General features: G+C 43.0%; 9 protein-coding genes and 2 long non-coding RNA genes across 13 annotated transcripts; 9 read left to right on the forward strand and 2 right to left on the reverse strand.

The window, feature by feature from the left end:
• The first annotated feature begins 5,301 nt into the window (after window positions 1-5,301).
• LOC118392712 (active breakpoint cluster region-related protein-like) lies at window positions 5,302-20,400 on the forward strand. Its single transcript, XM_052459602.1, has 22 exons — window positions 5,302-5,450; window positions 5,545-5,654; window positions 5,863-5,967; window positions 6,969-7,217; window positions 7,307-7,414; window positions 9,942-9,996; window positions 10,088-10,140; window positions 10,304-10,441; window positions 10,647-10,768; window positions 10,970-11,126; window positions 11,303-11,434; window positions 11,757-11,832; window positions 12,348-12,443; window positions 14,381-14,455; window positions 14,629-14,726; window positions 15,862-15,972; window positions 16,380-16,546; window positions 17,535-17,674; window positions 17,916-18,050; window positions 18,262-18,367; window positions 18,625-18,766; window positions 19,579-20,400. Exons 1-22 carry the CDS (start codon window positions 5,399-5,401, stop codon window positions 19,669-19,671), a joined length of 2,520 nt encoding a protein of 839 aa, XP_052315562.1. The 5' UTR covers window positions 5,302-5,398; the 3' UTR covers window positions 19,672-20,400.
• Window positions 20,401-27,348: 6,948 nt separating this feature from the next.
• Window positions 27,349-45,893, reverse strand: LOC118392713 (netrin-1-like). 3 transcript variants are annotated; one of them, XM_052459605.1, is made up of 7 exons: window positions 45,629-45,893; window positions 35,290-36,758; window positions 34,922-35,110; window positions 32,086-32,235; window positions 29,627-29,683; window positions 28,933-29,013; window positions 27,349-28,844 (listed from the first exon to the last, which is right to left on the reverse strand). In XM_052459605.1, exons 2-7 carry the CDS (start codon window positions 36,746-36,748, stop codon window positions 28,186-28,188), a joined length of 2,595 nt encoding a protein of 864 aa, XP_052315565.1. In that variant the 5' UTR covers window positions 36,749-36,758; window positions 45,629-45,893; the 3' UTR covers window positions 27,349-28,185. The 3 variants fall into 3 exon arrangements, with proteins under 3 accessions (XP_052315565.1, XP_052315564.1, XP_052315563.1); XM_052459604.1 differs by having other exon boundaries at window positions 45,439-45,893; XM_052459603.1 differs by having other exon boundaries at window positions 45,435-45,893.
• An 8,179-nt stretch (window positions 45,894-54,072) lies between these two features.
• On the reverse strand, window positions 54,073-57,089 carry LOC118392632 (protein canopy 4). Its single transcript, XM_035784673.2, has 6 exons — window positions 56,906-57,089; window positions 56,583-56,709; window positions 56,258-56,354; window positions 55,979-56,101; window positions 55,766-55,883; window positions 54,073-55,620 (listed from the first exon to the last, which is right to left on the reverse strand). The coding sequence occupies exons 1-6, from the start codon at window positions 56,988-56,990 to the stop codon at window positions 55,511-55,513; spliced, it is 660 nt and encodes a 219-aa protein (XP_035640566.1). The 5' UTR covers window positions 56,991-57,089; the 3' UTR covers window positions 54,073-55,510.
• A 5,759-nt stretch (window positions 57,090-62,848) lies between these two features.
• LOC118392633 (calpain-5-like) lies at window positions 62,849-89,258 on the forward strand. The gene is made up of 13 exons (XM_035784674.2): window positions 62,849-62,975; window positions 68,788-68,953; window positions 70,760-70,891; window positions 71,142-71,353; window positions 71,751-71,943; window positions 72,541-72,743; window positions 72,916-72,993; window positions 73,130-73,604; window positions 74,067-74,189; window positions 84,993-85,189; window positions 85,389-85,507; window positions 86,846-86,982; window positions 87,136-89,258. Exons 1-13 carry the CDS (start codon window positions 62,941-62,943, stop codon window positions 87,310-87,312), a joined length of 2,247 nt encoding a protein of 748 aa, XP_035640567.1. The 5' UTR covers window positions 62,849-62,940; the 3' UTR covers window positions 87,313-89,258.
• A 2,979-nt stretch (window positions 89,259-92,237) lies between these two features.
• Window positions 92,238-94,989, forward strand: LOC127906892 (uncharacterized). Its single transcript, XR_008063045.1, has 3 exons — window positions 92,238-93,349; window positions 93,787-93,837; window positions 93,919-94,989. It is a non-coding gene; the product is annotated as an uncharacterized LOC127906892 (long non-coding RNA).
• A 647-nt stretch (window positions 94,990-95,636) lies between these two features.
• Window positions 95,637-97,870, forward strand: LOC127906893 (uncharacterized). The gene is made up of 4 exons (XR_008063046.1): window positions 95,637-96,169; window positions 96,658-96,708; window positions 96,830-97,014; window positions 97,447-97,870. It is a non-coding gene; the product is annotated as an uncharacterized LOC127906893 (long non-coding RNA).
• Window positions 97,871-104,635: 6,765 nt separating this feature from the next.
• LOC118392635 (transmembrane protein 272-like) lies at window positions 104,636-108,415 on the forward strand. Its single transcript, XM_035784675.2, has 5 exons — window positions 104,636-104,770; window positions 105,119-105,202; window positions 105,293-105,343; window positions 105,493-105,684; window positions 107,215-108,415. The coding sequence occupies exons 2-5, from the start codon at window positions 105,148-105,150 to the stop codon at window positions 107,448-107,450; spliced, it is 534 nt and encodes a 177-aa protein (XP_035640568.1). The 5' UTR covers window positions 104,636-104,770; window positions 105,119-105,147; the 3' UTR covers window positions 107,451-108,415.
• A 9,136-nt stretch (window positions 108,416-117,551) lies between these two features.
• Window positions 117,552-119,186, forward strand: zgc:103586. Its single transcript, XM_035784676.2, has 5 exons — window positions 117,552-117,713; window positions 117,878-118,006; window positions 118,155-118,266; window positions 118,563-118,620; window positions 118,825-119,186. The coding sequence occupies exons 1-5, from the start codon at window positions 117,707-117,709 to the stop codon at window positions 118,933-118,935; spliced, it is 417 nt and encodes a 138-aa protein (XP_035640569.1). The 5' UTR covers window positions 117,552-117,706; the 3' UTR covers window positions 118,936-119,186.
• A 309-nt stretch (window positions 119,187-119,495) lies between these two features.
• On the forward strand, window positions 119,496-124,581 carry LOC118392004 (mitochondrial fission 1 protein-like). The gene is made up of 5 exons (XM_035783593.2): window positions 119,496-119,699; window positions 121,015-121,147; window positions 122,647-122,723; window positions 122,887-122,992; window positions 123,155-124,581. The coding sequence occupies exons 1-5, from the start codon at window positions 119,655-119,657 to the stop codon at window positions 123,259-123,261; spliced, it is 468 nt and encodes a 155-aa protein (XP_035639486.1). The 5' UTR covers window positions 119,496-119,654; the 3' UTR covers window positions 123,262-124,581.
• Window positions 124,582-131,688: 7,107 nt separating this feature from the next.
• Window positions 131,689-134,354, forward strand: LOC118392005 (claudin-15). The gene is made up of 5 exons (XM_035783594.2): window positions 131,689-132,221; window positions 132,777-132,941; window positions 133,188-133,269; window positions 133,428-133,535; window positions 133,688-134,354. The coding sequence occupies exons 1-5, from the start codon at window positions 132,005-132,007 to the stop codon at window positions 133,782-133,784; spliced, it is 669 nt and encodes a 222-aa protein (XP_035639487.1). The 5' UTR covers window positions 131,689-132,004; the 3' UTR covers window positions 133,785-134,354.
• Window positions 134,355-134,765: 411 nt separating this feature from the next.
• On the forward strand, window positions 134,766-140,817 carry dnajc3b (DnaJ (Hsp40) homolog, subfamily C, member 3b). Its single transcript, XM_035783595.2, has 12 exons — window positions 134,766-135,265; window positions 135,675-135,785; window positions 136,139-136,263; window positions 136,441-136,515; window positions 136,851-136,994; window positions 137,176-137,357; window positions 137,628-137,747; window positions 138,735-138,840; window positions 139,069-139,189; window positions 139,473-139,605; window positions 139,842-139,990; window positions 140,218-140,817. The coding sequence occupies exons 1-12, from the start codon at window positions 135,181-135,183 to the stop codon at window positions 140,358-140,360; spliced, it is 1,494 nt and encodes a 497-aa protein (XP_035639488.1). The 5' UTR covers window positions 134,766-135,180; the 3' UTR covers window positions 140,361-140,817.
• The last annotated feature ends 2,012 nt before the right edge of the window (window positions 140,818-142,829 follow it).

Here is a 142,829-nt window from a genome sequence, read left to right on the forward strand (position 1 = left end):
CTACAGCACGATGGGACAAGGACATCCCAGCCAGCCAAACCCTCCCCTAACTCAGACAACACTGGGCCAATTGTGCGTCGCCATGGGTCTCCCAGTCGCAGTTGACACGGGTCTCGAACCAGCATCTGTAGCAACACGATGCAGTGTCTTAGACCACTGCGCAACTCAGGAGGCTCCTATCACAAAGTTTTAATGCTTATCAATTGCCTTGCACAAGTATCAAAATACTAAAACACAGGACAGGACAGGAATTTCATTTAAATGTGATTTTTTTATTTTATTTTTATCACAAAAACAATGAGAAAATTTGGAAAAATAAATAACGAAATGTTAATTATATGTATGTTAATTATATGTATTACATTTGGGCCAGATAACTCACACCGGAATCGGCCCAAGCTCAGTCTCCGCATCCTAGCCATAAGTAATACTGCTGAAGGTGGCCCAGGGCCACATGATGTCAGCCGAGTCTGACTCTCAGCCGAGTACCCCGACTCTCAGCCGGCCCAGGGGTGGAAACTCAGGATACTAGACAACAAGGACTCTCAGTCAGCTAATATGAATCGCTATAAGTCTGGAACAGTATTGGTACAGGGCAACCTCAAACAGTTTCAGCTAGACTTTCACCTAATCAAAGAATTAACTCAGCAGGAGAAGCTCTCCCTTGAGAAAGATATCCCCACCCCGAGCGGGTCAGACCAGACCTCTTCATTATATAACCACACAGATGAGAAACCCCAAGAGGAAAGTCAACCTCCCAGCATAGTGTACTACTCCCTTGTTGAAATTAAGGATATGTTTACCTAGCTGGAAATAAGGAAGTTGGAGCAGGAACAGCAGGTGATTACACTCCAGTCAGTACAGACCCAGACAACAGTCCAGCACAACAACACCCCCTTAACCAGACCCGGAGAGCTGGAGGTGGAGAGAGACATATCTGCACTCTGGACTGTGGTGAGACAACATCTACAGGAGAAAGATTTGGAGCAGGAGAAAAACAGAGCACTAGAGGAGAGGATCAGACTGCTGGACTTCTGGAGGAGAGGGGCTGGCATGTGACAGAGAACAACCCACTAGAGAGGTGGCCACCCCCACAAAGAAGCCAGCAGAACATGGTCCTTCTGTAGCTCAGTTGGTAGAGCATGGCGCTTGTAACGCCAGGGTAGTGGGTTCGATTCCCAGGACCACCCATACGTAGAATGTATGCAAACATGACTGTAAGTCGCTTTGGATAAAAGCGTCTGCTAAATGGCATATATTATTATTATATTATTATATAACATGGCACCTCAGCTCCTGACAAAAGTCTCGACACCACAGCAGAACCGTCCACCCCAGACCCTGACTACGTCGACAGATAAATGAAGAACCCCAAGCCCAGGGGATCTTACCCCTCTGAGCACCCCCCCCCCCTGTCATCCAACCTGATAGCCCTCCTGACAACCCCTCCCTCCCCCATACCCACTGAGGACATATGCAAGACACAGACCGTACTCCTTATGGACTCAAAAGGGGAGTCCACTTTTTCCCAAACACAGTGTGTCTAAACTCAGAGTATTTCCCATGACTGGTCACAACTCCTGCAGCTCTGTGACACTGTGGGTATATATATAGTGAATGGTAGGCTTCGAGGGGACTCCTACGGTAGGTACACCTGTAGTTCATCCCTTGGCAGTAGGACTGTAGACTACTTTGTCACTGACCCCAACCCAGAGTCTCTCAGAGTGTTCACAGTCAGCCCACTGACACCCATATCAGACCACAGCAAAATCACAGTCTACTTGAACAGAGCAATACTCAATCATGAGGCATCAAAGCCAAAGGAACTGAGTAATATTAAGAAATGCTATTGATGGAAGGAATGCAGTGTAGAAACCTACCAAAAAACAATTAGGCAACAACAAATTCAATCCCTTTTAGACATCTTCCTGGACAAAATGTTCCACTGTAATAGTGAAGGTGTAAACTTGGCAGTAGAACATCTTAACAGTATATTTGACCTCTAAGCTTCGCTATCAAATCTAAAACTTTCAAACAGAAAACTGAAGTAAATGAACAACAATGAAAAATGGTTTGATGTAGAATGCAAAAACCTAAGAAATAAATTGAGAATCCTGTCCAACCAAAAACACAGAGACCCAGAAAACCTGAGTCTATACCTTCATTATGGTGAATCACTAAAACAATTCAGAAATACATTACGGAAAAAGAACAGCACGTCAGAAATCAGCTCAATGTAATTGAAGAATCCATAGATTCTAACCACTTCTGGGAAAACACTAAACAAACAACAACACGAAGAATTATCTATCCAAAATGGAGATGTATGGGTAAACCACTTCTCCAATCTTTTTGGTTCTATAACAAATAACAAAGAGCAAAAACATATACATGATCAAATACAGATCTTAGAATCAACTATTAAAGACTACCAGAACCCACTGGATTCTCCAATTACATTGAATGAGTTACAGGACAAAATAAAAACCCTTCAACCCAAAAAGGCCTGTGGTGGCGATGGTATCCTCAATGAAATGATCAAATATACAGACAACAAATTCCAATTGGCTATACTAAAACTCTTTAACATCATACTTAGCTCTGGCATCTTCCCCAATATTTGGAACCAAGGACTGATCACCCCAATCCACAAAAGTGGAGACAAATTTGACCCCATTACCTACCGTGGGATATGCGTCAACAGCAACCTTGGGAAAATTCTCTGCATTATCATTAACAGCAGACGCATACATTTCCTCAGTGAAAACAATGTACTGAGCAAATGTCAAAGTGCTTTTTACCAAATTATCATACGACAAGCAAAGTATTTACCCTGCACACCATAATTGACAAACAAACAAACCAAAACAAAGGCAAACTCTTCTCAAAAAAGCCTTCGACTCAATTTGGCATGAGGGTCTGCTATACAAATTGATGGAAAGTGGTTTTGGGGAAAAACATACATCATTATAAATCCATGAACACAAACAACAAGTGTGAGGTTACAATAGGCAAGAAACACACACATTTCTTCCCACGAGGCTATGGGGTGAGACAGGGATGCAGCTTAAGCACCACCCTCTTCAACATTTATATCAATGAATTGGCGAGGGCACTAAAAAAGTCTGCAGCACCCGGCCTCAACCTACTAGAATCTGAAGTCAAATGTCTACTGTTTGCTGATAATCTGATGCTTCTGTCACCAACCAAGGGGGGCCTACAGCAGCACCAAGATCTTCTGCACAGATTCTGCCAGACCTTGGCCCTGACATTAAATCTCAGTAAGACCAAAATTATGGTGTTCCAAAAAAGGTCCAGTCACCAGGACCACAAATACAAATTCCATCTAGACACTGTTGCCCTAGAGCACACAAAAAACTATACATACCTTGGCCTAAACATCAGCGCCACAGGTAACTTCCACAAACGATCTGAGAGACAAGGCAAGAAGGGCATTCTATGCCATCAAAAGAAACATACATTTCAACATACCAATTAGGATTTGGCTAAAAATACTTGAATCAGTCATAGAGCCCATTGCCCTTTATGGTTGTGAGGTCTGGGGTCCGCTCACCAACCAAGACTTCAGAAAATGGGACAAACACCAAATTGAGACTCTGCACGCAGAATTCTGCAAAAATATCCTCCGTGTACAACGTAAAACACCAAATAATGCATGCAGAGCAGAATTAGGCCGATACCCACTAATTATCAAAATCCAGAAAAGAGCCGTTAAATTCTACAACCACCTAAAAGGAAGCGATTCACAAACCTTCCATAACCAAGCCATCACCTACAGAGAGATGAACCTGGAGAAGAGTCCCCTAAGCAAGCTGGTCCTGGGGCTCTGTTCACAAACACAAACACACCCTACAGAGCCCCAGGACAACAGCACAATTAGACCCAACCAAATCATGAGAAAACAAAAAGATAATTACTTAACACATTGGAAAGAATTAACAAAAAAACAGAGCAAACTAGAATGCTATTTGGCCCTACACAGAGAGTACACAGCGGCAGAATACCTGACCACTGTGACTGACCCAAAATTAAGGAAAGCTTTTGACTATGTACAGACTCAGTGAGCATAGCCTTGCTATTGAGAAAGGCCGCCGTAGGCAGACATGGCTCTCAAGAGAAGACAGGCTATGTGCTCACTGCCCACAAAATGAGGTGGAAACTGAGCTGCACTTCCTAACCTCCTGCCCAATGTATGACCATATTAGAGAGACATATTTCCCCCAGATTACACAGATCCACAAAGAATTCGAAAACAAATCCAATTTTGAAAAACTCCCATATCTACTGGGTGAAATTCCACAGTGTGCCATCACAGCAGCAAGATTTGTGACCTGTTGCCACGAGAAAAGGGCAACCAGTGAAGAACAAACACCATTGTAAATACAACCCATATTTATGCTTATTCATTTTATCTTGTGTCCTTTAACTATTTGTACATTGTATATATATATATAATATGACATTTGTAATGTCTTTACTGTTTTGAAACTTCTGTATGTGTAATGTTTACTGTTAATTTTTGTTGTTTTTCACTTTATATATTCACTTTGTATGTTGTCTACCTCACTTGCTTTGGCAATGTTAACACATGTTTCCCATGCCAATAAAGCCCTTGAATTGAAATTGAATTGAATTGAACTTAACTTCACGATGCTATGCGATGTCATAATGTAACTTCGACGCAACGGTGAATAGAATCATAAAACAAGGCATGTCGTAGCCCAGATCAACTTTATCAGATAAAAAAAAAAAAACGTTTATCACAGGGTTGAACACAAGATGGCCCTGTTGCACAAGTAAAGAACCCCTTTACCGTCCCTGTAGTAAGCGATTGGTTCACAGTGACATTCATCTTTTATATCTAAACCATAGACTATCATTGTGTATAAAAAAATACATATTCTGCAAAAGCATGTCAGTAGTTTTACCATAATTTTACAATTGCAGCGAGTTACTGCTGAAATGATTGTTTTTCTTGTCATCAGTATCACAAGTGTTTCTGGGTCACAGTCTTGCTGCTGCATGTGTGCGTGCCTCCCGTTTCCTTCCTGTGCTGTCCAAGGTGCTGCATTCGAGAGTATGGTTAAAATCAACATTATGGAAGTTTAAGTAGTCTTTTTTTTTGTTTTACTTGGCAAATTAGGCCACTGGATATTGGACCAGACAGTTCAATGTCGGACAATACTGCTTCACAAATGTTTCACTCCTGTCCTGATAGGCTATCCCCCCACCCCCACCCTCTTTTTTTTGTTCCACTGAAACAGGAAGTTTAACGGCTGCTGCTTACACGTGTTCTATTTATTTCGCCTCTGTAGATACACACTCCCAGTCGCCTCACCCAGACACCCACGGATATTGTTACAGTTATATCAGCGCAATGGAGTTATTCAAGGAGGCAGTGGACTACCTTGAGACACAGCATATCCCAGGCAAGTACATTACTGTGTGTCTTGCCATAAGTGTGGGTTTGTATGCATGTTTTATTTCTGTGTAAATGATGTGTGTGTTTCTACTCTATCTCAGTGGAGGCTGTAGGTGGTACAGGGCCTGATCCACTGGAGGATGACGTGTTTCCAGAGGAGGATGTGTTCTCCCCCCTCCAGACAGACAGCATGGACCTGCCCGACACCCCCGTGAGTTATTGCCCTATGGCGCCATACATGGTGCCTTCCTCTCCTATTGGTCAGACCCACACACACACACACACACACACACACACACACACACACACACACACACACACACACACACACACACACACACACACACACACACACACACACACACACAAACACACACACACACACACATTTACAGCAGAGTGTTTTCTCTGCCTTTAAGGTCCTGCGTACCCTGGAAGAGATGCTGGTTAGGAGGCTCATGGTCCTGAGAACGGTCCTGGACAGTGAGAAGATCTACCTCAATGAGCTAGAGACACTGTTAATGGTAACACACACACACATGAACACACTGCTCAGGGGCTTTGGTGTGTTTATTTGTTTCTAAGGGTCCTTAAGCACGCGGTTATCTATGGTGGCATACAGCATCCTTTGCAATAACAATTACAACACACGTTTTCTATTGGCTCTGTTGTCGGGTGGCATACTGCTTCCTCCTGTAGCCACAACACTTCTGTAATTCTTTGTTGAGAGAATTACTTCTCTCTTTTGTCCAGGGCTTGATTTCATTATGAAAACCATGCTTCCTCCCCTTTCTACCTGTCGACTCCACCTCCCAGTCCTGAAAGGGATAAGGTGTAATTATAAGCTGTAATATAAGGTGTAATATAAGCTTCTGGAAAGGATTGTTTTCTCCATATTGTTTACACCTAGTTAACTAGGGCTGAGGGAAGTTGGTGAGGATTTGTATTGGAATTCAACCATTACAAGTAGGCAGCATTAGGAGTGAGTGAGTGTGATAGGAAGTGGTTTTGCAATAACGAGTGACCAAGTCCTTTTTTATATCTCTTAATTTCTCTTCTCCTTTATCTCCATCTCATTATAATAGTCATGCTTCTGCTTTTGTGTCAACAAGCAACACAAATAGAGAAATAACCCCCACTTGGTGTGGTATCGTAAGGTTGGTCAGACCCACCCATGTTGAAAAGTATGGGCTGTTCATCCAGATGCTTGTGTTTAGTGTGAGTACTGTATGACAGTGTGTTAGAGAGAATTTGTAGTGTGCGTTTGTGTGCGCTGCGAGAGTGGGTGTCAAAAAGGCTTTTGACAGATACATGTATCCTGTATGTCTATATTTACTCAAGTGTGAACATTTAAGCTGTGCTCGTCATTCTCTTCTCTTCTCACCCCCCTCCCTCACCTCCCTCCCTCACCTCCCTTTCTCAACTTTTTTTTATCACACCCACTCTTTGTCTCTCTCTCTCTCTTTGTCTCTCTCTCTCTATCTTTGTCTCCCCCATCCCATCCCTCACCTCCTTCCTTCCCCAGCCTATGAAGGCCTTGAAGGCCACAGCAGGGACGTCCCAGCCAGTTCTGTCCAGCCAGCAGGTCCGAACTGTGTTCTATCAGGTGCCTGAGCTCAGAGACCTGCACAGAGACTTCTACACTTGCCTGAGGGACCGCCTGGGGCTGCTGGGGCCACAAATACACCCAGGGACAGACCCGGGGCAGGGGCCAGGGAAAGAGCAGGGCAAAATGGGCTTCCACCTAACTGTAGGAGACCTCTTCCTTAAGATTGTGAGTTCCTCCTTCTGCTCCATCCATCCTTTTATTGACTCACTATCAGCTACAGGGGTCTTATTTCACACCTATTCTCACACACACAGGTGAGCCAGATAGGTGTGTATCGTGGTTTCATAGATAACTATGAGAGTGCTGTGGAGATCGTGAGGAGGTGTACTCAGACTGACAAGCGCTTCAGAATACTGGCTGAGGTAAGATTCAGAATACTGTTCGGGGTAAGTTTCAGAATACTGGTTGATGTAAGCTTCAGAATACTGGCTGAAGTAAGCTTCAGAATACTGGCTGATGTAAGCTTCAGAATACTGGCTGATGTAAGCTTCAGAATACTGGCTGATGTAAACTTCAGAATACTGGCTGATGTAAGCTTCAGAATACTGGCTGATGTAAACTTCAGAATACTGGCTGATGTGAACTTCAGAATACTGGTTGATGTGAACTTCAGAATACTGGTTGATGTAAGCTTCAGAATACTGGCTGATGTAAGCTTCAGAATACTGGCTGATGTAAGCTTCAGAATACTGGTTGATGTAAGCTTCAGAATACTGTCTGATGTAAGCTTCAGAATACTGGCTTATGTAAGATTCAGAATAGTGGCTGATGTAAGCTTCAGAATACTGGTTGATGTAAGCTTCAGAATACTGTCTGGTGTAAGCTTCAGAATACTGGCTGATGTAAGCTTCAGAATACTGGTTGATGTAAGCTTCAGAATACTGTCTGATGTAAGCTTCAGAATACTGGTTGATGTAAGCTTCAGAATACTGGCTGATGTAAGCTTCAGAATACTGGCTGATGTAAGCTTCAGAATACTGGCTGAGGTAAGATTCAGAATAGTGGCTGATGTAAACTTCAGAATACTGGCTGATGTAAGCTTCAGAATACTGGTTGATGTAAGCTTCAGAATACTGTCTGATGTAAGCTTCAGAATACTGGTTGATGTAAGCTTCAGAATACTGGCTGATGTAAGCTTCAGAATACTGGCTGATGTAAGCTTCAGAATACTGGCTGAGGTAAGATTCAGAATAGTGGCTGATGTAAACTTCAGAATACTGGCTGATGTAAGCTTCAGAATACTGGTTGATGTAAGCTTCAGAATACTGGCTGATGTAAGCTTCAGAATACTGGTTGATGTAAGCTTCAGAATACTGGTTGATGTAAGCTTCAGAATACTGGTTGATGTAAGCTTCAGAATACTGGCTGATGTAAGCTTCAGAATACTGATTGATGTAAACTTCAGAATACTGGTTGATGTAAGCTTCAGAATACTGGTTGATGTAAGCTTCAGAATACTGGTTGATGTAAGCTTCAGAATACTGGCTGATGTAAGCTTCAGAATACTGGTTGATGTAAGCTTCAGAATACTGTCTGATGTAAGCTTCAGAATACTGGCTTATGTAAGATTCAGAATAGTGGCTGATGTAAGCTTCAGAATACTGGTTGATGTAAGCTTCAGAATACTGTCTGATGTAAGCTTCAGAATACTGGCTGATGTAAGCTTCAGAATACTGGTTGATGTAAGCTTCAGAATACTGTCTGATGTAAGCTTCAGAATACTGGTTGATGTAAGCTTCAGAATACTGGCTGATGTAAGCTTCAGAATACTGGCTGATGTAAGCTTCAGAATACTGACTGATGTAAGCTTCAGAATACTGGTTGATGTAAGCTTCAGAATAGTAGCCGGGGTAGGCTTCAGAATACTGGCTGATGTAAACTTCAGAATACTGGCTGATGTAAGCTTCAGAATACTGGCTGACGTAAACCTCAGAATACTGGTTGATGTAAGCTTCAGAATACTGGTTGATGTAAGCTTCAGAATACTGGCTGATGTAAACTTAAGAATACTGGCTGATGTAAGCTTCAGAATACTGGCTGATGTAAGCTTCAGAATACTGGCTGATGTAAGCTTCAGAATACTGGTTGATGTAAACTTCAGAATACTGTCTGATGTAAGCTTCAGAATACTGGCTGATGTAAGCTTCAGAATACTGGTTGATGTAAGCTTCAGAATACTGTCTGATGTAAGCTTCAGAATACTGGTTGATGTAAGCTTCAGAATACTGGCTGATGTAAGCTTCAGAATACTGGCTGATGTAAGCTTCAGAATACTGGCTGATGTAAGCTTCAGAATACTGGTTGATGTAAGCTTCAGAATAGTAGCCGGGGTAGGCTTCAGAATACTGGCTGATGTAAACGTCAGAATACTGGCTGATGTAAGCTTCAGAATACTGGCTGACGTAAACCTCAGAATACTGGTTGATGTAAGCTTCAGAATACTGGTTGATGTAAGCTTCAGAATACTGGCTGATGTAAACTTAAGAATACTGGCTGATGTAAGCTTCAGAATACTGGCTGATGTAAGCTTCAGAATACTGGCTGATGTAAGCTTCAGAATACTGGTTGATGTAAACTTCAGAATACTGGTTGATGTAAGCTTCAGAATACTGGTTGATGTAAGCTTCAGAATACTGGCTGATGTAAGCTTCAGAATACTGGCTGAGGTAAGCTTCAGAATACTGGCTGAGGTAAGCTTCAGAATACTGGCCGAGGTAAGAGAGACCGACGTCACTGATTTGGAAATGTGTGCATTGCAACATCTCTCTCTCTCTCTCTCTGTCTCTATGCACTTGTTACCTCGAACGAAACACGTGAATTATCAGCAAATTCATAGTTGAAGTTATGCAATATTATAACCTTCTCACACTCCCTCTCTCCTGTTTTCAGAGTATGATGTTTTATAATGGATCAGACAAATCTAAGACGGAATACACCTTTGAGGGTAAGATGAAGGTTTTGCCTCTTTTTAAGGAGTCACTGCATGTCCCTCCACCCTCCACTGTGTGAATCACATGTTGTTTGAATCCCTGCAGCTCTGCTGTACAAGCCTCTGGACAGAGTCACCAAGACAACCTTAGTGCTGCATGTAAGAGTGTCCCCCCCATTCCGTCCATCCGTTCATTTATCTGTTCACTTAAACACCGACACTCATTTCTACACTTACCACTCTATCTCCTGTCTTCCTCCCCTTCCCACTTTCTTTCATCCTTCCTCTTTTCTCCCTCCTCCCTCTCTCGTCTACTGTATAGGACCTACTGAAGCATACTCCCCAGACGCATGGTGACCACCCCGTGCTGCTGGAGGCTCTGAGACTGTCCCAGAGCTTTCTGTCTGGGGTCAACGAGGGGTCACAGTGCAAACAAGAGGTCACCCTCAGCAGGGGCATGGTGAGATGGACAGAGAGGACACACACACACACAGACAGACAGACAGACGTAGATCCACACACTTGCACACACACTTACGATGCGCAGAGCACACACCCTTATGATGCACACACATGGACACACGCACCTACTTTCACTACACACCCGTATAAAGTTTCACACACCGTACCATAACCATCGCTGTATGTGTGTGTGTGTGTTGCAGCGGCGTCAGCTGATGCGTGATGGCTTCGTGGTGGATGTGTGTGAGGGGGGGCGTAACCTTTGCCATTTCTTCCTGTACACTGACCTGCTGCTATGCACCAAACTCAAGGGCGGGGCCCAAGGGTGAGTGACAGGTCCAGAATGTGTGTGTTGAAGTTTATTAAGAGACTTTTTTTTTTTTTTAATCACACAGAATGTGTGTGCATGCATTTGTCCATTTGTTTGTTTATTTGTGTGTGTGTGTGTGTTTGTGTGTGTGTGTGTTTGTGTGTGTGTGTGTGCCTGTGTGCCTGTGTGCCTGTGCGCCTGTGTCCTATCTCCCAGTAAGCAGGCCCAATACAGGTTCTGTTGGTACCTTCCTCTAGCTGGACTGAAACTCCGCTGGGGACCAGAGATGGAGCGCACCACAGACACACACCAGCGCATACACACCATGAGAGCTAAGATGTACGTGCTCAGACACGAACTGCGACAGATCATGGTTAGTCTTTATGTGTGTGTGTGTGTGTGTGTGTGTGTGTGTGTGTGTGTGTGTGTGTGTGTGTGTGTGTGTGTGTGTGTGTGTGTGTGTGTGTGTGTGTGTATTATCCAATACAACCATTACGCTGTAAAGTATTCAGATTTAAAATGTTAACTGTGTGTGTGTGTGTCCTACAGAAGCCTGTCCCACTGAAGTCCTTGGCCGCTCGAACTTCAGAGCGAGGCAGGAAGAAGATGGAGCACCTTGAACTGATGTTTCTCACACAGTCTCCCTTCCTCCCCCTGGAACTACACAGCCCCAGCGGCAAGGTACACACACACGTTTTACGATCCTTGTGGAGACCAAACAATTGATTCCCATTCAAAATACAATTGTCTTTTAACCCCTAATCCTAAACCTAACCCTTGCTTTAACCCTAACCCTAACCTTAGCCCTTAACCTCTAACCCTAATTCTAACCCTAACCCTAATCCTAAACCTAACCCTTAAGCCTAAAATAGCCTTTTTGGTTGTGAAATGTCTCCACTTGTCTGAATTTACCTTTTTTTACTATCCGTGTGAGGACTTCTGGTCCCACACACACCTAAACCCTCATACACATACATCCCCCTCTGTGTGCGTTATTTTTCAGAGCCACACTCTGGTGATGTCATCTCTGTATGAACTAGAGGAGTGGAGAGAGGCCATCCACAGACTCACCAGAGATAGTGAGTGAGAGGATAGTGTGTGTAGGTGTGTGAGTAAGTGAGTGAGTGAGTGAGTGAGTGAGTGAGTGAGTGAGTGAGTGAGTGAGTGAGTGAGTGAGTGAGTGAGTGAGTGAGTGAGTGAGAAATTGTGTAAGTGTGTGAGTGAATGAGTGAATGAATGTGTGAGTGAGTTTGTGTGAGTGAGTGAGTGAGTGAGTGAGTGAGTGAGTGAGTGAGTGAGTGAGTGAGTGAGTGAGTGAGTGAGTGAGTGAGTGAGTGAGTGAGTGAGTGAGTGAGTGAGTGAGTGAGTGAGTGAGTGAGTGAGTGAGTGAGTGAGTGAGTGAGTGAGTGAGTGAGTGAGTGAGTGAGTGAGTGAGTGAATGGTGTATGAGTGATTAAGTGTGTACTGTATGTGAGTTTTTGAGTTAATGAGGGAATGAGTAAGTGAGTGAGTGAGACAGTACATCAATGGTTGTAGTTTGTTGCACAGTATGCCATTCAGGTGGTCTATGATGTGTGTGTGTGTTATTTCTCAGACATAGAAACGGTTCCTCCAGATCTGCTCACCTTGACCAGCTCCTGTGTCAAACTGAGAATGACCCAACAGCCTCCCCTACATGGCATACTGCCTCGTGAGACATCGTTTCAGACACACCTTTCTCATGATCACTTCCATTCACTTTCTCTTCTCTTTATCTACCATACTCTACATTTCACCCTCTCACTCGCTCTCTGTCGCTCTCTCTCATGAAGTGCAATTGGTTTGATGACACGTTCAATTAGTTTTAGCCCAATTTTTATAATTATTTCAATTTGAATTTGTTTTTTAATGGCGTAGAATGCCCTGCGTGCTTTCTCTTTCAGTTAATTCACTGCCTCATTTAGGTGTCCAGTTGAGCTTATTTTTAAACCTAATTAATTGTACTGTAAGCAGTACTCTATATATTTTGTACCAATTGTATCTTCTCTGGAAAATCATTATTTTTGTATTTTTGGGGTTTACTGCTTACGGCCCAGGTCTGGCCGTACTGCTTTAGCAGGTCCAGGCTCTGCTGTAAGCCATGTGCTGTGGGTGACAGCAGGCACAGGTCATCTGCGAAGAGCTGGCATTTAACCTATGAATAGTGGAAACTAAAACCAGGGGCTGAGGATTTTTCTAGAATAGTGGCCAATTTGTTGATGTAAATATTGAAGAGTGCAGGGCTCAGATTGCAACCCTGGCGAAGGCCCTGCCCAATGGTTAAAGAATTATGTTATTTTCTTGCCAATTTTGATGCTGCACATATTGCCATACTGATTTTATTAGGTCATATGTTTTACCCCTTACACCACTTTCAATAACTGTGTAGAACAGTCCTGTATGCCGAATAGAATCAAATGCTTTTTGGAAGTTGATAAAGCAAGCAAATGTTTTGGTATTATTTTGGTGGACATGTTTATCTATCAGGGTGTGTAGGGTGTAAATATGATCCGTCGTGCGATGTTTTGGTATGAATCCAATTAGGCTTTTACTCAAGACATTGTGCTTTTAAAGGAAGTTTAGAACGTTTACATTTATAATACTACAGAAAACCTTCTCCAGGTTACTGTAAAGAAAAATGCCTCTATAATTGTTAGGGTCAATTTAGTCTCCGTTCTTAAAGATGAGGAGGCCATGAATTTGGCATTGTTCTGCGTTTGCAACAATTTGAACGGTGTTGTAGAGTATTTTAAAATGGGTTAACCATATGTCACCATTTTGTATCGCTAATTCTTCTAGTTTTGATTTATTTTATTTTTTCCAATTTTGCCAGAAGATGTATGTGTTTAAGGATTCCTCAATTAGTGTCAGCTGCTTGCTGTTGTACTGTGATTCTTTGGTTCTGAGTGTACGTTTATAGAGTTTTAAAGTCTCACAGTAATGAAGGCATGATTGACCATTTGGGTCTCTGTGCTTTTGGTTTGATAGTGTTAAAAAAAAATCTTAGCATTTTACAATCTGCATCAAACCAGTTTTTTGGGTTTGTTTTTTATCCATTTGAGTTGTGCTTATTTTGCCGTTTGCCTGAATATATTGTTGATGTTTTTTTGTGCTAGATTGATGCCTCCTTCACTGTGAGTGGATGTGGTATCCAGAAAGTTATTTAAGTGTTTTCATTTTTTGGTTACTTGTTGCTTTCTGGTATTCTTCTGTGATCGTTTGAGCCCATCTGCACGAACTTCTGATTTCGTACAGCTTACTGGGCTGTGAATGTGTGGCTGGTTGATCTGGTCATGTAGAAAGAAGCTCTGTGTTTAAAAAAAAAAGCTGCCTCAGTGGCCACGTTGCTATGGTTACCGCCAGTAAACAGTTGGAGCTAGCCAGTCAAATTTGAATTGAGCTATTCTGCACGATTCAGATTGCTTTTTCAACTCACACTATGTCAATCTTCCCCCCCTGTGTTGATCTTCAGTTGTACAATTTGATTACCAAGATACATTTAGCTAATTTAATTTTGTTAATCTCACTCTTGACAACCAGAAAGTTATAACCAGTCAGATGTTCTTCTGCATGACTGCCTCTCTCTCTGTCTCTCTCTCTCCCTCTCAGAAAGTGAGGAGGAGTCTCTATGTGGGACTCTCAGTGTAGCCATTCACTCTGCCTGTGGATTACAACAGCCGGCTAGTGAGTATCCGCACACTGTATCTACCATATATCTAACACTATCCAAATGCATACCACAGTGTCTATATCTTACCCAGACACAGTACATACATACAGTATACTCTACCCTCATACTCCACTGTAACACAAACCAGTAAGCTCTTTAAACAGACTGTCTCACTACTCCCTCCTAGGTGTGTATGTGTGTGTGGAGGTGGATGGCTTTGAGTTCTATGAGAGCCAAGCCCAGACCCATTCCTCTGTCAGCAGTCTCAGCCCTCACTGGGAACAGGTAAGATGCTGTACCCAGGCAAGATGTCTTCACGGATCCACCTGTACCTGAATACCCGAGACCCGGTCCGGGACCAGGAATTTGAAAATAATGTCACGGGTCTAGGTCGGATCTGATGTGGGAGGCCGCTACTTTATATTGTTGTTTGTAACAGTGTAGGACATGAAACAGCCTCTATCTCAAGACCATCAGACTGTTAAACAGCCATCACTAACAGAGAGACGCTGCTGCCAACATGCAGACTCAAATCTCTGGCCACTTAAATAAACGGGCTTAATTAAGGTGTCATTAGTCACTTTAAATAACGCCACTTTAATAATGTTTACATATGCTACATTACTCATCTCATTTGTATATACTGTATTCTTCACCATCTACTGCATCTTGCCTATGCCGCACGCCATCGCTCATCCATATATTTATATGTACATATTCTTATTCATCCCTTTACATTTTTGTGTATAAGGTAGTTGTTGTGAATTTGTTAGATTACTTGTTCGATTTTACTGCAGTCGGATCTAGAAGCACAAGCATTTCGCTACACTCGCATTAACATCCGCTAACCATGTGTATGTGAACAATAACCCTTGATTTGATTTGAAAGCGCATATGTCAATTAGCCTAGCCAGCTTAACTAGCTTCTCCCGGGTTTGATGCTGTCAAAACAGGTACTACGTAATCATATTGGATTATAAATATCCTAGCTATGGCAGCAATTACTCTACTATAGCGTGAGTTGGCTTGGTTGGTTGCTGTCTCTCTCTCGTCTAACGCTACTCCCTGTTAACCATGTCACTTGCTACACATAGCAGGCCCCTCACCAGCAGCAACAGGAAATGTGAATTATTCTGTTGATTATAATTAATGGACATTTTTGTAGGGGATGATACAATGTTCATACGGGAAAATGTTCAACCTCAAATACACTACAATTTTTAAATGTCCTGCTTTGCGTCAAAGTTCTCCTGCAACAGAGTGATCAAATTAAGATCCTACATCTATAAATAATGATGATGCATTTCAGTGAGGATGCATTTATTTACATTTTTTTCTTATCAATTACCATTTGAACTTAGTCATGCTTACCCGTACGTCATCAACACTCTATTTGACAGTGGCTTGTGTTTGTCCTCAGGAGTTCTCATTCCAGGTGGATGGGGCTCAGAACCTCAGGGTGCTGGTTGTGTTACAGCCAGAGGTAGAAAAGATCTGTGAGGGCCAAGTCCTTGGCAAGACCTCCATACAGGTGTGTGTCTGCATCTGTGCCTAGATGTGTGTATTATCATCTGTTCTCCCATGTTTAGAAGGTGTGTGTGTGTGTGTGTGTGTGTGTGTGTGTGTGTGTGTGTGTGTGTGTGTGTGTGTGTGTGTGTGTGTGTGTGTGTGTGTGTGTGTGTGTGTGTGTGTGTGTATACTGTGTGTCACAGGCAGCTGGTGGCACCTTAATTTGGGAGGACAGGCTCATAGTGACTGGATTGGAATGGTATTGAACACATTAAACACATGGTTTCGTTGTGTTTGATGCCATTCCATTCACTTCATTCCACTTCCTTATTATGAGCCGTCCTCCCCTCATCAGCGTCCTGTGCTGTGTGTGCATGTGTGCATGTGTGCGTGCGCCTGTGTTCACCTGTTCATATGTATGTGTTCTAGCTGGACCCATCCCTCCTACAGAAGCGATGGAGGAGACAGACCGTATCTCTAGGCCAGGTGGTTGTGAGTCTGTCTCTAAAGTACTACCCTCACCCTCTAGACCGGCCCAGTCTGGCCCCCGCCCAGCAACAGCGCATCTTCTGCATGCCCATTGGATCTGTGGCACAGTGAGTCCTGTCAATCATTACAAATAGTCCAATGAGCTTTAAGGACCTGAGATTTTGGCACACTGGGTGCATCTCAATACTCTAAAGCAGTGGCAGGTAGCCTAGCGGTTAAGAGCGCTAGGCCAGTAACCAAAAGGTGGCTGGTTGAAATCCCTGCGCAGACAAGGTGAAAAATGCCCTTGAGCAAGGCACTTAAACCCTAATTATTCCTGCAAGTTGTTAAAATGTGGCAAACAAATTTTCCATGGTCTTCAATGAGGTCCAGGGGGCCAAACTGAAAATGGGTCATATTTCCCCCTGTTAAAATTTGCTAAAGATAGTCCTCTATCCATCATTTTTTAATTTTTCAATTACTCTCTGACTGTCTAACTTTCATTTTGGGGATTATTAGCGAGCTGTACAGAGTCAAGAAACTTTTTGAATGGAGGTCCATTATCATTTCTACACAGTTTCCATTTGCCTTTAGTCATTTTAAAGTATATTGAGTTTGTTCCTCCACCCTCAAAAACAAAATGTATCTTTTTATTTGATCATACCACCCACGGGCCGGATTGGACCCCCTGCTCTAAAGTGACTTCCTCTCCTTTTCTCATCTCTTAACTAATTTATTCGTAAGATAATCTTCAATAACACTTTGGGGTCTACTTTAGTCTCCCTCTCCTGGTCTGTTTAATAGTGTTAGGAAGTGAAATGAAACCCCTCTGTAACTTCTTGTAATATGAGAATAGCAGATGTGGCAAGACAAAAATGGCATGAAAAGAGAAACCACACGGTGTGCTTTCCCTTTCTCTGAATTGAAAGGAGTCATTGCCCTTCGTGTGCATTGCATGTTTAATTTCTCTAGGATAAATTTAAATCATTCAAAACACCATATGAACATCCAATACAAGTTTTTCTACAATGCCGATTGCATATAATGTGTGTGTGTATGTGCTGTATGTAGAAACACAACCGGGAGTGTGTGTCTTGTGTGTGTGTCCTCTTCCAGACAGGAGGGAGTCCTGGTGCCACATGTGGTGCGTTGCTGTGTAGAGGAGGTGGAGAGGAGAGGAATGGAGGAGGTGGGCATCTACAGGCTATCAGCAGCTACCAGTGACATCAACAACCTCAAGACTGCCTTCAACACCAGTGAGTCTGTGTGTGTTTTTGGTGGGGCTGGAGGTCTGTTCAAGTATGTTGTGGTCTAATGTCAATTTATACTCCCTCTATCACTCTCTCTCTCTCTTTTTCGCTTACTCCCACCATCTCACCCTTCCCGCTCCCTTTCTCTCCCCCCTATCTCCCTCTTCCCTATCTCCCTCTTCCCTATCTCCCCCTCCCTTATATCTCTCCCTACTTTCTCTCTCTCGCTCTCTCTATCACCTTCTAGACCTGCGTGAGGCAGTGTCCAGGTTGAGGTGTGTAGATGTGAATGCTGTCTCAGGTATACTGAAGCTCTACTTCAGGGAGCTGCCGGAACCCCTTATACCTACAGAGCTGTTTCAGAGCTTCACCAAGGCGTTGGGTATGTCACACGCACACACACACGTGCACACACGCACACGCACACGCACACACACGCGCACGCGCACGCGCACACGCACGCACACGCACACGCACACGCACACGCACACGCACACACACACACACACACACACACACACACACACACACACACACACACACACACACACACACAATTCTCCACTCATACCTGTGTTGTTTCTCTCTGTTAGACATCCCAGACCTGAGCTCCAGGAGTGTGTCCATGTTGTCTCTGCTCCAGTCCTGTCCCTCCGTCAACCAAAACACCTTCCTGTTCCTCCTCCACCACCTCAAACGGTCTCTCTCCCCTCTTGTCAATACTTTTTTGCACTAAGTATGTTACTAAAAACATGATACTATTAACATATTACATGCTACTATTTACATTCGGTAATTTCGCAGACACATTTATCACAATATTAACAAACATCATATCCATGTAATGCTGACCTTATATTGCGTACCATTGTATTTTCCACATGTATTTTTGCCAAAGACATCATATCCTCACGTGTATCTTTGTAAATGACATCATACTCTCACACGTTCTCCAGAGTGTCAGATAGACAGGATGTGAACAAGATGCCTCTAATGAACCTGGCCACTGTGTTTGGTCCCAGTCTACTGCGCCCCCCGGTGGCTGTTCTGGGGCAGAGCAGCCCGCCAGTGGACATTTCTCAGGAGGTGGTGGTGCAGGTTGGTCATAGCATTTCAACTGGGCCTCTGTGGAGAAATAATAATGATTACCTTTATAATACAATATAGTGACGATACAGCCTTTGTTCTAATACACTGAAAGAACACCTGCTCTTTCCATGACATACACTGTCCGGGTGAATACAGGGGAAAGCTATGATCCCTTATTAATGTCACTTGTTAAATCCACTTCAAATCAGTGTAGATGAAGGAGAGGAGACGGACTAAAGAAGGATTTTTAAGCCCTGAGACAATGGAGACATGGATTGTGTATGTGTGCCATTCAGAGGGTGAATGGGCAAGACAAAATATTTAAGTGCCTTTGAATGGGGTGTGGTAGTAGGTCCCAGGCTCACCCGTTTGTGTCAAGAACTGCAACTCTACTGGGTTTGTCACGCTCAGCAGTTTCCCGTGTTTATCAAGAATAGTCCACCACCCAATGGATATCCAGTCAACTTGACACAACTGTGTGAAGCATCGGAGTCAACATGGGCCAGCATCCTTGTGGAACGCTTTCGACACCTTGTAGAGTCCACGCCCACCGCCGAATTGAGGCTGTTCTGAGGGCAAAAAGGGGGTACAACTCAATATTAGGAAGATGTCCTTAATGTCTTGTACACTCATTGTACTTTGACAATGCATCCTACCTCCCTTCTTTTCTCCTATGGCTTTAACTAACCGAGTAATGTCAAATCAGTGATGACCTGATATTAAGGAAAGGAGGATGCATCATTTTATTTTGTTGAAAGAGTACATTGATTTCAAAAACAGTCGTCGAAAGATGATGTTTCTCTGACCCTCTGTGTGTACAGGTCCAGGTTGTGTATTCCTACCTGCAGTGTGACAACCTGCCAGCAGCCCAGACCTGCTTAGCACATGACACAGCGACCTGCGACAGCGACTGAGGAGGATTAGACAACCAGCAAGTGAACCAACCCCTGGAAACATCACGGTTGGCCAACAGAAACTAAGGGGAGAAAAAAAAGAAGACTTGTAAAACTACAGACACTGTCAAGATTAAATGTATTTATTTGGGTTGATAGACCTGTCCTTTACTTTATATGAGGCACTAGGTCCTAGGAGGTAGAGAAATGGACAGCAGATGCACATGGGATTGTGTAAGGAGACAGTGGATTTGGGGGTGGGTTGTTGGGATTGGGGTGTGTCTGTGTGTCACACAGTGCAGATGTTGTATAAAAGGTTGGGGGTCACCTCACTGGCTTGAAATCCCATCAGTTATGGTTCAAATCCAACTAGACGGAGTTCACACACACACACACACACACACACACACACACACACACACACACACACACACACACACACACACACACACACACACACACACACACACACACACACACACACACACACACACACACACACCCAAGCCACTAGACTGCTGAACAATTCATAAAAATCGCCACAGAACAATTTTTATTGACCCCCCCCTCTTGTACACTGCTGCTACTCGCTGTTTGTTTGTTACCTATGCATAGTCACTTCGCCCCCACCTACATGTACACAACTAGCCTGTACCACTGCACACGGACTCAGTACCGGTGCCCCCTGTATATAACCTCATTATTATTCTTATTGTGTTTCTTTTTATTATAACTTTTTATTTTAGCCTACTTGGTAAATATTTTCTTCTTCTTGAACTGCACTGTTGGTTAAGGGCTTGTAAGTAAGCATTTCACGGTAAAGTCTACACTGTTGGTTAAGGGCTTGTAAGTCAGCATTTCACGGTAAAGTCTACACTGTTGGTTAAGGGCTTGTAAGTCAGCATTTCACGGTAAAGTCTACACTGTTGGTTAAGGGCTTGTAAGTAAGCATTTCACGGTAAAGTCTACACTGTTGGTTAAGGGCTTGTAAGTAAGCATTTCACGGTAAAGTCTACACTGTTGGTTAAGGGCTTGTAAGTCAGCATTTCACGGTAAAGTCTACACTGTTGGTTAAGGGCTTGTAAGTCAGCATTTCACGGTAAAGTCTACACTGTTGGTTAAGAGCTTGTAAGTCAGCATTTCACGGTAAAGTCTACACTGTTGGTTAAGGGCTTGTAAGTAAGCATTTCACGGTAAAGTCTACACTGTTGGTTAAGGGCTTGTAAGTCAGCATTACACGGTAAAGTCTACACTGTTGGTTAAGGGCTTGTAAGTAAGCATTTCACGGTAAAGTCTACACTGTTGGTTAAGGGCTTGTAAGTCAGCATTTCACAGTAAAGTCTACACTGTTGGTTAAGGGCTTGTAAGTCAGCATTTCACGGTAAAGTCTACACTGTTGGTTAAGGGCTTGTAAGTAAGCATTTCACGGTAAAGTCTACACTGTTGGTTAAGGGCTTGTAAGTAAGCATTTCACAGTAAAGTCTACACTGTTGGTTAAGGGCTTGTAAGTAAGCATTTCACGGTAAAGTCTACACTGTTGGTTAAGGGCTTGTAAGTAAGCATTTCACGGTAAAGTCTACACTGTTGGTTAAGGGCTTGTAAGTCAGCATTTCACGGTAAAGTCTACACTGTTGGTTAAGGGCTTGTAAGTAAGCATTTCACGGTAAAGTCTACACTGTTGGTTAAGGGCTTGTAAGTAAGCATTTCACGGTAAAGTCTACACTGTTGGTTAAGGGCTTGTAAGTCAGCATTTCACAGTAAAGTCTACACTGTTGGTTAAGGGCTTGTAAGTAAGCATTTCACAGTAAAGTCTACACTGTTGGTTAAGGGCTTGTAAGTAAGCATTTCACGGTAAAGTCTACACTGTTGGTTAAGGGCTTGTAAGTAAGCATTTCACAGTAAAGTCTACACTGTTGGTTAAGGGCTTGTAAGTAAGCATTTCACGGTAAAGTCTACACTGTTGGTTAAGGGCTTGTAAGTAAGCATTTCACGGTAAAGTCTACACTGTTGGTTAAGGGCTTGTAAGTCAGCATTTCACGGTAAAGTCTACACTGTTGGTTAAGGGCTTGTAAGTCAGCATTTCACGGTAAAGTCTACACTGTTGGTTAAGGGCTTGTAAGTAAGCATTTCACGGTAAAGTCTACACTGTTGGTTAAGGGCTTGTAAGTCAGCATTTCACGGTAAAGTCTACACTGTTGGTTAAGGGCTTGTCAGTAAGCATTTCACGGTAAAGTCTACACTGTTGGTTAAGGGCTTGTAAGTCAGCATTTCACGGTAAAGTCTACACTGTTGGTTAAGGGCTTGTCAGTAAGCATTTCACGGTAAAGTCTACACTGTTGGTTAAGGGCTTGTAAGTCAGCATTTCACGGTAAAGTCTACACTGTTGGTTAAGGGCTTGTAAGTCAGCATTTCACGGTAAAGTCTACACTGTTGGTTAAGGGCTTGTAAGTCAGCATTTCACGGTAAAGTCTACACTGTTGGTTAAGGGCTTGTAAGTAAGCATTTCACGGTAAAGTCTACACTGTTGGTTAAGGGCTTGTAAGTAAGCATTTCACGGTAAAGTCTACACTGTTGGTTAAGGGCTTGTAAGTCAGCATTTCACGGTAAAGTCTACACTGTTGGTTAAGGGCTTGTAAGTCAGCATTTCACGGTAAAGTCTACACTGTTGGTTAAGGGCTTGTAAGTAAGCATTTCACGGTAAAGTCTACACTGTTGGTTAAGGGCTTGTAAGTCAGCATTTCACGGTAAAGTCTACACTGTTGGTTAAGGGCTTGTCAGTAAGCATTTCACGGTAAAGTCTACACTGTTGGTTAAGGGCTTGTAAGTCAGCATTTCACGGTAAAGTCTACACTGTTGGTTAAGGGCTTGTCAGTAAGCATTTCACGGTAAAGTCTACACTGTTGGTTAAGGGCTTGTAAGTCAGCATTTCACGGTAAAGTCTACACTGTTGGTTAAGGGCTTGTAAGTCAGCATTTCACGGTAAAGTCTACACTGTTGGTTAAGGGCTTGTAAGTCAGCATTTCACGGTAAAGTCTACACTGTTGGTTAAGGGCTTGTCAGTAAGCATTTCACGGTAAAGTCTACAGGTGTTGTATTCGACGCATGTGGCAAATCAGGTTTGATTTGATTTGACACCATCACTACTGCACCCACTCCCACTTTGAGGCCCCACTCCCACACCACCTGGACAGGGTAGGCTAATGTTACCTCTCCCCCTCAGCCTTTTGATCCCTAATCCCACCTATCCTTAACCCTGCCCCTACCCCCCCCCCCGAACCTTTCTCCTCCTTCTCCCTCTCTCTCCCACCACACATTCCCACAGACTCTGAGCGTTTCGGGAAGCCCATTGCATGGTGTCAGATGTGTGCATGTGTGTGTGCCTGCCTGCCATAACAACGTCCAGACCGCGCCTGGAAACAAAGAAACGCGGAACCCTCGCTATGGCCCCTGGTGTCATAAATCACCTGTCCCCACTAACCCTGCGACTGCCAAAATAAGGTTCCCATTGCAAACTACAAACACATCATAGCACAATGGAGCTGGAGCCTGGAGAAGCTGTGTCTGAATAGTAGAGGGGAACAGACATCCATGACCAAAGGCTTCAGAGGACAGACAGGACTATATAATATCTTTAGGGTGGAAGGGTGGGAGGTCAAATGTACCATAGGCAAGGCTAAGGATAGGTAGAGGTGGTTAGACAGAGAAAAGGCAAAAGTATGTCGTGCATTAACCCAGAATGAATGGACAACACCTGTGTGTGTCACTTTGTTATAGTCAAAGGATATAACTGGGTTGTACAGTAACAGTATAAACATATATGCCACTGAAAGTGAGCTGTGCTGTATTTGTAACCCCCTGTAGCTAGCTGTAGAGAGAGAGAGAGGGGGCCTGGTTCACAGAGGGTTGGGTTGGGGGTCAGAGAGAGGAGGCCTGGTGGACAGAGTGGTGGGTTGGGGGTCAGAGAGAGGAGGCCTGGTGGACAGAGTGGTGGGTTGGGGGGCAGAGAGAGGAGGCCTGGTGGACAGAGTGGTGGGTTGGGGGCCAGAGAGAGAGAGAGAGAAGAAGCCTGGTGGTCAGAGGGATGGGTTGGGGGGGCAGAGAGAGGGGGCCTGGTGGACAGAGTGTTGGGTTGGGGGGCAGAGAGGGGGCCTGGTGGACAGAGTGGTGGGTTGGGGGCCAGAGAGAGAGAGAGAGAGAAGAAGCCTGGTGGTCAGAGGGATGGGTTGGGGGCAGAGAGAGGGGGCCTGGTGGACAGAGGGTTGGGTTGGGGGCCAGAGAGAGAGAGAGAGAAGAAGCCTGGTGGTCTGAGGGATGGGTGGGGGGGCAGATAGAGGGGGCCTGGTGGACAGAAGGGTGGGTTGGGGGGCAGAGAGAGGGGGCCTGGTGGACAGAGGGTTAGGGGGGCAGAGAGAGGGGGCCTGGTGGACTGAGGGTTGGGTTGGGGGGCAGAGAGAGGGGGCATGGTTGACAGAGGGTTGGGTTGGGGGCAGAGAGAGGAGGCCTGGTGGACAGAGTGGTAGGTTGGGGGCCAGAGAGAGGAGGCCTGGGGGACAGAAGGGTGGGTTGGGGGCAGAGAGGGGGTAGAGAGGAGGGGTGGGGGTGCGAGGGGCAGGAGTTGGCCAAAGTCGAGGCACGCTTGATTAGTCCTAATCTGGGGGGACTCGGGTTGCCGTGGCCGCAGCGTGTCCGTATGGAAAGCATGCGGGCAGCGGATCAGAAGGATTGACCTCTCCCTTTCAGGTTAACAGAAGCTGTGTGTGTGTGTGTGTGTGTGTGTGTGTGTGTGTGTGTGTGTGTGTGTGTGTGTGTGTGTGTGTGTGTGTGTGTGTGTGTGTGTGTGTGTGTGTGTGTGTGTGTGTGTGTGTGTGTGTGGTGAAGCCACACAGCTCGTTGAACTTCGTCTTGGGTGTTTGATTCTGAGAATGTGTGTGTCTGTGTGAGAAAGAGAGAGAGACTGAGGGAAGAAAGAGGGAGAGAAAGGACAGGTGAAGAGAGAAAGAAATAGAGGAGAGAGGGGGAAAGAGAGAGAGAGAGAGAGAGAGAGAGAGAGAGAGAGAGAGAGAGAGAGAGAGAGAGAGAGAGAGAGAGAGAGAGAGAGAGAGAGGAACAAAGAAGGGAAGATACGAGAGAGTTTGCAAGAGGTCTAATTAAACTTTGGCTCTGGCTGCGGTGCAGACCTCATACCTCGTAAAAGCCTCTCTCACAGGCAGTAAACATAGCACCTCTCGACAACACACAGAGGCAGTTACAAACACCATGTAGCAGCTAATCCCTCACACACACACACACACACAGCCTCCTAGCCTTGATGACAGCTTTGCACACTCTTGGCAATCTCTCAACCAGCTTCACCTGGAATGCTTTTCCAACAGTCTTGAAGGAGTTCCCACACATGCTGAGCACTTGTTGGCTGCTTTTCCTTCACTCTGCGGTCCAACTCATCCCAAACCATCTCAATTAGGTTGAGGTCGGGTGATGGTGGAGGCCAGGTAATCTCATGCAGCACTCCATTACTCTACTTCTTGGTCAAATAGCCCTTACACAGCCTGGAGGTGTGTTGTGTCATTGTCTTGTTGAAAAGAGATGATAGTCCCACTATGCGCAAACCAGATGGGATGGTGGATCGCTGCAGAATGCTGTGGTAGCCATGCTGGTTAATTGTGTCTTGAATTAAAAATAAATCACAGACAGTGTTACCAGCAATGCACCAGCACACCATCACCCCTCCTCCTCCATGCTTCACGGTGGGAACCAAAAATCTCAAATTTGGAGTCATAAGACCAAAGAACAGATTTCCACCAGTCTAATGTCCATTGCTTGTGTTTCTTGGCCCAAGTCTCTTCCTTGTATTGTTGTCCTTTAGAAGTGGTTTCTTTGCAGCAATTTGACCATGAAGGCCTGATTCAAGCAGTATCCTCTGAACAGTTCATGTTAAGTTGTGAAATTTTCAGGATTGACTGACCTTCATTGACTGACCTTTGCTTATTTGAGCTGTTCTTGCCCTAATACGGACTTGGTAGGGCTATCTTCTGTATACCACCCCTATCTTGTTAAAACACAACTGATTGGCTAAAATGCATTAAGAAGGAAATAAATTCCCCAAATTAACTTTTAACAAGGCACACCTTTTAATTGAAATGCATTCCAGGTGACTATCGCATGAAACTGGTTGACAGAATGCCAAGAGTGTCCAAAGCTGTCTTCAAGGCAAAGGGTGGCTACTTTGAAGAAACTGAAATCGAAAACATATTTTGATTTTTTTAGAACTTTTTTGGTTACTACATATGTATTATTTCATATTTATATTGTCTTCACTCTACAATGTAAAACATTGTTTTTTAAAAAAGGAAGAAAAAGCCTTGAATGAGTAGGTGTGTCCAAACTTTTGACCGGTACTGTGCGTGTGGAGGCAAAACTTACACTTGCTACCGTCCCTCATGCATGTGTGCTTTATATTTTTTGTCAGTGTTTACATTACATATGTAAATAGCAAATTGCGTAACGTTTACAAACTGTATTGCAAAGCTTGTCTGAATAAACCATAAGATAACTTGAATGCTGTAGGCTTACAGTGGTTGTATACTCAGTGCTTGCAGGTCACTAGCGTGTGTGTGTAAGTGTGTGTGTGTAAGCGTTCGTGTGTGTGTTCAAGTCTGTGTGTGTGCTGGGGGAGTTTTCAGATCAAACTCACTGTCGTCAACTGTGAAGACGGCTGCTGACAGGTGTTCCTGGAAAAACAGAGCAGGTGCATCTCTCTCTCTCTCTCTCTCTCTCTCTCTCTCTCTCTCTCTCTCTCTCTCTCTCTCGCTCTCTTTCTCGCTCTCTCTCTCGCTCTCTTTCCCAACCCTCTCTCCTCTCTCTCCCAACCCTCTCTCTCGGTCTTTTTCTTTCTCTGTCTTGCATTCACACTCTCATCTTCTCCACACACGCACAAAGACACACACACACAGCCACAGACACTCTCCCTCCCTCTGTGTGTGGGGTACCCTAGAGAGGTCATCAGTCAGCGAAGCTATTTTTCTCCTCATTTTATTTTCAATCACAGGAAACATCACAACATGGGCCAACCAATCACAGGCTACATCGCAACATGGGCCAACCAATCACAGGCTACATCGCAACATGGGCCAACCAATCACAGGCTACATCACAACATGGGCCAATCAGTCAACCATACAAGCTATAAGAACAACATGACGACTCACAATTGGGAGCTCCTTCATAGGTCTCACCCTCACTCTTACTCCCTCCCCTCCTCACTCATACCTCTCACCCCTTCCCCTCCTCACCCCTTCAACCACTTTCCCCTCCTCACCCCTCCTCACCCTTCCCCCAGGGCTGGGGTGCTATACGTATTTTCCAGACCAAAACAGAATGCATGACATCACATTTGACCAATGCTTTTTTAGATGTATATCTCTAGTTCTAAATGTCTGTGGTAGGATTCATGCTCTATCTGAGAGTCATATTCTATCTTAGAGCGACTCAACGTTCCTCTAAATGGCAGTTCGTTGGTGTCAGTTTCTTAGACTATGGTTGCATCGCTCCAACCCATGGGAACTGTGCCTCCGTGAGCATAAGTTTGTGTCACTTGACCCGATGTTGTGTATCTGCCACTGAAAGGAACTCTCAACCGAAGTGGTGTGACAAGCACAAAGTAGGACAGTCAGTTGTAGACAGTATTTGTACAGTACTATATTACATGAAAAACACCTTTATTTTCATCTCAAAGGTCATTTTGTGAGGTAGAAGTCATAGTCTGACAGGCGTAGTAGCGAGGCGTCGGTGAGACGCCTTCAAACCTACTCAATCATATATCCGTATTATTTGATTCTTGTTTGTTTTGCTTTTTCAAGCGCTTTGAGATTATTTTAGTAATGAAAAGTTGAATAAATTATTATTAGTAGTAGTGTATACTTTGGGACACATATTGCCCATACTGTATTGACATAAATAAATATATGTATGTCAGTTTACTATACATTTATTGTAATCGTGATCCATCCCAAAGCACCCTGGATCTATTCTTGCCTTTAAATATACCTAAACGTTTCTAAGCATAAATACGATTCAGATACTTTTTCAAGAAAACATTTGACTTTATGTAATTCAATAAAAACACCCATTTCCACTTTTACAGTGTTCATTCACTCTCAACAATACTAAGCCGATTCAGTAGAAAAACATTGTAATGGCAAAGTTTGAGTCCTTCTCTCCATGACTCTGTTTTTAGCTCAAGCACCTGGATGTTTGATTTCTGAACCAATGACCAACCTGCTCCCTCTCATCTCCTCATTGGAAGTTGAAGGGAAAGATGGCGGGAACAACTGATCATCCCTCCGTTTCTCTGGACATTGGACACCCAGTGCTTACACAGTCTGACAGAGACCACTTGCTCCCTCTCTCCCTTCTCCATTCATCACTCACCCCCCTCTCCTTACGAGAAGAACTGCAAAGGGATTTAGCCCAGCTATTTGACAATATTACTTCATTTCTTCGTCCCTTCTTCTTTCTCTATCTTCTTCCTCCTATATTTCAGACAGGGGTCTGGGTTGAACATACAAGACTGGGTGTGGAGGTGGATGGAGTCTGTTCCTGTTGCTCTTCCTGGGATTGTGAAGGTCCAGGTCTGTGGTGTGACGAGGACTGTGTATGAGTGTTTGTGTCCAACGCCACAGAGTTCTCTGCCTCCTCTTCCATGTCTTTCACAGAGTCTGAGGGTGTGTGTGAATGTGAATGTTTGTGTGGGTGCACCTTGACCTCTGTCTCTTTCTCTGTCACAAGGTGAGGTGGGGTGTACTCTGAGTGATGGTGCTTCGAGTGGCCCCCATCGGGGTCCCCACCCCCGGGCAATTTTGGGGGGCAGCGGCCCCTCTTGTCCTGCCCCCTGAACCCTCTCAGTTTGGGATTCCAGTGCTCCCTCCACTGGAGAGCCAGTGTGGATCTATCGGCGACCAGCCGTCGCTCCTCGGGGCCCCAGTTCCGCCTCCCCCCTTCGGCCCCAATCAGCAGGAAGGTGCGGCCCACCTGGAGGGCGGGGCAGCCGCAGCCCAGGTCGCGGTCGGGAACCCACAGCGCCTGGGGGCCCCTGCGAACACGGGAGGAAGAACCTGTACGGAACACGGTCTGGATCCAGACGGAGAACTGCCACCAGGGGCCAGAACGCTCCATCCCTCTGACCTGTAGCTTCAGGACTGGGTGGGGGGAGAATTGCTTGAATTTATTTTTTTTTGCATTGTATTCTGCAGCCATGCCAAAGTCATTGTACCTTACAGTTCTTACCAAAGTCCTTTAGACAGTACGTCTCCAGGTTCATCCTCAATTTAACCAGGGATGGCTGGCAATACGATACACACTCCTCATCTGAGAGCGAGAGAGAGAGAGAGAGAGAGAGAGAGAGAGAGAGAGAGAGAGGAGAGAGAGAGGGAGAGAGGGGAGGTTGAGGGGAACAAGAGAACGAGGAGGAGAGAAAGTGAGAGGGAGAGGGAGGGAATGTATTGAATGAGAGAGAGCATCACACTGCGACACATGTCTGTACCACTAATTACAATATGCTCTGCTTCTATTTGTCATCACAGTATCTTATGTCTAACAGATGCCTCTCTGGAGTCCAGCAGCAGGTGAAATACCCCCCTACCACCACTAGAGGGAGCTAGACAGCTACCAACCCAGTAGACCATTACAGCTGAGACTCACACAGGGTACAGTATGTATCTAATTGGAAAGTTATCAGTCACCAACTCTAGTCCAGAAGAGTTACAGTTATTCTGTTCTAAAACACTTGAAATCAGTTAATCCGTCGCTGATCAGCATTTATTTTATCTAGGTGTGAAAGTGCTGGGCTGAAACAAAAGCCTGTAACTCCCCAGGTCCAGCGTTGGGGGGAACCACTGAAATTGTGGCCCAATATTACAGTTCAATATAGTAGATTGTGTTGAGACTTGCAAGCGTGTTTTCATTCTCAACCCAAACTCACCTACACTGTACTGGGGTTGGTACACAGGTGTGGTGGGGCTTGCTTCCTCCTGGACTCCTACAGATAAAAACAAACACATTGACGGGTTGTATGTCATATAGAGGTGAAAGTTGAGAATAGACAGGGACAGGGTGTGAATACAATGCCTTTTAGCTTGACCCTACTTATACAGACATGTCTTTGTGCAGGTTGTGTGTGTGTGTGTGTGTGTGTGTGTGTGTGTGTGTGTGTGTGTGTGTGTGTGTGTGTGTGTGTGTGTGTGTGTGTGTGTGTGTGTGTGTGTGTGTGTGTGTGTGTGTGTGTGTGTGTGTGTGTGTGTGTGTGTGTGTGTGTGTGTGTGTGTGTGTGTGTCGCATGGGAGAGAATTGGAATATGTGTGCTATGCATGAATGCCTGTCGGTGTGTGTGTGGAATTCCCATGTGGAGGATGAGTGTGTGTCTGGAGGAGTTGGTGTGTGTGTGTGTGTGTGTGTGTGGTCCTCAAAGAGTCAGAAATCCACCTCTGTGACTAGCCACACACACACACACACACACACACACACACACACTCACTCACTCACTCACTCACTCACTCACTCACTCACTCACTCACTCACTCACTCACTCTGGTAAAAATGTTTTTTTTTCTGAGTTTATTTCAGTCATAGCACAGGTCTGTCTCTCTGGTTGTCTGTTTATCTAATGTCACCTTCATGACCCTAGACGTGTCAGCCTACCTCATGTACACCTGGGCTATCCATATATTATCCTGGCTTTAAGTATGTGTGTGTGGCTTTGGGGCCCACTATATATTACCCTGGCCCTCACTGAGTCCTGTGTCCCTGTCCCCTGTGTCCCTCTCTCCTCTCTGACACAACTGGGACAGTCAATGACACCCTACACCCCATCCAAGCAGACTGGGGTAGGAGGGCCCAGAGTTGAGTTAGTTCTGAACTGGAGTTGGGATTAATCCCATTGGGGGTTGGAGCACGCACGTGCGTGCGTATGCTCACATACTCAAGACATGCAATGAGAGTGCATTTGTGTGTGTGCATACATCTGTGTGTGTGTCTGTATATATATATATATATATATATATATATATATATATATATATATATGTATGTGTGTGTGTGTGTGTGTGTGTGTGTGTGTGTGTGTGTGTGTGTGTGTGTGTGTGTGTGTGTGTGTGTGTGTGTGTGTGTGTGTGTGTGTGTGTGTGTGTGTGTGTGTGTGTGTGACCTCAATACATGTCCTAGCCTATCTGTTCAGACAACTGGTGTGGACACCACAAAACCCAGATCAGCAACCTACTAATTATACACCTGGCTCCTTTTCCGACGGTGACTTTAGCTTTAAGGGCGAGTTAGCTTCCTGTGGCTGAGGTCTCAACTCATCACCGCTAACTTTGTTTTTAGCCAGCGAGCGGCTGGCTTTTGCTGGACGAGGGGGGAGGAGAGAGAGAGAGAGAGAGAGAGAGAGAGAGAGAGAGAGAGAGAGAGAGAGAGAGAGAGAGAGAGAGAGAGAGAGAGAGAGAGAGAGAGAGAGAGAGAGAGAGAGAAAGATGAAGAGAGAGAAAGAGAGACAGGGGAGAGAGAGAGAAGAGAGAGAGGCTATAGATAGCCATAAGATGGGTTCAGTAGTAAAAACAAACAAGGTTTTCTTTCACTCACTCCTTTCACCGGAAGAGTTATGAGTCTGGAGGGGGGAGCGTTTTGAGGGATGCGCGACAGGTGCGAAGCACAGACCCATGTCACCTGATTAGGGCTTAGAAAGTGTCGCCGCCCGGGCCAATCCATGTGTGGTTGTCGGCACTCCCGCGATTAGACGCAGAAACACACATGGATTAACTCTCGCTGTTCGAAAAACCAAAACCACGACTGCAGGAGTGTAGAGGATAAACTGTTGAAAATCCCAGCCGAGCTGATCTAGGATCAGTGAGAGACAAGGCCTGTTCATAGAGGCCTTAAGGGCTCCCTACATTAGGGATCCAGGGCGATTTGGACATTTTTAATATAGATATTTGATAGCTGAGGATGGCTCCTTTTATACAGGTTTGATAAAGGCTTAAATTAGGTTTTCAAGAAACAAATTAGGTTGAGAGAGAGAGAGAGAGAGAGAGAGAGAGAGAGAGAGAGAGAGAGAGAGAGAGAGAGAGAGAGAGAGAGAGAGAGAGAGAGAGAGAGAGAGAGAGGCAGATAAAGGGCCATTGAGTTTCACATCACGAGTTACAATGAGATTAATTTCCTATTGGAAACCAAAACCCCAAGGGAGTGAGACTCAAGTGACTATGAACGTCTGTAGTTGGGCTTAGTTGGCCTGTCCACATAAACCAAAAACTATGCAGTAAAATGTGTGCCATTTTGGGTCCAAAGCTCCAGGATAATCACATTCTTTCATGAATCACCATTAGAATCTTATTGTCTGGCCCTACATGGAGGCCCGTTCCCAGACAGAGTAGGTAGGTACAGTTGACTTACGGATGCAGGGCCGGAGGGGCGAGCGCCCCTGTTTGTAGCCAAGGGCGCAGCGGTTGCACTTCAACCCCGTTACCCCGTCCCGACACAAACACTGTCCTGATGTCTGGTTACACCAGCGACCCACAGCACCCATAGGATGACACTGACACGCTGAGAGAGACAGAGAAGAGGATTGAAGGATGGGAGGAGAGAAAGAAATAGATGAATGCTAATGCAACAACAAAAAAATAGACAGCATTGCATAATTGGTAACATTGGCTCCTTTCATGCTAATCAAGCTTTGAAATTGAAATTGAGAGAGAGAGAGAGAGAGAGAGAGAGAGAGAGAGTGTGTTGGGGTTATCCGAAGGGCACAGACAAAGAGGAAGCCGTTCTTTAGTAGGTCTGTTTTTCCTCCAGTAAAGTAATTTAAACAAACCCTTACAGCTACTCCAAACACCTTTAAATAATTAGCTTTGCAGGCAAGTCACTAAGGTTTAAATCACTAGATTTGGAAAAGGGCTGACTTGACCTGAACATTGATCAAATAAACATGATTGATTTGTCTATCATTGATTATTACATCAAATAATATTATGACACATAAATAGCACTAAGGTAACTGACATAAGTTAGCTAGCTATACTGTAGCCTATAAATGTCTATAGCTTGGGTGCCAGTCTGTTTCTTCTCCCTTCTCAACTCCTTGTAACACCAAACTTGGCATGACAATACCATAGAGCGTTTCCTTACAAAATCAAGACAAAAGAATGACATGATTTTGGGGACGTTCACTAAATGTAATCCATAGAATGGTCCTATTGAGGAAGGCTCGTTGACATACTGTATATTTAACATTTGTATCTAAAAGCATAATTGAGAAATCTGGGGAGGTTTGAGAACGGAGCAGAAGACACATTTAGGTTGTTCTGTGTAACTAATGGACAATAAAGTTTTATTCTATATCTATGGCATTTTGGCCTTACCCAGGCCTCCTTTAAGACTCCATAATGTTTCATCTGTAGGTGCTACGAAACAGAACATTGTTTCAAATTAAGCTTTACCAAGTGTTCTGTAATATGAGTAGTATTTTGATTTCAAGAAAAAACATATTAATTTCAACATTGAAAAGATAAACATGAATATTGAAAAAACAAATGTTTTGACTTGGCACATTTTTCAATCTACAGTGGTTCTTCCTTTAAAAGTTGCGTCGTACTGTAGCACAGTTTGCAGGCTGCCGCAGAATTCTATGGCACGTCATTAAAGTGTCAGACATTGTTGCATTAATGCGAGTTAGTGCTAGTTTTACCACCAGAGGGCATCTTTGAGAAGCATTTGACTGTTTTTAATATTGGCTGTACTAGAGAATTTAAAGCCTTTTTAAAAAAAGAACATAGTATATGGGATTGATTTTAAGAACGTAGATTAATTAATTGTATTAATATTATGGTGTATTGTTGAACATAATATACTCTACGGGATTATCAAAGTTCCAGACTGAGATCTCTGTTCGTGTTAAAGTTATGGCCCATTTTATTCAGAGAAATTGGCATAGTAGGCAATGTAACCAATCACAGCCCTCTTTTTACTTGTATCATTGCACATCCTGACAATTTTGAATCCATTTTCACATTCACTCTGTTGGTTATGCTTACAAATTGGATCGTACCTCTAAAAGTAGCAGAGATCCCCACCCACTCTGAAACTTTGATATGCCCGTATATAATATTATGTTCAATAATATATTGAGCAATTTGTCAAATCTAAAATGGTATATTTTTTCAATATTCATGTTCACATTTTTCAATATTCATGTTCATATTTTTCAATATTCCTAAATTAATGTAAAATTATTATTTTTTCAAATCAAAATACTACTTATATTACAAAGCAAGCTGTGAAGCCTATATGACATTTTGTGTAGTTGTTGCTTTGTAGCATCTACGAATGAAACATTCTGTAGCCTTAAAGGAGCCCTGGGTATGGCCAAAATGTCATAAATATGCCAATTTTGAATAACTCTGTCTTAATCGTGCTTTTAGATACAAATGTCAAATATACGTCAACAAGCCTTTCCCCAAAGCACCATTCTATGGATTACATTATGTGAAATCTTTCTTGTCCTGGTTTCGTGAGGAATCACTCCATAAGGAGTTGGCAAGACCTGAAACCGACTAACATCCAGGCTAAAATATCCCATTCAAGTTCTCCAATATTGCTCAAACACAAACAGTCAATCACTCACACAGACACACACCTGCATGTGTCGTGTGCATGACCAAACCACACACCATTCACAGTGGTTATATTAGAACTTAGGTCAACCGCCCAATGAGCATGCCAGAGTGTCACAGTCACTTGGGACATGTGACCAGTCAAAGGTCAAATGGCAGAGTGGATTCCAGCCAGTGGTAACAACATGGACACTGGATCCAGTCAAGCACAAAGGGGAATATTTGTAACCCTAACAGGAATAACTGTCCTCTGTCACAATGTAACCACCTCATAAACACTGTGGAGGCAGGTACACAGACACATGTAGACAAACCCCGTAGACTGACAGATACACAAAGAGAAACAGGTATACTAACAGACGCATATGCACACACACATACATCTCTGCATGGATAAGATACACAGCTGGTCAGAACGACCTGATACAGACTCAACTTTAATGCACACACACACACACACACACACACACACACACACACACACACACACACACACACACACACACACACACACACACACACACACACACACACACACACACACACACACACACACACACACACACTCTCTCTCTCTCTCTCTCTCCCTCTCTCTCTCTCTCTCTCTCCCTCTGACTGACATTGGCAAGCCTTGTGGTGGTTGGGTAGCTTGCCGTGGTCACGGGTGTGTCCATTCTGGCAGTACTGGCAGTGGCGTCCCGCTGTGTGATGCCGACACTTCAGACATACCCCCCCGCTGCGCCGGCCCGACTGCTGGAACACCTCCATGCTGAACCGACACTTCGAGGAGTGGCCGTTACACTCACACGCTGGGGGTAGGAGAGAGGAGGGGAAGGGGAGGTGGGAGGGAGGGAGGGAATGAATTTCAGTGAAAGCTAGTAAAGTTTACATTCATGATCCAATATGCACTCACTTACACATACAGACATGCACGCACACACGCAGATGCACAAACACACACACACAGTAATGGGGGGGCGTGACTCACAGACGCACGGGTGTGGCTGACTGGGCGTGGCTCGTTGCCAGGGCCTGTCGTAGTAGAAGTCCTCACATACGTCGCAGTCTGCCCCCGCTGTGTGGTGCTCACACACACACACCACCCGGTCCGCGTCGTCATGACGACACCGTGAGGCATGCCCGTTACACTTACACCTGCCCCCCACCTGCAGGTCGGAGAGGGCCAGGGGGGGCCGGACAGGGGGGGTGGATATCAATGGGGAGGGAGGAACTAGCTGGAGATTCCGATTGTTGTTTCTCCTCCTCCTCAATTCCCGCCCCTTGTTGTCCTTCCCCTGCCCCTCAATTGTCCAATCACAGACGCCACCTTCCTGGCACGGACTCCAATGGTGGCCCCCCTCCCTTTTGCGGCCACGCCCTTTTCCTTTACCGTTCCCTCTCTTGGAGGTGTCCATTGCCTGAGTGTCTCGTTCTAAATCCTTCCGGGTCACATTGTGTCCATCCTCTCCCTGACCTCCCGACCCTTTGTTGTGACCCCTCCGCCAGGATTTGTCCATTTTCTCTCCTCTGCTTCTCCCTCGTTTTTCTGTCTTTTTCATCTCCTTCTCCACAAACCCCCAAGCATTGTTGTCCCCATTCACCTGACCAACCACAGCTTTATTCTTCGACCCCACCCTCCACCTCAGAACCCCAGTATCTGCTCCCAATCCCACACCCACCCCCCTATCCTCCGAACTTCCCAACTTAGTCTGCTGGGGCTGGGTCACTTGGTGGAAGACCACCCGTATGTCCGTGGCCGTCACCCAGTCCTGCAGGGTGGGGCTGTAGTCAAAGTCTGGAGAGGAGGGCCTTCCATCCAGGGTGGAGAAGGCCAGAACCATGCCTCCCCGGTGCCTCTGCAAGGGCCGGGGATCCGAGCACAGAGGCTCTGTCTCCTGGTGCCTGGTCTTGGCCACAGTCTGGGCCTGGAGCCCAAAACTCCCGGGGCAGTCGCTGGAGTAATGCTGCATGGGCCTCCAGGTGCGCCCGTGATCCATGGACTTGAGCAAAGAGATGGAGACCGGATCCGACGGCTCCCCCTGCTGGCAGAACTGCAGGCTGATGTAAGTGACCTCAAAGCGCCGGCCCAGGGGGAGGGTGAGAACCCAGTCCCCGCCGTCGGTGCCTCCCACCTGGGCTGTCCAGCAGGTCAGGTTGTAGGGGTTGTGGAGGTCCGTGACGGAGCTGATGTTAACAGCATTTTGGTCAGGAGGTCCTCGGAGGGAGTTGGCGGCACTGACTGGGACACCATAGGCGGCATTGATGAATTCCGACAGGCAGTGTCGCGGACGCCCATCCAGGTGGTAGCAGGGGTCATGGGGAGAAGTCCAGCTCAGAGGGGAGTGAGAGAGTGAACGGGAAAGGAGGGAAGGAGGGAGAAAAGTGAGGACTAGTAGGAGAAAAGAGAGGGAGAAGGAGGGGGGAGGGGAGACGGGCAAGAACCTCATGTCATCGAGCCTGTGGGAGAAAATGGTCAAATAAACGATTTTAGGGGATAAAGCGACAGTGAAATCATAAAAGGAAAAGATACTGATGGATTTATATGACTTGTGGTTGGAGCCAAAGGGAGGGGCCTTCTGAGGTAGAGAGACCACCTGTCCCTTTACTGAAAACACCAGTTCGCACCACCACCTTGAACATTTAACTCTCATATAATCCAGCCAAATCTATCTTCTCCCTTAACCAGGCCTCTTTCAGTGAGTTTTAGATGACTGTATGGATGAAAGCTAATAAAGAGTGGATGAATGTATGGATGAGAGCGTATAGGAAACTAGCGGGTCTGTCCAGGATGACAAAAAACAGCTGGGTCTGAAAGCACAAGCTGGGCGGCATCCATCATCTTTATGGTCCTCCTTTCAAATTCTTCTACCGCCGCTCTGCTCCACTCCGCTCTACTCAACACACATGGGCAACAACCCGAGTTTTGGAGAACCCAATGTGTGGATAGCAATGGAAGGAGAGAGAGAGAGGATGTGAGAAAGAAAGTCGGGAGTGGAAGATGGAGGGAAAGATTTATAGAAGAGAATGCGAGAAATGTGTGTTCGGCTTAAAGCCCCTGTACAGCCACTTCCTGGGAGAAGACAAACACACTTATGTACGTCCACGGTGTGAACGGATTTTCTCCCCCCTCGTAAGACGGCTGGTGATGTGCTAAATGTGTTCGTCTGTCAGGAATTGATACTGATACCAGAGAAGGCTACTTCATTTACGCCTGCAGACATGTGCGAACAAAGCGTCGACTTTTCCTGACAACATGATCTACGACAAGAAACTTTGCAGTTTTATATGAGCTCACACGGATGAGTTGAGGGAAAGCGGATGAGTTGTGGATCCCACCCAACACTTCGCTTCACACCAAACAACTTATGAAGATACACATTGTTAGGATCCATCTCTTCTCCAGGCCCTCCTCTTTCTTTCTTTCTTTCTTTCTTTCTTCCTCCTCTTTTCTTTCTCGGTCTACTGTGCAGTGCTTCTCTCTCTCCTTCTATCCTCCCTTTCTCTCATTCTCTCTCTTTCTTTAGAGTATCTTTCTCCTCTCTCTTATTCCCCTTCCCCCTTCCCTCCTTCTCTACCCTTTCTGTCCCCTCTCCTTCTCTCTCTCTTTCTCTCTCTCTCTCTATCACCTGCCCCCTTCGTTCTGTTCTGGGAATATCTCTAACTGCGTCTAGATTGATGATGTCCTAACAAGCGTTTGACACTGACAGCACAGTCAGCAGGCCTGTATAAACCAACCCCATAGGAGAGGAGAAGAGTTGGGAGTCTCCCAGGGCTAGTCATCCCACTCAATTAGACCACAGCCGGAAACTTGAGGCTTCCCTTAGGACCACAGCACTATAAGTGGGTCTAGGGGGGGTTACAATGAGAGTCGGCAACTAAAACAACCTATATTACTCAACTGACCCCCCCAAAATGAGTTATGATTCCTCCGTGCCCAAAAAGTGGTCCGTCCCAACCTAGCTCTGTGAAATCGGGAAGATGAGGCGTATCAGGCGTATGTTTCGAGTGTCATTATTGGAAACGCCAAGGCCCGGCGGCTGAGGTGATGAGCGGTCCGACTGCGGCCCCTGTCCCGCCGCACCACATTCCGGGGGTCCGGTGTGCGCCCCGTGAGCATTCCACACGTGTTGCAACATATCCAGCTGGGAACCCAGAGGTCCCTCTAAAAGCTGAGCCTCATTAATTGATCGACTGATTAATCGAGTCTCAGGTTTCATAATGGCGTCAGAGTTTTGCTGGAGGGGGAGGGGGTGTCTGGTAGGTGGTGTATAGTCAGGGCTGGGGGGGTGTGATGGTATATAACAGGGGTTCCCAAACTTTTTTGGTTCGTGACCCACCTATTGAGGTGCCTTTTGAGTCTAGACCCACCATAAGGATTGAGTGTTGAAGAAACATACACAGACCAAAGAATAAATCAAAAATATAATCTTGGCAATGGACAGAAAACGCTGGAGTTTTAAAGCTAATTTACTGCAATTCTAGTCATTTTGAGATGGCTAGTACTGTGTCATTATGCTCAAACATTATAGCATAATCAATGGGTACCTGACTGCCTAGCTTTTATTTTGCTGATTGTAAGTTCTCAAAGATTATAGGAGTTTATTTTTAGATAGGTCCATTATTGCTTCTACATACTTTCTATTTGGTTTTAGTTGTTTAAGTTTACACTGAATAAGTATTTCCCAAAAAATAAATGCACAAAAAATGTAATCCCACCGCGGGTTCCGACCCCTCAGTTTGGGAACCACATGTAAATAATGAGAGTAAAGTGAGGGTTAGGGGGAATTTGTGGAAGTGGGGTTGTGTGGTGATGGGGGATGTCTGAAATTCAGACTAGATGTGGTTGGTGGGTAAGGGGGGAAAGAGGGATAAACAGGGTAAGAGGGCTAAGGATACAGGCCATAGCGGTGAGGGGGTTGTTTGCCATTCCCCATGGCGTGAGTTGCACTTGTCTCGGGCACATTACCTCGTCGCTAATGAAACATACTGTAGCCCCCATTACAAACTACATGATAGATGGAAGCTCTTCAGAGAAGATCACAGTGCTCTTTAAAGTGCTACTCAGCCCCAACCGTCCCCCCAGGCCAAATGCAGACCCCCTCACCCCCCTCTGCTCCGAAACCAGATCGCCAGTCTCGCACCAGGGATGTAACCCAACCACCGGATACCATTTCAACGTTTTCCTCTGTCGCTTTCCATAAATTCACACGCCTGGCATGCCAGAAGAACATGGTGGATGAGTGGCATTTCTATTTAATTGACCCACTTTAGTTTTAAAGACAAATAGAAGAGAGGAAGAACACTCATATCCCACATGCTGGACGACATACATATCCATCCACTACAATAACCTTTAATGGAGAATCACAGGAATAACAGTGTTCCAGAGTGAATATGAACCAATCATGGACATAGAACACTATCAACATTTTTTTTGTGTTACAGCCTGAATTCAAAATGGATAAAATCAAATACAATTCTCTCACCCATCTACAAACAATACCCATAATGAAAAAGTGAAAACATGTATTTAGCAATGTGAGCAAAATTGATTGACAATTAAATACAGAAATATCTTATTTACATAAGTATTCACACCCCTGAGTCAATACATGTTAAAATCACCTTCGGCAGAATTTACAGCTTGGAGTCTTTCTCTGTAAGTCTCTAAGAGCTTTGCACACCTGGATTGTACAATATTTGCACATTATTCTTTTTAAAATTCTTCAAGCTGACCTTAGAGAGCCTTTTTATTTCTCTATTTGGTTAGGTTGGTGTGTGATTTGGGTGGGCATTCTATTTTTTCTATTTATTTGTTGGCCGGGTATGGTTCCCAATCAGAGGCAGCTGTCTATCGTTGTCTCTGATTGGGGATCATACTTAGGCAGCCTTTTTTCCCACCTTTAGTTGTGGTATCTTGTTTTTTGTATAGTTGCTGTGTTAGCGCTACAAAATGTTACGTTTGTTTATATTTTGTTGTTCATCAAATAAAGAAAGATGTACGCTTACCACGCTGCACCTTGGTCCAATCCTTCTCTAAATGATTGTGACGCAAGCTCTGTCATGTTGATTGTTGATCATTGCTAGGCAGCCATTTTCAAGTCTTGCCATAGATTGTCATGCCGATTTAAGTCAAAACTGTTATTCGGCCACTCAGGAACATTCAATGTTGTCTTGGTAAGAAACTATATTTGGCCTTGTGTTTTAGGTTATTGTCCTGCTGAAAGGTGAATTTGTCTCCCCAGTCTGTTGGAAAGCAGACTTAATCAGGCTTTCCTCTAGGATTGTTCCTGTACTTTGCTCTATAAAACAACTCCCTCGTCCTTGCCGATAACAAGCATAGTCATAACATGATGCAGCCACCACCATGCTTGAAACTATGAAGAGTGGTACTCAGTGATGTGTTGTGTTAGATTTGCCCCAAACATAACGCTTTGTATTCAGGACATAAATTACATTTCTTTCCCACATTTTTTTGCAGTTTTACTTTAGTGCCTTATTGCAAACATGCATGATTTGGAATATTTGTATTTTGTTCGGGCTTCCGTCTATTCACTCTGTCGTTTAGGTTAGTAATTGTGTAGAACTACACCGTTGTTGATCCATCCTCAGTTTTCTCCTATCACAGCCATTAAACTCTGTAACTGTTTTAAAGTCACCATTGGCCTCATAGTGAAATCCCTGCAACCTCCCTCTCTGGTAACTGAGTTAGGAAGGACGCCTGTTTCTTCGTTTCTTCCTTTGTGTAACTAATAACTTCACCATGCTTAAATGGATACTCAATGTCTACTATTTTTTACCCATCAACCAATAGGTTCTTTGCGAGGCGTTGGAAAACCTTCCCGGTCGTTGTGGTTGAATCTGGGTTTGAAATTCACTGCTCGACTGAGGGACCTTGCAGATAATTGTGTGTGTGGGGTACAGAGATGAGCTAGTCATTCACAAATCATGTTAAACACTATTATTGCACACAGAGTTCATGCAACTTATTATGTGACTTGTTAAGCACATTTTTACTCCTGAACATATCTAGGCGTACCATAACAAAGGGGTTGAATACTTATTGATTCAAGACATTTCAGCTTTTCAGTTTGTTTTTGATTTGCAGAAATGTCTAAAAACATAATCCCACTTTGACATTATGGGGTATTGTGTGCAGGCCAGTGACACAAAATGTAAATGTAATCCATTTTAAATTCAGGCTTTAACACAACAAAATGTGGAAAAGGTCAAGGGGTGTACTTTGTAAAGGCGCTGTACATACCTAAGTATCAAAACCATTTGTCAAAAGGGGTTTTGACACCTATGATCTAACTTTTCAAAAGGCTTACATAAGCAAATAGTGTTTAAGTGAGGTCAATGATATCTCTGGAGGCTGTGCATGGTCTTTAAGCGCAGCAGTCAGTAGGAACAGCTATGTTTGGCTTGAGAAGGTCTGGAAAAATACTTGATGACAACCTGGGCCATGTTTACAGCATAGTCTAACATGGTGGGAGCTAGCTAACAGGAGAGCCTTCTGCTCATGTTCTCACAATAATACTCTAAGACGCTTTGTATAATCTTTCATTCCTTCGGATTTAGGTGTGAGGAGTTTAAAAAGTCGCGCTTTGGGGGTCGAACAGTCTGCTCGGTAAAATCCCACTGCTGCCGCCAGTAGTTAAAATGCTATCCTACGTGTGTATTCTCTCAACATGTAGGAAGGGGGTGTTTTGGGGTTCGGAAGATAAGACGATACTAGGGGCGTTAAGAGAGAGATAAGACTGGATACCCGGGTGTTGTAAGAGGGGCCTATGAGGGTGGCAACGGGGTTAAAAGAAGTGGCGTAAGACACAGCGTTTATGCGGGCGCTCAGACGGAGATATCATTCATTTTATAGGGTGGTAAGAGGGGAGTAAGAAACGGGTAGGAAGGTGAAGAAAATAGGGAAAAATAGGACGATACAAGAGTAAGACTGTGACATGTATTTTATTTGTTTATTTTATTTAACCTGTATTTAACTAGGCAAGTCAATTAGAACAAAATCTTATTCACAATTACGGACTACACCGGCCAAACCCGGACGACGCTGGGCCAACTGTGCGCTGCCCTATGGTACTCCCAAATCACGGCAGGTTGTGTGTGATACAGCCTGGATATATACATGAGAATAAGATACGAGGCAGGAGTTGGATAGGATGGCGCTTTGGAGGGGGTTCAAGTAGTACTAGAAAGGGTGAAGGGAGAATGGCTAATAACGGGAGAATATGACGTTATTAAGAGGGGTCATGGGTTGAAGTGTGAAAAGAGGGTGATGCCTTCTGTTACCTGTCAGCTCCCCTTGCCACCGTTCCACTCTGCGGTCTAAATCTGTGTCTTTTGGGGCTGTGTATCGGGAGCAGATGAGCTGGATTTGGCCTTTCTCACACGTTTTAAAATTCCTCGTCATGGGTAGCAGTGTAGAGCACTGTTCAGCCACAGCCGAACAAGCACCGATCTCAACAATACCACGGAATTCAACATGCAATATGAAGGCAGAGGAGATAGCGTGCTTTGTAAACAGTGTGCTATGAAATAATGTAGTTGTGGTGCTGTATTTGATATTGTTGTCTGATACACGTACATTTGACTGGCTAAGTAGCTATAGCAAAAGGAGGAAAGAAAGTGACTTAGTAAAATAGCACGAGGACGTGCAAAGAACAGAGTAGGCCTAGGCTAAGAAGTATAGGTCTGCTATGTTCAGCTCAAACAACACTGGTCCACAGTGGATTACTTCTTTCAAGAGCCCATAACAATATGCATCCAGTGTTTTAAGCCTCCGCCAAGCACTAATGACCTCTAAGTACAGTCTATCTGATTAATTACACGTCCTACCACTCTCCCACTGTGAAACTGAACCTGACACCTGTTTGGGCATGTTTATCACAGCTGACAAGTAACGCATTTGTTAATTTCCAATTGTCCTTAGCCCGTCCGAAACACAACACTGGGCATAGAGACCCGGGAAGAGGAGAAGAGAAACGCTATGTACACCGCCCTGTATTCCCCAACGGCATTCCTGCCTGCTCCCGCTGCAACCCAGCGTGATATTCCACACGGAGCGGATTCCAAGAGCTCTGTTTTAGGTGTAATAATCTAATTTTAGTGGGACGGTGAGGGAGGTGCAATTGACAGACTGCACAGAATGGATTATCCCCGCTGCCACTCGTATCATTAGCTAAAGGCCCATGTCCTGTACCTCTGGTTCGCACCTCCAACGCCCAGCTAACGCCTGCTATGTGAGCCCCTCTGTCTAAGGTCAGGAAGAGAAATGGAGCGACACAACAGAGATTACTTACATTGAAAAGCCTTTTCATACAGGCCAGACACCTCATCTTGGACATATGTAGGGGTTGAATAAGAAAACACATGCCCTAAAGGAAGCAAAGCTATTTCTCACAATTTCACTGTTTTAATGCGCTAACCCATGGAGGTTTCGATTCAATGTCGATATTGAAAAACAGATGGACATGAAATTCTTGTCCGTGATTTCATCTTCAAGTAACGCCATAAACAACCTTGGGTGAAATGAAAGTGAAGACCATTTTACTAAGTGGAAGACATCATTTTGGAATTCATGGTAATTAATTGCAAGTCACAGAGAAACGAGAAACAGAATCCTAGAAAAGTAGATTTTGACCAGCCATTGATTTAGAATAAGTCAAGTCAAAGCACGCAGAAGAAGGATTGGACGTACGCTATTTAGTTTGATTTAAATTCAATTGACCGAAGATTATGACAAGATAACATGAACATGTTAATTAAATTCCCCTCGAAACATTGTTCATGGAGTCAGGAACGGAGATAAAAATATCTTCAGATATGGGCAGCCTGTGTTGACCTTGAACTCTCTAAACGAAAAATATTGGAGACAATTCGAGAGACCATATGCGTTTGGAATTACCGTTTGTCTCATTAGAAAGAATAACATAGAAACCTAATAGCGTATTTTCTTGTTGCAAAAATGTATTATTATTATTAATAATTACTATGAATAAACGTAATTGTTATGAATATTCTGATTTTCATATTAATACATTGCATGCTAATTTAATTGCCAACCTAGCCAATTGAGATAAGTTTAGGAAAATATTATGTCTATATCCTTAAATGTTCCCCTATCTTAATTAAATCATTTGAAACCAGAGTTTTATCCTGGGGTGCACCCTGACTTGTGGTGCACCCTGCCAAAAGGGTGTATAAATGAAACGCCCTTCAAAGAAAATGTGTTGGATTGCTTCATTTAGCACAAATTGTTTCGGCAAGAGTCCTTTATGTGCGGGGCCAAATTGTCTATAATTGCCCACTCCAGTAATTTACTCAATTTGCTGCATCTTGCAGAGACGAAACCCCGATGTATTCTATACTCTAAACATGCTGGGTTGTTTGGATGATCATATACGCATTTAAGTGTTATCATGTTTCTGATAAATAAGTATATTTATCATTGCTGTTGTCGCTCGTCCTGAAATTGGCTGTAAGAAATACACAGGCCCATAGGCCTATCCCTGTTTTCAAGAGAGATATGCGATATTCCCGATACCTACAGACATATTAATAATAACAACAATAATAAAACATAATTGGATTTAATTATGTTCAGTGTAATTGTAACACAAATAAACGAGAGCCCAATTGCAAGTGCCAATGATGGCTTGTGTTTGTCTTAAAAAAGTGGCGCTGGACTGCTTAACACAATTCTAATCATCCACTTGATTACTTAGATATCAGATAGTCCTAAAGATATTACTGTCAAATCTCTTTAAATGATTCTCAATCTAATACTTCCAAAATATTTGTTTTCATAAATAAACTCTCTCTACTAACTGTACAGTGTTTTTAAAGAATTGTAACATTTACTAAACGAACAATATGTATTACCTTAGGTTAGGATATGCAGATATTAAATAAACAACATAGTCTTCAATCATAAAATACTATTCTAATAAAAATGGTCACAGGGTAATTGAATTCACACTTTTGAGCAATGCCACTATCATATTCAGATATAAACCTAGGCTATATTCCCACGAAGAGAACAGGTGTATATCAAATCAATCTTCAATAACAAATGTGTAAATAATCCGTTTGATACAAAACGCTGACTGTAAAGCTTACCTACCCATGGAGAGTGAATATTGAGCACTTGAAGCGCGAACTTTGGCACGCTCACCGGGTCCAACTAATCAACTTGTCAATAATGCCTGTAGTCCTTCCATTCTAAATTTAAAACAGGTCCATCAACTTCGTGAGAAAGAACCAACAGCAAGAAAGAAATATACACATACAAATATAAATATGAGAACACTCACTATGTGGGTCTCAATTCTTGATCTCCCTTCTCTCGCCGCGGCTCATGCGGTCTTTATTAATATAGGCGCGCAATAAGTTGACAGTTATCCGGTGGTGCTATGCTGTGCCCATGGTGTGGAGATCAACTCGCTGCAGTCCGCCACAGTGGGGGCGTCCCGTCCAGTCCTGACGTCAAGACGCTGCCGCCTCTCAGCTTCAACTCACATCTGCACAGTGCTACAGTGCAGGGGGAGTCCGTTTTGGCGTTTCAAGTGCATTACTGGCAGGCAATTTGAAGACACAGACAATTGAGACAAAGTGGCCTCAATTACCGAGAAGTTCATCTTGCTGTCGAAGACTTCAATCCACTTTAACAATATTTGTTCTCGTTTTCCAAACGTGCAATGGAAAAATATTGTAACCACATAGGCTAGTAGGGGAAGCTCTTACATGCGGTAGTTAGTAGTAACTTAGCAGATGAACTAAAGCAGATACAGATGGGAAGCATGAAATAAAAGAGAATGGATGGATGGTGGCGGGATGGAGGGAGGGCGGAGAAGCGAGTGCCTGAGGGAGGAGAGGAACTTTCCCAGAGAAGCCCATTAAACAGATTGACGACTTCCCTCAAGGAATGTTTCCCCAGGTGTGTGTGTGTGTGTGTGTGTGTGTGTGTGTTCAAGTAGTTACTCTGAGTAGTTTAGAAATGCTGTCCTTGGAAGGTTGACAAGGTCAATAAAATAAATTGGGGGGAGAAATCACTATTACATTTTGGCAGAGTTTATGTAGCCTAATAAAGACACTATACACTGCCAAACTCTCGGTTAGCTGGAGGAACATTGTTTTTCTTTGAAAGCTTAGTTGATTTAGCAAAGCAAGTCTATGAGACAGAAGCTGTTAAGACAGTTAAAAGCGACAAGTACTAGGGACGTAAAATCCAATAGTGTGTGTGTCCGATATACTGTGAGAGGGTAGTAGCAGGTGCACGTGTCCTTCCAAAAATCTCTACCCTGCAGCAAGATGTAACTAATAAAGTGGGCCTAAACAAGGCATTGGTATTTGTCAGACTTCCCCCTTCGTCATAACAGTAAACATGAGGTTTGTTCTTCACAGAATCAGAACAGACTTCACAAGTTATTGACTTCCGTTATGAGGGGTTGAAATCTTGACACCCAAAGTGTTATAATAAGCATACACAAACCCAGCTGTGGACAACGTTGCTTTTTATTCAAGTGTTGTCTACAGATGATTCTCCTCGTGTTTCCCGGACCTTCATGTTGTTGCCAGCTTGCCAATCGGTGACACCGGTACACCTGCAGACGCTGCCAGTCCCATGTCACAGCTGAAAGAACCAGGAACTGTGAGGAAGAGTACGACCCTGGCTTCCTCATGTCACCTACTTCCCCAGGCTGCTCCCATATGGACAAAGGACCCATGACCCCATAGGACAGGCCACCTATGCTCCCCCTTGTGTCTGGGGGTGGTTATGATCACCTCTCTACTGGAGATCCCCGCCGTCTCCCCAAAGTAGGACTCTGGTACCGCATTGACATCACGTCCTGGAATAGACAAAAACACACAAGGTACTGTAATAAACCTAGGAAATTTGGCTACAATTTCTTGCAAGCAGCTTCACCACAGTACAAGGCAGTATTCACCAAACCTAGCATTGGAGGGCTGGCTACTGTCCACTGTATGCAGGCTTTTGTTCCAGTCCAGCAGTATTAAAACAATTGTATTGAATCATCAAGTCTCGTGATTTTCAACATGTATTTTAGTTCAAGAACAAAAGCCTGCAGGTCTTGAAAAGCCTGCAGGGTTGGCAACCAATGCTCTGAAGACAAATCTCAAAGCCCCATATGTTATTTTCTATTGAAGTAGTGCTAGAGTACTGCAATACCAACACTCAGCCACCCACTCTGTCAGTGACAGATTCATTCAATTGTTGGAAGCAGTTGGGTAGCAGACTGAACATGCTGCAATGGAAAACCTGGAAAAATATAAACACAACAATACCAAATTCATATTCACAAAGGCGTAACTATTGAATTAGGAATCAGAACATTGCAGTGGACATGAACCTTCTTCTGATGGTGCAAAGGTCAGTCATGTTGATGTTGGTCAGGGAGTTGACCATCCATGGTTAGCCAGTGCTGTGATAACATATTTCGTAAAACAATGAAAGTGAAGAATTTATCTGCACTGTATGCGTGCGTGTTAACTAGCTCGCCAGTTTTAGAGGATTGATTCAATACATTTTTCTAATTAACTGCCAATATGGCAACATTCTATTCAAACAATCAGTTGATGATAGGAATTTGTTGTAGTTGTAAAGTTGTAAATTCAACAAGTACTGATATTGTATCATATAATAGCACTCAGAGCTTTCTAAGAAAACAAAATCAGAAATGTATGGTTTGTTTACATATATTTTAGAGGCTATTTATCCAGAACATTTGTGTTAAACCCAAGTTGTATTATTTTTACCTTTATTTAACTAGGCAAGTCAGTTAAGAACAACTTCTTGTTTACAATGACGCCCTATGGGACTCCCAATCACAGCCAGATGTGATGCAGCCTGGATTCAAACCAGAGACTACAGTGACACCTTTGCACTGAGATGCAGTACCTTAGACAGCTGCGACACTCGGGAGCCCTTAAATTGTATTTATATGGTAGTATAATGCCATTACACAATTTCTGATACATCACACCTTAACTTTTGTTTTCCTGCATAAGTAAAAGCAGGAAATGCATCAGCTATGTTTCTACTGCCATTAATTAGACTGGTTTCCCATTTTCACCCCATTGTGGAACTTGAGGGTTCATGACATAGCCCCTCTAGTAATCTTTATTGACGTAACATGAAATCAGATCAGACAGAAATGAACGACATACAGTCTATACGTTATATTTACATCTTCAGCATTCTAAATATTGAGGCACGTTGAATTGACTCAGGCTCAAAGTTCAAGGTGGGAGGTCAAAGGTTAAAGTTCAGAGTAAATAGCGACAGAGGTGAAGTGAGAAGTTTCACTTACTCATTTTTGTATGGAGGTCAATGAGAGTCAAACTTGGTCAATAAAAATGGAATTGCTAATTTGCAATGTGAGGCTTATTTGATCGAACAGAAGTTTCGTAATGGTTAGGTTGTGACAAATTCACTGATATAAGTGGATGCACATGGCATTTTGGCAACTTTGAAAAAAAATGACTATGTTGTAATAGGGGATGGATCAGCTTTAATGTTGCAAATAGATTTTGGGTTCTATCAATGTAATTATCTGCATAATTTCCAATCCAGGAATTTCCACCAGAGCTGTTGCCAGATAATTCAATTGTAATTTCTCTACCATACGTCGCCTCCAACCTCATTTTACAGAATTTGGCAGTACGTCCAACTGGGCTCATAACTACAGACCACGTGTAACCACGCCAGCCCAAGACCTCCACATTCGGCTTCTTCACCTGCAGGATCGTCTGAGACCAGCCACCTGGACAGCTGATAAAACTGGGTTTGCACAACCGAAGAATTTCTGCACAAACTGTCAGAAACAGCCTCAGGGAAGCTTGTCTGCGTGCTTGTCATCCTCACCAGGCTATTAACCTGACTGCAGTTCGGCGTCGAAAACTGACTTCAGTGGGCAAATGCTCACCTTCAATGGACACTGGGTCCCTGGAGAAGTGTTCTCTTCACGGATTAATTCCAGTTTCAACGGTACATGGTAGATGGCAGACAGCGTGGCGTCGTGAGGGCGAGTGGTTTGCGTTGTGATCAGAGTGCCATTTGGAGGTGGTGGGGTTATGGTATGGGCAGGCATAAACTATCGACAACGAACACAATTGCATTTTTTGGATGGAAATTTGAATACAAAGATAAATTGATGAGATCCTGAGGCCCATTGTCATGCCATTCATCATCTCATGTTTCAGCCAGATAATGCATGGCCCCATGTCACAAGGATCCATACACAATTCCTGGATGATGAAAATGTCCCAGTTCTTCCATGGCCTGCATGCTCACCAGACATTTCTCCCACTGAGCATGGTTTGGATGCTCTAGATCAACGTGTACGACAGCATTCCAGTTCCCACCAATATCCAGAAACTTGGCACAGGCTACAATCAACAGTCTGGTCACACCAGATACTGACTGGTTTTCTGATCCATGCCCCTACTTTTCTTTTAAGGTATCTGTGACCAACTGATGCATATCTGTATTCCCAGTCATGTGAAATCCATAGATTAGTGCCTAATTTATTTATTTCAATTGACTGATTTCCATATATGCAAACAGTTGGATATTCACACAGCAGGAATATATACATAGCCAGAAAGAGAAATAGAAGGGTTAGGCACTTATAATGTACGGCCCTCTCTCAGAAGGTGTCACGGTTGTCGTAAGAACGGGACCACGGTGCAGCGGATGTTGAGTTCCACATATTTATTTCAAGGTGAAACTTTAAGCAAAAACAAGAAATCAATAAACGAACAACGAAACGTGACTATGTGGTGCTACATGCACAATACACAAAACAATATCCCACAAACACAGGTAGGAAAAATAGCTACTTAAATATGATCCCCAATTAGAGACAACGATTACCAGCTGCCTCTAATTGGGAATCATACAAAACACCAACATTAAAAATATAAACTAGAAGACAACATAGAAATTATAAACAAGAATGACATAAGGCACCGTTACAAAGCTGTAAATCAAAGTGCACATACACAAACCTCGAGAAACTTGTCAATTGTGCCCTGTAATTCAACAGTACAATTTAAGGCTATACATTGCAGCGGTAATATAAAAACAATATATATACCTTGCTGATAGACATACTGAGTATATAGCAACGATAATGACCTTATTTCTTATTACAAATATGCTAATGATAACCACACTAAACCCGAGGTAGCATGCACTGCATACACACAAACAATGCAAGCATTAGCTGTAAGCTAGCAAAACACGACTTATCTACAAAAACATAGCACAGGTATATAACAAAAAAAAACAATCACACCAAATATCCCAGAGAAAATCCCCAAACGTACATGCTAAGGGGCGGGGGATCCCGGAAACCGTATGTTAAATATGGTGTCAGTTCCAGTTTCAAAAGTCTAACAGGTGTAAGATGACATGCACCTGTGATCCAGTGAGCAGAAGCTCTCAAGTTTAAATTGCGCTCAACTGACCTGTGCACACGCTGGAACCGTCCTCTGCTCACTCGACCACATTTTTCCTCTCTTAACTCAACGTTTGCTCTCACAACTATGTTTCATCTTGCTCGTGCACATTTTACTTTTGAGTTGGATTTGATACCAATGGTAAATGATCAATGAACCTACCAGGTACAACCTCAAATCCGTAAACAAGGGCACCCTCATAAATATCATCCTAACCAACCTGCCCTCCAAATACACCTCTGCTGTTTTCAACCAGGATCTCAGCGATCACTGCCTCATTGCCTGCATCCGTAATGGGTCTGCGGTCAAACAACCACCCCTCATCACTGTAAAACCCTCCCTAAAACACTTCAGCTAGCAGGCCTTTCTAAATGGACCTGGCCCGGGTATCCTGGAAGGATATTGACCTCATTCCATCAGTAGAGGATGCCTGGTTATTCTTTAAAAGTGCTTTCCTCACCATCTTACATAAACATGCCTCGTTAAAAAAATGAGAACCAGGAACAGATATAGCCCTTGGTTCACTCCAGACCTGATTCCTCTTGACCAGCACAAAAACGTCCTGTGGCGTACAGCATTCGCATCGAATAGCCCCCGCGATATGAGACTTTTCAGGGAAGTTAGGAACCAATATACAGTGGTGCAAAAAAGTATTTAGTCAGCCACCAATTATGCAAGTTGTCCCACTTAAAAAGATGAGACCTGTAATTTTCATCATAGGTACACTTCAACTATGACAGACAACTTAGATCGAAAATTACAGAGGAAAATAGTGGATGATATTGCTGCTCCTATTTGCCATATTTTCAATTTCAAATCTAAAAGCATTTTATTTGGGACAAATCGTTCACTAAACCATAAACCTCAGCAGCTAATGGGGACCCATAATAAATACACAGTGGTTAACCGAACAACTGACATAATTTTGCCAAAATTTAAAGGACCATCAGCACCAAGAGCCAAACACTGAGCCAACAGGGTGCATTTCGCGTCACCAAATAACTTGGTGAAAAGTTCTTCTTCTTCAAAGTTTAATTGGCGGAATAAATCCAAAAAAGGTGGTTCGCTGCCACCTACTAAAAATAAATCATTATTTGCAGAAAAAAATAAGTAAAGTCAATATACTCCTTCAGTCAAATGCACTCAGATCCTTACACAGGTTCTGGGGCCTGAGAGGAGAAAGCATTGTCAGACATTATTCCCTGCAGTGTCTCAGCAGTGAAATCATTGATATCCAAGAACATTTGACCTGCTTTCACAATGATTTCCAGTTTCTTCGATTTTTGTTGTTGTTGTTGTTAGTTTGTCCCGTACAATTAATCACCTTTGCAAATAAACGCAACAAAATCAACCTTCATTCACAATTAAGTGTTTTCAGGATCTCTCAACTGACTGACATCCACATAACTGTTGGGCACCACCCACTGCCATAGCTGCATCATCTCTGCTCGCTGCTTCAACCTTTTTCACTGCCTCTGCATAGGAGAGCTTCTCAACAGCCCTTATCCTTCATACTTGGACCTTCTTCACCCTAAACAGGACACTCAGGGAACTCTGCAACAATATTGAGTTTGCAAACACTTGAGATGTGGGCAAATGTTTTACATTTATGAAGTTGGAAGTGGCTTTTGTACGTACGTTTGCGCTGCAGATCTAATACAGTCCTGCTTTACAAGGGTCGGGAGAAATTCAGCATCAAAACGTAAAAACAGAAAGGCTTTCCTCCTTTCCATTCACAGTGCAGGTTAAGCGATGTGAATAAACTATTCCTGGCATGTTCATCTTAAACCATGAAGCCTCAATATCTATCGAGATGCCAGATATGACACCTTTAATCGGTGCCCTACTTCGATAATCATAGCATTCCACTTCATGCGTCGACCATTTGTGCATCCACAGTGCTTTCTCCTTTTGACACACATGGAAACAACACCATACCACTCCTGGTCACTTTGACTCTACTTCTCCCAATGCATCCTTCACAATCTTTGTGACGGCAAACGGGTTTCCCACCAAAAACATCCTTGCTCATGAACCGCACAAGGAATGAGGCGTTGTCATACCGAAGTTTATCTTGATTTACAACTAGTCCTTTAAGCTCCATTCTAAGATGTTACAGTATTCCACTCATTTCCTCAATCTATACTCGCGCCAACAGAATCAAGCATCGCTTCTGCTTCCTCCATTACTCTCAAACCAAAGTTAGAGCTTCTTCTTCTTTAGGTTTTATGGCAAACAAGTCAGTGCTTCAGCAATAAAACTTTCCATAGAGATAGAAATTACCGGTAGTTCTAATTATTAATCAACTAATCAGAATTTTTGGAGATAATGAGTTGACCAATCAGGTGTAGTCTTCTGGCAGGTGGGACCGATTAGAATAGGGATGATGTCACTTTCCATAAGACAAAAATATATTTTTTACCACATGGAAAATATTTTCCTACATTTGTGAAATAAGAATGATCAATGATGTAGCACAAAAGTAGTCAACCTAGTCAAATGCCAATAAACAATTGTGCAGGTAAAGTTCTGTGGTCACAATTTGCCCTAGTTGAACTACTCAAATGTTTGCTGTAAAAAAAATATATATTACATTTCATTTTAACAATGTGACTAAGTAGTTGAGATTGGAATTGTTGATTCTGGGTTGAGAAGTTACAGAGAGCCAGGTTCCAACCTTATGAAGATGACTCTTTATAGATCCTTTATTTGAATTCTGGCAACTCCGCCTTAGTGTTGTTTCTTAATGTGCTTGGCTGCATCTGCTGGGTTCAGATACTTTTGGTTGATTTGCAGTACCATCCTCAGGGCCAAAACCCTGTATAAACACTGGGACAGAAAAAAAAAGGAGAATACACTATTTCAATTTAGTTTATTTCCTTCAAAAAGAAAAACACATGTGTAAAATCGTACATGTTCCCATCATTGTAGACACCTAAACAGAGCTGAATGTTGGATATTTGTGCCGCATAATATTATGGAAGCAAGACTAATAGCGCACCTTCCACACAAAAAAACAACACTTGTTTCTCTGGTCTAGGCCAGGGACCCTGACAGATCAATGCAGTTCGAGACAATTTTAAAAATATACCACAAGATGGCAGCACATTACAAGTTCTCACATCTCCAACCAGGTAGCTACACCGACTTTCATTGGATATGCAATTGTACCATTTAAAAAAAAATCCAGTATCCCAATGTTCTTGCTCCCTATACCGTAGAAGGCATGTGAAAAGCTAAATTAAATTCAGACAAATTTCAAGACTCACATGTACACAATGTGATAAGAGTTTATTCAAATTTAAAAACGGTACATATTGGATTTAGGAAACAAAAATGTACCATATAGTAGTACACGAATACAAAACATGGGCACACTTCGACTGGGTAAAAAGGCTTTCCAATTTACTATACTTCCCCATCTTAGATAATGCAGTTGGTTTTCAATTTACTTTCATATTGTAGTGTTCTGTAGCATTCTCAGTTTCAACTTACCTACTGAAAAGGGACAGGTGTGTGTAAATTGATATTGATTTGATGTAAACAATGACACATCTATGACTATTCCAATGTTGGACACAACTGGATTGCCCCTTGCTCCATAGATACACTACATGACCAAAAGTATGTGGACACCTGCTCGTTGAACATCTCATTCCAAAATCATGTTCATTAATATCGAGTTGATCTCCCCCCCTTTTCTGCTACAACAGCCTCTACTCTTCTGGGAAGGCTTTCCACTAGATGTTGGAACATTGCTGCAGGGACTTGCTTCCATTTAGCCACAAGAGCATTAGTGAGGACTGGCACTGATGTTAGGCGATACGCCTGGCTCGCTCTCGGCATTCCAAGTCATCCCAAAGATGATCAATAGGGTTGTCGGGGCTCTGTGGAGGCCAGTCAAGTTCTTCCACACCGATCTCAACCAAACCACTTCTGGACCTTGCTTTGTGCACAGTGACATTGTCATGCTGAAACAGGAAAGGGCCACCCCCAAACTGCAGCCACAAAGTTAGAAGCAAAGAATCTTCTACCATGTCATTGTATACTGTAGCGTTAAGATTTCCCTTCACTGGAACTAAGGGGCCTAGCCCAAACCAGGAAAAACAGTCCCAGACCATTATTCCTCCTCCACCAAACTTTACAGTTGACACTACGCATTAGGGCAGGTAGCTTTATTCTGGCATCCGCCAAACCAAGATTAGACTGTGGGACTGCCAGATGGTAAAGCGTGATTCATCACTCCAGAGAACGCGTTTCCATTGCTCCAGAATTGAATAACAGCAAGCTTTACACCACCCCACCACCTCTACTGCCAATGTTTGTCGATGGGGATTGCATGACTGTGTGCCTGATTTTAAACACCTGTCAACAACGGGCGTGGCTGAAATTGCCAAATCCACTAATTTGAAGGGGTGTCCACATACTTTTGTAGATATAGTGTATGATAATAGAGTGGTGAAGGTTTGGGAGACTTGACTTAGCTCACTTGTAGCTTTCTGAGGAGCAAGACAGGAGGCGGATTGTCGATGCAGAGATAGGAATTGTAATGTTCAGTTGGTTGGTCTGCTACATACAGTATTATTGATGTTGAATGTAACTTTGCTCCATGCATTCTAACTATGTTCCACTCCAAATATCGTATGACCATTTGGGAAGGAAAGAGGGGTAGTTCTGTTAGGGAGACTTTCACTCTGCCATTTTGGATGATTTCACAGTTCTCCTGCATCGTGAGTCTTCCCTCCTCCCTCTTCTTCGCTTGCTACCTCCACTTTGGATCCCTTCTTTCCCATGTCACCCTTCCAAACCTCCTGTAGACATTCTGAGGGAGAGAGAGTTAAACACTTACCTGGGTTTTCCATGTGAACACGTGTATGTTGTGTTTGCCACTATTCAAGTGTCTTGGGTGAGTGTGTGCTTTAGGTATACGTTTGCAAGTGTGTATGCTATAGTGTGTGTGTCCAAACCTTGCTCGGAGGTCTTGAGAATGTGTGTCTCACACAGGAAGCGCTCCAGCCTCTCCTCCTGATGGTGGAAGTACCAGTCCTCCACAACCTCCTCATACTGCTCTAGCATCGTCTCACACTGAAACAACCCAACACCCACTCATTGTCATGAACACGCACAACCCTCTGCCTGTAAAGCTGTGTGTTGATGTGTAAACACACACGGGTATGTACCTGTTTCTTCATGTCGGACACCTCCACTGAGGGTTCGTCCCAGAGTTCATAGGGCAGACCCAACTCCACCTTCACCCCCTTATGGACCAGGTTCTTCAGAGTGGCCATGGTCTGACTGGTACCCTAAAACACACACAGATGGTTAGTTGACTCAGGTGTGTTAATACTGGGCTGGAACAAAATCCTGCATGCCATGTGGGTCCACAGGACCAGGATTGAAGAACACTGTTCTAAAGCATGAACATTGGTTAAACTGCGAAGATGGAGAGGTGTGAGGACCTTGGCGTATCGGAGGCTGCCAGGTCTCTCAGCATGGACACTGTACTGTAGGATCCCCTCACAGATGTTATCCACTGCCTCAGTCAGACGGGTCTCACTGAAAACAGTTATTTCAAAAATCACAACTACAAAATGAGTGGTCAAATCATTTCAGTCTATGACAAGAGAGCAGAGCTCAATGAGAGGCTTGCCTCTCCTTCTCCATAACATAAAAGTGGCTTCCTCTCCATGTATCCTTCCATTCATCGATCTTAAAGGCCAGTTGACCCATCCTGTTTTATCACATCAACACGGTTGAAGGAGAGGAGGGACACTTTAAACTTACGAGGTATTGTATTTGATCTTGCGTCTGCGTTTACCCGTGTCCAGCACTGCTCCTAGCTCCAGAACCTCCTTGGACCGACCCGTCTTCTCCAAGGCTGCTTGGAGCTCCACCGTCAGGAACTTACACACTATAGGGTTCCGACAGGCGGATGTTGTTCAAATGCATGTTAATTTACATTTATAAACATGTCCCATGTAAGTAAGAAAATGCATTCACAGACACTGAATCTCCTAGTTAGTTATCTAGCTAACGTTAGCTAAGTATACAAAAAAGCTAACGCTCTGAGCAAGACATAATGTGTAACTACTCTAGCTAACGTTTACCTTCGCATCGATTGGGCAGTCTTTCGTCCTCGGCTGATATAGCGAAGCTGCACACCCAAAAAAGGCACAAGAGGAAAAGTTCCATTGCAACTTTTCGCCAACTTGATTCCCTAAATCCGTTTACAGAAGCCACATCGGCATTTTTCTGAGACTCACAGCACGTAAATGGCAAGGCGCAGGCGCAGTGTAGTAGTTGAAGCTTCCCAAAAAGGGATTCATTTAACACAGCCAGAAAGTCATAAATATGGCTAAACCCCGCTATTTCCACAATTTATTTTCATACAATATTATTTTAGCCCTAACCTTAACCACACCGATAACCGTATGACTAACCTTGAATTAAGGCCAAAAAGCGATTATTTATTATTTTCTTACATCTTTACGTTGCAGCCAATTGTGACTTTGTGGCTGTGTTATCTAGTGGAAAACACAAAAAGGGAAAGGCGGATCGTGCGAATCCGATTTAGGAAATCTAGTCGAGCATTGAAAAATTCAAACTCAAGGTGGGGAAAGATATTTAGAGTGGACATTTGTAAAATGTAAACATTACAAAAAAAGATGACCGTGCATTTATTTTATCTCATAGGGATTGTATTAAGTGAGTTTAGAGCTTTGGAGTCTCAAGCCCCCACTCCCCAGTTAGCAATGAGCACTCTAGCCAGAGGAAAGAGTGCTGTGCCTTTTTAGCCGATTTATCACGCGGCTGCAATGCTCCTGAAGTTCACGTGCCGTTTTCCTCGCACGGCCTTTGCTTGTCAGTGCTATAATTCAGAGCTAGGGCCTATTATTTATTGACCCCCATGATGAAATCTGGAGGGGCCTGTGGATCTGTCTTCATCCGTTCGTTCGCACATTAGTCATACAGGATATCTCAGACAGCAATGGCCTGATTTTGACGAAATGTGGGTAAATGATGCATCTTGCCATTAAGATCCGGCATTTTTAAAAATACACTGATTGGCCAGATGGTGGCGCTGTAACAATAGATTGAAAATGCGAACTTTGAAAGGTCACGCCCCACATCCCGTTTGACCTAAAGTCATGAAATTCGGTACATAGGTTCCTCTCCTCACAAGGAATACATTTGCCTAGGGACCCATTAGGACTGTCATGGTGGATCTTATGCCATTTAGAATTTTGTGAAAACACTACTCTGTTACCGAATGACTGATCTGCACAAAACTTGATATGTGGCATCGATGGACAACGATGGACAACGGTCTCTCAACGCAATATTTTCCAGACTTGTACCTAAAACAACATAGACAAATAAACATTCATGTGGGTGTGGCCTGGCACATATTTGTATTGTAATGAAATTTGGTACATATTTTGAAAACACTGTCAAGACTCAACAGATGCAAGAACATTTTGACCTCACAGTGGCACTATAACGGGCACATGTTTATATCTCTTGATCGGTTTGACTCACAACGATGAAATTTGGCACACATGCTCAGGGACATGAGTCTAGCTAATCCATGCGATATCTCGGACACCACTGGCCCCATTTTGATGAAACTTGGGTGAATGATACATCTTGCCATAGAGATCCGTCATTTACAAAATTACACTGACTGGCCCAAGGGGGGTGCTGCATCATTTGTGGGGGACAACATGTTTACTGTTGCCTTGTATATACATATTTATATTTAATTATAAATAGGCAGTGTATATACAGTGGGGCAAAAAAGTATTTAGTCAAGCCACCAATTGTGCAAGTTCTCCCACTTAAAAAGATGAGGCCTGTAATTTTCATCATAGGTACACTTCAACTATGACAGACAAAATGAGGGGAAAAAATCCAGAAAATCACATTGTAGGATTTTTAATGAATTTATTTGCAAATTATGGTGGAAAATAAGTATTTGGTCACCTACAAACAAGCAAGATTTCTGGCTCTCAAAGACCTGTAACTTCTTCTTTAAGTGGCTCCTCTGTCCTCCACTTGTTACCTGTAATAATGGCACCTGTTTGAACTTGTTATCAGTATAAAAGACATCTGTCCACAACCTCAAACAGTCGCACTCCAAACTCCACTATGGCCAAGACCAAAGATCTGTCAAAGGACACCAGAAACAAAATTGTAGACCTGCACCAGGCTGGGAAGACTGAATCTGCAATAGGTAAGCAGCTTGGTTTGAAGAAATCAACTGTGGGAGCAATTATTGGGAAATGGAAGACATACAAGACCACTGATAATCTCCCTCGATCTGGGGCACCACGCAAGATCTCACCCTGTGGGGTCAAAATGATCACAAGAACGGTGAGCAAAAATCCCAGAACCACACGGGGGGGCCTAGTGAATGACCTGCAGAGAGGGACCAAAGTAACAAAGCCTACCATCAGTAATACACTACGCCGCCAGGGACTCAAATCCTGCAGTGCCAGATTTGTCCCCCTGCTTAAGCCAGTACATGTCCAGGCCCGTCTGAAGTTTGCTAGAGAGCATTTGGATGATCCAGAAGAAGATTGGGAGAATGTCATATGGTCAGATGAAACCAAAATATAACTTTTTGGTAAAACCTCAACTTGTCATGTTTGGAGGACAAATAATGCTGAGTTGCATCCAAAGAACACCATACCTACTGTGAAGCATGGGGGTGGAAACATCATGCTTTGGGGCTGTTTTTCTGCAAAGGGACCAGGACGATCCGTGTAAAGGAAAGAATGAATGGGGCCATGTATCGTGAGATTTTGAGTGAAAACCTCCTTCCATCAGCAAGGGCATTGAAGATGAAACGTGGCTGGGTCTTTCAGCATGACAATGATCCCAAACACACCGCCCGGGCAACGAAGGAGTGGCTTCGTAAGAAGCATTTCAAGGTCCTGGAGTGGCCTAGCCAGTCTCCAGATCTCAAACCCATAGAAAATCTTTGGAGGGAGATGAAAGTCCGTGTTGCCCAGCAACAGCCCCAAAACATCACTGCTCTAGAGGAGATCTGCATGGAGGAATGGGCCAAAATACCAGCAACAGTGTGTGAAAACCAGTCGCTCTGGATAAGAGCGTCTCCTAAATGACTTAAATGTAAATGTAAATGTTGTGAAGACTTACAGAAAACGTTTGACCTCTGTCATTGTCAATAAAGGGTATATAACAAAGCATTGAGATAAACTTTTGTTATTGACCAAATACTTATTTTCCACCATAATTTGCAAATAAATTCATTAAAAATCCTACAATGTGATTTTCTGGATTTTTTTCCTTCTCATTTTGTCTGTGTACCTATGATGAAAATTACAGGCCTCTCTCATCTTTTTAAGTGGGAGAACTTGCACAATTGGTGGCTGACTAAATACTTTTTTGCCCCACTGTATGGAACATTTTGACACGGCAGGGTTTGTAGGGTTCATAACATCGTGGTGGTATTCTTGTTGACAGTGTTGGGTACGAGAGAGGAATATACTTTGGCTAGGTAGAGAGTGTGAAGAAGTTCAGGTATGAAGACGTGAATAGATTAATAATCAAAGTTGGGATTTATAAATAGATAACTGATGTAATGTGATTCTGATGAGCAGATACAGTAATATTTCATCCAATGCTTCAATGCCATCTGAATCGTCACAAAATGACCTGCAAGACAGAACAGCAGCCTCTGGTAAGACACAGGGCGGGGGCCTATGCATTTATGTAACAACAGCTGGTGCACGCTATCTAAGGAAGTCTCAAAGTTTTGCTCGCCTGAGGTAGAGTATCTCATGATAAGCTGTAGACTACACTACCTACCTAGAGAGTTTCTGTATTTTCGTAGTGGTCTACATACCACCACAGAGCGAAGTTGGCACTAAAACAGCACTCAATGAGCTGTATTCCGCCATAAGCAAACAGAAAAACGCTCACCCAGAGGCTGCGCTCCTGGTGGCCGGTGACTTTAATGCAGGGAAACTTAAATCAGTTTTACAGAATTTCTATCAGCATGTTAAATGTGCAACCAGAGGGAAAAACACTCTAGACCACCTTTACTCCACACACAGAGATGCGTACAAAGCTCTCCCTCACCCTCCATTTGGCAAATCTGACCATAACTCTATCCTCCTGATTCCTGTTTACAAGCAACAATTAAATCAGGAAGCACCAGTGACTTAGGCTATAAAAAAGTGGTCAGATGAAGCAGATGCTAAACTACAGGACTGTTTTGCTAGCACAGACTGGAATATGTTCCGGGATTCTTCCGATAGCATTGAGAGGTACACCACATCAGTCACTGGCTTTATCAATAAGTGCATCGAGGACGTCGTCCCCACAGTTACTGTACGTACATACCCCAACCAGAAGCCATGGATTAGAGGCAAAATTCGCACCGAGCTAAAGGGCAGAGCTGCCACTTTCAAGGAGCGCGACTCTAACCCAGAAGCTCATAAGAAATCCTGCTATGCCCTCTGACGAACCATCAAACAGGCAAAGCATCAATACAGGACTAAGATCAAATCATACTACACGGGCTCCGACGCTTGTTGGATGTGGCAGGGCTTGCAAACTATTTCAGACTTCAAAGGGAAGCACAACCGAGAGCTGCCCAGTAACACAAGCCTACCAGACGAGGTAAATAACTTCTATGCTCACTTCGAGGCAAGTAACACTGAAACATGCATGAGAGCATCAGCTGTTCCGGATCTCCTCAGCCGATGTGAGTAAGACCTTTAAACAGGTCAACATTCACAAGGCCGCTGGGCCAAATGGATTACTAGGATGTCATGGCTCACATCACCACAATTATCCCAGAAACCCTAGACCCACTCCAATTTGCATACCGCACCAACAGATCCACAGATGATGCAATCTCTATTTCGCTTCAAAATGTATTCCCCCCTCAGGAGACTGAAAAGATTTGTCATGGGTCCTCAGATCCTCAAAAGGTTTTACAGCTGCACCATCGAGAGCATCCTGATGGGTTGCATCACTGTCTGGTATGGCAACTACTCGGCGTCTGACCGCAAGGCACTACAGAGGGTAGTGCGAACGGCCCAGTACATCACCGGGCCAAGCTTCCTGCCATCCAGGACCTTTATACCAGGCGGTGTCAGAGGAAGGCCCGAAAAATTGTCAAAGACTCCAGCCACCCTAGTCATAGACTGTTCCCTCTGCTACCGCACGGCAAACGGTACCGGAGCGCCAAGTCTAGGTCCAAGAGGCTTTTAAACAGCATCTACCCCCAAGCCATAAGACTCATGAACAGCTAATCAAATGGCTACCCAGACTATTTGCACCCCCCACGCTGCTGCTACTCTCTGTTATCATCTATGCATAGCCACTTTAATAACCCTACCTGCATGTACATAATTACAATTACCTCAATTACCTCGACACCGGTGCCCCCCGCACATTGACACATTGACTCTGAACTGGTACTCTGAATATAGCCCCACTGTTGTTATTTAGTGCTGCTATTTAGTGCTGCTCCTTAATTATTTGTTATTCTTATCTCTTACTTTTTTGGGGGTATTTTCTTAAAACTGCATTGTTGGTTAAGGGCTTGTACGTAAGCATTTCACTGTAAGACCTACACCTGTTGTATTCGGCGCATGTGGCAAATAACATTTAATTTGATAATGTTGTCCTGTCCCACTCTTGTCTGTGTACACTGCAATCCAGCTTTAAGCTGCAAATGTATACAACATGTTTATACATCGATACATAGCTATTTTTAAATCAAATTAGTTAATCAGTTTTGATTCTGGTGATGGAGGGGTTAAGTGAGGGGGGTGGGGAAGAAGGGGGGTGCCCCCTGCGGACTCAGGAGACACGGGACACATGTTTAATGACAACCTGAGAGAGGGGGGAGGAGAGAGAGATGACGGAAGGAAAGACCAAAAATAGAGAGAACGAGAGGTAAAGTGTGAATAAAGATTTATGTGAATGTGCAAATGACAACTATAAAGTGTGAGAGAGGGAGAGGGACGGACAGAGAAAAAGCGAGGGGGAGGAGAAAGAGAGAGCGGGCAAAGAAGAGGAGGGAGAGTGAGAGGAACGAGAGGGGTCTTGCATAGATAAAGTTGCTGGGGGAGTATGGAGTTCAGGGAGAGGACAGAACACTATGCAGAGGAGCCAAAGAGAGGAGCAGAACCAGAAGTAAGAGAGACGTCCTCTGACACACACACACACACACACACACACACACACACACACACACGAGAAACAGAGCGAGAGAAGTCAGTAAGTTGCTCAATGAAGAGAACCAAACAGCACCTTAACGTGTGTGCGCTGTGTGTCTTTGCATGGAATGGCCTTCACAATAACAGTAATAACCTTGGATGGCTCAGATCTCAAGTACTTTTGATTGGTTTGTTTGTGTGGGCTCCCCGTGTCCTATGGTCCTTGGACAGCTTGCTAACACACTTGGTACAGAGGACGAAGTGTTCTTGATGTAATGCACTGAAAACAGCATGTCTGAAGTAACCATGTGGTTTTCCCATACCTCTATGGGTTATCCCCAGTGTGTGAGGCACTGTTGCTAATTGTGTGTTATCACAAAGAGGGATGGAAGGAGTATCCATTGTCTGTCAAGGGATACATTTACAGCAGCACATAGCTACACAGGTCTACGGATGTAAGTCGCTCTGGATAAGAGCGTCTGCTAAATGACTTAAATGTAATGTAAATGTTACCGATGCCCTGTCAATCAAGCCCACTTTCGCTGGTGCGATGGACTTAATTGAATAGACACAAAAGAGAAATACCCGCCCATCTGGCACTCCAGCCAGGCTTAAGCAAACACTGAAAGTATTTAAGAGATTTTAAATCGTATTTTAACCCATGTGTGACACACACACCCACATCAGATTAAGTCAGAGGGAAGGCACACATTTTGACAAACCCCAGGACAGGTTGTCACAGGAAGAACATGGACATTATACTTACAGAGTGTCACTCAACTACACGCTGTCACGTACGCACAAACACACTTATACGCTATAAAAAGTCGCAAGCGACGACGCTTGTGTCACGACTACATACACAAAGCGGTCAGACAGAGGCGGACACACACACACACACACACACACACACACACACAACACAACACACACACACACACACACACACACACACACACACACACACACACACACACACACACACACACACACACACACACACACACACACACACACACACACACACACACACACACATAGATAATTAAACTAAATCAAATGAGAACAGCCAGATATTAAGAGTCGTCAATCCATGCTGTAATAACAATATGCTGAAAAAATGTTTTAATTCACCGATTTTATTTTATTTTTTTCTCCATTGAACTTGTATTTGATTCAGGAAAATCTCACTGAACATAAATAACGTATTTTCCAAAGGATAATATAAAACATTGTAAAACTCTGACAAGACCTACTGATAGAGACATACCCCAAGCGACTTACAGCTGTAATCGCAGCAAAAGGTGGCGCTACAAAGTATTAACTTAAGGGGGCTGAATAATTTTGCACGCCCAATTTTTCCGTTTTTGATTTGTTCAAAAAGTTTGAAATATCCAATAAATGTCGTTCCACTTCATGATTGTGTCCCACTTGTTGTTGATTCTTCACAAAAAAATACAGTTTTATATCTTTATGTTTGAAGCCTGAAATGTGGCAAAAGGTCGCAAAGTTCAAGGGGGCCGAATACTTTCGCAAGGCACTGTACATATGACCAAGAGGGAAGGTTTAACAGGACGTAATTGAGCTCCAGGAATTCTCTCCTTCCAGAAACAAATTGGATTATCTGACAAGCCATCTAGAACATGTATGCCTTATATTTACAGTGCCGTTGGAAAGTATTCAGACCCCATGGCTTTTTCCAAATTTTGTTACGTTACAGCCTTATTCTAAAATTGATCAAATATTTTTTTCCTTCATCAATATACACACACAATACCCCATAATGATAAAGCAAAAACAGGTGTTGGGAATTTTTTGCTAATTTATTTACATAAATAGTCAGACACTTTCACTCAGTGCTTTATTGAAGCACCTTTTGCAGCGATTACAGCCTCGAGTCTCATTGGGTATGACGCTACAAGCTTGGCACACCTGTATTTGGGGAGTTTCTCCCATTGTTCTCTGCAGATCCTCTCAAACTCTGTCAGGTTGGATGGGGTGTCGCTGCACAGCTATTTTCAGGTCACTCCAAAGATATTAAAGTAAAGGCTCTGGCTGGGCCACTCAATGTTATTCAGAGACTTGTCTCGAAGCCACTCCTGCGTTGTCTTGGCTGTGTGCTTAGGATTGTTGTCCTGTTGGAAGGTGAACCTTTCACCCCACTCTGAGGTCCTGAGTGCTCTGGAGCAGGTTTTCATCAAGGATCTCTCTGTACTTTGCTCCGTTCATCTTCCTCTCGGTCCTGCATAGTCTCCCAGTCCCTGCCGATGGAAAAACATCCCCACAACATGATGCTGCCACCACCACCATGCTTCACCATAGGTGTAGGTTCTCCCATCTCCACAGAGGAACTCTGGAGCTCTGTCACCATTGGGTACTTGTTCATCTCCCTGACCAAGGCCCTTCTCCCCCGATTGCTCTTGGTGGTTCCAAACTTCTACCATTTAAGAATGATGGAGGCTGCTGTGTTCTTGGGGACCTTCAATGCTACAGAAATGTTTTGGTACCCCTCCCCAGATCTGTGCCTCGACACAATCCTGTCTCGGAGCATTACAGACAATTCCTTCGAACTCATGGCTTGGTTTTTGCTCTAACATGCACTGTCAACTGTGTGACCTTATGTAGACAGGTGTGTGTCTTTCCAAATCATATCCAATCAATTGAATTTACCACAGGTGAACTCCAATCAAGTTGTAGAAACATCTCAAGGATGATTTAATGGAAACAGGATGCTTAATTTCAAGTATCATAGCAAAGGGTGTGAATACTTATGTAAATAAAGTATTTCTGTTTCTATTTTTAATACATTTGTCAAAATGTCTATAAACCTGTTTTTGCGTTGTCATTATGGGGTATTATGTGTAGATTAATGAGGAAAAACATTTATTTAATCAATTTTATAATAAGGCTATAATGTAACAAAATGTGGAAAAGGTCAAGGGGTCTGAATAATTTCCGAATGCACTGTAGTTAGAATACTTTATTATCTGGAAATGATGCTGAATCGTTACAGGTCTCATAGAAACATAGTACACATTATATTGCAAAGAAACACTGTCAAAAGGCTTATTTCAGTCTTACCTTTGTCATGCACAGAGAATATTTTCAGTTCACAGTCATACTCTCACAGACAGAACCTATGTTAGTTCATTTTAGAGCTGTTAATGTGAAGGAGCGCTTCTCGTGTAGTATAGTTCCCCTTATGATAGGCATCCCGCTAGCGGGACACCAGTCGACAACATCCCATGAAATTGGACAGCGTGCAATTCATAATAAATAATCGTAATATTAAACATACGAGTATCTTATATCATTTTAAAGCTTAGATTCTTGTTAATCTAACTGCGTTTTCCGATTCACAATAGGCTTTACAGCGAAAGCATACCATGCGATTGTCTGAGGACGGCGCCCCACATGAACATATTTTTGAACCAGCACAGGCTTCATAAAATCACAAATAGCGATGAAATAAATCACTTACTTTTGAAGATCTTCCTCTGTTTGCAATCCCAAGGGACCCAGCTACAACATGAATGGTCATTTTGTTAGATAAAATTCTTCTTTATATTCCAAAAAGTCTGTTTAGTTGGCGTTTCAGTAATCCACTCGTTCAACATGCAAAGGATTCCAAAAAGCTACCGCTAAACATCATCCAAACAAGTCCAACGACATTTCTATTTAATCGTCAGGTATGCTAAAATGTAAATAAACTATAATATTTCATACGCAAAATAGTATGTTCAATAGGAAAGTAAAACTAGTAAGCGTGCGCCCTCTTCCTCGCACTCCAAAAGACTGATATTGTTCCGGTGCTGTCTTCACTAAAACTCCAAATTCTTGCTAGTTTTTCAAGAAAAAAGTTAGAAACCTTGAATAAAGACTGTTGACATGTAGTGGAAGCCATAGGAATTGAAATCTGGGAGCAGGAATTACATAGGACCCATAGCTTTCCATTGTAAGCGCATGGAACCTCAAAAAAAAAACATTCAGGTTGGTTTTTCTTCTGAGTTTCGCCTGCCATATCAATTCTGTTATAGTCTCAGATGTTACTTTAACAGTTTTAGAAACTTCAAAGTCTTTTCTATCCAATGCTACCAATTATATGCATATATCTGGGCCTGAGTAACAGGCAGTTTACTTTGGACACGCCAGTCAGGTGGAAATTCAGGAAACTAGACCCTATCTTAACATGGTGGCCAGAAACGGCAAGCAAGAGGTTTAATTTACTAACGCTGGCCTGTGTGTGTGTGTGTGTGTGTGCGTCGGTATACAGCACCACTAGATCCCACAGCCACCTACACACTGGCTTCTGGCATAAACACTGACACAGAATCGCACCTGGCTAACACACACACACACACACACACACACACACACACACACACACACACACACACACACACACACACACACACACACACACACACACACACACACACACACACACACACACACACACACACACACACACACACACACACTGCTGGCTGGTGTCAGGGCCTCCTTGGCAGTAGCTAGGTGTAATGACCTAAACTGTGTCCTCACCTCATGTCCCCTGACCCCTACGACCATAACGTTAACCCTTCTAGCTCCACACTTTATGAATACTATGTACAGTGCCTTCAGAAAGTATTCACACCATTTCACTTTTTCCATATTTTTTTATCCTACAAAGTGGGATTAATATGGATTAATTGTCATGAGCAAAAAAAATCTCACATTTTTATATAATAAAACGACTATATCATGATTAGATAAGTATTCAACCCCCTGAGTCAATACATGTTAGAATCACCTTTGGCAGCGATTACAGCTATGAGTCTTTCTGGGTAAGTTTCTAAGAGCTTTGCACAACTGAATTGCACAATATTTGCCCATTATTCTTTAAACAATTCTTCAAGCTCTGTCAAGTTGGTTGTTGATCATTGCTAGACAGCCATTTTCAAATCTTGGCATAGATTAAGTCAAAACTGTAACCAGGCCAATCAGGAACATTCAATGTCATCTTCGTAAGCAACTCCAGTGTATATTTGGGCTTGTGTTTTAGGTAATTGTCCAGCTGAAAGATACATTTGTCTCCCAGCGTCTGTTGGAAAGTAAACTGAACCAAGTTTTCCTCTAGAATTTTGCCTGTTCTTAGCTCTATTCTGTTTATTTTTATCCTAAAGAAACACTCCCTAATCCTTGCCGAAGACAAGGATACCCATAACAGTATGCAACCACCACCATGCTTGAAACTATGAAGAGTGGTACTCAGTGATGTGTTGGATTTGCCTCAAACACAACACTTTGCATTCAGGATTTTTTTTGCACTATTACTTTAGTGCCTTATTGCGAACAGGATGCATGTTTTGGAATATTTTTTATTGTGTACAGGCTTCCTACTTTTCACTCTGTCATTTATGGCAGTATTGTGGAGTAACTACAATGTTGTTGATCCATATTCAGTTATCTCTTATCACTGCCATTCAACTCTGTAGCTGTTTTAAAATCTATTTTGGCCTCATGGTGAAATCCCTGAATGGTTTCCTCTGGCAACTGAGTTAGGATGAGCGCCTGTGTCTTTGTCGTGACTGGGTGAGTATTGATACACCATCCAAAGTGTAATTAATAACGGAACCATTCTTTATCTATAGACACCAATAGAATGAGAGGACTTTGTAACATCATGTTCTAACTACTGAAATGAGCAGACATTCTCTTTGCTGTTCCCCCCCCCCCTCTCCTCTCTCAATCCCCATCTTTTTCTCTCTCAATCCCGGTCTCCTCGTTTTCTCTCTCACCCTCAGTATGCCAGAGAGAGTGTGTTGGTTCCAGGGGCAGAGTTACCACAAGCTGAAGCGGGCATGTCTGCAGCGGGGCAAGCTCTTCAAGGATCCCCTCTTTCCCCCATCCGCACTGTCACTCTTCTACAAACGAGCCCCGCCCCCTGGACTCACATGGAAAAGACCACGGGTGAGCGGATCGGGGATGGGACGGAGGGGGAAGGTGGGGGAGAGAGAGATGGAGTGAGGCAGTGAAAGAGTGGACGAGGGTGAGAGATAGAAGTCGAAAACAGAGGTAAAATCATACACAGACAAAAAGACCAAAATAAACACACAAAAAAAAAGAAAAAAGAGAGAAAAGCGGCACCAGAACAGAATTTTTCATCAAAATCAATCACTTGCTTTCTCTCTCGCTCTACAACCACACACACACACACTTTAGAACGTCTGGACTCCCCTTTGTGCCCTTTCCCAGGAGGCACCCGTTTAAGTCCCCAGTCTAATTCTAGTCATCAACTCAGCAGGTTTTACTCCAGATATAGTTCATTAAAGCCTTTCTAACAGACCAGAGGCATCAGGACAGTGTAACCCAACACCAACGGGAGTGTGTGTGGCGCGTGTTGCAGATTTGGACCTGAATATGACCAGCGTTTCAGTGTGTGTTTATAAAAGCATCACCTGATGATTTAAATAGCATGTGTTTGTGATGACGAGTGGAGAAGGGCTGTGTAGTGGTGGTGTAGCTTCAAGGGTGGCTGTTTATTGGACATCAGGTTGTGGTTGTAGTCTTTCTTAAGTATACATAGAAGATATACAAAAAAACCAAAAACAATATGAGGAACGAAATGTTCCTATAGGAGGTCAGATTTTTGTTGTTGATTGCATTCATCGATAGAATACGGGACTGCACAGGTATTCTCTTTGCTCACTGGAGTGTGGGGGGGCTAACCACAAAGGGTTAATGGGATTGTGTTCCTAATGCTCTGCACAGGTCATTTAAGCCTGCATCCAACAGGAGTCGAATGATAGGATGACATCTGTCACCTCACTTTGCAGTGAGACATACGCACTTGGACTCCTGTATACACACAAACGCACACACACACTTGCACACACTCTCACCAGCATTCATGCACGTGTACACCACACACACACAAGACACTTGGACACTCTGAATTTCCTTCCTCAGCTATCATCACTGTTATAAAATCCGTTCAGCATCATATTTCATACAGTACTTAGCTTGAACATGATGTCATCTAAGGGGAAATTGAGTTCATAACTTTTCTAGAGTTACATGTTTACAGGTTGTGACCTGTGTGTGTAGTAGTGCGTTTGTGTGTGTGATAGTGTTTAACTTCCAGTCCCCACAAGATTAGGAAACAAACAAAAATTTGACCAACTGGGGACATTTTGTTCGTCACCACAAGGTCAAATGCTATTTCTAGGGGGTTTAGGGTTAAGGTTAGAATTAGTGTTAGGGTTAGAATTACGTTAAGTGTTAGGGATAGGACCTAGGGTTAGGTTTCGGGTTAGGGTTCGGAGCTGTGTTTAGGGTTAGGGTTAAGGTTAAGGTTAGGTTTTTGGTTAGGGTTAGGGTAAGAGTACGGGTTAGGTTTAGGATTATGAGCATAGACTGGATTGACACTTGTCCTGACAAAAACACTGACACCATGTCAAGATAAACTAGATTGAATAGGCTTACTGCACTGTACTCTACTGTATGTTGCACCCAATTTACTGCTGATCTTGGAGTATGCATATGTTAACATGTTATTGTGTATCTGTATTGACTCTCTCTCTCTCTCTCTCTCTCTCTCTCTCTCTCTCTCTCTCTCTCTCTCTCTCTCTCTCTCTCTCTCTCTCTCTCTCTCTCTCTCTCTCTCTCTCTCTCTCTCTCTCTCTCTCTCTCTCTCTCTCTCTCTCTCTCTCTCTCTCTCTCTCTCTCTCTCTCTCTCTCTCTCTCTCTCTCTCTCTCTCTCTCTCTCTCTCTCAGGAACTGTGTAAGGACCCTCGTCTCTTTGTGGACAGGATCAGCACATGGGACCAGCACCAAGGCAGCTTAGGTAACTGCTGGATGGTGGCAGCCACTTCCTGTCTGGCCTCGGAGCCATCGCTGTGGAAGAAGGTGAGGGGTCAAAGGGCAGAGGCCAAATCACATTCAGTGATTTACTTCCTGGTCACTGATTTCATATTAATTTTACTGAAGAAGTCTTAACGATATGTTTCTTATAGCTGAATCAGACATGTTAGTGCTGGGCTGGAATAAAAGCCTGCACACTCCGTAGCTCTGAACGACCAGGAAGCTGGCTGCCTCTGTACTAACACATTCAAGTACCCCAAAACCTGTGTTCAATTTGATTGGTCTAAACCACCAGGTGATTCCTGCTCACGTGGAACAGGAGTGGAAGCCCAAGCGTCCGGACCTGTACGCCGGAATCTTCCACTTCCGCTTCTGGCGGCTTGGCCGCTGGACAGACGTGGTGGTGGACGACCTCCTTCCGGTCAGCGAGGACGGAACGCTGCTCTTCTGCCGCTCAGCCACGCCACGGGAGTTCTGGAGCAGCCTGCTGGAGAAGGCCTACGCCAAGTGAGACTTTACACTGTACTAAAGCCATGACACAGCTGAGAGATTAGATTTCAGGTTGGCTAGGAGGAGGCTTGTTAATCACTCAATCAGTATTCATTTATTGTCCCAATTGCACAGTAATTTTAGATATAATGAATACAGTATCCACCACACAGTATACACTACACAGTATCCACCACACAGTGTACACCACACAGTTTACACTACACAGTATCCACCACACAGTATACACTACACAGTATACACCACACAGTGTACTGTACACCACACAGTATACACCACAGTGACCACACTTGACAAAATAAACCAGTAGCTAGTCAACATTCTTTCCTTATCCTCACCCATTTAACATTTCTTCAGTCTTCCAACCCTTTCCTCCCCTCTTCCTCTTCCCCAGGTTGAATGGCTGCTATGAGGCATTAGAAGGCGGTAACACGGCGGAGGCCCTCATAGACTTCACAGGGGGGGTGTCGGAGCCCCTATGCCTGGACAGGGAGGCCCTCACCCTGCACCCCGACCAGAGGAGGGCGCTGTTCCAGACCCTGGCCAAGGCCCACGGATGCAAAGCCCTCATCACCTGCTCTATACGGGTCAGTGACCAATACACTTTTCCCTGCATAACCACAGTCCTAGGATCAGCTTACCCTTCTCACCACAGCGTGACAGTAACCATGTGTGGGGAAGATTTTCAATTGACCTTAGATCAGTGAATTAGTACTGAGGCCTCAAAATCTAGGCTTGTGCCAACCTGCCCTAGATGTGATATGAACGTGTGTATTCAGGGTGGTAATGAATGGTTTGGGATTGGGCCAGAGAGCTTCTATGAATGTTGTCCTACCAGAGAGATCACCTCTACCTACTGTACAGTAGTGGGTTATAGAGAGACAGGTGGATACATAGTGGCTGTGTTGGGCACAGTCCAGCATTAACAATGCTAACGCTTACATTTACTGTAGGACAGAATGCGTTAGAATGGCACTGAATGCTATCTATCCTGTCACGCCTCTTTCTGTCCTTTCACTCCAGACACATGCCTCTATTGATTAATGATCTGTATTGTTCATTGTGTAGTTGTAGTATACTGCAAGATTCCAATTATACACATCAGGGTTTCCTTCATCGAGTGCCTGTGGTGTGTATTGGTATTAGCGTATCTGTATTGAGTCTCTCTCTCACTCTCTCTACAGCCAGCGGAGGGAGAGAGAGTAGAGTCGGTGCTAGACTGTGGTCTGGTGCGGGGCCATGCCTACGGTATCACCGCGGTGAGGAAGGTGCGTCTGGGGAAGCGGTCACTGCTGACTGGCCGTTGTAGCGGGACGTCCCGTCTCGGCATGGTGCGCATGAGGAACCCCTGGGGTACAGCCGACTTTACCGGGCCCTGGAGTCAGGGGTGAGGGCGAACGGTTACTGCTGTTCTAGTCTATCAGGATACGGTACATTCAACAAAGAGCTATAGGCCAAGGGTTGTCCCTTTTGGGTAATGTCAAAAATCAGGAACGGACTGGAAACAAGGTTTTGTCTATTTGGTCCATTGACATAGAGCTCCTTTGCACCCCCTTCAGGTCTCAGCAGTGGAAGCAGGTTGGTCGAGGTGAGAGGGAGAAGATGGGCCTCATTGTCAGAGATGTGGGAGAGTTCTGGTAAAGACATATAGTAAAATAAGCATCACTCTTTTGACAGAAAACAATGCTCAAATCATTAAACAAGTCACTACAAATACACTACAATTCCTGTTGAAAAACTAAAAAGATACTTTTTCACCTCCCCTTCCCTCAGGATGGAGTTTGAGGACTTCTGCCGCTACTTCACAGATGTGGTGGTGTGTCGTCTGGTAGAACGAGCCCTGCTGTGGCCCAACACCCACTGGAGAGAGGTTCGCTGCCATGGGGAGTGGGTCCCAGCCCCCAACACTACCGGGGCAACCCCCGCCACCCTCCTCCCCGGCCGCCAGGCATCCAACCTCTGGAAAAACACAGCCAAGCCTGGGGAGGTGAACCAGACTCCGCGAGGGGACCGGAAGGAGGCAAGATTGGGGAAGAGACGGAGAGGTGGAGGAGGAGAAGGAGGAGGCGGTGGACGGAGAGAGAAGGTGGCTGTAGCGAAGAAGGGGGGGGAGAAGAAGACAAAGAGGAAGGAGGAGAGTGTGAAGAAGGAGGGAGAGGTGGATGGACGGTGGGATAAACACATGGATAAGAGGAGTAGGTGTGGAGGATGCATCAACCACAAAGACACCTTTCTACACAACCCCCAGGTGAGTTTACCCTATATATTTCTACACAACAACCAGGTGAGCCTACACTATAGCTAGGTTTATGCCCATAGCAACTGGTTAAATGTTTCCAGGGCAAGGTTCAGTCCACTCAGAGTCTGTTTGGTAATGACCAGTAGTTACATTCTGACGGTAGTGATAAACATATTATTTATGATCAGAGAACTACACTCAGTATGATAGTATAGTATCTCATTATATAGTATGCTTATACCTCAAGCATGTAAATAATTTGTGTTGCTATAACTGTAAGGACTCAACATGTACTATTTTGGCAACTGCTGCAATCTTAAGTGTGTAGAAATAGACCTGTGAAAGCCTATTCAGAGGGGTGCAGTTGGGAAACAACTGACACTAAGCTATATTAGTGTGACTGCTATTCTAGGGACGCTCTGCCTCCCTTCTGCCCCCCTTCTATCTCTTATCCCACCTCTCCCACTACAGTTCATGTTTGAGGTGCAGGGAAAGGAGGATGAGGTGTTGATCTGTCTGCAGCAGGAGGACAGGAGGATAAAGAGGAAGGATGGAGGAGGAGCGAATCTGCCCATCGGCTTTGAGGTGCTGAGGGTGAGTCACAGGCAATGTTCCCTCTAAACTGGAAGCGTGCCATGCAGAAGAAATATTAGCCTGCACAGAGAAGCACGAGATTGAACTTCCCTGTTAGGTAACACTATCAACATTTCCCTTTACTGTGGGAATTGTGATGGAATCAATGCAACATACCGAAACAAAACAAACTGCGCAAGATTTAATATAGAAAAATAATTCTGGAAGAGATTTTGTTGTCGGCACAACGCATCAGAATAGGATTCTATTGCATTGACAGGCACGACTCAGGCTCGTACTCTACACAGGCCGGTGTGCCATAGCCAATCACAGCTTCAGTAGGCCTATATGCAAATAGACCATTGCCATATATGGATCTGTGCCATTCACATTGAACTGGACTGTTTTTACAGCATGAGCAGTCCTGAGTAGATGCGCTTGTTTTTAGATCAAAGCGAGAACTACATGTAGCAACGTGTTCACATTTGTACATTTGTTCATATCCTTTGCTAGGTACTGAGTTATTAGCCCAGTTATAGATCCTTTGTAGTCAGCAATGGAGCCTGATTGCTTCATACAAGAGCACAAAACCTCTGCATTTCTAGACATCTCTGAAAAGCAAGTCAAGTAAGAGCTTTTTTTGTCTTAATGGGGCAGTGTTGTAATTTGAGATAGGCTTGAATAAGCTAAGTAGCCAATAGGCAAAGGGTAACATAATTTGTCTGATTCTCTGTAACAATCCATTTGCAACACGGGCCTGCCATCATTCACTTAGAACTGAACTAGGATGTTTACATGTCAACTAGAGCGTTCTTGACTAAGTATTACTTTTTTTGCCTACGTTTACTGACACTTTCAGTTTGTGTTGCTCATTTGTAAATTCCTCAGTTGTTCTGCGCTATGGCACAATCAGACCAGAGTGCTCTGAAATTGGAGTAGATAGCCAGAGTGAATTTGCGAACGCAAGACGTGTTAACTGGATAACAGTTCAAGTTCTTGCTGGCTAACCAAATGACACTTGCATCTCTAGCTGTGTATAGCCACTGAAAAAAGAAATGAGGGGTACAAATCAGTCACTCACCTACTCCATGACATGACATCCTCCTAGCACCTGGCTAGCTAGCTAGGCTCCGTGTTTTTAGCATTCCCAGCCTTGATTACATTCGTCTGTTTTTGTCCAGAAAATGTTGTCATTGCAACTGAAACAGTGCATCCCGAATAGAAGCAGCAAACAATGTATCAGGCCAGCTGTGGTTTACAACCTGATAGCAATATTTTTTGGACTATCAAGAAATGTATTGGTGAATTGTATTAATCATCCATTGAACTGCATCCATCTTTTCTGCCAACAATGCCTTAGTGTTCGTCATGGAAGGTTGAGTCAAATATAACCTATTTTTAAAACCTCTTATGAAGTTGGTTTTGTAACATAAACTGGGAATTTGATATTTGTTACTGATGTTACGATTGTCAGTTTGTTTAATATCTGCAAAGTAGTTAAAACGCTGTCAGTTACACTTTAAACTTTAGGTCACTGGTTACTTTGTGTGCTAAACATGATTTTTTGCAATGGGAAGTAATAGTTGTACATTTCGATTGATAAATGCTTAATGATTGTGCTTTTGTATTCTTATCATTGGGATTTACTGGCTTCGTATGTCCGAGTTTATGGACTGCTTATCTTTTAACATCATGCTGTGTGTGACTCCAGTCTTTCCATCGGCCCTATGCAGTGGTGTAGTGGTGCCTGGAGAAGTGGGTATACTCTAATTTTGACAAAGTTCCCAAAGGCCTGCCCAGCGTAAGAAAGGCATCTCGTGTGAAAAAACAAATAATGTTTTCCTATGTTTTTCAATGAGTTGTCCTATATCTTTTTCAGATTTTCACTCTCAAAATTACATTTTTTTTTGTACAGAACAAAGACAACATTTGATGGTCTAAGTCCACAACAGTGGTTAAACCACATCTGATTGGAGCCCATCCATGTCTACGCCCCTGATGCTAACAGCACATCATGACAATTGCGCATTACAAATAGTCTACTAACCAAGACTTCTGATGAAACTTTTTCAATACCTGGTTTGTATACCCATTGGTAGATATCATAAGTTGAAATGTCTTTCCTACCCTACCAGCTATCGATGTCATTCTTTGTGAGCTACTACATGCCAAAACCAGTTGAGAACTGCAAACTATTTCTGCCTGTAGATGATATTCCCCTGGATCTAGGCTATGTGTGCGGCGGGCATGTGAATATATTTCACGTGCTTTGCGATTGTGTAGACTTCTTTGTGCATGATTTCTCTAATTGTACTGCATAATTGATAAGTCGTATCCCAGGTAGAAAAAAATTGTTTCATAAAGGTTTTTTTCGGTGTTGGATTGGTTGTCTAAACATTCTGAATGCATTCAGATAAACGTTCAGTTTTGGTGTGTAGGGGGACAGATTATGTTTTGTAAACATTTGTCATAGGTGTCATCAACGTTTGGTAAACATTGGCATTAGTGTCATTTACAACATTGACAATTAGTTCTCTTTTAAACTTGAATGAACAGCCAAACGTTGGTAATAGGTGTATTTGACTACTTTTAGTAAAGTACTACTTTATTACTATTTCCCTTTCTTTTTACCACTGGACACATTTAATCAAATCGCTGGAGTTACAAAATGTCCTCTTTAGTCAAAAAGCATTCAGGTCAAATCTGTGCTTGTGCTCCTTCTCTCTCCTGGGCTTCTGTCTCTTGGGCTTCCGTCTCTCTCCATTATTTCAGGTGCTGTCGTCTGAAACAAGGTAACCTGAGTGTTAAAACTCCTCACTGGACCAATAACATTTATTTGAGGGGCACAGTTAACTCGTGCTCTCTCAGACCATTTGGGCACACCGATCTCTTTCTGTTTATCGGCAACTCTGTCACAAAGCCTGGAGTGGTGGGTGCGGAGTCAAGCAGAGAGTAGAGGATAATGCGGACACCGGACTTTATTACGGCCTCCAAATTAAACGGCCAAAACAACAGGCGAATAATCAAAAATGGTCCAACCCAACACAGGGCACAAACAGACAGGAACACTACACGTAACAACCTCGACTAACAGAAAACAAGCCCGCACAATAACAGGCGGGCCTAACAGGCTTAAATAGTCCTGAATCAAAACAAAATAAGAGGCAGGTGCAACCAATAAGACATAACAAACAGAAAAGGAAAAGGGGATCGGTGGCAGCTAGTAGACCGGCGACGACGACCGCCGAGCGCCACCCGAACAGGCAGGGGAGCCACCCTCGGTGGGAGTCGTGACAGACTCTCTTTTCTCTGGAGACAGATGTGTCAATTTTGACAAGTAACGTTATAGAAGAAGAAAGTTACCTAGCATTACGGGATAGTGGTGAAGTAAACAAACATGGCTGTACCCACGAAGTGCGTACGTGGCAAACGTTGGAATAAGTTTCAAATACATTTATTTATAAATGTTTATTTTGAAACCTACTGAAAACGTTCATAAACGTTGGCCAGGAGTTCCTTCTCGTACGTGTCAAACAGTTTCAAATCCCAACCTATTGGCTATGTTGGAATAGGTTTCAAATACATTTATTTTGAAACATTCATTTTGAAACCTCCTGACAACGTCTAGAAACGTTGGCCAAGACTTCTCTTTCATACGTGTCAAACAGTACCAAATCGAGGAGCACGTGATGCCGCGGAGCTGAGCAGACGTTGACAAACCAAGCTCTTCAAAGTTATTCCATTATTACCTAAATAACAATGTTGAAACAATATTCTAACATCGGCTGATAAATTGTCAAGTACTTACCTTCCCAAAGAGCCTTGGACCTCCGGCCGAGAGGCAAGAAGGACAACCTAAACGTAGTTTAGCATTAGCCCTCATAACTCAGACGACAGTTCCAGACTGTTGCTCTCGGCCTCTTGCGAGCCTGCCGACAGGCTTGCTACTCTCCTCCGGGAAATCAGGATGGTAACAAAGGTCTTTCTCTGAAAATTGGCAAGAAATCGGCTGAACTCCATTCTTCCATTGACAACCTGAAATCCTCCATGAATGATCTCCTTTTGAGAACGACTGAGATTGAGTTGTGCATTAGCACAGTTGAAGATACCATTACTCGACATGACCAGGTTCTAATACAACTGTAGAAGGACAATGCCTACCTGAAAAACAAGGTAGACCAGATGGAGAACCAGAGCAGACATAGCAATATCTGTGTGGTGGGATTGAAAGAGGACAGCGAGGGCCATGACCCGGTCTGTTCCTTCACTCATTGGATCCCGGATGTCCTAGGCATAATCAACTTCACCAAGCCATTGGAAATCGAATGCGCCCACAGAACATCCGCCCCCGAAACCCCGGGCCAGATGAGCCCTCACGAGCTGGCCTGATCAGGTTCCTCCGTTTCCAGGACAGAGAGAAGATACTGCAACTCGCAAGAGCCAAAGGGTACATCACCATCGATGGCGAGAGGGTCAGCCATTTCCCGGATATGAGCGCGGATCTCGCCAGACGTCGCAAGCAGTTCAGACCTGCCGCCAAAGCACTGAAGGAGAAGAACCTCACCGGCTACCTCATCCACCCTGCACAGATGAAAGTTCAGTACAAAGGCCGAAGCCATCTCTTCAACACACCGGGAGAAGTGTTCACTTTTCTCAAAGAACTGAACCGGGTCTGAATCAGGATGGTCTCTCTGCTTTCCCCCCCATTTATGTTTCTCCTCTCCTGAAAAAGACTCAAGCAGCCCTTACTGTGGGCAGTAGATATTCAGCCATAAACGTCTATTCACAACGTTTGTTTTCAACTTAGAGAGCTCGCAGGTTTTAGTTTACGCCAAAGTTTAGCTAGTAAGAGCAAGATGGATAGCGAGCAACAACGTATCTCTACAAGTGTATTCATGTTTGATTGTTGGTATTGTGGTTTTAGTCTGACAACCCCGGGTGGGGTTTCTGTTTTGTTTTTGTTTTTCTATGTTTATGGTTTTTTCCTTCCTAAAGAGACACATAGGTCACTTCAGTGTTCAAACTAAAGTTGAATATATATAAGAGATGACATATAAGAGATCTCCATTTGGTTATATATTTTAAACCCAACCTATGCTTAATCCACTAAAATATGTCACATTCAACGTAAAAGGTCTTAACAGCCCGATTTAAAGGAAAAGAGTCTATACATACCTTAAGAAATTAAAGGCTGACATTGTGTTTTTACAGGAAACGCATCTTACAGCCAGTGAACACAAGGAATTGAAGAGGGAATGGGTAGGACCATTTTTTGCGTCCTCTTTTAACTCCAAAGCAAGAGGAACTGCAATTTTACTGCAAAAGTAGACACATCCCCTTCTGCGTCAACAACACCACCATCTCTGAGGTCCCGGAGGACCCTATTGGCTCCTTTTTTGGTGTAGCTCAGGGCATACATTTTGTAAGTCTTGGGGATCCCGGGACCACCCCTAGAATGTATGATGACTGTATTTATGCTCTAAATGGCATATATTATTATTATTATATAACTTCGATGATCATATGTTTATTCAGAATGTCTTCCTTCAGGTCGCTCAAGCACTACCAGGATGGCTATTGGCTGGAGGAGATTTAAATGTTTGTTTAGATACATTTCTTGATAGGTCCTCTGATAAACCCTCACTTCTTACCAAAGCCGGCAAGCTCATCATGTCATTCATGAAAGATCTTAATTTGCTAGACATCTGGAGACAGTTGCACCCACAGGATAGGGACTACTCTTTTTATTCACACCCACACAACACACACACACGCATAGATAACTTTTTACTATCGACCCAAACGTTTCATAGAGTGTTAGATGTCGAGTATCTCCCCAGATTTTTTAGTGACCATTCTCCTCTGGTATTATCAATCTCCATTCCTACCAAGGAGCATATAGATGGAGACTAAAATCTACACTCCTGAAGCAACCTGATTTTGTGCATTCATCAAAGAGCAGATCAATATTTTTACTTTGACAAACAGCCCCTCCCCTCCTGACAGTTTCATTCTTTGGGACACATTGAAAGCCTATCTGAGGGGACAGATTATTTCCTATACTAAAGGGTTGAAGAGAAAACACGGTGCGGAACTGAATGCCCTTGAATCTGAAATCTCTGAGCAAGAGAAGACCTACCAAAGAGGCCCAACTAAATATATATACAGGCTTTTGATAAATAAAAAACTGAAATATAATACTCTGAACACATATCAGGCTGAGAGGGCCATCACTAAATCAAACCAGCGTTACTACGAGCTTGGAGAGAAAGCACACAAAGTATTGGCATGGCAACTGAATGCAGAGGAAAGTAGAGGGCAATTAATGCTATAGAAACTCTTACTCATGAGATAGCTTTCGACCCTACTGAAATTAATGATACTTTTAAGAAATAACACGAAGACCTCTACACTTCCCAATCAAGCGATGATCTATCAGAGATCAACTCCTTTCTCTCCTCTCTCAACCTCCCATGCCTGTCAGAGGAAGACAGAGAGCGCCTGAGTGAACAGTTCTCAGTTCCTGAATTGTTGGAGGCCATTAAATCCTTACCTTCTAATAAATCACCTGGGGAGGATGGCTTCCATCCAGAGTTCTTTAAAGTATTTAGGGAGCTGTTGGTCCCCTACCTTATGGAAGTACTTAAAAAAGCCAGGGAAGACAACTGCTCTCCAGAGTCTTTCTCTCAAGCAGTGATTACTGTAATTCACAAGAAAGGGAAAAACCCGCTAAAGTGTGCCTCCTATAGACCAATCTCTCTCCTGAACACAGATTGTAAACTGGTCACCAAGATGCTATCTAAGAGAGTGGAGTCATGTCTTCCCCTGTTGGTCAACCCGGATCAGACTGGCTTCATAATTAATAGATTGTCCTCCCATAATCTCAGAAGGTTCTTTGATATAATTCACCTTGCTAACAAAAACAAAATACCTAGTGTCGCAGTCTCCCTCGACGCTGAAAAGGCCTTTGATAGGGTTGAATGGCCATACCTCTTTCGCGTCTTGGAAAAGTTTGGTTTAGGTACCGTGTTTTTAAGTTTGATAAAATCACTCTACAAATCTTCTATAGCTAGGATTGCTACCAATGGGATTACTTCCTCCTCTTTCCCTCTCTATAGGGGGAATAGACAAGGTTGCCTAATTATCCCCCACCTCTTTGCCCTCGCCACTGTCGTGTCTTTGGCTATGCCGGATTAAGTGATGTGACATGCTATTCTATAAAATAATTTCTCCGTAATTAATATCACCTGATTGAGCTAATCATGAAAATGTAATTAACTAGAGAGTCGGACACCACAAAATAATATTTGTAGAGCTGTTATCTTCCGAATAAACTCTTAAAGACCTAGTCATATTTTACATCAATAGCAGTCAATATCAATCGTCATCTTAATTCAGTCTCATTTGAAAGTTGTAAATTCTTGGTTATCTGCACGAACCCTGGCTAACAATCTGAATCAGCAATACAAAATTGGGTTTAATCATTTATTTACTAAATACCTAACTAATCACACAGAATTACACATACACATAATTAAATCATAACTTGATTACAAATTACGTCATAAAGCAAAACATCCCTAGCGGGCGGAACAGATATGACAGCTTGTTACACAAAGGAAAAGGGCTGGGTTTGATTGAAAGAGCGAGAAGACTGAGGAACAAAGGGAGAAGCTGTGCTATCGTAAATACAGTATCTCATGCATTCTAAATTACCACCCATTTGGAAAAGGAAAATGCAATAAACAATTACTCAGAGCTGCGCTTCGGTAGGTTGGTGGTGGATGGAAGGCCGTGTTGCCCAACCTAGTCCTGTCTCCTTTGAAGAATGTCTCTGCTGGTAAATTGAATACATTGTAGTAACGCCGTTGTGTGGTAGACGGGATACTCTGTCTGTTCCTTCCTAACCTACGTTTGCAGCTGCAGTTGCTAACTCAACGGCTAGGAGGTATCACTTCTGTAGTGAATAATAGTTCAAAGTTCATACCATTCGCAACCAAAGCTCCCACTGATGTTGGCTTCATTCTGTAGTTCTTATCTGAACCATTCTGACATCGGACCGTCGTCCTACATCCTCGGGAAACAGAAAGTTATATTGTCATCAAGGGCTTATATAGGAAGGGAGAGGAGGGCGTGTTTGAAAAGTTTTATAGCCCATGTCCCTTCACAGGGCGGGCCACTGATTGAGCAGCCCTATCTTATGAAAATCCAAATCTCTCATTTTAGTAGTTAAAATCACATTTCATCCCATCACAAATAATTTCATATTCAAACATTTAAATTGAACAACAATTCCATGTGAATCCGATAACTCTGATGTGTAGACTTTCCACTGTAGAGTTTATATCATCTTATCATTGAGAATGTCTCAGATAAAAACCGAACTGACATCATATTCATTAAGTACCACCGCATATGTTCAATTGGTCGCATTACCAGAATATAGTTAATTTCCCCCCACCTTCTGATGTTCCCCAAATCTCTATGTTAACGAAGGGTTTTGCAAAAGTAACCTTAGTAGGGTAGAGAGAGGGAAAAGGGGGAAGAGGTATTTATGACTGTCATAAACCTAACCCCCAGGCCAACGTCATGACACCATCGAACTGTTGACTGAGGCTATTAGAACGTGCCCTGACATACATGGCTTTGAGGTGGGCCCCCATACCCACAAGTTATCACTCTTTGCGGACGACCTTATCTTATTTCTAACAAACCCAGAACAATCCCTCTCTCACTTGCAGATCCTACTACATTTACATTTACATTTAAGTCATTTAGCAGACGCTCTTATCCAGAGCGACTTACAAATTGGTGCATACACCTTATGACATCCAGTGGAACAGCCACTTACAATAGTGCATCTAAATCTTCTACAGTGTTATAGTTCTTTCTCTGGATATAAGGTCAATTTTGATAAAAGCAAAATCTTACCGTTGTCTGTCTTTGACCACCATACCATCAAGCACAAGTTTCCATTTAGATGGTCGCCTATGGCTTTACATATTTTGGTGTAATGGTGAACGGTAACCTGAAGAACCTCTATAAACTCAATCTGTCGCTAAATGTTGCTGCTGACCTTGTGCGACAGCAAGCCTTTTCCTTTTGGACAAAAATATGGAGAGTTATGAGAGAGAGTTATTTATGAAAACTGGGTGTTTTGCAAATGTTGAACTTACAATATGGCTACTAATGCTGGAAAAGCATTAAGCATTAAGCATTTCACAATCGAAATGTACAACGATGACTTCCCATTGCAAAATGCATTTCATGTTTAGCACACAAAGTAACCAGTGACCTAAAGTTTAAAGTGTAACTGACAGCGTTTTAACTACTTTGCAGATATTAAACAAACTGACAATCATAACATCAGTAACAAATATCAAATGTCCAGTTCATGCTACAAAACCAACTTCATAAGAGGTTTTAAAAATAGGTTATATTTGACTCAACCTTCCATGACGTACACTAAGGCATTGTTGGCAGAAAAGATGGATGCAGTTCAATGAATGATTAATACAATTCACCAATACATTTCTTGATAGTCCATAAAATATTGCTATCAGGTTGTAAACCACAGCTGGCCTGATACATTGTTTTCTGCCTCCATTCGGGAAGCAAGTACAGGGAGTGAATTTAATAAATAATGGAACATTGAACGAAACAAGAAACACGAATAGCTTACAGACAGGAAACACAGAAACAGAGTCAGTAACGCCCGGGGAAAGATCCAAAGGGAGTGACAGATATAGGGGAAGTAATCAGAAAGGTGATGCGCCGAGACCGGGAGCAGGAGTAGATTTGACAGTAGAACTCATGAAAAACTACAAATCCCTGCAAGCTCCTTAAGTCATCTCTAGCTGACACCTTTGCTATCAGGTATTGTAAACTTGCACAAGACAAGTTCACAGAAATGTCCATTACATTTTTTTTGCCAATTTATTTTTTACTAAGGCATCAGTCAAACACACCTACTCATTCAAAGGTTTTTCATTATTTTATTATTTCCTATATTGTAGAATAATAGTGAAATAACTATGAAATAACACATGGAATCATGTAGTAACCAAAAAAGTGCTAAACAAATCAAAATATATTTTATATTTAAGATTCTTCAAAGTAGCCACCCTTTGCCTTGATAACAGATTTGCACACACTTGCATTCCAGGTGACTACCTCAGAAAGCTGGTTGAGAGAATGCCAAGAGTGTGCAAAGCTGTCATCAAGGCAAATGGTGGCTACTTTGAAGAATCTCAAATATAAAACATATTTTACAACACTTTTTTTTACAACACTTTTTTGGTTACTACATGATTCCATGTGTTATTTCATAGTTTTGATGTCTTCCCTATTATTCTACAATGTAGAAAATAGGAAAAATAAAGAAAAACCCTTGAATGAGTAGGTGTTGAAATGTTTGACTGGTACTGTACACGTAGCTAACATTAGATAGTTAATCCAGAGATTATTACCTTTGCCTCGATTCGGCAGTCTCGTCCAGATCATCATGGCATTTGTAGTTCTTTATGATAGCCACGTTAGCAGCTAATGTAAAATATATGCAAAACTCCAAACAAAAGAAAGAAGGGAAGCGCTACTAAGGTACACAATAGTAGATTTTGGTAGACAGAAGGGGCTCTTTGGTAAAAGGGGTAAATTGGTCATCAAAAAGAAAGGAGGACCAAGGTACTCTTCATGTAGTTAAAATGCCTTTATTTGTATGGCTTGTTCAATGGATACAAAGTTTATAAACTACATATGTGTGTGTATGTCATATTTACTGTGCGTTTACCCGCATATTAATTCACCCTCCTCCATTGTTAACAGGTGGAGGTGAACCGTCTAAGCCGTGTGCAGCGTGTGGTGGAGCAGGCTGCAAGCTCTGTGTACATAGACTCCCGTAGCGTTGCCCTGCGAGTGACTCTGGTCCCCGGCCGCTACGCCCTCCTCCCCACCACCTTTCAACCTAGGGCCACCGGACGCTTTCTGCTACGCCTCTTCTCACATTCACACCTCAGACTCAGGTCAGGGGGAATGGTGTGAATGTTAAGAATGAAGGAATGGAACGTATGTTAGGAAAGAAGGTGTAATATCAAGTGTGTGTGTGTGAGATTCCCTGTGCATTTAGCATGTCAGCACTATATAATGATTGATAATATTACTGTCTATCATTCTTCTTCTATATATATATATATATATATATATATATATATATATATATAGTGAGTTGAGACAGGAGTTGCCTGCTCTGTCAGTGTGGCAGTGTTGTCTCCCCCAGTCCAGTGTCGTGACCACCGTCCACCTGCGCCGAGCTTGCGGACTCAGCCAGCCCAAACAGACAGGTAGTGTTACCTCACTGGGGCATTATTAACGTTATCACAACATACATTATCATAAAATACATTATTGTGACATATATTATTATAAACATTATCTTAATAACATAGATTATTGTGACATATATTATCGAAACAGATTATTATGAAATGTATTATCATAACATACATTATCATGCTATACATTATCATAACATTTACATTACATTTAAGTCATTTAGCAGACGCTCTTATCCAGAGCGACTTACAAATTGGTGCATTCACCTTATGACATCCAGTGGAACAGCCACTTTACAATAGTGCATCTAAATCTTTTAAGGGGGGTGAGAAGGATTACTTTATCCTATCCTAGGTATTCCTTAAAGAGGTGGGGTTTCAGGTGTCTCCGGAAGGTGGTGATTGACTCCGCTGTCCTGGCGTCGTGAGGGAGTTTGTTCCACCATTGGGGGGCCAGAGCAGCGAACAGTTTTGACTGGGCTGAGCGGGAACTGTACTTCCTCAGTGGTAGGGAGGCGAGCAGGCCAGAGGTGGATGAACGCAGTGCCCTTGTTTGGGTGTAGGGCCTGATCAGAGCCCCCTCACAGCTCCGTAGGCAAGCACCATGGTCTTGTAGCGGATGCGAGCTTCAACTGGAAGCCAGTGGAGAGAGCGGAGGAGCGGGGTGACGTGAGAGAACTTGGGAAGGTTGAACACCAGACGGGCTGCGGCGTTCTGGATGAGTTGTAGGGGTTTAATGGCACAGGCAGGGAGCCCAGCCAACAGCGAGTTGCAGTAATCCAGACGGGAGATGACAAGTGCCTGGATTAGGACCTGCGCCGCTTCCTGTGTGAGGCAGGGTCGTACTCTGCGGATGTTGTAGAGCATGAACCTACAGTAACATACAGTACATTAAACATAAATGATCATAAAATACACTATTGTGACATATTATTATAAACATACATTATCATACCATAAATTATTGTGACATATATTATCGAAACAGATTATTATGACACGTATTATCATAACATACATTATCATGCTAAACATTATCATAACATACATTATCACAGTAAACATTGTTGACAAATTATTATAACTTTATTTATTCATTATGCTATACATTATCTCAACAACAACAAAATTGTGGCATACATTGTCGCTACGAACATTAGTATGACATACATTACCATAACATACATTACCATCCCACGGAATTGTGGCTCATACCAGTAACTGACCACATCAAGTCTCATTGTATACAAACCTCGATATCCATCTTTCCAAAGAATATGAGACGAAGTCTGACAACACAAGAGTAATTGTCTATGTATGGTGTCTGTATGTATCTGTGTTGTGTAGCACCAGATGTGTATGCTGTGATCTGTTGTGAAGACGACACCATAAGAACACGAGTGTTCAAGGAGGATGGAAATCCAGAGTTCAATATGAGGGCCATTTTCTACAGGAGATACCCAGATGCACACATCAGCATTAAGGTTAGAAACACACACACACAAACAGCTCACAAGGATGATACAGTACCGAGGGCTAGTAGTACTGAGGGCAAATAGTTTTGAGAGAAAATAGTATTGAGGGCGAATACCACTGAGGGCGAATGTGTATGTGTGTGTGTGTGTGTGTGTGTTTAGTTGTGGAGCCGTGGTCTACTTTGGGACACTCTATTAGGAGGGGCTCGACTCCAGACCGGCGACAGCGAGAGAGAGCGGAGCCAGGGGATTGACCTGCAGGGCGGCCAATCACATTCAGGATACCAGGGATGCATCTATGTGGAAACCTCATCCAGCAAATGCCTGACAGACTTGTGACAGACAGCTGTGGCTTGTCCCACCCACTATACAACCATGGAAATCACTGCTTTTCTGGATGAAGCAGCGGATTTGAATGAGGATGGATCCAATTCAATAGCTTTGAAGGAAAATAGACATTTGTCTTCGGCTTCCATGAATTACAAAGACAAATACCTCTTTGAATGAAATGTTATGAGAACTCGGAACTACTGCGTTAAGGAACAGAAAAGCACAGTGATCTGTTTGTTGTTCACTACTAGTGCAGAGGAGATCATAAAATCATAAAAATATCCCCTAACTTTACATCTCTGCTGGCCAGACCATGTAGGAGTACAACATTATCAAAAAAAAAAACATTTAAACTGTAAAAATACATTGATTACCAGCTGCCAAGGTTATCTAAGGAATATACATAATATATGTAGGTCTACTCTTTTTTTAAAGGTGCATAATTTTAGGAAAAACATTTTGATAAATTAAAATGTCATTTTTCACTACAAACTGATCATTATATAGATGTTTTATTTCACCTTAATATGGTATGCTGTATTTTCAAATATTTATTTGAAAAAGATACATATTTCAACGTGGGATTTTGTTTTTTGAATTAATGTGAACAAGAGTATAAGTATACCCTAACCTGTCTCTTCCAGCCGTATTCACAATCAACTATCAGGTTTCAGGTATGACCCAGATGCAGACAGTGTCGGTGAAACAAACGTTTATTTCTAGTCCAGGGGCAGGCAAACGACAGGTCAATGGCAGGCAGAGGTCAGTAATCCAGCGAGGGTACAAAAGGCCCAGAACGGCAGGAGGACTCAGGGTCAGGGCAGGCAGGGGTCAATAATTCAGTGAGGTGGGGCAAGGTATAGAACGGCAGGCAGGGTCAGGGAAGGCAGGGGTCAATAATCCAGAGGGTACAAAAGGTCCAGAACGGCAGGAGGACTCAGGGTCAGAGCAGGCAGGGGTTAATAATTCAGTGAGGTGGGGCAAGGTATAGAACGGCAGAAAGGCTCGGGGTCAGAGCAGGCAGAACGGTCAAAACTGGGAAGGGACATTGCTAAAGTGGGTGTGGACAAAAATATTAATTGTAAAAAAAATATTGAATTGAATGCTAAAAAAAGAATATTGTACACAGTATTATCAAAGACTTTTATAACTAACCAAGATAGACTGGAGACTGTCTTTTCAAATGGGAGCAAACTGGGCTTCCTCTCATCACCATATTTGGTATTTGGTAGAGTGGAAACGCCAATCGGATGCTTCACATTTATACATCTGGTGAAATATCTGTCTCATGTTCTATCTGTGGTATGATCAACTTAATTACTCCAAATGCAAAGCACTTTGAGGCCAAGTGTTGATTAGAAGGAGTACAAAAGAGAGAAACATATTGTATAGAACTTTTTTAAAAAAAATTCTGTTGTGAGTAGAGAATTGGGGCAGCTTTATACATTACATTTCTATAGGCCGTTGATGACAAAACCTGGGTTGAAATCTTTCCAATACTTTGAGCCTGGAGTGCAAGGAATGAGGGATTTGCACTTTTGAGACTTTTCTAATGGTTCCATTTCAACAGGCAACCTAAATCAATTACAGATACAATGAATGATTTCAAATAGTATTTGAACGCAGATCTGTTGATGACAAGGACCATAATATAGCATCCTATGGAATGTTTGTGTCATGGCTCTCTTTCTCCCTCTGACTTTCCTGAATACCAGTGGTGATTTTAGCATGTCAATCTTGGTGAAGCAAACTCCCAAAATGTTTCGTTGTTGATGCATGCCAACAAAGCCACTACACAACACTACACTAAACAATGCATTCATTGCACTATAACGGTGACAAACGATGCCCACAAACTGTTAGGGCCTACATGAAGCTGTCCCAACAGCAGAGCTTTCTTTTCAGCACCATGGAGTGAATCCTTACCATCACTACACCTGGCTATCAGCGGAGTCTTGTCTAGCAGCAAAACAGTTAATTCAGTCTTATTTACTGTCTTTAAAAAATAGATATCTGATATGGCTGACTTGCTTAAACAAATGTGGTTTCTACTGACAAATGAGATGTACAAACTATGGCATAAGGAGATGACGAGCAGATAGGAGGCAATCTGTAATTTCGATTAGACATTAATGAGCGAGCTAGGATGGATTTAGTCAATATAATTATGTGTTCAGCACTTTTGACATGTATAGTTACAGAATTCAGAACATGGGCCGTTCTTACAGTATTCTCCCTGTTCACCAAGTCAGAACCATAGGATATATAAAGGGGGTGTATACAGTGCCTTGCAAAAGTATTCATCCCCCTTGGTGTTTTTCCTATTTTGTTGCGTTATAACCTGTAATTTAAATAGATTTTTATTTGGATTGCATGTAATGGACATACACAAAATATGAAGTGAAATGACAAAAATAACTTGTTGTTAAAACGGAAAAGTGGTCTGTGCATATGTATTCAACCCCTTCGCTATGAAGCCCGAAATAAGATCTGGTGCAACCAATAATCTTCAGAAGTCCCACAATTAGTTAGATTGCACACAGGTGGACTTCATTTAAGTGTCACATAATCTTTCACATGATCTCAATATATATACACCTGTTCTGAAAGACCCCAGAGCCTGCAACACCACTAAGCAAGGGGCACCACCAAAGAAGCGGCACCAAGAAGGCCAAGGAGCTCTCCAAACAGGTCAGGGACAAAGTTGTGGAGAAGTACAGATCAGGGTTGGGTTATAAAAAAATATCAGAAACTTTGAACATCCCGCAGAGCACCATTAAATCCATTATTCAAAAATTGAAATAATATGGCACCACAACAAACCTGCCAAGAGAGGGCCGCCCACCAAAACTCACAGACCAGGCAAGGAGGGAATTAATCAGAGAAGCAACAAAGAGACCAAAGATCAGCCTGAAGGAGCTGTAATGCTCCACATTGGAGATTGGATTATCTGTCCATAGGACCACTTTAAGCCATACACTCCACAGAGCTGGGCTTTAGAGAAGAGTGGCCAGAAAAAAAGCATTTGCTTAAAGAAAGAAATAAGCAAACACGTTTGGTGTTTGCCAAAAGGCATGTGGGAGACTCCCCAAACATATGGAAGAAGGTACTCTGGTCAGATGAGACTAAAATTGAGCTTTCTGGCCATCAAGGAAAACACTATGTCTGGTGCAAACCCAACACCTCTCATCACGCCAAGAAACCATCCCCACAATGAAGCTTGGTGGTGGCAGCATCATGCTGTGGGGATGTTTTTCATCAGCAGGGACTGGGAAACTGGTCAGGATTTTTGTATTTTACTAGACAAGTCAGTTAAGAACATGTTCTTATTTTCATTGACAGCCTAGGAACAATGGGTTAACTGCCTTGTTCATGGGCAGAACAACAGATTTTTACCTTGTCTGCTCAGGGATTCGATCTTGAAACCTTTCGGTTACTAGTCCAACACCAACCACTATAGTACCTGCTGCCCCAATTGAAGGAATGATGGATGGTGCTAAATACAGGGAAATTCTTGAGGGAAACCTGTTTCAGTCTTCCAGAGATTTGATGTCTGGGACAGAGGTTTCCCTTCCAGCAGGACAACGACTCTAAGCAGACTGCTAAAGAAACACTTAAGTGGTTTAAGGGTAAACATTTAAATGTCTTGGAATGGCCTAGTCAAAGCCCAGACCTCAATCCAATTGAGAATGTGTATATGACTTAAAGATTGCTTTACACCAGCGGAACCCATCCAACTTGAAGCAGTTTTGCCTTGAAGAATGGGCAAAAATCCCAGTGGCTAGATGTGCCAAGCTTTTATAGAGACAACCCAGAGACTTGCAGCTGTAATTGCTGAAAAAGGTGTCTCTACAGAGTATTGACTTTGAGGGGGTGAATAGTTACGCACGCTCATGTTTTCTGTTTTTTTTTGTCTGATTTCTTGTTTGTTTCACAATAAAACACATGTTGCATCTTCAGTGGTAGACATGTTGTGTAAATCAAATGATACAAACCCCCCAAAAATCTATTTTAATTCCAGGTTGTAAGGCAACAAAATAGGAAAAATGCCAAGGGGGGTGAATACTTTCTCAAGCCACTGTAAGCAGGCAATGAAAGCTCCTACAATATTCGAAGATGACATTTCTCTAAAACAGGCTATAGGCTACATGTGCACCACCAAGTCAGAACAGTAGGCTAAGCTATGAATAAAGGGAAAGGGACCAAATTATTAGGGTGAGGCACATGGGCTACTAACAGCTTACTACACAACAAAGACTTAGTATTACTTTCTTAGCTACAGTATACATATCTCCCTGGCATATTACATAATGTTTGTCAGCAGTGTGCTCACTTGAACAGGAGGGTGGCGCGGCAGTCATCAGACTTTGTCACCAAAGCCTGGCCATCTCTGGATTTATGGTGCTTTCAAGACAACTGGGAACTCAGAAAAAAACAATGTTGAATCATGATGTCAGTGATCTTCAGGTCGAAGCTCTAGAAAGAGGCTAGAGCTCCCGACTTGGAATTCTGAGTTGAATGACCATTCTCAGTTGTCTTGAACTCACTGAAGTCTGAAATTTCCCAGTTCCGAGTTTCCAGTTGTTTTGAATGTGGCAGAAGTCATGCTGGATTGACAGCATGGCCAATATATTCCACTTTTTCTGGCCTATGGTGTTGAATGTGTATCCTTTTAAGCTTGGAAAAGAGACCTTTAAACCCAGACTTGGACCACCGTCCCACTCCACTGAGTAGCAGGCTAGTGATTGCTTTGCAACGCTTATAGTTACCCACTAATTCCTTCCAAACAACTCTTTGTTGAATTTGCGATTTCCAACTTGTTGTGTAATGTTTATGTCCAATGGCCGATGAGCACCGATACATTTTATCCATAATTTTGCTTCATTATGACAAGAATTGAAAGGATTTGCCAGTCGATTGTCAACGTGATTCATGATGATGACTGATGTCCAGCTTGCTAGCTAAGATTTTGAAAGTATGATGTTGACATGATCAGTCCAATCAAAGCTACGGTAGATATAATGTGATTTGACATAATTTTATCTCTGGCCAATGACCTTGAGCCTTCTTGGATGGGCATTTCTAATGTAACTCTATGGCAGCATCCAAGGCGCTTGAATTTTCCAGCTCTCCCCATAGCTTTTTGCCGTGACGTACAGTAGTGTCCCCATGAGTGACAGAACACTGAGCCAATCACGTTGCAACTAGAGAACATTACCAACCTGGCTTCCCCACCACCACAGAAAGCACTGAGCTAAGCTGAGATCCCTTACTCAAGAAAGCAAAAAAGAGACCATGCAGCTTTATTAACGGAATAATTAAAAAAATATATATATATATTTATATGTGACAGGCAATGCCACTGCTGAATACAACTGCAACTTTAAATCAATATAGTGTTTGTGTTTGAATTAAGATGCAGGATTAAGATGTCAAATCTGCTGCCACCCACAAGATGCAGTAGTGATAAAGTCCGGAGAATGTGGAGTTTCTTATCATTCATTCAACTGAAAGTACTACCTTTAGATTCATACTGTTAGTAAGGTCACCGTAGTTCCATTTTTAGCGACGTTCCAATTCCCTTTTCACTTCTGCATTCATAGTTGATTTGGTGTTCAGCAGCGTAAGTGTCTGACCACTTAAGAGAACGCAAGTTCTACAGCTACAACAGGTAGGAAATGTATTAACTCACAGGATTTCTGCACTTCTATTCTCTCTCTCCTAGACGAGGATAACTCTGATCTATATGCGTTAGCCAACCAGCAGTGAACAGTTAAGTAATGATGGTTCAATTGTAGCATTGTGTCAACAATAGATATATTTAGTTAGCCTATGTGACTGTGGGGAGTGTGACGGTGGGGAGCCTAGAAACTGACTGAAGTGGGAGTAAAGATAAGATACTGCCAAAGTGCAGAAGGGACACATAACGACTACAGTGTTATCACTTCTTGTCTTCATGAAAAAGTACATTTTACATTTTGTCTCATCCGCCATTCAGGTCAATCCCACCAATCTGTGTCACGCACCATGGGCAGATGTATCCAAGGTGCGTACCTGAGCTACTTCCTTTATAAAGTATTAGCCACGTTACAATCTTGACGGCATTACAGAAGCCTCAAAAAATAGGTGTTTAACATACCGGCAAAACTGATGCCCAACTGTGCAGTCGATGACGTGGCACGCAACCATTGGTTGATGAAATGTAGTCCGTCTGGAATGTGACCCATGTAACATGACATCATAACTCTTAATATACATATTGCACCCCTCTAGAGAACAGTTAGTCATGGTATGGCTGCGCTGTTGATGATAACTGAAGGGTAGGGAAACAATGACACATGTCTGTTAATAAATGTACACGATTATAAATGTATACATTTATAAAGGTTTCTAAAATGTAAAGATGTTATATCATCATGCTATGCAACCATAGATAGGGCATGAAACAACAACAAAAACATTTTGTGTTGTCTAATTCTGCAGTTTGCAAGCTGGTCTTATGGGTTGCAGTTTGTGTGACCTTCATTGTCTTGGGTAAGTAGCTAGTAAGAAAAACATATCGTTATCACACCGCATCATCTTTCATCGACAAAACTCCTCTACTTCTCCACATAGGTGCTGTGTACACTGATGACTGCCCAGTGAAACGTGTCATCCCTATCCACATGATCATTTCTGGATCTTTCGGTCTCCTCTCTGTATTCTTCTCCTGCTGCAAGGACCGTGTTGTGTGCCAATATTTGTCGAAACTATTTTCGTTCATGATCATCATCTGGCTCATTATTGGTACGAGACATCAAATTACGATACATGTTGCCTGGTTTGAATATTTTTTAAATGCTTCCTTTCCTCCCTCCTTTCCTCCCTCCTTTCCTCCCTCCTTTCTTTGAGGTAATCACTGATCTGTTTCTGTATTGCTTCCAACAATCCAACATTATCAGCTCAGTGATTACTTCACGGAAGGAAGGAAGGAAGGAAGGAAGGAAGGAAGGAAGGAAGGAAGGAAGGAAGGAAGGAAGGAAGGAAGGAATGTACTGAAACTGTAATTTCAGCAAGCACCATCTCAGATTGTTCTGAAATCATTTCTGTAGTTAGAAACAGATAAGATTAGGATTTCTGCAACATTATTTTGTTGAAAAATAATTTGATCTCTGAGAAGCTAATTGATTGCCAAATTGCCCATTTTAATTTATAGTATTCATATAATATTCTATAAATGTAGTCTGATTTGGACCAAACTTTTAGCTAACTTAGCCTTAACTCGACACTGCACAAAACTACACAAGATCTCTCAAACTGTGTACATTGATTACATTTCATGAAGATGACTGATGACAGAAATCCTCTATACCTCTTTGTGGCCTCTACCACCATCATATTGGACATTATTATAGGTACAGTGCCTTGCGAAAGTATTCGGCCCCCTTGAACTTTGCGACCTTTTGCCACATTTCAGGCTTCAAACATAAATATATAAAACTGTATTTTTTTTGTGAAGAATCAACAACAAGTGGGACACAATCATGAAGTGGAACGACATTTATTGGATATTTCAAATTTTTCAACAAATCAAAAACTGAAAAATTGGCCGTGCAAAATTATTCAGCCCCTTAAGTTAATACTTTGTAGCGCCACCTTTTGCTGCGATTACAGCTGTAAGTCGCTTGGGGTATGTCTCTATCAGTTTTGCACATCGAGAGACTGAATAGTAAAAATAGAGAAAACCCTTGAATGAGTAGGTGTGTCCAAACTTTTGACTTGTACTGCATGTATACTTTGGGTGCAAGAGGTCCTCTGTCCAGTGTCTGTTATTCTTTTGCCCATCTTAATCTTTTATTTTTATTTGCCAGTCTGAGATATGGCTTTTTATTTGCAACTCTGCCTAGAAGGTCAGCATTCCTGAGTCGCCTCTTCACTGTTGACGCTGGTGTTTTGCGGGCACTATATTATTGAAGCTGCCAGTTAAGGACTTGTGAGGCGTCTGTTTCTCAAACTAGACACTCTAATGTACTTGTCCTCTTGCTCAGTTGTGTACCGGGGCCTCCCACTCCTCTTTCTATTCTGGTTAGAGTCCGTTTGCGCTGTTCTGTGAAGGGAGTAGTACACAGCGTTGTACGAGCTCTTCAGTTTCTTGACAATTTCTCAGAACAAGAAAAGACCAACGACTTTCGGAAGAAAGTTCTTTGTTTCTGAACATTTTGAGATGGTAATCGAACCCACAAATGCTGACGCTCCAGATACTCTACTAGTCTAAAGGCCAGTTGCATTGCTTCTTTAATCAGCACAAAAGTTGTCAGCTGTGCTAACATAATTTCAAAAGGGTTTTCTAATGATCAATTAGCCTTTTAAAATGATAAACTTGGATTAGCTAACACAACGTGCCATTGGAGCACGGGAGTGATGGTTGCTGATAATGGGCCTCTGTGTGCCTATGTAGATATTCCATTAAAAATCGCTTGTTTCCAGCTACAATAGTAATTTACAAGATTAACAATGTCTACACTGTATTTCTGCTCAAGTTGATGTTATTTTAATGGACAAAATTGTGCTTTTCTTTCAAAAACAAGGACATTTCTAAGTTACCCCAAACTTTTGGACTGCAGTGTATGTTTACAACTGAAATCATTACTAATCAATCTCTTATCTATTATCTCTGTTGTGGCTATTTGAGAATTGTGAGAGCTATACATTACATTTCTATCTCCAATGTTCCAAGCTTTGCACACCACTGAATTAATACAGCGTCCTATGTCATGTTTGTGTCATGGCTCTTTATCGCCCTCTGTAGGCCTGACTGTGTCGCACAAGATGGAGAGGGGAAATCTGCTGCAACACATGCGTCACCCTTCCAAACCAACCATATCAGGTGGAATGAAATACGTTCCATTGCATCACTTAAGAGTTGCTCAGATCAATTGAATCATTTAGGGTCGAATCCTAACTTCCACTTAAAGCGCCCTTCCGCAGTTGAAACAATAACATAGCTCTTGGTAAACAGCTGAGGGATGGGGCTGCAGAAATGTAACCACTATCGCATAATTAATAGACATGGCTATGGATGCAAGGACTGACCATCCATGCTATCGATTTACATTTACTTCATATACAAACATTGGAGTAAAATTCAAACAAGCTTATATTTTGGGTTCTGAGGATGACAGTTGAACTCAGCTCATGAGACATTTCTAAGTTATATTATTTAATAATCAATGGGTACATATCATTAATATATAGGTCCAAAAATGTATGTAGTAGCTGCAGATTACCACTTTAAGTCAAAGGGATAAATGTAGCTAAAATATGTAGATTGGGTTTAGGGCAAAAATCTGAACCTCTATCTTCTCTCTCCCCCAGGTATCTCAAAACTACTTGCGTGTGTCATTCCTATCGCTCAGATCACCATAGGTGAGTAGCTGAAGTAATACTTTTATAATACACCTTCCTTACCATTGTTGTACACTTTGCAACCCCCTCTTGCTGCAACTGACTATCCCAAACTCTCCTACCCCTATGTATTACTTTATAGGTGCAGTGTACCTGTATGACTGCCCCCGGCAGCACTACATCCCCATTTACCTGGTGGTAATGCCCTGCTCTCCTGCCTACCATGTGCCCAGGACTCAGATGACATGGCCCCCAACCTCCTGAACCACCTCTGCACCACCTGGAGCACCCTGACCTCCCTCTTCCTCTTCTGTTGGTTCATCAGCGGTGAGTCTGAGAGACCGTGGGAGAGAGAAAGACGGTGTGGTAGGATAGAGAAAGAACACTGTGTGTGTGTGTGTGTGTGTGTGTGTGTGTGTGTGTGTGTGTGTGTGTGTGTGTGTGTGTGTGTGAGAGAGAGGAGGAAGCGTTCCAGCACACTTTTAACCTCTTCCAAGAACTAACTGATTCCCACCAAAAATACAACGTTACAGTATCTCAAGCTGTGACAGTGAAAAACTAGTGAAAATAACAGACTTGTGAGTTTTACATTCTGTTAGGAAACATTTACTTGACAAACTGACCGTCTTTTCAACTTCATACCAAAGGCCTCTCTCTTTCTCTTTCTCGCCCTCTCTCCCTCTCTTGCACTCTTGCTCTCTCGCTCTCTCTCTCTCTCTCTCTCTCTCTCTCTCTCTCACTCTCTCTCTCTCTCTCTAGGTAACGTGTGGATCTACTCCATCTATCAGCCCAATTTCAACCAGACACTGACTGAGGACCCCTACTGCAACAAGACCCTGTACCTGTTTGCCTTCTGGACCACCACTCTAGCCTACATTGTGCTGGGCCTTCTGCTGCTGGGGGGATGCTGTATGCTTGTCTGTGCCTCTATACTGGGCAAGAGGGACCCTGATGACAACATATCATGAGGGAGAGGATGAGAGGAGAGGAGACAACAGTACAAGACAGGAGGAGGAGGAAGGGAGAGTAGAGGGCAGTAGAGGATTGAATAACGAATTATTGGTTTTAACTGTTATTATATATTACTGTGTTTCTGTATGAGAAACGTTGTTGCATTCATTCTCATTAGTTCAATTTTAAGCTATTTATACGTTATTAAATGTATTAAAGAAAATATTCAAATTGTGAATAATGTGCCTGTGTTTCATGTTATGATCCTAGTCTGGTGTAGGTATATGATTGTATCAGTGATTCAGTTTAATCTGCAGAACAAAACTGTTTTTTGTATCACAATTAGTCAGTGATACAGGTCTATCAGAGCCACATTATTACCAGTTCTTACCTTCTGGGTAACAGTTGCATTTTCATGCCTAAGGTATATTGTTCATACATTATATATCTCTATGGATAGCTCTACGTAATCATTGACTAACAAACATATCAGGCTTACTGTTATGTGTTGGACTGGGAGCCTTACAACCCCTGAAATCAAAATGAAACTGAAAGATTCAGTGACTTGAGAATCCCAGACAAACCTTGTTCAGTTTAAATGTTACTCCATTTGAACTCTTTGTACAGCTATTTTCTTTCATTCAATGTTTTCAAAATGCCCTATTCACCGATAACATCACAGGATACTACTTATCTGTATGATTTGACAAAAACAGTGCTTTAATTAGTATGAGCTGCACAAGGCCTATATGAGCTGTCTTATTTGACACATAATATTTTGGTGTCCCCAACCTGGCTTAAAATACGTAAACTCCTTTCAAATACTTGAGCTGCACTGATTGAGTTGCCTTGTACAAGGGAATCAATTGAATAATCCCAAAAGTGCAAAGTCCATGCTAAATCAAACGCCGTTCAAATTACCAAGACAGTTAGAAGCCTTTCAAAATCACTGGGTTTAAATATACAATTATTATAATCACATTTTCCCTAACCCACTGCCCTAACCCATCTGGACAAGAGGAATACCTATGTAAGAATACTGTTCTTTGGCTACCGCTCAGCATTTTACACCATAGTACCCTCCAAATTCATCATTAAGCTCGAGACCCTGGGTCTCGACCCCACCCTGTGCAACTGGGTCCTGGACTTTCTGACGGGACGCCCCCAGGTGGTGAGGGTAGGAAACAACATCTCCACCCCGTGGATCCTCAACACTGGGGCCCCACAATGGGACAGCCTACAGGGAGGAGGTGAGGGCCCTCTGAGTGTGGTGTCAGGAAAATAACTTCAAACTCAACGTTAACAAAACAAAGGAGATGACGTGGACTTCAGGAAACAGCAGAGTGAGCACCCCCTTATCCACATCAACAGGACAGTAGTGGGAAGGTGGAACTTTTAAATTCCTCGGCGTACACATCACGGACAAATTGAAATGGTCTACCCACACAGACAGTGCCACTTCAACCTCAGGAGGCTGAAGAAATTTGGCTTGTCACCAAAAACACTCACAAACTTTTATTACCGCCTGGTACGGCAACTGCTACACCCACAACCATAAGGCTCTCCAGAGGGTAGTGAGGTCTCCAGAGGGTAGTGAGGTAGTGTGGTCTGCACAACGCATCAACGCAAACTACCTTCCCTCCAGGACACCTACACCGCCCGATGTCACCGGAAGGCTTAAAAGATCATCAAGGACAACAACCACCTGAGTCACTGCCTGTTCACCCCGCTATCATCCAGAGGGCGAGGTCAGTACAGAGACTGAAAAACAGCTTCTATCTCAAGGCCATCAGACTGTTAAAAAGCGATCATTAACATTGAGTGGCTGCTGCCAACATACTGACTCAAATCTCTAGCCACTTTAATAATAAAAAATTGGATGTAATAAATATATCACTAGTCACTTTAAACAATGCCACTTAATATAATGTTTAATATAATGTTTACATACCCTACATTACTCATCTCATATATATATATACTCATATATATACACTGTATATTATATATATACACTATATATATACACTGTATATACACACATACTGTATACACACACATATATATATACCATCTACTGCATCTTGCCTATGCCGTTCGGCCATCGCTCATCCATATATTTATATGTACATATTGTTACTCATTCCTTTGTTTTTGTGAAATGGTTAGATTACTTGTTAGATATGACTGCATTGTCGGAACTAGAAGCACAAGCATTTCGCTACACTCGCATTAACATCTGCTAATCATGTGTATTTGAGCAATAACATTTGATCTGATTTGATTAGTTACAAAAGAGACATGAGGGGGGCCATAATGAAGCTTGGGAGGGGCTGAGCGCAGGGAAAACAATCGCATGTGACAGTACTGATAAGGGGAGAAACCGTTGAAGGCTCAAACCACTTAGTTCCCTGCTAAGCAAGAACGATGCATAAGGAGGAGTGATAAAGGAGGAGACTCCACCCAAAGTGGGGTATGAATACCACCACAGGGGAAAGCTATGTCTTTGACTGAATACAGCTGTATCGACCCTTTGGGAAGTCCGTGAGTTATTTACTCGGAAAATTAGAAGCTAACAACATGGATCATAAAGGGGTGGCAGCGTAGCCTAGTGGTTAGAGCGTTGGACTTGTAACCATAAGGTTGCGAGTTCAAACTCCTGAGCTGACAAGGTACAAATCTGTCGTTCTGCCCCTGAACAGGCAGTTAACCCACTGTTCCCAGGCCGTCATTGAAAATAAGAATATGTTCTTAACTGACTTGCCTGGTTAAATAAAGGTAAAAAAAAAAAAAAAAAAATGAGACTACACAGACTAATACACAAGCTCACAGACCACAATGCCCTGCTACGTGTGCCTCCCCTTCCCCTCAAGAATGGTCTACCATATTGTCACGCCATAGTTATCTTTGTTTTCTTTATTATTTTGGTTAGGTCAGGGTGTGACATGGGGGATTTGTGTGTTTAGTTTGGTCTAGGGTTTTTTGTATGTTGATGGGGCTGTATCCTTTCTAGGTAGTTTGTAGGTCTATGGTTGCCTAGATTGGTTCTCAATTAGAGGCAGCTGTCTATCTTTGTCTCTGATTGGGAACCATATTTAGGCAGCCATATTCTGTGGGTACTTTGTGGGTGGTTGTCTTCTGTCTTTGTGTCATTGCACCAGATAGGACTGTTTCGGTTTTCACATTTGTTGTTTTGTATTGTGTAGTGTTCTCGTGTATGGTCTTTATTAATGCAACCGCTGTGTCAGATTTCAAAAAAGCTTTACGGAAAAAGCAAACCATGCAATAATCTGAGTACGGCGCTCAGAGCCCAAACAAGCCAAAAAAGATATCTGCCATATTGTGCAGTAAACAGAAGTCAGAAATAACATTATAAATATTCACATACCTTTGATGATCTTCATCAGAATGCACTCCCAGGAATCCCAGTTCCACAATAAATGCTTGATTTGTTCGATAATGTCCATCATTTATGTCCAAATAGCTCCTTTTGTTAGCGCGTTTGGTAAACAAATCCAAACTCACGAAGCGCGTTCACTAGGAGCAGACTAAAAGTCAAAAAGTTATGTTAGTCCGTAATAACATGTCAAACGAAGTATAGAATAAATCTTTAGGATGTTTTTAACATAAATCTTCAATAATGTTCCAACCGGAGAATTCCTTTGTCTGTAGAAATGCAATGGAACAGAGCTTGCTCTCACGTGAACGAGCATGGCCAGCTCGTGGCTCTCTGGCAGACCTCTGACTTGTTCGACCCCACTTCACAGTAGAAGCATCAAACAAGGTTCTAAAGACTGTTGACATCTAGTGGAAGCCTTAGGAAGTGCAACATGACCAATATCTCACTGTATCTTCAATTGGGAATGAGTTGAAAACCAACCTCAGATTTTTTCTCAGGGTTTTGCCTGCCATATGAGTTCTATTATAGTCACAGATATCATTCAAACAGTTTTAGAAACTTCAGAGTGTTGTCCATCCAAATATAATAATAATATGCATATATTAGCAACTGGGACTGACTAGCAGGCAGTTTACTCTGGGCACCTCTGGGCACCTTATTCATCCAAGCTACTCAATACTGCCCCCAGCCATAAGAAGCTAGTGTTCAGCGAAATAACAACACAATGTCAAATACAGGTATCCTAGACAAAGACAGTAAGTAACATCCAATCACATTAACCGTCACTCTCTCGTGGGAATTGCACTAACGGTATGTATGAAGCCAAATGTAGCTGCTGATCATGTTGGTATCTGTACTGATGGTGCAAAAGCCATGATGGGAGACATAGTGGAGTGGTAACGTGCGTGCAAGCAGTTTCTCCCGACACCACTTGGGTACACTGCAGCATCCACTGAGAGGCTCTTGCCTCCAAGGGAATGCCTGACAGCTTGAAAGACGTTTTGGACACTACAGTGAAAATGTGCTAACTTTGTTATTATAGCAAGGCCCTTGAACTCTCGTGTATTTTCTGCACTATGCAATGATATGGGCAGCGATCATGTAACGCTTTTACATACAGAGTTCATATGCAAGAATGGCTGGTTCCTACAGTCATAGGAGCCAGCCATTCTTGCATGGTCCTCCTTAAGTCATCATTAATAATTCAGTATTATCATTTTTTTCTCTTTGACTAGAGGTAATGGGATGACCGAGAGTGTATCATCCTGTGAACATTTTATTTAATCAGAAGCCACTTTAGAATTACAAATTAGTTCTTATTTTCACTGTACAGGGCCTTTGACATCAAAACATGTTATCAAATCAAAATACTCTAATAAAAAGCATGAGCTGGAGTACCCGCAGAGAACATGATTTAGTGTTGAGGTGCTGACTAAATAAACTAAATAAACTAAATAAATATATAAAAAGAAATAAAGAGAGTTGCACACTCTATACACATGAACTCCCAATAATTTATTGGGTAAAACACCAACGTTTCGGGCATCACTGTGCCTTCCTCAGGGTAATGTCATGAATGTTTGAACCAGGTTATATAGACAAGCCCAAACTAAAATATAATATAAAATATATGCCATTTAGCAGACGCTTTTATCCAAAGCGACTTACAGTCATGTGTGCATACATTCTACGTGTGGGTGGTCCTGGGAATCAAACCCACTACCCTGGCGTTACAAGCGCCATGCTCTACCAACTGTGCTACAGAAGGACCAAACTTTTTATAGTCCCGTACCCCTTCAAACATTCAACCTCCAGCTGCGTACCCCCTCTAGCACCAGGGTCAGTACACTCTCAAATGTTTTTTTTGCCATCATTGAAAGCCTGCCACACACACACACTATACGATACATTTATTAAACATAAGAATGAGTGTGAGTTTTTGTAACAACCCGGCTCGTGGGAAGTGACGTAGAGCTCTTATAGGACCAGGGCACAAATAATAATATAATAATAATCAATAATTTTGCTCTTTATTTAACCATCTTACATATAAAACCTTATTAAAATTGTGAATAACTCACCACAGGTTAATGAGAAGGGTGTGCTTGAAAGGATGCACATAACTCTGCAATGTTGGGTTGTATTGGAGAGAGTCTGTCTTCAATCATTTTCCACACACAGTCTGTGCCTGTATTTAGTTTTCATGCTAGTGAGGGGCGAGAATCCACTCTCACAGATGTATGTGGTTGCAAAGGGCATCAGTGTCTTAACAGTGTGATGTGCCAAGGCAGGATACTCTGATGACTTAAGGAGGACCATGCAAGAATGGCTGGCTCCTATGTCTGTAGGAGCCAGCCATTCTTGCATGGTCCTCCTTAAGTCATCATTAATAATTCAGTATTATAATTTTTTTCTCTTTGTCTACAGGTAATGGGATGACCTAGAGTGCATATCCACCCAACTATGATCAGACCTACGGGAGCAAAACATACTGTGACAAAACTGTTTACATTCTCTACCTCTATCATATTGGACATTGCAAGTGCAGTGACACTGTCCGCATGGATTATCAAGCTCTTTCAGCAATTTGATCTCTGTGGTGATAGTTTCAGTGTTGCTTTCTGTGAGTGCTGCTGAAGATGTTATGGGAAGTGTGTGCTGTAAATACTCCAAACTATGGGAGGGCTGTGGCGGTGAGGGGACGTTAGTACCTTGGCAGGCTGTGAGGAATGTATGGCAACATAAATGTCATACAAGCTGACAATGTTTACGGGCTGCCTGGACAGGAGTGATCTCAGGAGGAATTCTTGGGGTGTTTTGAGATTTTTTTTTGATGAAAGGATTTTTGACTTGCCTTATTGCTGAACCATCCAGTCTATTTGTCATATACTGTAAATCAACACATTGGTATGCTAATAAAATCAAACAACATCTTCCCCATTGAGTTCAATGAGAAATATACAGTACATACTTTATGCATTATCATTGGGATACACTCATTTGAAGTGTTGCAACGATCAAGTGGTGCCTTGAGGACTATTTTCAAACATCCTGTCTTAAAGATATTACAAACTAGCATTCTGTTCATTAATGTAACTCTGGTAACTCTGGCTTTTGCAATGTTAGCCTTTGAAAAGAGAAAATGCAAAGGAAATGGCTGCTAAGAATAATTCTCTATACAGGGTATGTAACGATGTTCGTCTGAGGAAGAATGAGTAGACCAAAGCTCAGCGTGGTACGTGTTCATATTTCCTTTAATTAACTGAACACTAAATACAAAAGAACAAGAGAATAAATTAAAACCGAAACAGTCCCATATGGTGCAAACACTGAAACGGAAAACAGCCCATAGTATGAAAACAGGCTGCCTAAGTATGGTTCTCAATCAGAGACAACGATTGACAGCTGCCTCTGATTGGGAACCATACCAGGCCAAACACCTAGAAATATAACACACAGAACCAAAACATAGAATGCCCACCCCAACTCACGCCCTGACCAAACTAAAATAGAGACATAAAAAGGTCAGGACGTGACAGGGTATGAGTTGTGTTGTAGAGTGTGGTTAAGGGGTGTTGCAATGGTTCTGCTTTGCCCCGAGGGTGCATTTCAAAACATCCTACCTCAATGGTAGAAGTTTCAAAGTTGACTAATTATGGCACAATCTGTGAGGCTACACGGTAACGGAAAAGCAAAAATCTTGACAGATTCACTCCTTCACAAAAGAGACAGGTAAGAGATACTCACAAAATAAAACAGATTTTATGTATTGAATACTGTAAACTGTAAACTAATTTGAGGGTTCAGTGTTTATTTCCACGTCATCTGGCAACCATTCATTTATGATTTCAGCATTTGACATAAAGTTAATCAAGTAAGAACCGATATCTACGCTGGTTTTTATCTTATCCATCATTTATTGGTGGCACATTGTATAGTAGTGAATAAAAACTGAAACTAGTATATTTAAACGTCGGAGTCTTTACTGTCTGCAATTTGGTAAATAAAACTTTGAACCTCGAACCATCTATCAAATATTTCAAGTTGAAATGACTGTTCAGAGACCAATCCTGTGTCTAGTCCTTTTAGATTTAAAGGACTCACAAAAGATGAAGACTTCACAGAGGTCTTCCGTTCTGTCATCCTGTCTGATCTCAATAATAGGTACAGTAGTTACCTCTCATATAACAAACGAGTGTTCAGTGTTTTCAGCATGTTGTCGAGTTTGTGATCTCTTGATCTCTCTGTCTACAGTTGTGCTGAATATCATCCTGTGGATGTGTCTAATGTCAGCAGTGGGATTAGGTGTGTACATCATATTTCCTTTCCTCTCCATACTCCTTACTGCGAGAATGACATTGATGGTGGATAAGATGCTGCAAGATGCCTAAAACCACCCTTTGAGAGAAACTGACATACTGTGTATATAATCAATCTCCACTTTCTTCCTTTAGGGGCTATGCACCTACATGACTGCCCCTTACAGCCTTATATCCCCATCTACCTGCTGGTGATCGGGCTGACGTCCATCGCCTCCCTGCTCCTAGCCTACCTCAATAACACACTGGAGACTGGCTTCCTGAGCCTACTGTGTTCCTCCTGCATCTTCCTCCTCCAACTCTTCAACCTCGGCTGGTTCATCACAGGTAAGCAAGAGGGATGAGGAAAGGAGATTGAGGGAAGGGAGAAGGAGGTGGCAATAGGCACATAGGGGCAAATCCTATCTTCCACTTAAGTCAAATTTTCACTTGCATTCATGCATTAATGTCAATGGGAGACTAACTGAAAGGATTTGCCATGTAGAGAGGCTAGGGGAGACAAGAAAGTTCTGGTGCACAAACCGGTCAACCAGAACACTTGAGCACAGGAAGTTGCAGAATAGCCTAGCACCACCAACTTCACATTGTCATTACCAATACATAGACTCCACAGTATGTCACAAAGTCAACAGTAACGTTATTTCCCCAAATCTGTATATACAGTGCATTGGGGACTACTTTACTATTTCCACATTATGTTACGTTACAGCCTTATTCTAAAATTGACTAAATCGTTATTTTCCCTCATCAATCTACACACAGCACCCCATAATGACAAAGCAAAAACAGGTTTTTAGAAATCTTTGCAAATTTATTAAAAATAAAAAACTTAAATATCACATTTACAAGTATTAAGACCATTTACTCAGTACTTGGTTGAAGCACTTTTGACAGCAGTTACAGCCTTGAGTCTGCTTGGATATGATGCTTCAAGCTTGGCACACCTGTATTTGTAGAGTTTCTCCCATTCTTCTGTGCAGATCCTCTCAAGCTCTGTCAGGGTGGATGGGGAGCGTCATTGCACAGCTATTTTCAGGTCTCTCCAGAGATGTTCGATCGGGGTCAAGTTAGTTCAGGGATTTGTCCCGAAAAACAAGTTTTAATGACTCCAACCTAAGTGTATGTAAACATCTGACTTCAACTGTATGTAAATAAGGTATTTCTGTTTTTATTTTTTTAATACATTTCCAGAAATGTCTAAAAACCTGTTTTTGCTTTGTCACTACGCAATATTTGTTTCAAAATGCTTTGTGATGTAGTCACGACAGACAAAGATATATAGTTAATCAGACTTTACCATGCATGTTGTTTACCAGCACATCAAGTACATGAAGACGGTAAGTAACAATTGGCTTCCATTTCCTGTTTCCTTTGCAACTTCAATACCACTGCCACTCTCTGTTGTCATCTATGCATAGTCACTTTAATTAACTCTACCTACATGTACATACTACCTCAACTAACTGGTGCCCCCGCACATTGACTCTGTACCGGCACCTCTATGTATATATTGTTATTTTTTCTTCTCCTCTTTAACTTGTTACTTTTATCTCTTATTCTTATCTATATTTTCTGAAACTGCACTGTCGGTTAGGGGCTCATAAGTAAGCATTTCACTGTAAGGTCTACTACACCTGTTGTATTCGGTGCATGTGACTAATAAAATGTTATTTGATTTGATCAATAGTGCTACAGTATTGTGTGTAGATTGATGAGGAAATTGCTTTATTTAAACAATTTTAGAATAAGGCTGTAACATAACAAAATGTGGAAAGAGTCAAGGGGTCTGAATACTTTCTGAATGCACCGTACCTATTATTGTCTGACATTATTCCTTGTTTTTCTCTGTATCTTAAGGGAGTGAGTGGGTGTACTCCATATATCCCCCGAACTATGACACAAATGGTGGAGAGAAGTACTGTCAGAGGAAGATATACCTGTTTGCTTTCTGGTTCAACAGCCTGGGCAGCATCTGTATGGCTGTGGTGTTCTTCTGTGGAGTGTTCTTCATCTTCCTTACCTGTGTGAAAATGGCATTTAGGGGACACCATCTACTCCATTCACATCAGAGATCGTATGGTGTGGACGCTTGAGAACTCCGTGGCACAGAAACCTCACTAACATGGTTTTGCTGTTCTTTCTTTCTTTCTTTCCATCTGTCTGTCTGTGTGTCTGTGTGTGTCTGTGGTGCCTGGAGAAGTGGGTATACAATAATGTTCCCAAATGTTCTGTCCAGTGAAGGAAAGTCGCACTGTGTGAAAAATTGTTTTTCCATAGTTTTTCCAGGTATTCACTCTCAATTGTAATTCATATTTTTTTTTTACCATATCAGGAGACAATTTTTGGGGTCTGGAAAAAAATCTAAAAATCTATATTTGGGGAGGTGTAGTTGCCATTTAATTCAGTTTCACACCAAGCAAGATACCTTTTGGCTAGCGGGGTTTCTGTAGCCTAGTGTACAACGTACAGTTGAAGTCAGAAGTTTACATACACTTAGGTTGGAGTCATTAAAACCTCATTTTTCAACCAGTCCACAAATTTCTTGTTCACAAACTATAGGTTTGGCAAGTCGGTTCAGACATCTACTTTGTGCATGACACAAGTCATTTTTCCAACAATTGTTTACAGACAGATTATTTAACTTATAATTCACTGTATCACAATTCCAGTGGGTCAGACGTTAACATACACAAAGTTGACTGTGCTTTTAAACAGCTTGGAAAATTCCATATAATTATGTCATGGTCAATATGCTGATAGAATTTAGGGAGTCTTGTTTTCAGATTAGCCTTGTTAAAATCCCCAGCTACAATGAATGCAGCCTCAGGATATGTGGTTTCCAGTTTACATAGAGTCAAATGAATTTCGTTCAGGGCCATCGATGTGTCTGCTTGGGGGGAAATATATGCGGCTGTGATTATAAACAAAGAGAATTCTCTTGGTAATAATGAGGTCAACATTTGATTGTGAGGAATTCTAAGTCAGGTGAACAGAAGGACTTGAGTTCCTGTATGTTGTTATGATCACACCACATCTCGTTAATCATAAGGAATCCCCCCCGCCCTTCTTCAAACCAGAAAGATGCTTGTTTCTGTCGGCGTGATGCGTGAAGAAACCAGCTGGCTATACCGACTGCGACAGCGTGTCTCGAGTGAGCTATGATTCCGTGAAGCAAAGAACGTTACAGTCTCTTATGTCTCTCTGGAATGCTACCCTTGCTCGGATTTCATCTCCCTTGTTGTCAAGAGACTGGACATTGGCGAGTAGTATGCTCGGGAGCGGTGCGCGATGTCCCCGTCTCCGGAGCCTGACCAGAAGACCACTTTGTCTGTATCTATATCCACAGTAAAACTAGTCCTATATCGACATAACCCGAAAGGCCACTCAGCAAGGAAGATGCCACTGCTCCAAAACCGCCATAAAAAAGCCATACTACGGTTTTCAATTGCACATGGGGACAAAGACTGATGAAACAAAAATAGAACCGTTTGGAGGAAAAAGGGGGAGGCTTGCAAGAACACCATCCCAACCGCGAAGCACGGGGGTGGCAACATCATGTTGTGGAGGTGCTTGCAGCAGGAGGGAGTGGTGCACTTCACAAAATAGATGGCATCATGATGATGGAAAATTATGTGGATATATCAAAGCAACAGATATCAGTCAGGAAGTTAATGCTTGGTCGCAAATGGGTCTTCCAAATGGACAATGATCCCAAGCAAACTTCCAAAGTTGTGGCAAAATGGCTTGAGGACAACAAAGTCAAGGTATTGGAGTGGCCATCACAAAGTTCTGATCTCAATCCTGTAGAAAATGTGTGGGCTGAACTGAAAAGGTGTGTGTAAGCAAGGAGGCCTACAAACCTGACTCAGTTACACCAGCTCTGTCAGGAGGAATGGGCCAAAATTCATCCAACTTATTGTGGGAAGCTTGTGGACGGTTACCTGGAATGTTTGACCTAAGTTAAACAATTTAAAGGCAATGCTACCAAATACTAATTGAGTATATGTTAACTTCTGACCCACTTGGAATGTGATGAAAGAAATAAAAGCTGAAATAAATCATTCTCTCTACTAATATTCTGACATTTCACATTCTTACAATAAAGTGGTGATCCTAACTGACCTAAAACAGGATTGTTTTACTTGGATTAAATGTCAGGAATTGTGAAAAACTGAGTTCAAATGTATTTGGCTAAGGTGTATGTAAACTTCTGACTTCAACTGTAGACCTACAGTGTAAATGTGATGGCAGAGTTCGCTAAAAAAAAGAATGCCCTCCCGATTGATAAAAATCATAATGATATCATTCTGTCAGGTAGGCCTACTTTGGCGTAATTTAATTGTGAAGATTTTTTGGTAAAGCCTTGTTTACTCAAACAGTGCCTGATGACTGAATTGCGCTTTGCAAAGATTAAAACAAGACTTCGGACTAAACGTTTTCAATACCTGGTTTGCATACCCATTGTTCCCTTAGTTAGCATATACTGGTAGATATCATAAGTTGAAACGTCTTTCCTACCTACCCTACAGGCTCCCGATGTCATTCTTCTGTGAGCTGCTCCATGCAACAAACGCTTGAGAGCTGTGTGCTCTTCTTCTTCTCCTTCTTTAACTTTGTATTGGCTGATCGCAACCAAGAGGTGCATACGCCACCTACTTACTGTACTGGAGTGTGAGGCCAGTCACAGCCTCCCTATTCATAAATTTATCTTATCTAGTCCTGTGTTTCCGCCTACTGTTCTGGAGTGTGAATTCATTACACTTTGTGACACAAAAAGGGAAGGGAAAAATAACTGGGAAAAGGGGAAAATAATTCCCTACCAACTAACCCTACAGCCATTAAAATCTCACCAATATTCCACTACTTGGCCCTATCTGATCCTACACCAGGCCGGCAGCCTGGACCCATCTTCCTCTACTACTCTCTTCACTGCCTGAGCATATTACACCTTCTGTACTACTCTAATCCTGACAACCTCAACCTGCCTTTCTCTCAAATCAAAAATCAAATCAAATGTATTGGTCACATACCCTTGATTAGCAGATGTTACTGCGGGTGTAGCAAAATACTTGTGCTTCAAGCTCCGACAGTTCGGTAATATCTAACAAGTAATATCTAACTAATTATACAACATATACCCAAATCTACTTAGGAATGAATTAAGACTTTATACATATGGACGAGCGATGCCAGAGCGGAAAGGACTAAGATACAGTAGAATAGTATAGAATACAGTATATACAGTGCCTTGCGAAAGTATTTGGCCCCCTTGAACTTTGCGACCTTTTGCCACATTTCAGGCTTCAAACATAAAGATATAAAACTGATTTTTTTTTGTGAAGAATCAACAACAAGTGGGACACAATCATGAAGTGGAACGACATTTATTGGATATTTCAAACTTTTTTAACAAATCAAAAACTGAAAAATTGGGCGTGCAAAATTATTCAGCCCCCTTAAAGTTAATACTTTGTAGCGCCACCTTTTGCTGTGATTACAGCTGTATGTCGCTTGGGGTATGTCTCTATCAGTTTTGCACATCGAGAGACTGACATTTTTTCCCATTCCTCCTTGCAAAACAGCTCGAGCTCAGTGAGGTTGGATGGAGAGCATTTGTGAACAGCAGTTTTCAGTTCTTTCCACAGATTCTCGATTGGATTCAGGTCTGGACTTTGACTTGGCCATTCTAACACCTGGATATGTTTATTTTTGAACCATTCCATTGTAGATTTTGCTTTATGTTTTGGATCATTGTCTTGTTGGAAGACAAATCTCGGTCCCAGTCTCAGGTCTTTTGCAGACTCCATCAGGTTTTCTTCCAGAATGGTCCTGCATTTGGCTCCATCCATCTTCCCATCAATTTTAACCATCTTTCCTGTCCCTGCTGAAGAAAAGCAGGCCCAAACCATGATGCTGCCACCACCATGTTTGACAGTGGGGATGGTGTGTTCAGGGTGTTGCTTTTACACCAAACATAACGTTTTGCATTGTTGACAAAAAGTTCAATTTTGGTTTCATCTGACCAGAGCACCTTCTTCCACATGTTTGGTGTGTCTCCCAGGTGGCTTGTGGCAAACTTTAAACAACACTTTTTATGGATATCTTTAAGAAATGTCTTTCTTCTTGCCACTCTTCCATAAAGGCCAGATTTGTGCAATATACGACTGATTGTTGTCCTATGGACAGAGTCTCCCACCTCAGCTGTAGATCTCTGCAGTTCATCCAGAGTGATCATGTGCCTCTTGGGTGCATCTCTGATCAGTCTTCTCCTTGTATGAGCTGAAAGTTTAGAGGGACGGCCAGGTCTTGGTAGATTTGCAGTGGTCTGATACTCCTTCCATTTCAATATTATTGCTTGCACAGTGCTCCTTGGGATGTTTAAAGCTTGGGAAATCTTTTTGTATCCAAATCCGGCTTTAAACTTCTTCACAACAGTATCTCGGACCTGCCTGGTGTGTTCCTTGTTCTTCATGATGCTCTCTGCACTTTTAACGGACCTCTGAGACTATCACATGATCAGGGCGTGACAAAAGCTCTAATCAAATCCAGACATATTCATATGCTTCATAATGCTTTTTATTGACACTTCCGGTTTTGACATACCGGGTACCCTCTGGAATGGAACATTTTTAAAATATTGGGAAATATTCAACCCTAATGGGTATGTATGTACGTCTTCACCAAGCTCTCCTAAAAAAAAACATTAAGAACATATTGGTCTTGAGTGTCAGTGGATTCACACGTTAATATGGAGAGGCTTTCAGTTTTTTTTAACAGACTGCGCCTCCGTTCTTTACATGTGTGTTAAATAATGTGTGCATTTTGGGATTGTCAACTTTTCTGAGAGGGATGTTTGCAGAAGCCATATCCTGAGCATTTACGTTTTTACAAGTGAATAAAAATGGCTACTTTTTTCGGAAATAGATTACATTACATTATTCTCATATAATCTTGATAACAGACAATTAAATATGATTTATGTTGATAGCTAATTTCCTTAAGATATGTTCATTGGGCTAAAGTGTAGGTTGCTGATGAGAATAATTGCAGGCAAACATTTAATTTGAGTCAATCTGTAACGATCTGAATGTAGTGGGTGAGAAGTCAGGTGCAGGAAGCAGAGAGTTCAGGGGAGTGCTATTTTAATGCACAAAGAAACGGCGAACATAAGCCAACCCCACGAAAACACAGGGCGTAATGAACAAACAAACGCCCCAAACAGGGGGACTTAAACTGTCCAGGAAAAACAACAAAAATGGGAAAACACGAAACCCATAGATGTGCACACAAGTACACCAAACAGACGGTCACAATAATTAATCCCACACAAGGAACCAGGAGGGCCGGCTGACTAATAAAGCCTCACTACTATATTACCTAACTCAAAACAGGTGCACTCAATAAACACATAAGGAGGGGGAGGAAATAATCAGTGGCAGCTAGTAGGCCGGCGACGACGACCGCCGAGCGCCACCCGAACGGGAAGGGAAGCGTCCTTCAGTCGGAGTCGTGACAGTACCCCCCCCTTGACGCACGGCTCCCGCAGCGCGCTGACACCGGCCTCGAGGTCGACCCGGAGGACGAGGCGCAGGGCGATCCGGATGGAGGCGATGGAAATCCCTCAACATTGACGGATCCAAAATGTCCCCCACCGGTACCCAGCACCTCTCCTCCGAACCGTACATCTCCCAGTCCACGAGGTACTGCAGGCCCCTCACCCGGCGTCTCGAGTCCAGAATGGCCCGTATCGTATACGCCGGGGACCCCTCGATGTCCAGAGGGGGAGGAGGGACCTCCGGCACCTCACCGTCCTGTAGGGGACCAGCTACCACCGGCCTGAGGAGAGACACATGAAACGAGGGGTTAATACGATAATAGGAAGGGAGTTGTAATCGATAACACACCTCGTTTATTCTCCTCAGGACTTTGAAAGGCCCTACACACTGCGGCCCAAGCTTTCGGCAGGGCACGCGGAGGGGCAGGTTTCGGGTCGAGAGCCAGACCCTGTCCCCCGGTACAAACACGGGGGCCTCACTGCGGTGTCGGTCAGCACTCCTTTTCTGCCGTCCACTAGCCTGTTGAAGGGATTCCTGGACGGCCCTCCAGGTCTCTTTGGAGTGCTGCACTCATTCCTCCACCGCAGGAGCCTCGGTTTGGCTCGGATGCCACGGTGCCAGGACCGGCTGGCACCCCAACACACACTGAAAGGGGGACACATTAGTAGAGGAGTGGCGTAGTGAGTTCTGGGCCATTTCGGCCCAGGGGATGTATCTCGCCCACTCCCCTGGCCGGTCCTGGCAGTACGACCGCAGAAACCTACCCACCTCCTGGTTTACTCTCTCCACCTGCCCATTACTTTCGGGGTGATAACCGGAGGTCAGGCTGACCGAGACCCCCAGACCTTCCATGAACGCCCTCCATACTCGGGACGTGAACTGGGGGCCCCGATCAGAAACGATGTCCTCCGGCACCCCGTAGTGCCGGAAGACGTGAGTGAATAATGCCTCCGCAGTCTGTAGGGCTGTAGGGATACCGGGCAACGGGAGGAGACGGCAGGACTTAGAGAACCGATCCACAATCACCAGAACCGTGGTGTTGCCCTGAGACGGGGGAAGGTCGGTCAGGAAATCTCCGGATAGATGTGACCATGGCCGTTGTGGAACGGGGAGGGGTTGTAACTTCCCTCTAGGAAGTTGCCTAGGAGCCTTACTCTGAGCGTATACCGAACAGGAGGAGACATAAACCTTAACGTCCCTAGCCAAGGTAGGCCACCAATACCTCCCCCGAAGGCTCCCCACTGTCCTCCTCACCCCAGGGTAACCCGAGGAGGGTAGGACGTGAGCCCACCGAATCAGTTGGTCCCGAACACCAAGCGGCACGTACTTCCGCCCCGCCGGACACTGGGGAGGCACGGGTTCAGCCCGTAACGCCCGCTCGATGTCTGATTCCACCTCCCATACCACTGGTGCTATCAGCTTTGAGGCCGGAAGGATGGGAGTAGGTTCGGTGGACCTATCCTCCGTGTCGTAAAGGCGGGACAGTGCGTCCGCCTTCACGTTCTGGGAGCCCGGTCTATACGATAAAGTGAACCGGAATCGGGTGAAAAATATGGCCCACCTTGCCTGACGCGGGTTCAGTCTCCTAGCTGCCCGAATATACTCCAGATTTTGGTGGTCGGTCCAGATGAGAAAGGGGTGCTTAGCCCCCTCAAGCCAGTGTCTCCACAACTTCAGAGCCCTGACCACCGCTAACAACTCCCGGTCCCCCACGTCATAGTTACGCTCCACTGGGCTGAGCTTCATCGAGAAGAAAGCGCAGGGGCGGAGTTTTGGTGGCGTACCCGAGCGCTGTGATAGCACGGCACCCACCCCAGCCTCGGACGCGTCCACCTCCACTATGAATGCTATAGAGGGGTCCGGATGCGCCAACACGGGTGCCTCCGTGAACAGCGCCTTCAACTTGTTGAAAGCTCTGTCCGCCTCGGCTGACCACCGCAACCGCACCGGGCCCCCCTTCAGCAGTGAGGTAATGGGAGCTGCTACCTGGCCAAAATCCCGGATAAACCTCCGGTAGTAGTTGGCAAAACCCCAAAACCGCTGCACCTCTTTAACTGTGGTCGGAGTCGGCCAATTACGCACGGCCTTACTGCGGTCACCCTCCATCTCCACCCCCGAGGTGGAAATGCGATAACCCAGAAAGGAGACGGCTCGTTTGGAGAACACACACTTCTCAGCCTTGACGTATAGGTCATGCTCCAGCAGTCTACCAAGCACCTTGCGTACCAGAGACACATGCGAGGCGTGAGTGGCCGAGTAGATCAGAATGTCATCGATATAAACAACCACTCCCTGCCCGTGCAGGTCCCTGAGAATCTCGTCTACAAAGGATTGGAAAACGGCTGGAGCATTTTTTAACCCATACGGCATGACGCAGTACTCATAGTGGCCCGATGTGGTACTGAATGTGGTTTTCCACTCGTCTCCCTTCCGAATACGCACCAGGCTATACGTGCTCCTGAGATCCAATTTTGTGAAGAACTGCGCTCCCTGAAAGGATTCCACTGCCGTAGCAATGAGAGGTAGTGGGTAGCTGAACCCCACTGTGATGGCATTTAGACCTCTATAATCAATACACGGACGCAAACCTCCCTCCTTTTTCTTCACAAAAAAGAAACTCGAGGAGACGGGTGAACCTGGTCTGGACTTTCCACCGAGGTGGCACCGACGGAAACTCCCAGACACCTTCCAGCACACTCCTCTGACCACCCCTGGAGAACCCCCTGTCTCCACAACATTTTAGGATTGTGCCGGGCCACCCAGGGAATCCCTAGCACCACTGGAAACGCAGGTGAATCAATAATATAGAGACTGATCCGCTCCCTATGATTCCCCTGCGTTACCATGTCCAGTGGAACCGTGGTCTCCCTGACCACCCCTGACCCTAATGGCCGGCTATCTAGGGAGTGCACGGGAAAGGGAGAATCTATCGGCACAAGCGGAACACCTAATTTAATAGCGAGTCCGCAATCCATAAAGTTTCCAGCTGCGCCTGAATCGACTAGCGCCCTATGCTGGGAAGAGGGGAAAAAGTTAAGAAAAAAAATCAAGACAAACATGTGACCAACAGGGGGTTCTGGGTGAGTTTGGTGCTGACTCACCTGGGGTGATCGAGAAATGTTCCGCCTGCCATCTCGACTCCCAGACGGACCCCCCCAGCACCGATCGGCCGTGTGTCCTCTCCGACCACAGCTGGTGCAGAGGGAGCCTCCTCCTCCGGTACCCCTCGGCAAAGCCCCTCCCAACTCCATCGGAACGGGAGTGGAGGTGCTGGGTGGTGGAACACACAGGACCCTCTCCGAACGCCCGCGGGCAGCCAGCAGATTGTCCAGTCGGATGGACATGTCAATTAGCTCATCCAGGGAAAGAGCGGTGTCCCGACACGCTAGCTCCCTGCGGACGTCCTCCCGGAGACTACACCGGTAGTGGTCGATAAGGGCCCTCTCGTTCCGCCCGGATCCTGCTGCCAAGGTACGGAACTCCAACGCGTAATCCTGGGCGCTCCTCTTCTCCTGCCGGAGATGGAATAGTCGTTCTCCCGCCGCTCGGCCATCTGGAGGGTGGTCAAATACGGCGAGGAAGCAGCGAGAAAACTCGGGGTAATGCTCCTTCGCTGAGTCTGGGCCATTCCAGACTGCGTTTGCCCACTCCAGAGCACGACCCGTGAGGCAGGAGATGAGGACACTCACCCTCTCCGCTCCCGAGCGAGTGGGTCTGACGGTGGCCAGGTACAGTTCTAGCTGGAGTAAGAACCCCTGGCACCCTGCCGCTGCTCCATCATAGACCCTCGGGAGAGTAAGACGGAGGGTGCTGGAGTCGGGAGATGGGGAGTCCTGAGGGGGGGAAGCCGAAGGTGGAGAGAGGAGACCGATGGGAGGGGAGTGGCTATTGCTCCTGCTGACTCCATTCCTCCGGGTGCGGGATTCTGTAACGATCTGAGTGTAGTGGGTGAGAAGTCAGGCGCAGGAAGCAGAGAGTTCAGGGGAGTGCTATTTTAATGCACAAAGAAATGGCGAACATAAGCCAACCCCATGAACAAACAAACGCCCCAAACAGGGGGACTTAAACTGTCCAGGAAAAACCACAAAAATGGGAAAACACGAAACCCATAGACGTGCACACAAGTACACCAAACAGATGATCACAATAATTAATCCCGCACAAGGAACCAGGCGGGCCGGCTGACTAATAAAGCCTCACTACTATATTACCTTACTCAAAACAGGTGCACTCAATAAACACATAAGGAGGGGGAGGGAAGCGTCCTTCGCTCGGAGTCGTGACACATACTTGAGGTCTGGATGATCGAAATGCGGTGTAGAAAAAAAACTCTCCAAACCAAAAAGTGGGTATTTGGGCATATACCTATAGCCCCTACACCACTGTATGTGTATGCAAGCCTTTCTGTCACTTTAATTACAAATAAAGCTAGCAAGAAAACTGGTCACCTTGCAAAATATGTAATTGTATGTATTCTTTGAATGTGTGTTTACTGTAGTCTCAACAGAACAACGAAATGCCTGGTTCCGCTGTGGCTGGTGGCACATTGCAAATCTCCCCAAAATGACGCACACGTTCAACCAACCAATGGCTTAAAGGTCAACATTACATAAGCGTGAGTTAGTCCCTTCTGATGTATGATACATTTGCAAGACCAAACCAACTTGTGCGCTGCTGCCTCGGTGCCGTAATTTGAATGAAGTTGTCCTACTCTGATCTCCAATTTCTCCGTTTCAAAAGGATTCAATGTTGCATAGCCTACTTGTGGAAGACCCTTTACGATTCCAACTGATATGGCAGGCAAGTGCACTAATAGAGAGACAGCTATATTTTATTGCCAACAGTATTTTAAACACAGTGTAGGACAATCCTAAATGAGACCGTGTTAAATGTGCAGAGTTAAAAGCATTACGTTTGTAAGTGTGTGGTGATTTTCTTTCTTCTGTGTCCTACTCATATCCCAGGCACAGACAACGCAAAAGTCAAGGAGCTCGTTTTAAAGTGCATGAATGCACGGGAAATGGCATATTGCCCTTACAGCCGGTTCCCGGTCGGTGCCGCCATATTGACAGCAGATGGCGCTATAATTACGGGTAATATCTTAGTCAAGGAGCTTAGATATTACTGACTGATGTCACTTTTCCTCTCTCAGCAGCACATTTGACATTTTATGCTAATTACAGTCAAATCGATTTCGACATGTAATATGTTGTCATTTGTGTGTGTTTGTTTGTGTAATAGGTTGCAATGTGGAAAATGCCTCTTTTGGGCTCACAGTGTGTGCTGAGCGAACAGCAATACAGAGAGCCGTAGCAGAGGGACACAGGAAATTCAGTGCTATCGCTGTTACATGGTGAGATACTGGCCCAGTAGCCCTTCATATTTATACCTTCTAAATTACTTCTACGACTGGTGAGACTGAACATATTGAATTGTCTATAACCATGATCTCTAATAACAAGGCTAACCAAGCCTCTGGCTGGCTGTTTTTTTCTCTCTCTCTCTCTCTCTCTCTCTCTCTCTCTCTCTCTCTCTCTCTTCAATTTCCATTTAATTACATTTTCAATTTAAGGGGCTTTATTGGAATGTGAAACATATGTTTACATTGCCAAAGCAAGTTCTCTCTCTCTGTGTGTGTGTGTTCTGTAGTGACATCAAAGATAGTTTTGTTGGACCTTGTGGAGCTTGTCGGCAGGTGCTCATTGAGGTAAGGTCACCACTGATATTTCACAGAACTAAATATAATAATATATCCACAGGCAGCAGGCAGGGATTATGTTTGTACACAATGTGCCTCTAAATCTTTATAAAAATATAGTTACATTTTATATATGTGTGTGTGTGTGTGTGTGTGTAGTTGTCAACTGTGTTATAAGTCACTATCTCTCTCGCTCTTTCTCTCTCTCCCCAGTTTGGAACAGATTGGGTTGTGTACTTGACTAAGCCAGATGGCTCATACAAAGAAACCAGCCTTAAAGAACTGCTCCCTCTAGCTTTCTCCCCAGCCCACCTCGGACATTAACTGACACAGCCAAGGACATAGCCATAGTTAGCCTACAGTTACAGTAATTCACACAGTATAGATATTTGATATTACACATTCAAAATACTTCTTCTCGCCACATTCCATTTAGACGTAGTGGTACAGACAGGCAGAATTTATATTTAGAGATATTATATACCATTTTTTTTTTCAGAAGAGGAAATACAACTATGTTCAACTACCATTAAAATGACTGTTTGCATGAAATAAAACCATATGATTTTAACGTTTGTGTGTATTCATGTATTATTATTATTGTATTTGCATATGATTTAGCAAAAACGTCTTCCATTAGAAGACAAAACATGGAAATAAAACAATGTTTGCTATAATTATATGGCTGGCTAGGGGCTCCCGAGTGGCGCAGCGGTCTAAGGCACTACATCTTAGTGCTAGAGGTGTCACTACAGACCCTGGTTTGATTCCAGGCTGTATCACAACTGACCATGATTGGGAATCCCATAGGGCGGTGCACTGTTGCCCCAGTGTCATCCGGGTTAGGGTAGGTCATCATTGTAAATAATAATTTGTTCTTCACTGACTTGTCTAGTAAAATAAAAATAGCTAGCCACTTGGTAAAAGTGGGAGTTTCCAGTCACTTCCGGAAACATGGGTCGAAAATTTGTCGAAAATATACAGTAGCTTCAACATAGAAACATGGTAAAAGTGAGCATTTCCAGTTAGTTACTTCCGGAAACATGGAGGCTGTTGTCAGTGAATTGGTAGCTCCCGAAGACCTTTTGGTAAATTTACGTTTTATAATTCTCTTGATTTATAACAAAGCTGTATCATGTTTAGACAAAACCGTGTCGGAGATACCCAGCTTTCCAGATACACTCGTTAATATGTGATCAAACGTTTAAAACAGTTAAGGTGTAGAAGTGAAACATATGCTAACGTTATCTAGCCATATTGCTAGTAGCTAGCTAGCTACAGTAACGTTAGCTGTCATTCCTTACACATAATCACTAACACTAGCTGCGTTCTGTTGAGTCGTTTTGCCTAAATACACAGTATACAGATATGTATGAAGCCTTTTGATGGATATTCCAATCCAACGAAACGTTTAAAAGCCAAGTGTTGATCGCATTGTTGTGTTTTTCATATTGTATTTTGAATGTTGTTCGACCAACGTTAGTTAGCTTGCACAACCTTTATTTAACCAGGAAGGCTAGTCGAGAACAAGTTCTCATTTACAACTGCGACTTGGCCAAGATAAAGCAAAGCAGTTTGACACATACAACAACACAGAGTTACACATGGAATAAAAAAAAAACATACAGTCAATAATACAATATAAAATGTCTATATATACACAGTATGTGCAAATGAGGTAGGATAAGGGAGATAAGGCAATAAATAGGCCATTGTACCGAAGTAATTAGAATATATAAATTAAACACTGGAATGGTAGATGTGCAGAAGATGAATGTGCATGGGGATGAGGTAGTTGGATGGGATATTTACAGATGGGCTATGTGCAGTGATCTGTGAGCTGCTCTGACAGCTGGTGCTTAAAGCTAGTGTTGGAGATATGAGTCTCCAGCTTCAGTGATTTTTGCAGTTCATTCCAGTCATTGGCAGCAGAGAACTGGAAAGAAAGGCGGCCAAAGTAAGAATTGGCTTTGGGGGTGACCAGTGAGATATACCTGCTGGAGCGCGTGCTACGGGTGGGTGCTGCTATGGTGATCAGTGAGCTGAGATAAGGCGGGGCTTTACCTAGCAGAGACTTGTAGGTGACCTGGAGCCAGTGGGTTTGGCGATGAGTATGAAGCGAGGGCCAGCCAACGAGAGCGTACAGGTCGCAGTGGTATCAGGCGTGACCATGATACAGCATTAATGTAGCTACTGTACTGACAACATCATCAACATCAAACTTCCTAAAGGTCCCAGATTAATCTTTTTATTTTACTATTATGACAGGAATACAGTCTTGAAATATGCTACAACAACTGAGATTGTTTATTCTCGCTGCCTTCAGTAAATTCACCAGTGAAGACTATCAACACCCTGAACCCACTAAAGGTACCCATATTTGTTCTGTTTTTTGACCATCAGAAATTTGAGAAGAAGTACAACTCTGAATTGGTAAAGGGGGGCGTATCGAAGGAGACCAAGTTTGAATATGCATGGTGTCTGACCCGGAGCAAGTATTCAGGCGACATCAAGAAAGGAATCGTATTGCTGGAAGGTGGGTAGCCTACAGTAGTTCTGTACTCGGAAGACAATAAGATATCCTTACAAATGCCTCTCATAAAATAATGATGTACAGTGCCTTCTGAAAGTATTCAGACCCCTTGACCTTTTCCACATTTTGTTACATTACAGCCTTATTCTAAAATGGATTCAATAAATAAAAATCCACAGCAATCTACACACAATACCCCATAATGATGAAGCAAAAAACATTTTTTAGACATGTTTAAAAAACAGAAAAACCTTATTTACATAAGTATTTGGACCCTTTGCTATGAGACCTGAAATTGAGTTGAGGTGCATCCTGTTTACATTATTCTTGAGATGTTTATGTAATTTCCCACAGTTGACAGTGCATGACAGAGCAAAAACAAAGCCATGAGGTCGAAGGAATTGTCCGTAGAGCTCCGAGACAGGAATGTGTCGAGGCACAGATTTATGTTTTTATTTTATTGAGCCTTTATTTAACTAGGCAAGTCAGTTAAGAACAAATTCTTATTTACAATGATGGTCTACCCAGATCTGTTGAAAGGTACCAAAACATTTCTGCAGCATTGAAGGTCCCTGAGATCACAGTGGCCTCCATCATTCCTAAATGGAAGAAGTTTGTAACCACCAAGACTCTTCCTTGAGCTGGCCAAACTGAGCAATCGAGGGACAGGCGCCTTGGTCATGGAGGTGACCAAGAACCCAATCTCTGCAGCACTCCACCATTCAGGCCTTAATGGTAGAGTGGCCAGACGGAAGCCCTCCTCAGTAAAAGGCATATGACAGACCGCATGGAGTTTGCAAAAAGGCACGTAAAGACTCTCAGACCATGAGAAACAAGATTCCCTGGTCTGATGAAATCTTTGGCCTGAATGCCAAGTGTAAATTCTGGAGGAAACCTGGCACCATCCCTACTGTGAAGCATGGTGGTGGCAGCATCATGCTGTGTGGATGTTTTTCAGTGGCAGGGACTGGAAGACTAGTCAGGATTGAGGCAAAGATGAATGGAGCAAAGTACATGATGAAAACCTACTCCAGAGCGCTCAGGACCTCAGACTGGGGCGAAGGTTCAGCTTCCAACAGGACAACAACCCTAAGCACACAGCCAAACAACGCAGGAGTGGCATCGGGACAAGTCTCTGAATGTCCTTGGAGTAGCCCAGCCAGAGCCCGGACTTGAACCCGATTGAACATCTCTGGAGCGACCTGAAAATAGCTGTGCATCGACGCTCCCCATCCAAGGCTGTAATCGCTGCCAAAGGTGCTTGAATAAAGTACTGAGTAAAGGGTCTGAATACTTGTGTAAATGTAATATTTCCGTTAAAAAAAAATATATATATATATATATATAAATGAGCAAAAGTCCAGAGGTCTGAATACTTTCCGAAGGCACTGAATGGATCTTTTTGGAATGAAATGCTGACATAGTGTAACGTAAAGTGCATTGGCCTACTTAACACGCCTATAATAATGTTACTGGGACTGTTTGCTCAATTTGTTTTATAGAGCTGGTTAACAAGGGATCAAAGGACGATGCCAGAGACTTCCTGTTCTACCTAGCTGTGGCCAACTACAGACTTAAGGTGACATTCACTGTACCCCCCAGGTTTTAAGAGAATTTATTGTAATGAAATAAATTACTCTGTCTCCCATCTCTTGTTGAGTTGATTGCGGAAGATATCATTGCACCTTTTACTCTATTGTATCTCTCTCTCTATCGCTCCATATATCTCTTTATCATCACAGGATTATGAGAAAGCTCTGAAGTACATCCGCACTCTCCTGAAAAATGAACCTGGGAACAAGCAAGCCTTGGAGCTGGAAAAGCTCATAGACAAGGCTCTAAAAAAAGGTGAATGGCAAAGAACAGGGAGCATATATGAAGGCTCGAACGCAATAGTTCTAATTTGAATGCTTCATGATCACTGATGTGGCAGGACATGACGGGTAGAAGATGAATAGGTGTAAGTAATAAGGGCAATGTTCATGTTTTGACATTCACTTTTTTCCACAGATGGCTTGGTTGGCATGGCGATCGTCGGGGGAATCGGCCTGGGCGTGGCCGGACTAGCAGGCCTCATCGGATTGGCTGTGTCTAAGGGTCATGGTCCGAGGTCCTAATATGAAGTGTGGAGGGCCTTCACTTTACTAACACACGTCAAAGGAAAGACTGATGACATGCATTCTCTTAACTTCTCCCCCATAACAAATTCAACTAAGGTTGGAGATGGATGGTGTTTCCAAAGAGCAGAAGATCACCCGATGATCTTCCAAACACATCCTACTCACATTGTCCATGGAATAATGTTTGGGGATTGGTTTCTGAAAATAGCCTTAATTTCACTTAAATTGTCTTTTTTTATTTTAACAAGTGTTTTGTTTCCAGTGAATTTGACATATGTATGTACAGAAGTATATTGTGCCACATTTTGTCTTCTATATTATACAGTGTAAATAAGGGTGATGAAATATGTAGCTGAATGGAATGGAATGGCATTTCTTGACTTACTGCCCTCAGTATTTTAGTTAGCATTTATAAGTGCAATGATACTTCAATTATTATTGTTCTCTGCATCATTCATTTAGAAAGAAAGCATTGTAGTTTAGGGAAGTGTCTTAGGTTTAGAGGTAAGTGTACTTGTGTTGTGATGTAGTGTCCACGCCGGTAGCAGTATCTCTATTGTTGGTCAGAATTAGGGAGCTGTGATGTGGGTCACTCATCTAATGCCCACAGGGGGCATCCTGTCTTATGGATGCAAGTTGATGTTTACTGCGATGAGTCTTGTCCTGGAGGCAGAACTGAGCAATTTCCGCTAGATCGGGCCAGCTGCAAAGTCAAAATTGTCTGCATTGTGAAAATTAACGATAACAAAGAATAGGTTTTTGGTCTTAATTTAAGGTTAGGGTTAGCATTGTGGTTATGTTTAAAATCTGATTTTATTACTTGGCTGTGCCAGCTGGTGACCACTCTTCAGAGCTGCCTCCAGAATAAGATTAATGACAAAAAATCACTAACCTGCCTTAGGGATAGGGTCAAGATGAATACCCAACTCGTTTGTCTTTCATTTGCAGTGTACATGTAATAATAACAGTATTTATCCACAATATAGCACCATTTACTCAAGTGATCGTAATAACAGAATACTAACATGATTATGATTGTTTTGTATCTGGTGTAATATAATACATCAAAATTCCAAGACTTATCAACTTTTGATTGTCAAGGAATTAATTTAAAGTTGGTATGGTTTCTTAATGTACACATTTGGAATGCACTGTTGGAGATAGGGTACATCATTGTCATCATAATCCTTGCAGATGTTCAGTGTTAACCAACCACACGTTTGGGTCACTGCATGCTTTGTTGTGTTTTGAATTGTTATAAATGATCAACAGGTTGGAAGGAAATGAATAAAGGGCAGAGCTAGTATACACGCACAATGTTGGCAGACCCATCTCCCAGTCTGTTCAATCTATCAAAGTCATTATCTAAAGGGATCATCTATTGATCGACCAAAGTACAGTTTGCACTCCTCAATCCTCCCTGACCTGCTCGTTGTTTTCACACGTCTAACTGGCATTCTCTTTACTGTTGACGTGCATGTGCCAGGGTTGTGTTCATTATGGCAAACCGTAGCAAAAGGTTTTGCAACGGAAAACAAAAACAAGCATTTCTTATTAGTTCAGGTAGCCTACTCCAGGTAGCCCTAGTTCGTGTAGATCCTCCCTGTTTCAGTCCATTTTCTTCTGTTTGTAGCGGGTTGAGAGTTTCAAATTCCTTGATTGTAAACATCACTAAGGACCTATCATGGTCCAAACACACCAAGACAGTCATGTAGAGCACTCCCCAAAGCCTATTCCCCCACAGGAGGCTGAAAAGATTTGGCGTGGGATCCTTAAAAAGTTATACAGCTGCACCATCGAGTGCATTGCCTTGGTTGCAGCACCGCTTGGTATGGCAACTGCTCGGCATCCAATCGTAAGGCACGACAGTGTACGGCCCAGTACATTACTGGGGCGGAAGGGTGGCCTAGTAACCAAAAGGTTGCAAGTTCGAATCCCCGAGCTGACAAGGTACAAATCTGTCGTTCTACCCCTGAACAAGGCAGGGGCAGAATGTTCCTAGGCCGTCATTGAATCAAAGGATTATTTACTTTGACCCCCTTATTGTATTCTTATTTCATCCTTTTTTTCCCTGCACTGACTCTTTTGCACCGGCTCGTTGTACGCTCACTGTACTCTAACCACACACATACGTACTAAACTAACACTCCAACACACACACACGGACAAACACACACACATGCATATTGACGCCACAAACACACACACATAAACTCATAGACTTTTTCAGGACCCTGTCTTTCAAAGATAATTCATAAAATTCAAATAACTTCACAGATCTTCATTGTAAAGGGTTTAAACATGGTTTCCCATGCTTGTTCAATGAACCATAAACAATGAATGAACATGCACCTGTGGAACGGACTTTAAGACACTAACAGTTTATAGACGGTAGGCAATTAAGGTCACAGTTATGAAAACTGAAAGAGGCCTTTCTACTGACTGAAAAACACCAAAAGAAAGATGCCCAGGGTCCCTGCTCATCTGCGTGAACGTGCCTTTGGCATGCTGCAAGGAGGCATGAGGACTGCAGATGTGGCCAGGGCAATAAATTGCAATGTCCGTACTGTGAGACGCCTAAGACAGCGTTACAGGGAGACAGGACGGACAGCTGATCATCCTCACAGTGGCAGACCACGTGTAACAACACCTGCACAGGATCGGTACATCCGAACATCACACCTGCGGGACAGGTACAGGATGGCAACAACAACTGCCCGAATTACACCAGGAACGCACAATCCCTCCATCAGTGCTCAGACTGACTTCCTTGTCCCTCATGTGGTACCCTTCCTGCAGGCTCATCTTGACGTGACCCTCCAGCATGACAATGCCACCATCCATACTGCTCGTTCTGTGCGTGATTTCCTGCAAGACAGGAATGTCAGTGATCTGCCATGGCCAGCAAAGAGCCTGGATCTCAATCCCATTGAGCACGTCTGGGACCTGTTGGAGCGGAGGGTGAGGGCTAGGGCCATTCCCCCCAGAAATGTCCGGGAACTTGCAGGTGACTTGGTGGAAGAGTGGGGTAACATCTCACAGCAAGAACTGGTAAATCTGGTGCAGTCCATGAGGAGGAGATGCACTGCAGTACTTAATGCAGCTGGTGGCCACACCAGATACTGACTGTTACTTTTGATTTTGACCCACCCCCCTTTGTTCAGGGACACATTATTCCATTTATGTTAGTTACATGTCTGTGGAAGTTGTTCAGTTTATGTCCCAGTTGTTGAATCTTGTTATTTTCATACAAATATGTACACGTTAAATTTGCTGAAAATAAACGCAGTTGACAGTGAGGACCTTTCTTTTTTTGTTGAGTTTACATTTACATTCCTTCACACTATCCACTTACACTGCTGCTACTGTTTATTATCTATGCATAGACACATGACCCCTTCCTGCATGTACATATTACCTGAATTACCTCAACAAACCTATACACTGCACATTGACTTAGTACCTGTATATAGCCTTGTTATTGTTATTTTATCGTGCACAATTGGCCCTGCGTTGTCCGAGTTTGGCAGGTGTAGGACGTCATTGTAAATAAGAATGTGTTCTTATCTGACTTTCCTAGTTAAATAAAGGTTATATATATATTTTTTTTTAAACTGTCGGTTAAGGGGTTGTAAATGATCATTTCATAGTAAGATCTACACCTGTAGTATTCGACGCATGTGACAAATAACATTTGGTTTGGCTGTTCACTAGCCTAGTTCAGTTTGGTGGTCACACGCTCCAGAATGGATTCACTCACTGTGGACATCATTTTACAACAGGAAGGTTTGAAGATTATGGATGATAGGTTATTACTTATGTAGGCATTATCAGCCGACAGCGATGTTAGCTAGCTACTCATTAACTCTTCGACACGACCGAAACTCACCATGACAAAGCATCGGGCAATATAATTCTCATTTGGGTTGGTGTGCTGAGGCCAGGGTCACAAGGAAAATCACATCACATAAAAGGGATAGTTCAGCCAAATTACAAATTAATGTGTATATTTGGCTGTGTTTACACAGGCAGCCAATTTTGATATTTTGACCAATTATTGGTCTTATCGGTCAAAAGACCAATTAGTGGAAAAATACCAGCCTTAGTTTCATTACTTTGATAGGCAAGGAGAGACTATAATCCACAATTTGGTTTTGTTAAATTAGCCACTGCCATCAATTGCTAATATAAGCATTACAGAGCATTACAGAGAAGGGCATTTAAGTTTCTATATCAGATTGACGGGAAACCCAACATAGTTTCTGCATTGTCCATTATACCAGAGTAATTTATCCGATTACTGGCTTCCCCACATCCTGTACACACACACTTCCCTAATCAGTGCTGTTATGGGAATGGTAATAGATCGTTTTTTAATCTTAACCTATTACACCAAGGACATCACAAGGATTCATCAAATAGTCCAAATGTTATGAAATATCACAGCCATATAACTAATAATTTAAAACCACTCAGTTAATTGGCAGATACAGTACTTAGTGCCTAATTGATACTTAGCTAGAGTGAAATCAACATAGACATGTGGTTCCCAACACTGAGAAACACTGGTCTACACCAGGGTTTCTCAAACAATGGGTTGGAACCCAAAGTGGTTATGAGAATAGATCTATAATCACACACTATTTCTTCTTAATTTGAGTCATTGAGGATGATTTGCGTCACAGGAGGACGGACAATTTCTCAATTGGGTCTCAAGCAGAAATAGTCATAAAAAGAACCTTGTCTAGACTAACTTGAAACTTACATCTACGCCCAACCAACCCCTAGCTCACAGCTTTAGCCAGTGCACTTGCAGAGTAATCACATTTTAATGATGACTAATACCTGTAAAGAGTTAGGGAAAGTTACACACCCTTCCATAAAAAAATCACATAAAAAGAACGTTGACAGTAAAAGTCATAACAACATGAAGAACTAATGGTTTGGACAACAGCTCAGAGGCCATGCTGGAGCAGAGGAAGCCATACAATTAGGCTTTGGTAAACATCTCTCGTTTTCAGAGCAAGTGAACTCCGGTGTCGGCGGACAACAGAACTAGCAAGGCTATAGGCTAGACTACATTTACTAGGCAGCATCTCAATAGCCTAAAGAGGCTTTCTCTCTCATTTACTGACATGAAATAACTGGACAGGGCAAAAAACTATGTACAACAACAGTATCACTTTCACCTGTCCGTTGTTTTCAGATCAGTTCAGATGAAGAAGAGGAGATGATAAGACGAAGAAAGGAAGCCACAGACTATTGAGATGCAGCCTTAAATAGTAAGACAACGGCCCAGTTCAAATATGTAAAGCATGCACCCTTCATATGATATTCACTGGATTGTGTTGTGTTGTGTTTCACCAATTGGATGACACAAATGCATTAGTAGTTTCACTGTTCCAACACTAAAACCACATCTATTTGATAACCAGACTTTTATCTCTTCGTAATAACAGTTCCTGATACTTCATGAAAAATGTACCCATATTTCCAGGGAGGGTGCGGCCTTTGGCACTCTTGCCTTCTCTCACTCATATTTATTGGCCAACAGTGTTTTCTTCTGGATTGATTTTAAAGGCCCTCCTATTGTCATTACATGGAGTTTGCACAAATGTGTTTGCTTGTTTTAAATTCTCTGAACCTAAATACTTCAACCCCCTGTCACTGAATCAGGTTAAGGATTAACATTGTTCTGAATGGGCATTTTAGTGGGGGTCTGGGTTCCAGGGAGTGTGTGACTATGTTACACTTACTCTACAACAACCATGCAACAGATGGTAGCCTATGTGATTTGGGTGTGTTACTTGGAACTGGGCAGTTTTAGTGGGATGGTAATTGTGACAGTTGACCTTGTGTCAGTTGGCCTTGAAGCAATGAAATTCACGCCCAAAACAAATGTAACTGGAGGAACACATTTTGTCCAGATCTCCTCAGTCATCACTTTAAAACACCAATTTACAACACCTGACTCTATGCCAGTTAGGAGGTTGTCAGCATCAATATCATGTTGCCTGTATTCTTTAGTGGAACTGGCATAGGTCAACCTGCAATGATGCAGAAACTGAATTTCATATTGAAAAATATAAATAGGCTATGTATCAAATTAAGAATAAAGAGAAAAAATATTTGGGAAGTAATGTTGGACAATGTAACATCTTAATGTTTCAGTTATATTAGTACATCAATTATAATATATTGTATTTTATTTTTTCATTTCACCTTTATTTAACCAGGTAGGCTAGTTGAGAACAAGTTCTCATTTACAACTGCGACCAGGCCAAGATAAAGCAAAGCAGTGCGACACAAACAACAACACAGAGTAACACATGGAATAAACAAGCGTACAGTCAATAACACAATAGAATTTAAAAAAAAGAAAGTATATATACAAGGGTGTGCAAATGGCGTGAGGAGGTAAGGCAATAAATAGGCCTTAGTGGCGAAGTAATTACAATTTAGCAAATTAACACTGGAGTGATAGATGTGCAGATGATGATGTGCAAGTAGAAATATTGGTGTGCAGATGAGCAGAAAGATAAATAAAAACAATATGGGGATGAGGTAGGTAGATTGGATGGGCTATTTACAGATGGGCTATGTACAGCTGCATCGATCGGTTAGCTGCTCAGATAGGTGATGTTTAAAGTTAGTGAGGGAAATATAAGTCTCCAGCTTCAGCGATTTTTGCAATTAGTTCCAGTCATTGACAGCAGAGAACTGGAAGGAAAGGCGGGCAATTGAGGTGTTGGCTTTGGGGATGACCAGTGAGATATACCTGTTGGAGCGCGTGCTAAGGGTGGGTGTTGTTATCGTGACCAGTGAGCTGAGATAAGGCGGAGCTTTACCTAGCAAAGACTTATAGATGACCTGGAGCCGATGGGTCTGGCAACGAATATGTAGCGAGGGCCAGCCGACTAGAGCATACAGGTCGCAGTGGTGGGTGGTATATGGGGATTTGGTGACAAAACGGATGGAACTGTGATTGACTGCATGCAATTTGCTGAGCAGAGTGTTGGAGGCTATTTTGTAAAGGATCGGTAGGATAGTCAGTTTTACTAGATTCTCTCCTTGGCCTTATTGGTGTAGTAGAGGACATTAGGCTCTGTCCTCATCACTGACTCATACTTGTCTATGGCATCCTGATACCTGAAGACAAACATTTAATAATATTCATTTTTAGGACAAGAGTTAAATAGAACTGCCATACAATAGTCATATCTAAATATCAACCAAAGTGGATACAAATAGGTTTGGTGATAAAACTGTCAAAGAAACCTCAAATATAAACCTATCGAGGGAACACAGGAACTGAAATAGAAAACTCCCATAGGGACTGAAACATTGCCCACAGGGAGGGACTACAACATAGAGATGTGTTACCATATTATACCACATACTTATTTTCCACCATAATTTGGAAATAAATTAATTAAAAATCCTACAATGTGATTTTCTGGATTTGTTTCCCTCATTTTGTCTGTCATAGTTGAAGTACACTTCAACTATGACAGACAAACTGTGGGGAAAAAATGATGAAAATTACAGGCCTCTCATCTTTTGAAGTGGGAGAACTTGCACAATTGGTGGCTGACTAAATACTTTTTTGCCCCACTGTAGGTAGGCAGGGATTGACCTTGAGGGTTGCCCTATTGCTTGTATTTATGGTATGTTTGGCAGCGTGAGTGAAGGAGGCTTTGTTGCGAAATAGAAAGCCTATTCCAGATTTAATTTTGGATTTGAGATGTTTAATATGAGTCTGGAAGGAGTGTTTACAGTCTAGCCAGATACCTAGGTATTTGTAGTTGTCCACATATTCTAAGTCAGAACCATCCAGAGTAGTGATGCTAGTGCGGGCAGCGAACGGTTGAAAAGCATGCATTTAGTTTTACTAGCGTTTAAGAGCAGTTGGAGGCCACGGAAGGAGTGTTGTATGGCATTGAAGCTTGTTTGGAGGTTTGTTAACACAATGTCCAAAGAAGGGTGTCGTCTGCGTAGAAGTGGATCAGGGAATCACCCTCAGCAAGAGCAACATCGTTGATATATACAGAGAATAGAGTCGGACCGAGAATTGAACCCTGCGGTACACCACAGGTTGTTCAATTATTTATTTCCTAAAAATCCATGTAGGCTAAGTCAACTTTCATGTATTCCGACATACTGTAAACACAAGGGCATAGAGCAACCATTGGACTTTCGTGAGTCTCCATTGCCTGATAGACACCTGTTCAGTTTCAGGCTGTAAAATGCAAAAGGCAGATAGGCCTGGAGAGAGAGCGAGAGAGAGAGAGAGAGAGAGAGAGAGAGAGAGAGAGAGAGAGAGAGAGAGAGAGAGAGAGAGAGAGAGAGAGAGAGAGAAATAGAGAGAAATAGAGAGATAGAGTGAGTGAGTGTGTGTGTGTGGGTGTGTGCCTGTGTGTGAACCTGTGTGAGAGGGGGTGGGAGAGAACACAGGTTGACAATGATAAATCATTGAGCATATCTGTTGCTCTCAACAAACTTTCTCATTGGCAACCTAACACAACTGTGTCGCAGAAGGGGAACAGACACTCAAAAGCATTTGCACCGGTGAACTATATGTTCGGTTTTTTTTAAAGCCCGAATATCCGAAACAAAAATAAGTTAATCTAATAAAATCGAAGAGGATACAATCTAACGAAGGGATATACCCGGTTTCTTTCTCTCTATTTGTCTATCGCCTTCTCTCTTTATTTATCACCAAATACTTGAAAAAAACAGAATGGATCCAATAGTGGAGGTCGCCGCCTTGCTGCTTGGGTTTCTGGGATGGGTGATGGTGGGGATAGCTATACCCAACCGTTACTGGAAGGTTTCCACCGTTGATGGGAGCGTCATCACTACCTCCACCATCTATGAGAACCTATGGATGTCCTGTGCCACGGACTCTACAGGTATCCACAACTGCCACGAGTTCCCCTCTCTGCTCGCCCTGAATGGTACGGACATCCTAGAGAAAGATAATATTTTCAATATGAAAAAAATTGTGTTAAGGAATAAATGGATTTACTGCCTGTGGTGATATTGTTTGGTTGTCGTTACACAAATATGTCAAGGCAGATATGTTACACTTTTTCTTAGGAATGTTTTGTTTGTGACTGAGAGGACAAAAGGTTCAAATATTATCATCCCAGAACGACATCAATAAACAATTAATTTAGGTTGAATCATTGGTTGATATGAAATCAGTCAAATCAGACCTTTTTTTTTTGCCACATTTAGAGTTTTTAGAGTTTTTTTCTTCTCTAATCAACACAAAACAGAAGGATAGTTCCATTTCAATAGATCGTATTCTTAAATATCATCATAATTATTGGCTATTATTTGGCTATAAAATGTGTAGAACTCAATATGTTTCTTTACAAATCACATTTGAAACAAATGTAATAATCCTCCTATTTGTTATTACAGTATAAAACAAAACATGTTATAGGCCAATTCATTTTGTTTGTGAAAGTGACAATTTGTGTTTATTCATATGCTCTGTCCCGCAGGATATATCCAAGCGTCTCGAGCACTAATGATTGCTGCGATTATTTTCGGATCTATCGGGCTCCTTGCAACCCTGATCGGGATGCAGTGTTCTAAAGCAGCTGGAGAGAACATGGTTCTAAAGGGTAGAATAGCTGGTGTTGGAGGTGTCCTATTCTTGCTTCAGGGTAAAGGGATATTATTGTCTTTAACTGTATATAGTCATAACTGCCACCTCTTAAGGATCTTGTGCACAATTAATTTAAATAATCTCTCTCTGTCTCTCTCTCTCTCTCTCTCACACACACACACACACACACACACACACACACACACACACACACACACACACACACACACACACACACACACACACACACACACACACACACACACACACACACACACACACACATACTATATCTCTCTCTCAGGCCTGTGTACAATGATCTCAGTATCTTGGTATGCTTTCAACATCACCCAGGACTTTTTTAATCCATTATATCCCGGGATAAAGTAAGTGAGAAGGAAATTACCACCCAATCCAATTACTGCAATTAGCCTACTGGCACACTGCTGTCCTCTGCTGTCTGTTAGACAGAAGAGCAGTCACCAAACCAACATGTTTATTGTTTATGAACTTGACAAAATGTAGGACCTACTGTGTTTTGCAGGTATGAGATTGGAGAGGGCCTCTACATTGGCTGGTGCTCTGCTGTTCTTGCTATCGTTGGGGGATCTTGTTTGACATGTGCCTGCAAACTGGGCACGTCTGAGAAACAGTGAGTTCAGTGGATACTGTGTGTGTCTGTGTGTGTCTGTGTGTGTTTGTCTGTGTGTGTTACAATCCTTAATGCACGTGGGTTGGTGATTGGTGGTTTTATTTCATCTGTTTGCCCTCCTCACCCACTCTTCCTCTCATCCTCTTCCTCAGATCTTACCCCTACCAGCCCAGGGGCACAGTGTACTCTGGCAATGCACCATCGCAGAGTCAGGCAGCCACTTCCTATGGCCGGAACGCCTACGTTTGAACAGAGATAGAGAGCACACCAATGAACCATGGGGATCACCTTTATCCACCATGTCCAATGCCTGCAAACCAGACTCACTGTTGACCGCACAGTTACTTAAGACGTGTAAACGACATCTATAGTGCTGAGGGAGGTTAAGTGCTATGCTATGTAGGATTATGTATTTCATATTTGGATCAATCACCTCATGTTGAAGACATTATGGCTGTTAGTTTGGTTGTGGTGCACTGTGCAGACATGTCGCCTGTAAAATAACGCGCAATAGCTGAGGTGTCTAATGACTGATGCCTGCATTATATAACATGTTTTTATTTTCATAATGATATAGGCTCATGTTGGCATGAAGAGGGATGATTTGATGAAACGTCTAGATCTAGGGGAGTGTCCAAACCAGCAGATTAAGACTGTTGATTCTCAAGTACTGATGTTATGGAGATGTTTTGTATTGTTTGTACAGTTTTATAATGTCTGAGATGGGTGTGGCTGTCCTATGCCATTCTGAATGTTTGTTTTAGTTCTTTAGTTTCGTTTACAATTCCACCCAATAAAAATATTCTTTAAATACTCAAATTCCTAGTTTGTTTGTATCTAGTAACCTAACATAGCAGGCTTCTAGTGAGGAATGAACATGATCAACCATATGTTTATTATTATTACAGACAATAGACATTCTCTAAATACTCAAATTCCTATTTTGTTTGTGTCTAGTAACCTAACGTAGCAGGTTTCTAGTGAGGAATGAACATGATCAACTATATGTTTATTATTATTACAGACAATAGACATAGTGTTTGGCCCACAGATAACACTGAGGGATAGGCATATCAATAATATTCCTTTGTGAATATTATGGTATGACCAGTGACTGAACAGTGACGGCGTAATGTGCCATATATGGACATGGGAGTATAGTCTACGAGCTAAAATAGTTCATCCAATGAGACCGCCCCACGTTGGTAGGCAACAACGATGTGTGCTGCTAGAACCGGCCACTCACCGCACAGAAATGTAGGGCATTTGTATCCGTGAAGGAGGGGGTAAAAACCGGACCGGGTGAAGTTTCACTTTAGAAAGCACCTAAGTTGACAGCTGGCGAAGTTATTCAATGGCATGCCACGTAGAGAAAACTAAAATAATTGATTAGATCCATGCGATATTGCAATTTTGGCTGTCTAAACAACGTTGTACTACGCGAGTAAATTATAGGAACCTTCCATTAGCTCTCAAGTGTCACTCGGAACTATTTCTTAACCGGACCACTAAAACATATAGCCTCAAAACGATGAAGATGTTATGAAGAAAATTACCGTTTAAATGATATCGTACGTAGTTTGCAATTCAATTATATCAGAGACGTGAAATATACAACTCCAGGAGAAGTGTGAAGTATATAAGTATGGAGTCGGGGCGACGGAAAGGTCTCAGCGGGGTCCTGTCCTCCTTGTCACTGCTCTGTGTCATTCTGGACCTCCAGTTGGACGGTAAGACCAGACAGATAGATAGCAATGTGTTTTTGCCGGAATAGTTCAGTCTGCATAGAGCTGTTGATTAAAAAATAACGGTAACTAAGTATTCGGTTATTTCCTTAGCTCGGTATGCTACGACCGATTGTACAGGATAATCAGGTAGTTTTCTGTGTGCCCTTACTTGTTAACCACTGTAGACTAGCTAGGCTATCGAAACCCTTTGGCTGTTGGTTTACTTTTTTACATACTCCCTTTACAAACAAGTCCTATGATTTACATCTAGAGGGATGTCTACTGTTAAAATGACACAACATTTATGAACATAGCTACTCTGTCTCCTTCATTTAGGTCAGTTCCTATGTGGTTATGTGAGCAATTGCCTATGGGGGCTTCCAAGAGGCTCACACTAAGTGTTTTGTTTCAGGTGTCTTGGGGGCAACTCATGTGGAGATTGAGCAGCACTTGGAGATGGGCCGTAAACTGTTGGCTGCCGGTCAACTGGCGGAGGCCCTGTCCCACTACCACTCTGCAGTGGGTAAGGTTACCAACCAGACACACACATCATTATAGCTCCAACATTACCAGACACACACATCATTGTAGCTCCAACATCACTGCCCATGTAGCCTTTTTGTCTCCATCTCTCTGTCTGTACTCTGTTTGTAATAAGTGAGCTGCTTCCACATAACAAAGTCCCTTCAAGTGATGGGTTATTTCTGATCTCTCTCTCTCCCTTATTCCCTTATTCTTTCAGGTCAACACATTGAGTGAACTACACATTCTCAGTAAAATGTGTCCATGTACACCTAATAAATAAGTCACATGAAAGTAGAAATCTGTTGTGTTCTCCTACTTATCTACTGTATTTTACCCTGTCCCTTCCCTCAGAGGGTGACTCTAAGAACTACCTGACCTACTACAAGCGGGCAGCTGTGTTCCTGGCTATGGGAAAGTCCAAGTCTGCCCTGCCGGATCTGACCAGAGCCATCCAGCTCAAACCTGACTTTCTCGCTGTGAGTGGACACAGACAGTTGTTGACAACATCTCTGTCATCATGATAAATCACGGTTATGAACAACAATTGTGTGAAATTGTTATTAACTTTGTTTTTTAATCTATCTGTATCTTTCTCTATCTCCGTCCCTCTCCTCCATATCCCCTCTTCCCTCTCTCGGCCTCCATGTTTCCAGGCCAGACTGCAGAGAGGGAATATCTTCTTGAAGCAGGGTAACACCCAGGAGGCCCGGGAGGACTTTGAGGCTGTGGTAAATCGAGATTAATAAAAATATAGCTACTATTCTACTACTACCATACTATTAATTATATTTCTATGTCTAGTTACACCATATCCATCTGTCAACCAAAATCTCACTGCTTTCCCCCCCATACCCTCATCATATACTCTGTCTCATATTGCAATTTTTTACTATCCTTTTGTCATTGCAATTATGTGATGTGGGTGAGGTTAAGGGAATCTGAAAGGTTAGATACACTTGAGATGTGTTGTGTTCTATTATGTATTTATAGACCTGATATGAGTCATCTATTATATATTTATAATTTGTTTCTTCAGAAACCTTACCTTTCTTAATTTCCTCAGCTGCAGCGATCCCCTGACCAGGACGAGGCGCGGAACCAGCTTATGAGGGCCAACGAGCTTGAGGAGCTGCAGGAGGAGGCCCACGCGGCCCACCACAGAGGAGACTACAGCACCACCATCACTGTGCTAGACCGCGTCGTAGAGGTAGGGAGTAGCTCTGCCACAGGGCCTAGACATTGAGAACTCTATTTCACCTAGCCTCTTAAACTTGATCCTCAATACCTTCATCAGTCTGGGGTGCACTATACTTCAACAGACTTGGTATCAAATCATAAATTCACACCACTGAACTCCCTCCCTCCCTCCCACCCTTCTCTCTTTCCAGCTCTCCCCCTGGGACCCTGAGTCTCGGGAGCTCCGGGCTGAGTGCTACATTCGTCTGGGAGACCCTCGGAAGGCCATCCAAGACCTGACCCCCACCACCCGGCTGAGGAACGATAACCGAGGTGCCTTCCTCAAGCTCAGCACCCTGCACTATGACCTGGGGGAGCACCAGGAGTCACTAGGGTATGCTCACTAGAATATTGTATTAGTAATAGGGAGGAGTGATTTAAACAAACAACCACATTTACCAAGCAAATACATGTAAATTAAGAGGTTGTGAGCTTCAGAGCAACATTGGTTTGTGTTTTTGTATCTGTGGTTGATTTGTGACACTTGAAGTTTGAGAGTTAGTAAAGAATGCTCACTCTCTTTCAAACATACTAACACTTTTTTTTTTGACAGGCAAAAATCTCAAACCGCTTTGCAATCTGTCTCTTTCCTCTCCCTCTGCAGTCATGTCAGGGAGTGTCTGAAGCTGGATCAGGATGACAAGGAGTGTTTATCCCGTTACAAACAGGTAAAGAAGCTCAGCAAGCAGCTGGACTCTGCCGAGGAGCACATCCAGGAGGAAAGGTCAGTACCACTGCATCTAGCTAGTATGGCAGTCTAGTCCCTGTGGTGGTTTCTCTTATGTTTACCTTGACACTAAAGACAAATGCAGTTGCCCATCAGACAAATTGGAAGTATTTTAATTTTTTGCATTTTGGGGGGGGGGTTGCCAAGAATGATGAACACTGGCCCAAAAATGTAAATGAGCTATTTACATGCAGAAGTGCCATATGTTGCCTGCCTTTCACCAACACAAAGGGGAGTACTCAAAGATCATTACTGGAATTCTTTGTATTTTTGTTATCAGTAAATATTTAAAAAATCACATTGGAGAAGACTCAGCTTGCCCGTCTGCCATAAATGCCCTAAATTGTTTATCATTCACTTAAACAATGGGGAGGAACCAGAAAGATACAGTATGTTTTAGACTACTGGAATTCTATGCAGTTTGGTTGTTTTCGCTTTTTTTTATCACCTGCCTAATGGGGCAAACTCAGAGCAGGTTCAACTTGAGCGACGACTCAATTCATATACCCCAAGCAATAGGGCAACCCTCAAGGTCAATCCCCTGCCTACCTACAGTGGGGCAAAAAAGTATTTAGTCAGCCACCAATTGTGCAAGTTCTCCCACTTAAAAAGATGAGGCCTGTACGTTTCATCATAGGTACACTTCAACTATGACAGACAAAATGAGAAAAAAAATCCAGAAAATCACATTGTAGGATTTTTAAAGAATTTATTTGCAAATTATGGTGGAAAATAAGTATGTGGTGCTAAATGGGAGCACATCTCTATGTGGTAGTCCCTCCCTGTGGGCAATGTTTCAGTCCCTATGGGAGTTTTATATTTCAGTTCCTGTGTTCCCTCGACAGGTTTATATTTGAGGTTTCTTTGACAGTTTTATCACCAAACCTATTTGTATCCACTTTGGTTGATATTTAGATATGACTATTGTATGGCAGTTCTATTTAACTCTTGTCCTAAAAATGAATATTAAATGTTTATCTTCAGGTATCAGGATGCCATAGACAAGTATGAGTCTGTGATGAGGACCGAGCCTAATGTCCTCTACTACACCAATAAGGCCAAGGAGAGAATCTGCTTCTGCCTGGTCAAGGTGGGTCCCATCACTTAGACGCATTTAACCCATGGAGTGGGCCATATCTAGATTAGCATGACCTATCCCTCTACTGAAGTCAATTGTTAGTGTATCGGAAATTCTCAGAATTACTTTTACAACCGCGGATTTCGCATTACTTTAAAAATGATATTACTAATTAAGTAATTACAAATAGAATGGGGAAACAATGATGCTTATAAGTGTTGCTCCATTTGTCTCCACCAGAACAAGATGCCTGCTATGGCAATAGACATTTGCTCCGAGGCCCACCAGAGAGACCCACGCAACATCAATATCCTCCGAGACAGAGCTGAGGCCTTCATCCTCAACCAGGACTACGAGAAAGGTACTTTCACCATCCTATTACTGTAGCAAAGAGAATGATGACACGTGGTGATAAGACTTTGTGCCGCATTTGTGTCCCCTCCGTCAAGTACTCAAACACCGGCTGTCAAACTTGCCATGTAAACAAACCCAGTGTTTTGTAGCCAGGACCAGTCTAACGCCGCCCTGATTACGGCACATCCAAATCCCAGCGGGATCATTGTACCGGCTTTGTAAAGTATCCATTTTGATCTTTCTCTCTCTGCCTTTTTTTCCCCCCTTACCTTGCCCTCCCTTCTCTCTAGCGGTGGAGGACTACCAGGAAGCGAGGGAGTTTGACATGGAGAACAATGAGATCAGGGAAGGTCTGGAGCGAGCCCAGAAACTGCTCAAGCTCTCCCGGAAGAGGGACTATTACAAGATCCTTGGTGTCAATAGGTATGACTGACCTAGAGAGCTCTGTTCAAATACTTCTTCGAAGCATAATGCCTTCCTTCCTTGGAATAATCTACAGTGTATTTATGATCTATAAGCAATTGGACAAGTGACAAGTTGATTCTATTTGATGACATTCTATTTTCACCATCTGTGATCACCTCATGGTAATGGGGATGCATTTGCTCCTTGTATTCAAACAACATTTTACATTACCAACATGTTTTTTTCCCCCCCAGGAGTGCCAACAAACAGGAAATAATCAAGGCGTACAGGAAACTGGCCCAACAGTGGCATCCTGACAACTTCAGAGAGGAGTCGGAAAAGAAGGAGGCAGAGAAGAGGTTTATCGACATCGCCTCTGCTAAAGAGGTGCTCACCGACCCAGGTAATGAACTGTATATGTACCTGATAATGTTGCTCAAGCTGGTAGATAAGATCACTACTAACTAAACCCTCCCATACTGGAAAATCTATGACTGTATTTAGGAAGCTGTAAACTATTTGCAGTATGATAACGTCCTGTCGGACCACTTTCCTGTAATCTACATGTGTTGAAAACGTAGCTGGATACTTGTTGTGCATGATTAATGTCTCCCTACCCCAAACCGTTAGAAATGCGCCAGAAGTTTGACTCTGGTGAGGACCCCCTGGACCCAGAGAGTCAACAGGGAGGCGGTCAGGGTGGCCAGGGATGGCCCTTCCACTTCAACCCCTTCGAGTCTGGCGGCAACTACAACTTCAAGTTCCACCACTAGTGAGGATGAGACAAGAAACATGGGTGGTGGGGGGGGGAGCTGACTGACGGAACCAGGAAGGATTTACAATTGGAGGATTTTAGGGTTTATGACAACCCGTGGAGTAACTGGTGGACGTACCCAGGGGTTGGGGGATTCAGGTTGGATGTGGGGTGTTGTGGGTAATGTAGTGAGACAATGGGGATGTGAATGACACTGTCAAAGGCATTGGACTACTACTATACCGCGAGGGGTTGAGTTGTACAGTTAAACTTTCCTACATGGATGAAACTAAGTGACAATGTTGTCGGCTGTTGACTCGAGTGGTCGAAGACGCGCAAATAAAGTCCTACATTGGTGCGCTGTTCAGTCCTCCCAACTTGGCCCAGTCAGTTGATCCTGTCATTGCATCATATGTTATTTTTCTTTGGTGTCTGCTGCTGCTTTTACTTTTGCTTGGTATTTCTTCCATTTTTCGTCTATTCAACGTAGCTCTTTTGGTTTTTGCTCGACTAGCCTGGATGCTGGACTGTTTCTCCATTTATTTAAAGGCCCAGTGCAGTCAAATGTAATTTTCATCTGCTTTATATATATATATATATATATATATTCTCTCAGGATGGATTAATAGTTTGAAAATGTTATAATGCCCGTTTTAGTATTAGAGCTCTTTGAAATTTCAGCCTGTTTTGGTGGGATGGAGTTTTGGCCTGCCTGGTGAATTAGTTTAATTGACCAATAGAGTTACAAACCCCTCTGCCAATAAAAGCTAGACCACTCCCAGACAGTCCTAGCAAAAGTATTGCTTGAGAAAAAAACAATTTGAAATTAAACCAATCTACAGTAAGGTACTTCATTATTACCCAAAAATGATTTGATATTGAGATAAAAATGCTGTATTGGACCTTTTTAATAATACTTAGATAAGCTCAAGTTGGATAAAAGCAGATTCAGACTGGCACCCAAGCTGATTTATATTCAGAGCTTTCAGAATGTTTTAGAAGAGATTGATGTAGTTTTCTTCTTCACTAAACAATGTCTGGTTTTGTTATTTTTATCTGCAAAGCTTTGAATGTTCTCCACAGAATATACTCTTGACCTAACTTAATTGACACAACAGGTGTTATGGAATAGTTGGTGACCTACTCCTTCCTGGTTGTGTACCCAGTCAAAAGGGTGAGTGGATGAAGCATGTCTGTCTACTTCCTGAAAGAGCCTGTTCTCACTGTCCTTTGAAAACATATTTTTTTTATTTGCCGGTATTTTTAATAACTAATCCTCCTGTGTTCCCCAGTCCAAAGCAACTGAAGGGACTCCCTGCAATGACAAACAAATGACTTGCGTCATTTTAGTGTATCAAACAAATTATGGACTACAACCAAATGATGGATTGCCAATATCATCTTGTCAAGTCCACTGTTAACATAATTTGAGTTCTAAGGATGCAGTATAGCTGTAACTGAAAGCTTTTTATGTCACCGACTGCTCAACTACGTGATCATTTTAATGTTTCTAGGGGGTTTTCTCGTTGCCAACCAGAATTAACTAAAATGCTCAGACTATTAAAATATGGAAACAAACAACACTGTTCTCTGGTTATCTTTCACTGTTATAAATTCATGGTTCAGGTATCATTTCAGTACTATACTGATAGCATACCATCTTTAGCTCATGTTTGAGAGTTGTCTTTGTTGTGCAAATCATCTTCCAGTAGCAAGCAGGTCTGTCTAGTTCCACGAAAATGTTAATGTGTGCTTGAACTATTTCACACACTTATACACTGAGTATACCAAACACATTACCAAAAAATAATAGCCAACTTTTGCAATCCTGTGTGATCATGTAAGCTCGGGGCCCTGAGTCTGTACCCCGCCCTGGTGAAGGTAGGAAACAACGCCACTTTGCTGCTCAACACAGAGGCCCCAAAAGGGTGAGTGCTCAGCCCCCTCTTGTACTCCCTGTTCACTCATGACTGCGTGGCCACACACGCCTCCAATATAATCAAGTCTGCAGATGATACAACCGTAGTAGGCCTGATTATCAATAATGACAAAACAGCCTACAGGGAGGAGGTGAGGGCTTTGGCGGAGTGGTGCCAGGAAAATAACGTCAACAAAACTATGGAGCTGCTCGTGGACTTCAGGAAATAGCAACGGCACCTCTTCAACCTCAGGAAGCTGAAGAAATATGGCTTGGCCCCTGACACCCTCAAACCTTTTACAGATGCACAATTGAGAGCATCCGGTCAGGCTGTATCACCGCTTGGTACGGCAACTGTGCCACCCGCAACCGCAAGGCTCACCAGAGGGTGGTCAGCCCAACACATCACCGGGAGCACACTAGCTGCCCTTCAGGACATCTACAGCACCCGATCTCAAAGAACGTCTATCTCAAGGCCATCAGACATTTAAATAGCCATCACTAGCTGGCTACCGCCCGGTTACTCAACCCTGCCCTATATACATAGACAAGGAATCTCTTGTCACTTTA

Source organism: Oncorhynchus keta, chromosome 13, assembly GCF_023373465.1.
Source record: "Oncorhynchus keta strain PuntledgeMale-10-30-2019 chromosome 13, Oket_V2, whole genome shotgun sequence".
Lineage (NCBI taxonomy): Eukaryota > Metazoa > Chordata > Actinopteri > Salmoniformes > Salmonidae > Oncorhynchus > Oncorhynchus keta.

Excerpts from the sequence above, each read along its gene's own strand:
- zgc:103586 (XM_035784676.2), top strand. Across the intron at positions 118,007-118,154 it reads AGATGGCGCTATAATTACGG|GTTGCAATGTGGAAAATGCC; the intron begins GTAATATCTTAG and ends TTTGTGTAATAG. Across the intron at positions 118,621-118,824 it reads GTCGGCAGGTGCTCATTGAG|TTTGGAACAGATTGGGTTGT; the intron begins GTAAGGTCACCA and ends CTCTCTCCCCAG.
- LOC118392005 (XM_035783594.2), top strand. The coding sequence starts at position 132,005 with ATGGATCCAATAGTGGAGGTCGCCGCCTTGCTGCTTGGGTTTCTGGGA. Across the intron at positions 132,222-132,776 it reads CTCTCTGCTCGCCCTGAATG|GATATATCCAAGCGTCTCGA; the intron begins GTACGGACATCC and ends TCTGTCCCGCAG. Across the intron at positions 133,536-133,687 it reads CTGGGCACGTCTGAGAAACA|ATCTTACCCCTACCAGCCCA; the intron begins GTGAGTTCAGTG and ends CCTCTTCCTCAG.
- LOC118392712 (XM_052459602.1), top strand. The coding sequence starts at position 5,399 with ATGGAGTTATTCAAGGAGGCAGTGGACTACCTTGAGACACAGCATATC. Across the intron at positions 12,444-14,380 it reads CCTACATGGCATACTGCCTC|AAAGTGAGGAGGAGTCTCTA; the intron begins GTGAGACATCGT and ends TCTCCCTCTCAG. Across the intron at positions 18,767-19,578 it reads CTCAGGAGGTGGTGGTGCAG|GTCCAGGTTGTGTATTCCTA; the intron begins GTTGGTCATAGC and ends CTGTGTGTACAG.
- LOC118392633 (XM_035784674.2), top strand. The coding sequence starts at position 62,941 with ATGCAGAGGAGCCAAAGAGAGGAGCAGAACCAGAA. Across the intron at positions 68,954-70,759 it reads TCACATGGAAAAGACCACGG|GAACTGTGTAAGGACCCTCG; the intron begins GTGAGCGGATCG and ends TCTCTCTCTCAG. Across the intron at positions 86,983-87,135 it reads ATGCACACATCAGCATTAAG|TTGTGGAGCCGTGGTCTACT; the intron begins GTTAGAAACACA and ends GTGTGTGTTTAG.
- LOC118392713 (XM_052459603.1), bottom strand. Across the intron at positions 35,111-35,289 it reads TCAGCCACACCCGTGCGTCT|CGTGTGAGTGTAACGGCCAC; the intron begins GTGAGTCACGCC and ends TCCTACCCCCAG. Across the intron at positions 29,684-32,085 it reads GCCCCTCCGGCCCTGCATCC|GAGTCCAGGAGGAAGCAAGC; the intron begins GTAAGTCAACTG and ends TTTTATCTGTAG.
- LOC118392635 (XM_035784675.2), top strand. The coding sequence starts at position 105,148 with ATGAAGACTTCACAGAGGTCTTCCGTTCTGTCATCCTGTCTGATCTCA. Across the intron at positions 105,203-105,292 it reads CTGTCTGATCTCAATAATAG|TTGTGCTGAATATCATCCTG; the intron begins GTACAGTAGTTA and ends CTCTGTCTACAG. Across the intron at positions 105,344-105,492 it reads AATGTCAGCAGTGGGATTAG|GGGCTATGCACCTACATGAC; the intron begins GTGTGTACATCA and ends TTCTTCCTTTAG.
- dnajc3b (XM_035783595.2), top strand. The coding sequence starts at position 135,181 with ATGGAGTCGGGGCGACGGAAAGGTCTCAGCGGGGTCCTGTCCTCCTTG. Across the intron at positions 135,786-136,138 it reads CCACTACCACTCTGCAGTGG|AGGGTGACTCTAAGAACTAC; the intron begins GTAAGGTTACCA and ends CCCTTCCCTCAG. Across the intron at positions 139,606-139,841 it reads AAGATCCTTGGTGTCAATAG|GAGTGCCAACAAACAGGAAA; the intron begins GTATGACTGACC and ends TTTCCCCCCCAG.
- LOC118392004 (XM_035783593.2), top strand. The coding sequence starts at position 119,655 with ATGGAGGCTGTTGTCAGTGAATTGGTAGCTCCCGAAGACCTTTTG. Across the intron at positions 122,724-122,886 it reads TGGCCAACTACAGACTTAAG|GATTATGAGAAAGCTCTGAA; the intron begins GTGACATTCACT and ends TTATCATCACAG. Across the intron at positions 122,993-123,154 it reads AGACAAGGCTCTAAAAAAAG|ATGGCTTGGTTGGCATGGCG; the intron begins GTGAATGGCAAA and ends TTTTTTCCACAG.
- LOC118392632 (XM_035784673.2), bottom strand. The coding sequence starts at position 56,990 with ATGGAACTTTTCCTCTTGTGCCTTTTTTGGGTGTGCAGCTTCGCTATA. Across the intron at positions 56,710-56,905 it reads ACTGCCCAATCGATGCGAAG|TGTGTAAGTTCCTGACGGTG; the intron begins GTAAACGTTAGC and ends GGAACCCTATAG. Across the intron at positions 56,102-56,257 it reads GCAGCCTCCGATACGCCAAG|GGTACCAGTCAGACCATGGC; the intron begins GTCCTCACACCT and ends TGTGTGTTTTAG.